We start from the raw sequence: 142,028 nt of genomic DNA, 5'->3' as shown, positions 1-142,028 counted from the left end.
TGGCGGGCTGGTTCCGCTGGGTCCTTGCTGTTTAGGGAGAGGGGGAAGGGGGAGAGGGGGAAGGGGAAAAGGGAAAAGGAGGGGTGGGATTTCTCCAACTCTGCCTTTCAATGTGTTGGAAGGAACTGCAGATGCTGGTTTACATCGAAAGTCACTAACTGGGGTAAAAAAAGATCAAGGTTATAAATTCTATCAGATGGCATAATGTTTATGTGTGATTGGGTTTCACAGAGAGCAGCAGTTACTGAGGGACTGAAGTGAAATGCCTGCTTGGACAGTGGAGCTGAGTGTTTTATTCCCAGTTCATGCCTGTTCCCCCTGTCAGTGGACTGGTTGCTGCAGAATGTAGCATCATAGAGTCATACAGCGTGGAAACAGGCCCTTCAGCCTACCCGCCCACACCGACCAACATGCCCCATCTACACTAGTCCCACCCGCCCACACTGACCAACATGCCCCATCTACACTAGTCCCACCCGCCCACACCGACCAACATGCCCCATCTACACTAGTCCCACCCGCCCACACCGACCAACATGCCCCATCTACACTAGTCCCACCTGCCCACCGACCAACATGCCCCATCTACACTAGTCCCACCTGCCCACATCGCCCAACATGCCCCATCTACACTAGTCCCACCCACACTGACCAACATGCCCCATCTACACTCATCCCACTCACACTGACCAACATGTCCCATCTACACTAGTCCCACCCACACCGACCAACATGCCCCATCTACAGTAATCCTACCTGCCCACACCGACCAACATGCCCCATCTACACTAGTCCCACCTGCCCACACCGACCAACATGCCCCATCTACACTAGTCCCACCTGCCCACACCGACCAACATGCCCCATCTACACTAGTCCCACCGGCCCACACCGGCCAACATGCCCCATCTACACTAGTCCCACCTGCCTACACCGACCAACATGCCCCATCTACACCTGCCCACACCGACCAACATGCCCCATCTACACTAGTCCCATCTGCCCACACTGACCAACATACCCCATCTACACTAGTCCCACCTGCCCAACATGCCCCATCTACACTTGTCCCACCCACACTGACCAACATGCCCCATGTACACTAGTCCCACCTGCCCACACCGACCAACATGCCCCATCTACACTAGTCCCACCTGCCCACACCGACCAACATGCCCCATCTACACTAGTCCCACCTGCCCACACCGACCAACATGCCCCATCTACACTCGTCCCACTCACACTGACCAACATGCCCCATCTACACCAGTCCCACCAGCCTGTGTTTGGCCCATATCCTGCTTCGTTTCCTGAAGTTTATTACTATCCCCTTTGTCTTGCTGATATTTAGAGAATTGCTGAAATTGTGTAGGAAGGAACTGCAGATGCTGGTTTACACTGAAGATAGACACAAAATGCTGGAGTAACTCAGTGGGACAGACAGCATCTCTGGAGAGAAGGAATAGGTGACGTTTCGGGTTGAGACCTTTCTTCAGACATTTTTCAATGGGTTTTTTCCTTTGCTAACATTAAAGAAACACCTGTTACCACTTAATTCAGACGTTACTCAGACCAGCACCAGACTCACACTGAAGCAATACATTTAACAAATAACCAGCTAATGAGGTATATATAACAAAAATGTAAAAGGATTTTACTTCTTGTATCTGGTCACTATTTTTGCTCCAGTTAGAAACTTAGAAACATAGAAAATAGTTGCAGGAGGAGGCCATCCGGCCCTTCGAGCCAGCACCGCCATTTATTGTGATCATGGCTGATCATTCCCCAATCAATAACCCGTGCCTGCCTTCTCCCCATATCCCTTGATTCCACTAGCCCCTAGAGCTCTATCTAACTCTCTCTTAAATCCATCCAGTTATTTGGTTTCCAATGTCCTCTGTGGCCTAGAATTTCACAAATTCCACAAATTCACAACTCTCTGGGTGAAAAAGTTCCTTCTCAACGCAGTTTTAAATGGCCTCCCCTTTATTCTAAGACTGTGTCCCCTGGTTCTGGACTCCCCCAACATTGGGAACATGTTTCCTACATCTAGCTTGTCCAGTCCTTTTATAATTTTATACGTCTCTATAAGATCCCTTCTCATCCTTCTAAACTCCAGTGAATACAAGCCTAGTCTTTCCAATCTTTCCTCATATGACAGTCCCGCCATCCTAAGGATCAATCTTGTGAACCTACGCTGCACTGCCTCAATTACAAGGATATCCTTCCTCAAATTAGGAGACCAGAACTGTACACAATACTCCAGATGTGGTCTTACCGGGGCCCTGTACAACTGCAGAAGAACCTTTTTACTCCTATACTGAAATCTTCTCGTCCTCCAGTTCTGGCATCTTGTATCAGCGTGGTATCATGTCTGTATCAATGCAGCATGGCAACTGGCCATTCAGCCCAACTTGCCCACGCTGACCAACATGCCCCATCTACGCCAGTCCCACCTGCCCACACCGACCAACATGCCCCATCTATGCCAGTCCCACCTACCCACACCAACCAATATGCCCCATCTACACCAGTCCCACCGGCCCACACCGACCAACATGCCCCATCTACACTAGTCCCACCTGCCCACACCGACCAACATGCCCCATCTACACTAGTCCCACCTGCCCACACCGACCATCATGACCCATCTACACTAGTCCCACCTGCCCACACCGACCAACATGTCCCATCTACACCAGTCCCACCTGCCCACACCGACCAACATGCCCCATCTACACTAGTCCCACCTGCCCACGCCGACCAACATGCCCCATCTACACCAGTCCCACCTGCCTGCGTTTGGCCCATATCCCTCCAAATCTGTCCTGTCCATGTACCTGTCTAAATGTTTCTTTAATGTTGGGATAGTCCCTGCCTCAACTACCTCCTCCGGCAACTTGTTCCATACCACCATCTGTGTGAAAGGATATCCCTCAGGTTCCTATTAAATTATGGGGAGGAGAATAGGGTTGAGAGGGAATGATAGATCAGCCATGATTGAATCGCGGAGTAGAGTCGATGGGCCGAATGGCCTAATTCTGCTCCGAGAACAAATGCGCTCATGAACTAAATCATTCCCCCTCACCTTCAGCCTATATCCCCTGGTTCTCAATTCCCCTACGCTGGGCACGGGACCCTGTGTGCCTCTGGTTCTCGATCCCCCCACGCTGGGCACGAGACCCTGTGTGCCTCTGCCCTCGATCCCCCTACGCTGGGTACGGGACCTTGTGTGCCTCTGCCCTCGATCCCCCCACGCTGGGTACGGGACCCTGTGTGCCTCTGGTTCTCGATCCCCCCACGCTGGGCACGAGACCCTGTGTGCCTCTGGTTCTCGATCCCCCCACGCTGGGCACGAGACCCTGTGTGCCTCTGCCCTCGATCCCCTTACGCTGGGCACGGGACCCTGTGTGCCTCTGGTTCTCGATCCCCCCACGCTGGGCACGAGACCCTATGTGCCTCTGCCCTCGATCCCCTTACTCTGGGCACGGGACCCTGTGTGCCTCTGGTTCCCAATCCCCCCACGCTGGGCACGGGACCCTGTGTGCCTCTGGTTCCCGATCCCCCCACGCTGGGCACGGGACCCTGTGTGCCTCTGCCCTCGATCCCCCCACGCTGGGCACGAGACCCTGTGTGCCTCTGCCCTCGATCCCCCCACGCTGGGCACGAGACCCTGTGTGCCTCTGCCCCTGCAAACCTCCACCACCTGTGACTGAGAATGTACCCTGGCGATCCCTGTCGTGTTCAAGCGTGGTGGAGTCTGCAATAAAGCAAGCACTGGGTTTGCACGTTCCAGGTTGACGTTTCCGTTGGTCCCTTTGAGCCAGCACCGTCATTCACTATGATCATGGCTGATCATCCAGATTCAGTACCTCGTTCCTGCTTTCTCCCCCATACCCCTTGATTCCGTTAGCCCGAAGAGCTAAATCTAACTCTCTCTTGAAAACATCCAGTGAATTGGCCTCCACTGCCTTCTGTGGCAGAGAAGTCCACAGCTTTGTGGAACAGCTGCCCAGTATGTTCTCGTTACACTGAGATAACAAGGAACATTCCCACCTTGTCCTCAGACTGAGGTCATGCCTCAACAAATGGAACGATCGTCTGCTCGCTGGCCCCCAGGATCATGTTGTGCACAGACCAGACAAGTGCCCGCAGCCACCTCTTCTCCCCTCTCCCATCGGGCAAGAGGTACAGAAGTGTGAAAACGCACACCTCCAGATTCAGCGACAGTTTCTTCCCAGCTGTTATCAGGCAACTGAACCATCCTACCACAACCAGAGAGCAGTGCTGAACTACGATCTATTTACCAATAAATAGACAATTGACAATAGGTGCAGGAGGAGGCCATTCGGCCCTTCGGCCCTTCGAGCCAGCACCGCCATTCACTGTGAACATGGCTGATCATTCACAATCAGTACCCCGTTCCTGCCTTCTCCGCTATCCTCAAGAGCTCTATCTAACTCTCTCTTGAAAGCATCCAGAGAATTGGCCTCCACTGCCTTCTGAGGCAGAGAATTCCACAGATTTACAACTCTCTGACTGAAAAAGGTTTTCCTCATCTCTGTTCTAAATGGCCTACCCCTTATTCTTAAACTGTGGCCCCTGGTTCTGGACTCCACCAACATTGGGAACATGTTTCCTGCCTCACACGTGTCCAATCCGTTAATAATCTTATATGTTTCAATAAGATCCCCTCTCATCCTTCTAAAGGCTATGATATTTTAAATTCAGTTCAGTTTAGTTTATTGTCACGTGTACCGAGGTACAGTGAGAAGCTTTTGTTGCGCGCTAACCAGTCAGCGGAAAGACAATACATGATTACAATCGAGCCGTCCACAGTGAACAGATACAGGATAAGGGAATAACGTTTGGTGCAAGGTAAAGCCAGTAAAGTCCAATCAAGGATAGTCCGAGGGTCACCAATGAGGTAGATAGTAGTTCAGCACTGCTCTCTGGTTGTGGTAGGATGGTTCAGTTGCCTGATAACAGCCGGGAAGAAACTGTCCCTGAATCTGGAGGTGTGTGTTTTCACACTTCTGTACCTCTTGCCTGATGGGAGAGGGGAGAAGAGGGAGTGGCCGGGGTGAGACTGGTCCTTGATTATGCTGCTGGCCTTGCCGAGGCAGCGTGAGGTGGAGATGGAGTCAGTGGAAGGGAGGTTGGTTTGTGTGATGGTCTGGGCTGCATCCACAATTCTCTGCAACTTCTTGCGGTTTTGGGTCGAACTGTTCCCAAACCAAGTTGTAATGCGTCCTGATAAAATGCTTTCTACGGCGCATCTGTAGAAGTTGGTGAGAGTTGTTGGGGACATGCTGAGCTCCCTCAGCCTTGTCAGGAAGTCGAGGCGTTGTTGTGCTTTCTTGGCCATTGCTTCGATGGGGTGATCTTGAAGAAGCTGTTGGTGATATTTACTCGTTGGAACCTAAAACCATGCGAGTGGCTTTTACCGATCCTTTACGTATGTGTAGGAAGGAACTAGAGATGCTAGTTTAAACCAAAGACATACACCAAAAGCTGGAGTAACTCAGCGGGTCAGGCAGCATCTGTGGAGAGCATGGATAGGTGACGTTTCACAGAGTGCTGGAGTAACTCTGTGGGTCAGGCAGCATCTGTGGAGAGCATGGATAGGTGACGTTTCACAGAGTGCTGGAGTAACTCAGTGGGTCAGGCAGCATCTGTGGAGAACATGGATAGGTGACGTTTCACAGAGTGCTGGAGTAACTCAGGGGGTCAGGCAGCATCTGTGGAGAGCATGGATAGGTGACGTTTCACAGAGTGCTGGAGTAACTCAGGGGGTCAGGCAGCATCTGTGGAGAGCATGGATAGGTGACGTTTCACAGAGTGCTGGAGTAACTCAGGGGGTCAGGCAGCATCTGTGGAGAACAAGGATGGGCGACTCAAATCTGAAGAAGGGTCCCGACCCTAAGCGTCACCTATTCCTTTTCTCCAGAGATGTTGCCTGACCCGCTGAGTTACTCCAGCACTCTGTGTCCATGTTCTCCAGAGATGTTGCCTGACCCGCTGAGTTACTCCAGCACTCTGTGTCCATGTTCTCCAGAGATGTTGCCTGACCCACTGAGTTACTCCAGCACTCTGTGTCCATGTTCTCCAGAGATGTTGCCTGACCCGCTGAGTTACTCCAGCAGAAGGTCGGAGAATGGAGTTGAGAGGGAAAGATAGATCAGCCATGATTGAATGGCAGAGTAGACTTGATGGGCCGAATGGCTGAAGTCTTCTCCTGGAACTTAAGAACTTATAAGTAGGGATCATGTACAGCATGGACATTGTGGGCTGAAGGGCCTGTTCCTCTGCTCTACATGACTCTCTGGATCATTCTGATGGGGAATACCTCACGGACTGATGTACGTGATCGTGACATCGAAGGATTCCACACATCAGCCCCAGGATTTCTCTCCAGATCTGTGCTTCCTCTTCCAGCCAGTTCTTTGCCAGGATCTTAAGCCGCATAGATGAATCTAGGCGTAGGTTTATGTGTTGAGTTTCATGGCAATATTCCTGACAGGAATCTCACACACCTCATCACAGCGGATGGAATCCGGGACTGAAGCTCTGCTGAAGAATGCCAAGTATTCACAAGATTTCCACATCCTTTACAACGGTTTTGATCCAGAAAGAGGGACACGTTGGTGCAGCAGTCTCTGCCTCCTCACCCCATTCTCCTGCCTTCTCCCCATTACCCCTGACACCCGCACTAATCAAGTATCTATCTATCTCTGCCTTAAAAATACCCACTGACTTGGCCTCCACAGCCGTCTGTGGCAATGAATTCCACAGATTCACCACCCTCTGAGTAAAGAATTTCCTCCTCATCTCCTTCCTAAAAGAACGTCCTTTAATTCTGAGGCTGTGCCCTCTGGTCCTAGACTCTCCTACTGGTGGAAACATCCTCTCCACATCCACTCTGTCCAGGCCTTTCAGTATACAGTACATATCAATGAGGTCCCTCCCTCATCCTTCTAAACTCCAGTGAGTACAGGCCCAATGCCGACACACATTGCATTCCTCACTCACATTGTGACTAGCAGCCAGGCTACATGCAGCCTGCTTGTCGGTGAAGTGCTGCCATCACTGTGAGCCGACTGATTTATATCACTGGACATTCTGTATCGGGTCTCACATCTGCACTGCCAATTTCATCCTCTCTGGAGTAAAGTTTAACATCACCCGATATTTTAAACACTTCATTGCTAATTTTCTTTTTGAAACCTCTGGCTCCTGCTGGCTGGGTCTGGCGTGTTGTTAGCGTGCTGCTTTCATGTTAACACACAGACCAAACATTCTGTAATTCTGGAACGTCTCGCGTTGCACTTCAGGGATATTTGTTTGAGTCACATTCTGTTTCTAATGAACAAGGTCACTAATTGGGGGAAAAAAAAGATCAAGGTTATAAATTCTATCAGATGGCATAATGTTTATGTGTGCTGTGTGATTGGGTTTCACAGAGAGCAGCAGTTACTGAGGGACTGAAGTGAAGTGCCTGCTTGGACAGTGGAGCTGAGTGTTTTATTCCCAGTTTATGCCTGTTCCCCCTGTCAGTGGACTGGTTGCTGCAGAATGTAGCATCATAGAGTCATACAGCGTGGAAACAGGCCCTTCAGCCTACCCGCCCACACCGACCAACATGCCCCATCTACACTAGTCCCACCCGCCCACACCGACCAACATGCCCCATCTACACTAGTCCCACCCGCTCACACTGACCAACATGCCCCATCTACACTAGTCCCACCCGCCCACACCGACCAACATGCCCCATCTACACTAGTCCCATCCGCCCACACCGACCAACATGCCCCATCTACACTAGTCCCACCCGCCCACACTGACCAACATGCCCCATCTACACTAGTCCCACCCGCCCACACCGACCAACATGCCCCATCTACACTAGTCCCACCCGCCCACACCGACCAACATGCCCCATCTACACTAGTCCCATCCGCCCACACCGACCAACATGCCCCATCTACACTAGTCCCACCCGCCCACACTGACCAACATGCCCCATCTACACTGGTCCCACCTGCCCACACCGACCAACATGCCCCATCTACACTAGTCCCACCCGCCCACACCGACCAACATGCCCCATCTACACTGGTCCCACCTGCCCACACCGACCAACATGCCCCATCTACACTAGTCCCACCCGCCCACACCGACCAACATGCCCCATCTACACTAGTCCCACCCGCCCACACCAACCAACATGCCCCATCTACACTAGTCCCACCCGCCCACACTGACCAACATGCCCCATCTACACTAGTCCCACACCGACCAACATGCCCCATCTACACTAGTCCCACCCGCCCACACTGACCAACATGCCCCATTTACACTAGTTCCACACCGACCAACATGCCCCATCCACATTAGTCCCACCCGCCCACACCGACCAACATGCCCCATCTACACTAGTCCCACCCGCCCACACCGACCAACATGCCCCATCTACACTAGTCCCACCCACACCGACCAACATGCCCCATCTACACTAGTCCCACCCGCCCACACCGACCAACATGCCCCATCTACACTAGTCCCACCTGCCCACACCGACCAACATGCCCCATCTACACTAGTCCCACCTGCCCCCACCGACCAACATGCCCCATTTACACTAGTCTCACTTGCCTGCGTTTGGCCTATATCCCGCTTTGCTTCCTGAAGTTGATTACTATCTCCTTTGTCTTGCTGATATTTAGAGAAAAATTGTTTAGGAAGGAACTGCAGATGCTGGTTTACACAAAACGCTGGAGTAACTCAGAGGGGCAGACAGCATCTCTGGAGAAAAAGAATAGGTGATGTTTCAGGTCGAGACTCTTCTTCAGACTGAGAGTCAGGGGAGGGGGGGACACAAAAATAAGGAAATGTAAGGTGTGAAAATGGGACATCAAAGGAGATGTAGTTCAAGGAAAATGTAGAATAGATCGTTGTTAGATCGCTAACAACAAAGTAAACAGAGATAAAATTGAATCGGGGCAGTCAGACTGGTCAGAGAACTGGGAAGGGGAGGGGATGGGGAGAGAGAGCGGAAGCACATGGTAGTTAGAGGTCAATATTCATACCGCTGGGGTGTAAACTACCCAAGTAAAATATGAGGTGTTGTTCCTCCAATTTGCGCTGGGCCTCACTCTGACAATGGAGGAGGCCCAGGACAGGAAGGTCAGTGTGGGAGTGGGAGGGGGAGTTGAAGTGTTTGGCAGCAGGGAGATCAGGTGGGTTTAGGTGGACTGGGCAGAGGTGTTCAGCGAAACGATCGCCGAGCCTGCGCCTGGTCTCGCTGAGAAATGGTTGTCTTGTGATGAGGTTCTCAATCTCCTTCCTGTGTTCCGTCTCATCATTATTTGCTCGCTGCCCGCAATGGTGGCGTCGTCTGTGAATTTGTGGAGTGAATTGAGTTTGAAATGTTTGAAAAGCTTCACCAGGTCGAGACATGTCTCCCAACAGACCGGCACGGTGGTGCAGCGGGTAGAGCTGCTGCCTCACAGCGCCAGAGACCCGGGTTCCATCCTGACTACGGGTGCTGTCTGTACGGAGTTTGTACGTTCTCCTCATGATATGCGTGGGTTTTCTCCGGGTGCTCCGGTTTCCCCCCACACTTCAAAGACGTGCAGGTTTGTAGGTTATTTGGCTTGGAATCAATGTAAGTTGTCCCTAGTGTGTAGGATAGTGTTAGTGTGCAGGATCGCTGGGCGGCGCGGACTCGGTGGGCCGAGGGGCCTGTTTCCACGCTGTAACTCTAAACTAAACTAAACTAAAGCAGTGCTGGTTGTGTCAGGAGGTCCTCAATGGGCTAGGTTGCCCAGTCCCTCAGTGGGCTGGGGTCCCTCAGTGGGCTGGGGTCCCTCAGTGGGCTGGGGTCCCTCAGTGGGCTGGGGTCCCTCAGTGGGCTGGGGTCCCTCAGTGGGCTGGGGTCCCTCAGTGGGCTGGGGTCCCTCAGTGGGCTGGGTTGCCCGGTCCCTCAGTGGGCTGCGTTGCCCGGTCCCTCAGTGGGCTGGGGTCCCTCAGTGGGCTGCTTTGCCCGGTCCCTCAGTGGGCTGGGTTGCCCGGTCCCTCAGTGGGCTGGGGTCCCTCAGTGGATTGGGTCGCCCGGTCCCTCAGTGGGCTGGGTTGCCCGGTCCCTCAGTGGGCTGGGGTCCCTCAGTGGGCTGGGGTCCCTCAGTGGGCTGGGTTGCCCAGTCCCTCAGTGGGCTGCGTTGCCCGGTCCCTCAGTGGGCTGGGGTCCCTCAGTGGGCTGGGGTCCCTCAGTGGGCTGGGTTGCCCAGTCCCTCAGTGGGCTGCGTTGACCGGTCCCTCAGTGGGCTGGGGTCCCTCAGTGGGCTGGGTTGCCCGGTCCCTCAGTGGGCTGGGGTCCCTCAGTGGGCTGGGTTGCCCGGTCCCTCAGTGGGCTGGGTTGCCCGGTCCCTCAGTGGGCTGGGTTGCACGGTCCCTCAGTGGGCTGGGTTGCCCGGTCCCTCAGTGGGCTGGGTTGCCCGGTCCCTCAGTTGGCTGGGGTCCCTCAGTGGGCTGGGGTCCCTCAGTGGGCTGGGTTGCCCGGTCCCTCAGTGGGCTGGGTTGCCCGGTCCCTCAGTGGGCAGGGTTGCCCGGTCCCTCAGTGGGCTGGGTTGCCCGGTCCCTCAGTGGGCTGGGGTCCCTCAGTGGGCTGAGTTGCCCGGTCCCTCAGTGGGCTGAGTTTGCCGGTCCCTCAATGGGCTGGGGTCCCTCAGTGGGCTGGGTTGCCCGGTCCCTCAGTGGGCTGGGTTGCCCGGTCCCTCAGTGGGCTGGGTTGCCCGGTCCCTCAGTGGGCTGAGTTGGCCAGTCCCTCAGTGGGCTGGGGTCCCTCAGTGGGCTGCGTTGCCCGGTCCCTCAGTGGGCTGGGTTGCCCGGTCCCTCAGTGGGCTGGGTTGGCCAGTCCCTCAGTGGGCTGGGTTGCCCGGTCCCTCAGTGGGCTGGGTTGCCCGGTCCCTCAGTGGGCTGGGTTGCCCGGTCGCTCAGTGGACCACGAGTGTAGACAACTTGCTTCTCTCTGAACCTCTGCTCCTGAGGAACATGGAGGGGCGGCAGATGCATCGACTGGGAACCTGCTGACAGGGCCCTTGATAGTATTCCACGACACAAAGATCAAACGCACTGCAACTCACAAAGAAGCCTTGTACAAAATGCATGTTAAATTTATAAATGGCAGATGTATTGCCTGGACAAGTTAGTTTAGAGTCTAATTTCCAAAATGTATACTTGACAATCTGTCTTGCATTCCGAAATCAATCCGCAGTGTTAAAATGTAAAACATGCTCTGTGTAGAGTCAGCACGGAAATTACTTTATATATTGGTATAAATCACCAGTCTTGTGGCCAGAGGTTGTGGAACTGCATTGGATCAAGAGATCAAGGAGTTTTCTGTACAGAACAGTGACTCTCAATAGAAAGGTATCTCGTTATATCCGAGGCCCAAGAGACAGACTGCTAATGTTGGAATGTGGAGCAGGAAACAGAGTGCTGGAGTAACTCAGCGGGTCAGGCAGCATCTGTGGAGAACATAGATAGGTGACGTTTCACAGAGTGCTGGAGTAACTCAGCGGGTCAGGCAGCATCTGTGGAGAACATGGATAGGTGACGTTTCCCAGAGTGCTGGAGTCACTCAGCGGGTCAGGCAGCATCTGTGAAGCCTCAGAATAAACAGACATACCTTCGGAGTGGGGATGAGGAGGTTTCTTTAGCCAGAGGATGGTGAATCAGTGGAATTCATTGCAACAGATGACTGTGGAGGCCAAGTCAGTGGGTATTTTTAAAGTGGAGATTGCCATATTCTTGATCAGTACAGGTGTCAGGGGTTATGGGGAGAAGGTAGGAGAATGGAGTTCAGAGAGCAAGATAGATCAGCCATGATTGAATGGCAGAGTGGACTTGATGGGCCGAATGGCCTAATTCTGTTCCTGCGCCTTATGATCTAATGCTATATAAATACAATTAGCGTCGTATAGCATGGAAAACGACCCTTCGACCCAACTTGCCCACGCCAGCCAACATGCCCCATCTACACTAGTCCCACCTGCCAGCGCTTGGTCCATATCCATAGACAATAGGTGCAGGAGTAGGCCATTCGGCCCTTTGAGCCAGCACCACCATTCATTGTGATCATGGCTGATCACAGTGAATCCCTCCAAATCTGTCCTATCCATGTGCCTGTCTAACTGTTTCTTAAACATTGGGATAGTCCCTGCCTCCTCGGGCAGCTCGTTCCATACACCCACCACCCTTTGTGTGAAAAAGGTACCCCTCAGGTTCCTATTAAATCTTTACCCCTTCACCTTGAACCCATGTCCTCTGGTTCTCTGGGCAAGAGACTCTGTGCGTCTACGCAATCTGTTCCTCTCATGATTATTGCGATTGATCACTAAACGGTTGACATTATCTGTGGTTAAAACAGGCGAGTGTCGGAGAAATGAGGCTTGTCTTTCACTCAGTGCGATCTCCAATTATAATTGACCCTTGACTTGGTTTGGAAACAAGGTGAAAGGTTGCTGGTTTCTCTCCAGTGGGAGCATTGTTCTAACGCTGTAAGCACAGGGCACGGCTGGCTGAGTTAGCATGAGTGGATGGTTTACAGCACCTCCCTCAAGGTCTGTTTTAGGTTACCGGAGCAGAAACAAATTTGGAAAAGTATAATTCTATCTACAGCAAACAACTTCAATATGTTGCATATCTTGCCCCTGGTGTGGGAATCTGAAAGCTCTGCTCTGGACTTGTAGTTTAGTTTCGAGATACAGCGCCGACCAGCGATCCCCGCACACTAACACTATGCACACTAACACTACGCACACTAACACTACGCACACTAACACTACGCACACTAACACTACGCACACTAACACTAAGCACACTAACACTACGCACACTAACACTACGCACACTAACACTACGCACACTAACACTACGCACACTAACACTACGCACACTAACACTACGCACACTAACACTACGCACACTAACACTACGCACACTAACACTACGCACACTAACACTACGCACACTAACACTAAGCACACTAACACTAAGCACACTAACACTACGCACACTAACACTACGCACATTAACACTACGCACACTAACACTACGCACACTAACACTACGCACACTAACACTACGCACACTAACACTACGCACACTAACACTACGCACACTAACACTACGCACACTAACACTACGCACACTAACACTACGCACACTAACACTACGCTACGCACGCACACTAACACTACGCACACTAACACTACGCACACTAACACTACGCACACTAACACTACGCACACTAACACTACGCACACTAACACTACGCACACTAACACTACGCACACTAACACTACGCACACTAACACTACGCACACTAACACTACGCACACTAACACTAAGCACACTAACACTAAGCACACTAACACTACGCACACTAACACTACGCACATTAACACTACGCACACTAACACTACGCACACTAACACTACGCACACTAACACTACGCACACTAACACTACGCACACTAACACTACGCACACTAACACTACGCACACTAACACTACGCACACTAACACTAAGCACACTAACACTACGCACACTAACACTACGCACACTAACACTACGCACACTAACACTAAGCACACTAACACTAAGCACACTAACACTACGCACACTAACACTACGCACGCACACTAACACTACGCACACTAACACTACGCACACTAACACTACGCACACTAACACTACGCACACTAACACTACGCACACTAACACTACGCACATTAACACTACGCACGCACACGCACACGAACACTACGCACACTAACACTACGCACACTAACACTACGCACACTAACACTACGCACACTAACACTACGCACACTAACACTACGCACACTAACACTACGCACACTAACACTACGCACACTAACACTACGCACACTAACACTACGCTACGCACGCACACTAACACTACGCACACTAACACTACGCACACTAACACTATGCACACTAACACTACGCACACTAACACTACACACACTAACGCTATGCACGCACACTAACACTACGCACGCACACTAATACTACGCACGCACACTAACACTACGCTACGCACACTCGGGAAAATTCACACCTAAGCCAATTAACCGACAAACCTGCACGTCTTTGGAGTGTGGGAGGAAACCGGAGCACCCGGAGAAAACCCACGCAGGTCACGGGGAGAACGTACAAACTCCGTACAGACAGCACCCGTAGTCAGGATGGAACCCGGGTCTCTGGCACTGTGAGGCAGCAGCTCTACCCGCTGCACCACCGTGCCGCCCACTTGAAGCAGACCTAGTGTCCACAGCACAGCACGACGGGCAAGGGAAACAGAGGCACAAGGAACTGCAGGTGCTGGTTCACAAAGAAAATACGCAAAGTGCTGGAGTAACTCAGCGGGTCAGGCAGCATCTGTGGAGAACATGGATAGGTGACGTTTTGAGTTGGGACCTTTCTTTGGACTGATGAGGGAGCAGGGATCACAGGGTGATACAGCACGGAAACAGGCCCTTCGGCCCAACTTGCCCACACCGCCCAACATGTCCCATCCACACTAGTCCCACCTGCCCGCATTTATCCATATCCCTCTAAACCTGTCCTATCCATGTTCCTATTTCTTAAACATTGTGATAGTCCCGACCTCAACAACCTCCTCTAGCAGCTCGTTCCATACACCCACCACCCTTTGTGTGAAAGAGTTACCCCTCAGGTTCTTACTAAATCTTTCCCCCCGTCACCTGAAACCCATGTGCTCTGGTCCTCAAATGGGTGGGGGTGGGAAGAAAGCTTGGTGGGAGGTAGTAGGGCAGGGTAAAGGCTGGGGAGTGATAGGTGGATGCAGGGGAGTGATAGGTAGATGCAGGGGAGGCTGGCGAGTGATAGGTGGATGCAGGGGAGGCTGGCAAGTGATAGGTGGATGCAGAGGAGGAGGCTTATGTTTGGACAAAGGCCAGAGACGAAAAGTGTGAGATAGGTTCATGTTCATAGGAGCAGAATTTGGCCATTTGGCCCATCGTCCATTCCGCCATTCAATCATGGCTGATCTATCTCTCCCTCCTAACATTCTCCTGACCCCCCTTCCCTTCCCTTCCACCACATTCCTTCCTCTGGCGTCACTATTCGCACCTCTTCTAACTTTGTTGGATCCTTATCGTGACTCCATTGACTCCATCTCCACCTCGCGCTGCCTCGGCAAGGCCAGCAACAAAATCAAGGACCAGTCTCACCCCGGCCACTCCCTCTTCTCCCCTCTCCCATCGGGCAAGAGGTACAGAAGTGTGAAAACGCACACCTCCAGATTCAGGGACAGTTTCTTCCCGGCTGTTATCAGGCAACTGAACCATCCTACCACAACCAGAGAGCAGTGCTGAACTACTATCTACCTCATTGGTGACCCTCGGACTATCTTTGATCGGACTTTACTGGCTTTACCTTGCACTAAACGTTATTCCCTTATCATGTATCTGTACACTGTGGACGGCTCGATTGTAATCATGTATTGTCTTTCCGCTGCCTGGTTAGCGCGCAACAAAAGCTATTCACTGTACCTCGGTACACGTGACAATAAACTGACCCGAACTGAAGTAGCATTGAACCATTGGCCTGTGACAGTAATGGTAGTTAAGTTAACTAAACTCAAACTGAAAGTGCCTTTTCCAGCCAGAGGTAGCGGGACAGAATGAGAACGCTGATGTGGGACACATCCAGGAACACATTGAGAACCACATTCTCCAGACTGCAGGGAGATTTCATGGTGTTTAATAACAATCACTGTGGTTAAGTGTCTCATTAAGGCTTGTTACCTTAATGCAGTGCATTAAGGGGGGGGGGCAGATTTTAACAGATTAGGCAGATTATACTGACATTGGGTTCTTGCCACTCCAGCAAAGTGTGAAGACACAGCAGTGATATCAGGTTGTCCTACCTGTCCCTGCGTGAAGCTGCTGGTGGTAGCGGCAAGAACACCTGACACAGCCTCTCACAGAGACCCGGAGTCACACAGCGTGGAAACAGGCCCTTCAGCCCAATCTGCCCACACCGGCCAACATGTCCCAGCTACAATAGTCACAGAGTGATACAGCGTGGAAACAGGCCCTTCAGCCCAACCTGCCCACACCGGCCAACATGTCCCAGCTACAATAGTCACAGAGTGATACAGCGTAGAAACAGGCCCTTCAGCTCAACTTGCTCACACCGGCCAACATGCCCCAGCTACACGAGCCACCACCTGCCTGTGTTTGGCCCATATCCCTCCAAACCTGTCCTATCCATGTACCTGCCAAATTGTTTCTTAAACATTGGGATAGTCCCTGCTTCAACTACCCCCTCCGGCAGCTTGTTCCATACACCCACCAGCCTTTCATAACATCATGTAATAAGTGATAGGAGAAGAATGAGGCCATTCAACCCATCGAGTTGACTCCGCCATTCAATCATGGCTGATCTATCTCTCCCTCCTAACCCCATTTTCCTGCCTTGTCCTCATAATCTCTGACATCCGTACTAATCAAGAATCTATCTCAGCCTTAAATATATCCACTGACCCGGCCTCCACAGAATCCCACAGATTCACCACCTTCTGGCTAAAGAAATTCCTCCTCATCTCCTTCCTAAAGGAACGTCCTTTAAATCTGAGGCTGTGACCTCTAGTCCTAGACTCTCCCACTAGTGGAAACATCCTCTCCACATCCACTCTATCCAGGCCTTTCACTATTCTGTACGTTTCAATGAGGTCCCCCCTCATCCTTCTAAACTCCAGCGAGTACAGGCCCAGTGCCGTCAAACGCTCATCATATGTTAACCCACTCATTCCTGGGATCGTTCTTGTAAACCTCCTCTGGACCCTCTCCAGAGCCAGCACATCCTTCCTCAGATACGGGGCCCAAAACTGCTCACAATATTCCAAATGCTGCCTGACCAGCACCTTAACATTACATCCCTGTTTTTGTATACAAGATCCTCTCGAAATAAATGCTTGCATTGTGTTAGATTTCTTTACAACCGATTCGATTTACAGATTAAGTTTACGGGAATCCTGCACCAGCACTTCCATGGCCCCTTTGCACCTCTTTGTGTGAAGAAGTTACCCCTCTTTTCCCCTTTCACCTTAAATCTTTTCTTCTGCTACTGCCCGAGAGGGAGCAAAGTCAGGCAAACATAGGCAGCGGGTAGAGCTGCTGCCTCACAGCGCCAGAGACCCGGGTTCCGTCCTGACTACGGGTGCTGTCCGTACGGAGTTTGAACGTTCTCCCCGTGACCTGCGTGGGTTTTCTCCGGGTGCTCCAGTTTCCTCCCACACTCCAAAGATGTACAGGGTTGTAGATTAATTCGCTTGGTAAAATTGTACATTGTCCCTAGTGTGTGTAGGATAGTGTTAGTGTGTGTAGGATAGTGTTAGTGTGCGGGGATAGTGTTAGGATAGTGATAGTGTTAGTGTGCGGGGATAGTGTTAGGATAGTGTTAGTGTGCGGGGATAGTATTAGTGTGCGGGGATAGTGTTAGTGTGCGGGGATAGTATTAGTGTGCGGGGATAGTGTTAGTGTGCGGGGATAGTGTTAGTGTGCGGGGATAGTGTGCGGGGATAGTGTTAGTGTGCGGGGATCGCTGGTCGGTGCAATTGTTGCCACGCTGTATCTCTGCACTAAACTAAACTAATAACCCTAGCCTGTTCGTGTGCTTATCATTCCACACAACGTCAAGCCTCCCTCTGATCTCCTTGTTATTTCCCATTCATCTTCTCAAGTGGAACTTTAGGCAGTAACTGCGTGAGAAACACACCCACAACCTCAACCTCTCCCGGCACCTCAGACTGCGAATGGAGCTAAATAAAGATTAAAACCAAGTCGAGATTCCAGACTAAGACATGCAAACACAATGCAAGTACCAGTAACGACGAGGAAAGATAGTTGAGTCTCAGAGGCTTTGAGATAGGCACATGGCCATGCAGGGAATGGAGGGAATTGGATCACACAGGCAGAGCAGATCAGTTTAGTCCAAAAAAGACACAAAGTGCTGGAGTAACTCTGTGGGAAAGACCCTGATGGGAGTTATGTACACACCTCCGAATAGTAGTCAGGATGTTGGGCAACAGGAACAAGAAAAGACATGTGAGAAAGACACAGTTGCAGTGGGCATGGGCGATTTCAACATGCAGGTAGACCAGGAATATCAGGCTGGTACTGCAATTTGTAGAGTGCCTACGAGATGGCAACCCATGGCTTGTAATGCTGTCTGCAGCCTGTAATAATGTCCTGCACCTTGTAATGGATCCCCACACCTAATAATGGATCCCTGCATCTTGTAATAAGATCCCTTCACACAGTAATGGATCCCTGCACCCAGTAATGGATCCCTACACCTTGTAATAAGATCCCTTCCACCCAGTAATGGATCCCTGCACCCAGTAATGGATCCCTGCACACCCAACTCAGCCAATTTGCGTGCAGATCTACAATCACACATTACAATCGTTCCACACTCTTACACCTCTACTCCAACAGCAGCATTTATTACTTTAACCATGATACCCTTGGACAACCTATAATCAGACTTTACTGCCTTTACGCACTAAACGTTATTCCTTTATCATGTATCTGTACACTGTGGACAACTCGATTGTAATCATATTGTCTTTGCACTGACTGGTTAGCACGCAACAAAAGCTTTTCACTGTACCTCGGTACACGTGACAATAAACTGAACTCCCTCTTCTCCCCTCTCCCATTGAGGAAAAGGTACAGAAGTGTGAAAACGCACACCTCCAGATTCAGGGACAGTTTCTTCCCGGCTGTTATCAGGCAACTGAACCATCCTACCACAACCAGAGAGCAGTGCTGAACTACTATCTACCTCATTGGTGACCCTCGGACTATCCTTGATCGGACTTTACTGGCTTTACCTTGCACTGAACGTTATTCCCTTATCATGTATCTCTGCCTCAGAAGGCAGTGGAGGCCAATTCTCTGAATGCATTCAAGAGAGAGCTGGATAGAGTTCTTAAGGATAGCGGAGTCAGGGGGTATGGGGAGAAGGCAGGAACGGGGTACTGATTGAGAATGATCAGCCATGATCACATTGAATGGCGGTGCTGGCTCGAAGGGCCGAATGGCCTCCTCCTGCACCTATTGTCTATTGTCTATTGTCTACACTGTGGAAGGCTCGATTGTAATCATGTATTGTCTTTCCGCTGACTGGTTAGCACGCAACAAAAGCTTTTCACTGTACCTCGGTACACGTGACAATAAACTAAACTGGACTGAATTAAAAATATCCACTGAATTCCACAGATTCACCACCCTCTGACTGAAGAAATTCCTCCTCATCTCCTTCCCAAAGGAACGTCCTTTAATTCTGAGGCTGTGCCCTCTGGTCCTAGACTCTCCCACTGGTGGAAACATCTTCACCACATCCACTCAGTCCACTAAAGGACAGGATGCCACTGACTCTCTGAAGCAGCCAGCACTCTGCAGGCCTGGGTTCAGAGTTATATTGAAGAGCAGGATTTACAGATTTACGTTGAAAATATCACAAAGAAAGTAAATAGCTGCCTTCAGCATTTGTGATTGTTATGGGCTACAGAGTAAATCAGTTAAAGCCGGTTTGGTCCAAATCCCAGTGGATGGAAATCCATTTATAAAGAAATATTGGCACGTTGGACAATTGAGGATTGAGAGTGAAGTTCTCTCTTCATGAGAGTGTGGAATTGTCTCGGTGCCCAGCCAAGAATCTGCACGGGAGGCTAGTCTGACCACTGCCGCAATGTTTCATTGTTTACGAGCTGCCCAAAGAGATAATGTGCAAAGAACAATCCACATTTTTCAAATAATATATGTAAATCAAAGCTGATCTGAGCCAGACATCCTTGGGACAATTTTCATCGAACTGTCTTGCTGAGGGTCCCACGAGAATGGGGCAGAATCCAGCCTCTCTTCCCGTCCAATATCACTCTTTCCCCATGGATGAGTCCTGTGGAAATTGGCCAGCTCTGCGATTAATGGATTTGTTAATGAAGTGGCTTTTTACATGAATTAGACGTGATTTGATGCCTGCGTGGTGTTGTACAAAGTGAGAATTAGCTGCCGGCACGTTAATCAGATGCGGCGGTTGTTAATTAATTCTCTGGTTGCTCGGGGGATGTTGTGGTCAGACAAGACCATCCAGCGCAAGTAACCATGAAGATCAACACAAAATGCTGGAGTAACTCAGCGGGACAGGCAGCATCTTTGGAGAGAAGGAATGGGTGACGTTTCTGGTGGAGACTCTTCTTTAGACTGAGCCTATTTACCAGGGAGGCTGGGACAGATATTGACTGCCGCTCGGGGTTGTGTTGGGCGGCATGTTATCACTGCACGGATTGCAGACGTTAAACAGCACGACTGTGAGCCTGGAGCAGAATCTGGGGTATTAGGCAAAGTAGAGGTCACGTCCACAACTCCAGTGATGGGTTGCACATGATCGCCTCCAACCATAGTCCTGACAACAATCTGCACTCATTTGCAAGCCTTTGTTTGTCCATTACAGCTCTGCTTGACTTGCTGAATGGGTTCTATTATAAATAAGTTCCATTCCGCGCCTCATATTTATTTAGATTAGAAAGTCACTGCACAGTTCAGTATATTTACATGATCACACATTGCTGGTCTTACTGACAATCTTTGTCAACACCGTGGGATATTGATGGGTTACAGAGAGGGACAAGACATGGACATTGAGTTTAATCATTAACACTACCCTACACACTGACACTACCCTACACACTGACACTACCCTACACACTGACACTACCCTACACACTGACACTACCCTACACACTGACACTACCCTACACACTGACACTACCCTACACACTGACACTACCCTACACACTGACACTACCCTACACACTGACACTACCCTACACACTGACACTACCCTACACACTGACACTACCCTACACACTGACACTACCCTACACACTGACACTACCCTACACACTGACACTACCCTACACACTGACACTACCCTACACACTGACACTACCCTACACACTGACACTACCCTACACACTGACACTACCCTACACACTGACACTACCCTACACACTGACACTACCCTACACACTGACACTACCCTACACACTGACACTATCCCACACACTAACACTACCCTACACACTGACACTACCCTACACACTAACACTATCCCACACACTAACACTACCCTACACACTAACACTATCCTACACACACTAACACTATCCTACACACATTAACACTACCCTACACACACTAACACTATCCTACACACACTAACACTACCCTACACACTAACACTATCCTACACACACTAACACTATCCTACGCACACTAACACTATCCTACACACACTAACACTACCCTACACACTGACACTACCCTACACACTAACACTATCCTACACACACTAACACTATCCTACACACACTAACACTATCCCACACACTAACACTACCCCACACACTAACACTACCCTACACACTAACACTATCCTACACACACTAACACTATCCTACACACACTAACACTATCCTACACACTAACACTATCCTACACACACTGACACTATCCTACACACACTAACACTACCCCACACACTAACACTACCCCACACACTAACACTACCCCACACACTAACACTACCCCACACACACTAACACTACCCTACACACTAACACTACCCTACACACACTAACACTACCCTACACACACTAACACTATCCCACACACTAACACTACCCTACACACACAAACACTACCCTATACACACTAACACTACCCTACACAAACACTAGGGACAAATTATAATTTACAGAAGCCAATTAACCTGCAAACCCGCACATCTTTTGAGTGTGGGGGGAAACCGGAGCACCCGGAGAAAACCCACACAGGTCATGGGGATAACGTACAAACTCTGTACAGACAGCAGCCAGACAGTAGTCAGGATGGAACCCGGGTCTCTGGCGCTGTGAGGCAGCAGCTCTACCCGCTGCACCATGTAATGTGCAGATGAATCTGGGATTCAAGTTCACAGCTCCCTGAAAGTGGACCATAGTCAGAAGTCATGATGCAGTTTTACCGAACGTCACCTATCCATGTTCTCCACAGATGCTGCCTGACCCGCTGAGTTACTCCAGCACTCTGTGTGTTGTTTTTAAGACCAGTATCTGCAACTCCTTATCTCTGCAGCTTCTCAGAGTTTGATTGAGCTGCATTTGGAGAATTGCCAGCAGTTCTGGTCATCGATGGTTAATCACGTATTGTCTTTACAAACATGGCAAGGAACGGTTCGGTGGGATTTTGGGCCAAACACGGGCAACTGGGACTAGCATACATGGGGCATCTAGGCTGGCATGGACGAGCTGGGCTGAAGGGCCTGTTTCCGTGCTGTACCTGGCTCTGTGACCCAATGACAGCTGTAACAAAACGAATGCAATAATAACCTGAGATTTTATCTTCAGGCAATATTATTGTCAGCAAGTTGAAAGCATTCCCGCTTGAAGACCCCTCCCTCCAAACCCTAGTGCCCTCAGTGTTGTGAACTTCCACTGTCTTTGTGCACTTCTTCAAAGCACAATGTCCCAGGACTTGTCAGGCCATGCATCTCGTGCCACGAGCTGTTTATTTAGTATCGTTTTTTGTTTAGTTTTGTTCAGTTTAGTTTATTGTCACGTGTACCGAGGTACAATGAAAAGCTTTTGTTGCGTGCTAACCAGTCAGTGGAAAGACAATACATGATTACATTCGAGCCGTCCACAGTGTACAGATACAGGACAAGGGAATAACGTTTAGTGCAAGGTAAAGCCAGTAAAGTCTGATCAAAGATAGTCCGAGGGTCTCCAGTGAGGTGGATGGGAGGTCAGGACCGCTCTCTGGTTGGTGAGAGGACGGTTCATTTGCCTGATGATAGCTGGGAAAAACTGGACGAACCAGGAGCTGTCAATCATAAGTTCATCAGTGATAGGAGCAGAGTTAGGCCATTCGGCCCATCAAGCCTACCCCGCCATTCAATCACGGCTGATCTATCTCTCCCTCCTAACCCCATTCTCCTGCCTTCTCCCCATAACCCCTGACACCCGCACTAACCAAGTATCAGTGCATGACATGCTGGGCTGCTGGCAAGTATTTTTACTTAGAGGTTTTGTTTTTTTCCTCCCCACAGAAATGATGGAGTTGAACAACATTGTGACGTTGACGGGCATCGCAAACAGCTCCAGCTACCAAACGCTGCTCCTGGATGAGGAGAGGGGCCGGCTGTTTGTTGGCGCCAAGGACCACATCCTCTCCCTCAGCCTCATCGATGTCACCCAGGATGTCTTGACGGTCAGTCCCCCACACACTCCGCACACACCCAACAGCTGTGCAGCACAGAATGTGTTGGTGTAAGACCCCCACACACTCCGCACCCGCCCGACAGGCTGTGCAGCACAGAATGTGTTGGTGTAAGACCCCCCACACACTCCGCACACACCCGACAGCTGTGCAGCACAGAATGTGTTGGTGTGAGACCCCCACACACTCCGCACCCACCCGACAGCTGTGCAGCACAGAATGTGTTGGTGTAAGACCCCCCACACACTCCCCTACAGCTGTGCAGCACAGAATGTGTTGGTGTAAGACCCCCACACACACCCGACAGATTGTGCAGCACAGCATGTGTTGGTGTAAGACCCCTGACACACTCAGCTTGGCCAGTTTACAGATTACACAGCCACTCATTACGCTGCTGCAGTACGTAATAGAAACAGAAAGTAGGTGCAGGAGGAGGCCATTCGGCCCTTCGAGCCAGCACCACCATTCAATATGATCACGGCTGATCATCCAAAATCAGTACCCCGTTCCTGCTTTTTCCCCATATCCCTTGATTCCGTTAGCCCTAAGAGCTAAATCTAACTCTCTCTTGAAAACGTCCAGTGAATTGGCCTCCACTGCCTTCTGTGACAGAGAATTCCGCAGATTCACAACTCTCTGGGTGGAAACGTTTTTCCTCATCTAAGTCCTAAATGGCCGACCGGTTATTCTTAAACTGTGTGTGACCCCTGGTTCTGGACCCCCCAACATGGGGAACATTTTTAGACAGATAGTTCCCCTCCAGACTCTGCTTGGCCCGTTTACATATTGGGGCCAGGATGGAACTGTAGATGCACGGTTTACACCAAAAATAGACACGAGATGTTGGAGTAACTCAGTGGGACAGTACTTTGTATCGACAGCATCGTGGTAAGGGTTGAACCGGGATCTCTGGTGCTGTGAGGCAGCAGCTCTACCCGCTGCACCACCGTGCCGCCCTGTTTACGTGCAGCACTCATTGACAAGTTGTCCCAACCTGCTGTAGAGCTGAGCAGTGGGTTCACTTTAGTTTGGAGTAACAGCGCGGAAACAGGCCCTTCGGCCCACCGAGTCCACACCGACCAGCGATCCCCGCACACTGACACTATCCCACACACACTAGGGACAATTTACATTTATACCAAGCCAATTAACCTGCAAACCTGCACGAATTTGGAGTGTGGGAGGAAACCGGAGCACCCGGAGAAAACCCACGCAGGTCACGGCAACAACATACAAACACAGTACATGCAGCACCTGTAGACAGGATGGAGCCCGGGACTCTGGCGCTGTGAGGCAGCAGCTCTACCCGCTGCACCACCGTGGCCTTGATGACCAGGGAGGGTTTACAAGGACCCTCTCGGACACCGATGGCAAGCTCTGTTTCCCCTCCAACTATCTCTGCTCCACTCCCCCCTCGACAGTTCCCATGTGCCGGGCACCAGCTGAGATCGCCACACAGGAGGGTAACTGTGCGTGACACATGAGCAGTAATTCTGCCACAATCTGTTCCTTTGGCAGGAAGCTAATTGTATGTGTAATTGAGGGTTGCAGAGAGGGAGGGGAGAGGGGAGGAGGGGGATTGATGGGCACTGGAACAAAATTGGTTTGCACAATTACGAAGGCTTTAGCAGCTGATGTGGAAGACAAGGGTGGAGATTCCTGCCGGAAGTCAGTGGATGTAGGGTGGATGGGCCAGCATATTGTAGATGATCAGCTGCACTATCTCTCAGTCTCCTCCTGCCCCTCTCTCTCTATCCGCTCCTTTCACACACACTGCTCCAATTACCAATTGTCAGTCGCTCTCAAAGAGACTTCCCAGCTCTCCCTTCAGCTGACTGTCCCGTCTCAAGAATATCAGGAAGGGTCCCGACCTGAAACGTCACCAATTCCTTTCTTTTCTTTAGTGGTAGGAATAGAATTAGGCCATTCGGCCCATCAAGTCTACTCCGCCATTCAATCATGGCTGATCTATCTCTCCCTCCTAACCCCATTCTCCTGACACCCGCACAAATCAATAATCTATCTATATCTTCCTTAAAAATATCCACTGACTTGTGGCCTCCACAGCTGCCTGTGGCAATGAATTCCACAGATTCACCGCCCTCTGACTAAAGAAATTCCTCCCCATCTCCTTGCTAAAGGTACGTCCTTTTATTCCGAGGCTGTGCCCTCTGGTCTTAGACTCTCCCACTAGTGGAAACATCCTCTCCACATCCACTCTGTCCAGGCCTTTGATTGTACTTCAGTTCACCCCAGTCTGACCTCTGACAATCTCAGTCAAATGTTTTCCAGTTTAACACCCAGAGCTACGATTAACTCTGAGCTGAGTAATAAAATAATTGTCATTAGCAAAGCCACAGAGCGGTTTATAGCATTACGTTCAAACAAAGGTATTCTTTTATGTTATTGGCCAGTGGACTGCTGGTGGTGTGTGTTATTCAGCGGTAGATCCAGACGTATTAATTACCAGTGGTCACGTTGGGGTCTCGGGTAGTGTTGATGCAGTGCCACACACCATCGCAGTTACACATTCAGTCCAAAGAAGGGTCTCGACCTGTTCCTTTTGCCCAGAGAGGCCGGCACGGTGGCGCAGCGGGTAGAGCTGCTGCCTCACGGCGCCAGAGACCCGGGTTCCATCCTGACTACGGGTGCTGTCAGTACGGAGTTTGTACGTTCTCCCCGTGGCCTGCGTGGGGTTTCCCCGAGATCTTTGCTTTCCTCCCACGCTCCAAAGACGCGCAGGTTTGTAGGCTAATTGGCTTGGTATAAATGTAAATTGTCCCTGGTGTGTGTGGGATAGTGTTAGTGTGCGGGGATCGCTGGTCATCGTGGTCACAGTGGGCCGAAGGGCCTGTTTCCGCTCTGTATCTCTCTACTCAACTAAAGATGCTGCCTGTCCCGCTGAGTTACCCCAGCATTTTGTGTCTGTCTTCAGTGTAAACCAGCATCTGCAGGTCCGACCAGCGATCCCCACACACTAGCACTATCCTAAACACTAGGGACAATTTACAATTATACCGAAGCCAATTAACCTACAAACATGTACGTCTTTGGAGTGTGGGAGGAAACCGGAGCACCCGGAGAAAACCCACGCAGGATACGGGGAGAACGTACAAACTCCGTACAGACAGCATCCGTAGTCAGGATGGAACCCGGGTCCCTGGCGCTGTGAGGCAGCAGCTCTACCCGCTGCACCACCGTGCCGCCCTGTTGAGGGTTGTGAGGGACGTGTGTGAACTTGGAAAATTGATCCAATTATTACACATAGCGTGTCGAGCGAACCGTGACCTTCACATTCTCTAAAGACTCACTCGTTCCTCTTTGTGTAGCGGTTTTAAAGGTTGCAACTGTATTGCCTGTCGATTGGCACATTCTCTACCGCTGCACTACCGTGCCAGCCCACATTGGCTTTTTAAAATGAGCTGAAAATAAGTATTAAACCTTAAGGGAATGATTCTGATGATATCTCATTGTGTCTAAAACAAAATCATGGTCATAGAATCATAGAGTCATAGCGTGATACAGCACAGAAACGGCCCCTTCAGCCCAACTTGCCCACACCGGTCAACATGCCCCATCTACACTAGTCCCACCTGCCCACACCGGTCATCATGCCCCATCTACACTAGTCCCACCTGCCCACACCGGTCAACATGCCCCATCTACACTAGTCCCACCTGCCCACACCGGTCAACATGGCCCATCTACACTAGTCCCACCTGCCCACACCGGTCAACATGGCCCATCCACACTAGTCCCACCTGCCCACACCGACCAACATGCCCCATCTACACTAGTCCCACCTGCCCACACCGACCAACATGGCCCATCTACACTAGTCCCACCTGCCCGCATTTTTGGCCCACGTCCCTCCAAACCTGTCCTATCCACATACCTGTTTCTTAAACATTGGGATAGTCCCTGCCTCAACTACCTCCTCCAGCAGCTCGTCCCATACACCCACCACCCTCTATGTGAAATAGTTACCCCTCAGATTCCTATTAAATCTTTCCCCCTTCATCTGAAAGCCCTGTCCTCCCGTCCTCGATTCCCCGACTCTGGCCTCCATCTAAGCTGGCCCCATTTACCTGCACCTCCCTCTCAACCTTTCCAGTGTGTGTACTTGTTCAAGTATACTTTAAATATTGTTGTAGTCCCTGCCCCAACGACCTCCTCTGACAGTTTCCATTTGCCCAGATAGACACAGGAGGCTGGAGTAACTCAGCCGCTCCAGCTTTTTGTTTCTGTCTTCGGTTGACACCAGCATCTGCAGTTCCTCCCTGCGCACTTGAGTTCCCCTTGCCTTTGTGCGGTGATCACTGTGCTTGTGCCCTCCGGCTTCACTCCACCCGCACGCACCAAAGCCAGACTTTCTGTACAAGACATTTTCCAGATGCTCCAGTGTGCTGTGAAACCTGTGTGTGCAGGGGATTACTGGCAAGGTAACTCTGCGGGTTCATGTGGGGGCTTGAAAGTCCTGGATAGAGTGGATGTGGAGAGGATGTTTCCACCTGTGGGAGAGTCTAGGTCCAGAGGGCACAGTCTCAGAATTAAAGGACGTTCCTTTAGGAAGGAGATGAGGAGGAATTTCTTCAGCCAGAGGGTGGTGAATCTGTGGAATTCATTGCCACGGACGGTGTGGAGGCTACAAGTCAGTGGGGTATTTTTAAGATAGATTCATGATTAGTGCGGGTGTCTGGGGTTATGGGGAGAAGACAGGAGAATGGGGTTGGGAGGGAGGGATAGATCAGCCATGATTGAATGGCGGAGTAGACTTGATGGGCCGAATGGCCTATTTCTGCTCCTACCACTTATGAACTTATGAATGATACCAACTCAGCAGTGAAGACACTCAGTTGGACTGGGATTTTCAGAGCGTTTCTCTATTACAAACACTCACTCTCAGACCCCAGAGGGAGTTTGCACGTTGTTTATCTTTGAACCATCGTAACATTGAATTATTGAGTACAGGTACATGGTTCCCTGAAAGTGGTGTCGCAGGTAGATAGCTGACCTTCATTAGTCAGGGTATCGAGGATAAATGCTGGGACCAAATGATACAGTTGTACAAGACGTTGGTGAGGCTGCACTTGGAATATTGTGTTCATTTCTTATCTACAGGAAAGATGCCATTAAGGCGGAAATAATTCAAAGTAAATTTATTTGGATGTTGCCAGGTTTCGAGGATCTGAGCTACAGGTAGAGGTTGAGCAAGCTGGCAGTCAGTTCCCCAGGGTTGGTGAATCAAGAACTAGAGGACTTAGTTTGAAGGTGAGAGCGGTAAGATTTAACAGGAGATTGAGGGTTTTGTTTTAAACACAAGGTGGTGGGTGTATGGTCAGAGCTGCCAGTAGATGAGGCAGATACTAGAACTACATTTAAAAGATACTTGGACAGGTATTCACTGGAATTTTCAAAGGATGAGAGGGGATTTATTAAGGGATTGGATAGGCTAGATGCAGGAAACATGTTCCCGATGTTGGGGGGAGTCCAGAACCAGGGGTCGCAGTTTAAGAATAAGGGGTCGGCCATTTAGGACTGAGATGAGGAAAAACTTTTTCACCCAGAGAGTTGTGAATCTGTGGAATTCTCTGCCACAGAAGGCAGTGGAGGCCAATTTACTGCATGTATTCAAGAGAGAGTTTGATAATGCTCTTAGGGCTAAAGAAATCAAGGGATATGGGGAAACATGGAAACAGAAAATAGGTGCAGAAGGAGGCCATTTGGCCCTTCGAGCCAGCACCGCCATTCATTGTGATCATGGCTGATCATCCACAATCAGTAACCCGTGCCTGCCTTCATCCCATATCCCTTGATACCGTTAGCCCCTAGAGCTCTAACTCTCTTTTAAATTCATCCAGTGAATTGGCCTCCACTGCCTTTTATGGCGGAGAATTCCACAAATTCACAACTCTCTGGGTGAAAAAGTTTTTTCTCATCTCAGTTTTAAATGGCCTCCCCTTTATTCTTACACTGCGGCTGCTAATTCTGGACTCCTTGAACACTGGGAACATTTTTCCTGCATCTAGCTTGTCCAGTCCTTTTATAATTTTATAGGTTTCTATAAGATCCCCTCGCATCCTAAATTCCAGTGAATACAATCCCTGTCTTTCCAATCTTTCCTCATATGACAGTCCCGCCATCCTGAGGATTAACCCGATGAACCTACGCTGCACTGCCTCAATAGCAAGGATGTCCTTCCTGAAATTAGGAGACCAGAACTGCCTACAATACTCCAGATGTGGTCTCACCAGGGCCCTGTACAACTGCAGAAGGACCTCTTTACTCCTATACTCAAATCCTCTCGTTAGGAAGGCCAACATGCCATTAGCTTTCTTCACTGCCTGCTGTACCTGCATGCTTACTTTCAGTGACAGCAGGAATGGGGCACCGATTCTGGATGATCAGCCATGATCATATTGAATGTCGATGCTAGATCGAAAGGCCGAATGCACCTATTTTCTATGTTTCTAGGTTCATGGATGGGAAAGGTTTAGGGGGATATGAGCCAAACTGGGCAAATGGGACTAGCTTAGATGGGGCATCTTGCTGGCTTGTTCCATTCACCCACCAATCTTGATGTGAAAAAGTTTACCCCTCAGATTTCAATTAAATCTTTCCCTCCTCACCTTAATCCTCTGTCTTCTGGTCCTCGATTCAACTATTCTGGGCCCCATCTAAGCTAGTCCCATTTACCTGCATATCCCCCTAAACCTTTTCAATGCATGTACCTGTTCACATGTATTTTAAATGTTGTTGTGGTCCCTGCAAGTTGGGTCGAAGGGCCTGTTTCCGTGACTACAGTGTACATTGTCATTCTCCGATCTGTAAAAACATACAGGTTTGTAGGTTAATTGGCTGGGCAAATGTAAAAATTGTCCCTAGTGGGTACAGGATAGTGTTAATGTGCAGGGATCGCTGGGCGGCGCGGACCCGGTGGGCCGAAGGGCCTGTTTCTGCGCTGTATCTCTAAATCTAAATCTAAATCTAATTGTCAAGGACCAAATGGGAGGGACATAGAGTGAAGTTGTAGACCAGATGTGTGGGAAGGAACAGCAGATGCTGGTTTACACCAAAGATAGACACGAAGTGCTGGAGTAACTCAGCGTGTCAGGCAGCATCTCTGGAGAGAAGGAACACATGCCGTTTCATGTCGAGACCCACTTGATCTCCAAAGACGGACAAGTTAGTAGGTTAATTGGCTTCTGTAAATTGCCTCTAGTGTGTGTAGGATAGTGTTAGTGTGCAGGGATCGCTGGTCGGTGTGGACTCGATGTATCTCTAAACTAAACAAAAATTTAATTTGGAGTGTGGGAGGAAACTGGAGCACCCGGAGAAATCCCACGGGGAGAACGTGCAAACTCCGTACAGACAGCGCCCGTAGTCAGGATGGAACCCGGGTCTCTGGCGCTGTGAGGCAGCAGCTCTACCCGCTGCACCACCGTGCTGTACTAGATGTGAGAAAAGTTTAAACAAATCTTATCTTTGTTTAACTTTCAGCAATATATACGTATTAAACATTCCTTCTCATATTGCAAAGTTAGGCGCAAAATACTGGAGTAACTCAGCGGGACAGGCAGTATCTCTGGAGAACAGGAATGGGCGAGGGTTTGGGTCGAGATCCTTCTTCAGATCACATAATCCGTTTTGATTTGAAGATCTCAACACTTTCTCCTTGGATTTCTGGTTGTCTTTGACCTTGTCCATCAGCCACTTGCAGCGATACGTCCCAATGCAGGCGGTGAAACACAAACAGCAGTGAGCAACCACACATCCTCCACACACCAACCAGTACCCAGCTGCCTGCATGCACTAACGCTGTTATTATCTGCAAGAGTTCCCGCTGACAGCCATGTGCCTCTGTTGTCCCTGCCTAACCAACCATTCCTGGGCTGCTGCCCACAATTTAACAAAGTCCAAAAATCACCTTGTGGAAGTTTTAGTTTTACCTGTGACACTTGCTGTTGGAATGTCTCTTCTGATCTCACCTGGAGCACAAAATGTGCTGGAGTAACTCAGCAGGACAGGCAGTATCTCTGGAGAGAAGGAATGGGTCAGCCTGAAGAATGGTCTCGACCCGAAACGTCGCCCATTCCTTCTCTCCGTGAAGATTCCGTATATTCACTATGAACGTACACTGAACATAGTACAGCACAGGAACAGGCCCTTTGGCCCACAATGTCTATGCCAAGTTAAGCTAATCCCCTCTGCCTGCACGTGATCCATATTCCTCCATTCCCATCCAAAAGTCTTTGAAACACTACTGTCGTATCTGCCTCCACCACCACCCCTGGCAACGCATTGAAAATCACAGATTGCGGGTTTAGACTTTAGAAAAACAGTGTGGAAACAGGCGCAATGGCCCACCGAGTCTCGCAGATCAGCGATCACCCCACACACTAGCACTATCCTACACACACTAGCGGCAAGTTACCATTTTACCGAAGCCAATTCACCTAAAACCCATACGTCTTTGGAGTGTGGGGGGAAACCGGAGCGCCAGGAGAAAACCCACGCAGGTCACGGGGAGAACGTGCAAACTCCGTACAGACAGCACCCGTAGTCAGGATGGAACCCGGGTCTCTGGCGCTGTGAGGCAGCAGCTCTACCCGCTGCACCACCGTGCCGCCCTGGCGAGGGTTGTGAGGGACGTGTGTGAACTTGGAAAATTGATCCAATTATTACATAGCGTGTCGAGCAAACCGTGACCTTCACATTCTCTAAAGACTCACTCGTTCCTCTTTGATTGTGTAGCAGTTTTAAAGGTTGCAACTGTATTGCCTGTCGATTGGTGCATTCTCAGTATTGTATTGTATTGTAAAGGATGCATTCTTGTACGAATGTGTAGCTAATCTAAACCCATCATGGTCTGAATCATTATAAAACATCACGTTCACTGATTGGAATCTATCTGCCTCTTAAACACCACTATTGTATCTGCCTCCACCCACACCCCTGGCAGCGCGTTCCAGGCCCCCAGCCCCCCTCTGTAAAATATGTGTCATTTTAAACTTACCCCCTCTGATTTTAAATCTATGTCCTCATGACATTTGAATCAGATGTGCAGCACTTTGGTCAACGTGGGTTGTTTTTAAATGTGCTATACAAATAAAATTGACTTGACTTGACTTGACTTGACATTTCTATTCTGCGAAAAAAGGTTCTGACTGTCTACCCCATCTATGGGTCTCCTGTCAGACTCCAATGTTCCAGAGAAAAAAATAACCCCAGTCTGTCCAACCTCTTCCTGTAGCAAATACCCTCCAACCCAGGCACCATTCAGGTCAACCTCCTCTGTACCCTCTCCCTGTAGCTGGAACCCTCTAATCCAGGCAGTGTCTGGTCAACCTCCTCTCCACCCTCTCCCTGTAGCTGGAACCCTCTAATCCAGGCAGTGTCTGGTCAACCTCCTCTCCACCCTCTCCAAAGCCACCACATCCTTCCTGTAATGGAGGCGACCAGAGGTGCATGCAATACTCCAAATGCAGCCTGTCCAAGGTCCTATAAAGCTGCATCGTGACTTCCTGACTCTTGCACTCAATGCCCCGACCGATTACAGCAAGATACCTGAAGAAGGGTCTCAGCCCGAAACGTCACCCATTCCTTCTCTCCAGTGATGCTGCCTGTCCCGCTGAGTTACTCCAGCTTTTTGTGTCTCTCTGCAAGATACCGTATGCCTGCTTTACTGCTCTGTCTACTTGTGTTGTAAATTACACAACGTAGTTGCTTAATCCTTAAATTGGAAATCCAAATCCTCTGTCGTAATTGCCTCATTTATCTCAAATGGAATTTATTTATATTCATTCACTGCGTTGTCCTGCGGATAATCGTTGACAGAGGCATTGAGAAGGCATCAGGTAGATAACTGCGATGCTTATTTTGATGTGGTCGGGTGGTCAGCAACGTCAAACTCCAACCGCGTGCGGACAGGGCTCAGAACAGCTGCCTTCCCCCCACGGACACGCATGTGTGTGTGTCTATGTGTGTGTGTGTGTGTGTGTGTCTATGTGTGTGTGTTCGTGCGCGTGTGTTAGTGTGTGTGTGTGCGTGTGATTGTAAGTGTGTGCTAGTGCGTGCGTGTGCTGTGTGACACTCACTGAGAGCTGGTGCAGATTTGTGTGTGTGTTAGTGTGTGTGGGTGTGACTAAGAGTGTGTGTTGGGTGCATGACTGTAAGAGTATGTGTTAGTGTGTGCGTGTGTCTTTGTGTGTGTGTGCGCGTGTGACTGTAAGTGTGTATTACTGTGTGTGTGTGTCTGTGTGTGTCTGTGTGTGCGCGCGTGACTAAGAGTGTGTGTTAGTGTGCACGTGACTAAGAGTGTGTGTTAGTGTGCACGTGACTAAGAGTGTGTGTGTGTTTGTGTGTGTGCGTGTGACTAAGAGTGCGTGTTAGTGTGTGTGTTAGCGTGTGTGTGTGTGTTAGACAATAGACAATAGACAATAGGTGCAGGAGGAGGCCATTCGGCCCTTCGAGCCAGCACCGCCATTCAATGTGATCATGGCTGATCATTCTCAATCAGTACCCCGTTCCTGCCTTCTCCCCATACCCCCTAACTCCGCTATCCTTAAGAGCTCTATCTAGCTCTCTCTTGAATGCATTCAGAGAATTGGCCTCCACTGCCTTCTGAGGCAGAGAATTCCACAGATTCACAACTCTCTGACTGAAAAAGTTTTTTCTCATCTCAGTTAGTGTGTGCATGTGCTGTTCCATACTGACAGATGTGCAGTACTTTGGTCAACGTGGGTTGTTTTTAAATGTGCTATACAAATAAAATTGACTTGACTTGACTGAGAGCGGGTGCAGATTTTGGGGTACTATTTACTCCTCTCGGGAGAGGTTTCTTAGATTAACAAAAGTGTTGAAAATGCCCATGAGGTCAGTCAGCCTCTGTGGTGCATGGAGCAAATGTTTAAACGCTGAAACCGATGTTCTTTCACGAGAAGCGGAGCCTGCTCTGACCAGACAGGTCATGAAAAGATGAACCGAACAGACAGATAAACGCTGCTGGCTGCAACGCATCAAAATAAACACTACAGTTATCTACCTGATGCGTTCTGAATGTCAATGAGCCTTGCTGGTCCTTGCTATTGAGGGAGTGCAACGTTGGTTCACCAGGTTAATTCCCGGGATGGCAGGACTGATGAATGATGACAGAATGGGTCGACTGGGCTTGTATACACTGGAGTTTAGGATGAGACGGGATCTTATAGAAACATATAAAATTATTAAGGGATTGGACAGGTTCGATGCAGGAAAAATGTTCCCGATGTTGGGGGAGTCCAGAACCAGGGGTCACAGTTTAAGAATAAGGGGTCGGCCATTTAGGACTGAGATGAGGAAATACTTTTTCACCCAGAGAGTTGTGAATCCGTGGAATTCTCTGCCACAGAAGGCAGTGGAGGCCGATTCACTGGATGTTTTCAAGAGAGAGTTAGATTTAGCTCTTAGGGCTAACGGAATCAAGGGCTATGGGGAGAAAACAGGAACGGGGTACTGATTGAGAATGATCAGCCATGATCATATTAAATGGCGGTGTTGGCTCGAAGAACAGAATGGCCTCCTCCTGCACCTATTTTCTGTTTCTATGTTTCTATTATCTACATGGCAACTCGGTGAATGAATATAAATAAATTCCATTTGAGATAAATGAGGCAATTACGACAGAGGATTTGGATTTCCAATTTAAGGATTAAGAAACTACGCTGTGTAATTTGCAACACATGTAGACAGAGTGGTAAAGAAGGCGGACGGTTAGCTTGCCTTCAATTACCAGGGCATTTAATTTAGTTTAGTTTAGTTTATAGTGTGGAAACAGGCTCTTCGGCCCACCGAGTCTGCATTGACCAGGGATCCCCGCACACGAACATGACACTAGGGACAATTTACATTTACCAATTGATGTGAAGGATTTGCAAATAGTGTTTTCCACTTTAAAGATGCAAACTTTCTATTTGTTTGTCAAGTTTGCCAAAGTGATAACAGTGAAACTAATGATTTGGAATCAAGTTTGGCAGCAATTAAAGTGATTGTAAGAAGCGTTTATCATGAACGTCAGAACCTCAAGTGTAACACAGTAATGGTCTAGGGAGTGGAGTTAATATGCTGCACGGTTTATTTACTGCATTGCTCAGCAGTTATTTAACAAGCATTAAAGTTCCGCACAGTTAATGGTGTTAATTATTCCTTACGACTGTCAACAATAAAAAGCAGAACGATGAAATCTAGGGAGAAGTTAGCCACACCTCTGCCTGTTTCATAGAAACATTGAATGGGTGCAGGAGGAGGCCATTCAGCCCTTCGAGCCAGCACCGCCATTCAATATGATCACGGCTGATCATCCAGAATCAGTGCCCCGTTCCTACTTTCTCCCCGTATCCCTTGATTCCGTTAGCCCTAAGAGCTAAACCTAACTCTCTTGAAAACATCCCGTGAATTGGCCTCCACTGCCTTCTGTGGCAGAGAATTCCACAGATTCACAACTCTCTGGGCGAAGAAGTTTCCCCGGTGTGGGACGAATAAAGGAATATATTATTTTTCTTCAAGATTCACCTTGTCTGTGCTCAGTGAGTCACTGAGTAGCAATGGTCCTGTCAGTATCTCTCTTGTCCTCTTTCATCAGACTATCAATGAGGGGTTTAGTTTAGTTTAGAGATACAGCACGGAAACAGGCCCTTCGCCCCACCGAGTCCGTGCCGACCAGCGATCCCCGCGCACTAACACTATCCAACACACAATAGGAACAATTTACAATTTTACAGAAGCCAATTCACCTACAGACCCGCACGTCCTTGAGGTGTGGGAGGAAACCGGAGCACCCGGAGAAAACCCACGCATGTCACGGGAAGAACGTACAAACTCCGTACAGACAGCACCCGTAGTCAGGATGGAACCCGGGTCTCTGGCGCTGTGAGGCAGCAGCTCCACCCGCTGCGCCACCGTGCTAAATGTACTAATCACATTATTAGCCCCTCTCCCTCTTTTTTATTGGACTTGTAGTCAAGTCAAGCTCAAGTTTATTGTTGAAGATAGACACAGCGCTGGAGTAACTCAGCGGGTCAGGCAGCATCTGTGGAGGACATGGATAGGTGACGTTTCACAGAGTGCTGGAGTAACTCAGCAGGTCAGGCAGCATCTGTGGAGAACATGGATAGGTGACGTTTCACAGAGTGCTGGAGTAACTCAGCGGGTCAGGCAGCATCTGTGGAGAGAAGGAATGGGGGGCGTTTCGGGTCGAGACCCTTCTTCAGACTGAGAGTCGGTAAAGAGAAATGAGAGATATAGACGGTGGTGTAGAGAGATATGGAACAAATGAATGAAAGATGTGCAAAAAGCAACGATGATCAAGGAATGGTGGAGCCCACAATGGTCCAGTGTTGGCTGTGGGGAAGGTGATAACGAGTTATACAAACAGTGAAACTCAACAGGACGACAGTGAAACTAGTACGATGACTAGGGTGGGGAGGGACAGAGAGAGAGGGGATGCAAGGGTTACGTGACGTTAGAGAAGTCAGTGTTCATACCGCTGGGGTGTAAGCTGCCCAAGTGAAATATGAGGTGCTGTTCCTCCAATTTGTGCTGGGCCTCACTCTGACAGTGGAGGAGGCCCAGGACAAAGAGGTCAATGTGGGTGTGGGAGGGGATTACTGTCCCCTGTATGTGTAGAGAGCCACCAGAACTGTGGAAATCTTGCTTGTCGCTGCATCACAGGTACGTGCACACAGTCAACACACAAAGATGTCAGTTATACATAAATTATAATTAACGCCCCCCCCCACCCCCTCCCCTCTGTTGTGGGGTAGAATGAGACTGACTCCACCGCTCCTCCTCCCCTCCCCCCCCCAATCTTTGCACGTCCCCAATCCTTTCCACTCGTCACTTTAGTTTCATGTATCTTGTGGTTTATGACTGTTGGCAGATCAATTTCCCTCCTGAGATAAATAAGGTTCTATCGTATCGTATTGTATATCGTGTCTTGTAATGTCGTGCCGTATTGTATTGTATCGTAATGTTTTGTATCGTGCCGTATCGCAACGTACCGTCTCCCATCGTACCGTCTCCCATCGTGCCGTATCGCATCGTGCTGTATCGCATGGCAGGGCATTAATGGTCCAGTGTTCTCTTTGATCTTGCAGATCGCGTGGCCTCCCAACCCAGCGCGGAGAGACGAGTGCAAGTGGGCTGGGAAAGACGTGACGGTAAGGATTTTGTTCCACTGCGTCTCATGGTCACTGTCTGTGGTCACTGTCTGTGGTCACTGTCTGTGGTCACTGGTCACTGTGTGGTCACTGTCTGTGGTCACTGTCTGTGGTCACTGTCTGTGGTCACTGTCTGTGGTCGCTGTCTGTGGTCACTGGTCACTGTCTGTGGTCACTGTCTGTGGTCACTGTCTGTGGTCACTGTCTGTGGTCACTGTCTGTGGTCACTGTCTGTGGTCACTGTCTGTGGTCACTGTCTGTGGTCGCTGTCTGTGGTCGCTGTCTGTGGTCACTGGTCACTGTCTCTGGTCACTGACTGTGGTCACTGTCTGTGGTCACTGTCTGTGGTCACTGTCTGTGTCCAGTGGGGTGAAACCACAGTGGGATGTGCTGGAAAGCTCAGGCACCAGGATCACATGACCATTGGCCTGAACTGTTGGCCCTGTCTCTCTCCCCACAGATGCCGCCTGACCCGCTGAGCAATTCCACCAGTTTCTGTTTTCACTCTGATTTCCACCACCTGCGATATTTTATGTTGCATCTGTGGCTTCAAGTTTGGAACCAAATGTGGCTGCCGATCACATGGTGATGAAGGTCACACCTGGAGGTGAAGCTCAGGTGTGCCAAGCTCAGGTGTGCCAAGGTGTGAGATCACCATGTGGCAACAACTCTGCACAACGTAAGACATAGAGTACTGGAGTAACTCAGCGGGTCAGGCAGCATCTGTGGAGAACATGGATAGGTGACGTTTCACAGAGTGCTGGAGTAACTCAGTAGGTCAGGCAGCATCTGTGGAGAAAATGGATAGGTGACGTTTCACAGAGTGCTGGAGTAACTCAGCGGGTCAGGCAGCATCTGTGGAGAACATGGATAGGTGACATTTCACAGAGTGCTGGAGTAACTCCGTGGGTAAGGCAGCATCTCTGGAGAACATTTTCTAAATGGGGAAAGAATTCAGAAATCGGAGGTGCAAAGGGACTTGTGCAGGATCCCCAAGAAGTTAATTTGTAAGTCGAATTGGTAGTAAGGAAGGCGAATGCAATGCTAGCATTTATTTCAAGACTGGAATACAAAAACAAGGGACTAATGCTGAGGCTCTATAGGCCGCTGGTCAAACCGCATTTGGAATATTATGAGCAGTTTTGGCCCCATATCTGAGGAAGGATGTGCTGGCTCTGGAGAGGGTCCAGAGGAGGTTTACGAGAATGATCCCAGGAATGAGTGGGTTAACATATGATGAGCGTTTGTCGGCACTGGGCCTGTACTATCATATCATATCATATCATATATATACTCGCTGGAGTTTAGAAGGATGAGGGGGGGGGGGTGGGAATTGAAACTTACCAAACTTAACTACCATTATTGTCACAGGCCAATGGTTCAATGCTACTTCAGTTCAACTCAGTTTATTGTCACATGTACCGAGGTACAGTGAAAAGCTTTTGTTGCGCGCTAACCAGTCAGAGGAAAGACAATACATGATTACAATCGAGCCGTCCACAGTGTACAGATACAGGATAAAGGAATAACGTTTAGTGCAAGGTAAAGCCAGTAAAGTCCGATCAAAGATAGTCCGAGGGTCACCAATGAGGTAGATAGTAGTTCAGCACTGCTCTCTGGTTGTGGTAGGATGGTTCAGTTGCCTGATCACAGCTGGGAAGAAACTGTCCCTGATTCTGGAGGTGTGCGTTTTCACACTTCTGTACCTCTTGACCGATGGGAGAGGGGAGAAGAGGGAGTGGCCATGGTGAGACTGGTCCTTGATGATGCTGCTGGCCTTGCCGAGGCAGCGTGAGGTGGAGATGGAGTCAGTGGAAGGGAGGTTGGTTTGTGTGATGGTCTGGGCTGCGTCCACAATTCTCTGCAATTTCGTGCGGTCTTGGATGGAGCTGTTCTCAAACCAAGCTGTGATGCATCCTGATAAAATGCTTTCTGTGGCGCATCTGTAGAAGTTGGCGAGAGTTGTTGGGGACATGCTGAACTTCCTACGCCTTGTAAGGAAGTAGAGGTGTTGGTGCTTTCTTGGTCATTGCTTCAGTATGGGTAGTCCAGGAGAAGTTGTTGGTGATATTGACTCCGAGGAATCTGAAGTTTTCACCCATCTCTACTTCGGCACCATCAATGCAAACTGGGGTCTGTAGACCGCTTCACTTCCTGAAGCCCATCACTATCTCCTTAGTCTTGGTGACATTGAGAGAAAGGTTGTTGTCTCAACACCAGGACACGAGGTTCTCAATCTCCTCCCTGTGCCACGTCTCATCATTATTTGATATCCGGCTCACAATGGTGGTGTCGTCTGTGGATTTGTAAATGGAATTAGATGTGTAAATGGCTGCACAGTGGCGGGTGGACATAGAGTGAAGAAGGGGGCTGAGAACGCAGCCTTGCGGAGCCCCAGTGTTGAGGATTATCGTGGAGGATGATTTGTCCCCCATCCTCACTGATTGGGGGCTGTTGGTCAGGAAGTCGTAGATCCAGTTGCAGAGATGATTGGTGACTCCAAGAGTCGTGAGTTTGGTGATGAGCTTGGATGGTGTTGAAGGCAGAGCTGTCATTTATGAATAGGAGTCTGACGGAGGTATCTCTCTTATCCAGGTGTTCAGGCATGTGTAGGGCCAAGGCGATGGCACAGTCCGTGGACCTGTTGTGGCGGTAGGTGAACTGCAGTGGGTCAAGGCCGCTGGGTAGACTGGTTTAATGCGTTCCATAACCAGCCTCTCAAAACATTTCATGACGGTGGATGTCAAGGTGAATGGACGATATTGACTTGATTGACTACGGGTGCTGCCTGTACGGAGTTTGTACGCTCTCCCTGTGACCTGCGTGGGTTTACTCCGGGTGCTCTGGTTTCCTCTAAAGACGTGCAGGTTTGTAGGTTAATTGCCTTCTGTACAAATTGTAAACAGTCCCTATTGTGTGTAGGATAGTGATAGTGTGTGGGGATCACTGGTCAGCCTGTTTCCACGATGTTTCTCTAAACTAAACTGCACTAAACAAAACTAAGCCACTGTAGGAAGGAACTGCAATGCTGGTGTAAAGCGCAAATAGACACAAAACGCTGGAGTAACTCAGTGGGACAGGCAGCATCTCTGGAGAGAAGGAATGGGTCAGTCTGAAGAAGGGTCTCGACCCGAAACGTCGCCCATCCCTTCTCTCCACAGATGTTGCCTGACCCACTGAGTTACTCCAGCACTCTGTGTCTGAGCCACTTGTAATAGTTCCCGTGTTCATCAGGTGTGGTTAACTTCAAATATTCAGATCCGATTTCTTTGAAATCTCAGTGGGAAACATACAAGCCTCTTCCCGCTGGTAATCTGCTCGCACTGACTGCGGCTTCTCACTTTACACCATGTTACCACCCAAATTACAAAGGCATACTTCTTTTCCTCAGCATTAGAGTCTCAATATTAACCGGTAAATATATCAGGTGCAAGGATAACTCTCACAACGTCTGGCATTGTTCCCCTGGGGGGCCTTGAATCATAAACCGTTGATGAAATATAATAAATGATAATGTAGCTCATTATTAGATTTAAACTCGATGAAAGGAAGGAATTACATCTCGTTGTCTGTAGCTGGTTTTCACCTAGCCCACAGCTAACACTGGCCTGTCTCCTTTATCATCGTTAATCTCTTTGCATATCTTTCATTCATTTCTTCTGTATCTCCCTGTATCTCTTGTTCCCCTTTCCACAGACTCTCAGTCTGAAGGAGGGTCTCGACCTGAAACAATAGACAATAGGTGCAGGAGGAGGCCATTCGGCCCTTCGAGCCAGCACCGCCATTCAATGTGATCATGGCTGATCATTCTCAATCAGTACCCCGTTCCTGCCTTCTCCCCATACCCCCTGACTCCGCTATCCTTAAGAGCTCTATCTAGCTCTCTCTTGAAAGCATTCAGAGAATTGGCCTCCACTGCCTTCTGAGGCAGAGAATTCCACAGATTCACAACTCTCTCGTCACCCATTCCTTTGTCTATCCAAGCCTTGTGTCTATCTAGACAAAATGTTCTATTTTGTGTCAATCTTCAGTTTAAACCAGCATCTGCAGTTCCTTCCTACACATTAGATTAGTTTTAGTTTAGTTTAGAGGTACAGTGCGGAAAAAGCCCCTTCGGCCCACCGAGTCCGCGCCGACCAGCGATGCCCGCACACTAACACTATCCTACACGCACTGGGGACAATTTACAATCTTTACAGAAGCCAATTAACCTACAAACCTGCACGTCTTTGGAGTGTGGGAGGAAACCGGAGCACCCGGAGAAAACCCACGCAGGTCACGGGGAGAACGTACAAACTCCCTACAGAGAGCACCCGTAGTCAGGATGGAACCCGGGTCTCTGGCGCTGTGAGGCAGCAGCTCTACCCGCTGCGCCACCGTGCCGCCCTTACACCCAGGGGTCCGGGTGCCACAGGTTTGGTGAGATGCAAAGGCAGATCTTGCTTGCCCATGACCCTGAGGATAAGGGCCTGAACAAGGACAGTGGGCAGCATGGACACGATGGGCCGAATGGCCTGTTTCAGTGCTGTGATGAACAATTGACAAATAAACCTGCTGAAATAAAGCAGGTGAAACCAAGGTTGTTCCCACACACCTTCTCCCCCACTCCTGGGATTGTGTTTACTGTTCGTTGTCTGGAGGGAGCAGAGAACATGGTGAACTGAGACCTTGTCCTCAGAGGTCAACGCTCCCCATGCCCAACGCTCCTCACGCCCAACGCTCCCCATGCCCAATGCTCCCCATGCCCAACGCTCCACATGGTCACCGCTCAACAAGACCAACGCTCCCCATGCCCAACGCTCCCCATGCCCAACGCTCCCCATGCCCAACGCTCCCCATGCCCAACGCTCCCCATGCCCAACGCTCCCCATGCCCAACGCTCCCCATGCCCAACGCTCCACATGGTCACCGCTCAACAAGACCAACGCTCCCCATGCCCAACGCTCCCCATGCCCAACGCTCCCCATGCCCAACGCTCCCCATGCCCAACGCTCCCCATGCCCAATGCTCCTCATGGTCACTGCATTGAGTTCGGTGTTGGTATTCGCGGAGGGAATATAGTCTCCGCGAGCTTTATTTAGTATATTTATTGTCCCGTGTATCGAGGTACAGTGAAAAGCTTTTGTTGCGCGCTAACCAGTCAGCGGAAAGACAATACATGATTACAATCGAGCCGTCCACAGTGTACAGATATAGGATAAGGGAATAACGTTTAGCGCAAGGTAAAGCCAGTAAAGTCTGATCAAAGATTGTCCGAAAGTCACCAATGAGGTAGATAGTAGTTCAGCACTGCTCGTATGCAGATGCTGGTTTAAATCGAAGGTAGACACAAAATGCTGGAGTAACTCAGCGGGTCAGGCAGCATCTCTGAAGAGAAGGGTACGTGACATTTCACAGAGTGCTGGAGTAACTCAGCGGGTCAGGCAGCATCTGTGGAGAACATGGATATGTGACGTTTCACAGAATGCTGGAGTAACTCAGCGGGACAGGCAGCATCTGTGGAGAGAAGGAATGGGTGACGTTTCGAGTCGAGACCATTCCTCTGGTTCAGCTTCAGCCCAATTAAATTGATGAAATAATACCGGCCGCGAGCCAACAAAGGCTTTGTAATTGACAACCAGATTAACGTGACTGTGTTTCAAACAACAAGGGCATTGTTTGGCAAGTTCAGTGCCCTGGTAAGGAGAGGAGGTCACATGTTGCAGGATCAGCTGGATAAGGAACTGGGATAAACTCTTGCCGCTGATTGTTGTGGATCTCTGCAGGAATGCGGTGCCCACAAACAACGTGTTGAGCTGCAAAATCATCCCCCACACACTTCCAGCACCACTGTGGCTCCAAAGACATTCAATACCATGACTTTTTTATAGCGTCTCAGTGTGGAAATAGGCCCTTCAGCCCAACCTGCCCACACCATGGGTGCATGGAACGAGCTGCCGGAGGAGGTAGTTGAGGCAGGGACTATTGCAACGTTTAAGAAACAGTTAGACAGGTACATGGATAAGACAGGTTTGGAGGGATATGGGCCAAATGCAGGCAGGTGGGACTAGTGTAGATGGGGCATGTTGGTCGGTGTGGGCAGATGGGACTAGTGTAGATGGGGCGTGTTGGTCGGTGTGGGCAGGTGGGACTAGTGTAGATGGGGCATGTTGGTCAGTGTGGGCAAGTAGGGCTGAAGGGCCTGGTTCCACGCTGTATCACTCTGTGACTATGTACAATTCCACTTCAATACTTTAGTTCAGTTTAGTTTATTGTCACGTGTACCGAGGTACAGTGAAAAGCTTTTGTTGCGTGCTAACCAGTCAGCGGAAAGACAACACATGATTACAATTGAGCCGTCCACAGTGAACAGATACAGGATAAGAGAATAACGTTTAGTGCAAGGTAAAGCCAGCAAAGTCCGATCAAGGATAGTCCGAAGGTCACCAATGAGGTAGATAGTAGTTCAGCACTGCTCTCTGGTTGTGGTAGGATGGTTCAGTTGCCTGATAACAGCTGGGAAGAAACTGTCCCTGAATCTGGAGGTGTGCGTTTTCACACTTCTGTACCTCTTGCCTAATGGGAGAGGGGAGAAGAGGGAGTGGCCGGGGTGAGACTGGTCCTTGATTATGCTGCTGGCCTTGCCGAGGCAGCGTGAGGTGTAGATAGAGTTGATGGAAGGGATGTTGGTTTGTGTGATGGTCTGGGTTGCTGGCCTTGCTGAGGCAGCGTGGGGTGTAGATGGGGTCAGGGGGAGGGAAAGGGGGGGAGAGGGAGTGGCCGGGGTGAGACACTTCGTACTTGGTGGTTTTTTAATGAAACTTCCAGCTCAACTCATGTCAGGCATCTCATGTGACAAGAGCCTAATTTTCCCGATAACCCATGACTGACGGATGCCACGACCAACAGATGCTGAAGAAGGTGTTTAATTACTGCCTTCCTCAGTCAACAGTGCGTTACATAATCGATTACAAACACGCATTGTACCTCTGTGTCTTCACAGTCCATAGCCACTACACATCTGTGGCCCAGACTGAGAAACATTTTATTAATTCCCATTCCAGAGATGAAATATGCAGCTGGAAATCGTTAGAGAAATTCAGAAGCAGAAGAAGTGATATAATTGTTGGCAAAAACTCAACTTTTTTTTCCCCTTGTTTGAAGTTTTGTGGCTTTAAAGTGTGAAACAAAGTCAATAAACCGGGCAAGTTCCTGGCTGCCGTGTTAGTGGATCCAAGAGGGAATATCACACAGTACCTCCTCACTCCTCCACAAAACGGGACGTACAACGAGATCTGGGTGTCCTAGTGCATCAGTCACTGAAAGGAAGCATGCAGGTACAGCAGGCAGTGAAGAAAGCCAATGGAATGTTGGCCTTCATAACAAGAGGAGTTGAGTATAGGAGCAAAGAGGTCCTTCTGCAGTTGTACAGGGCCCTAGTGAGACCGCACCTGGAGTACTGTGTGCAGTTTTGGTCTCCAAATTTGAGGAAGGATATTGGGGGCGTGCAGCGTGGGTTTACTAGGTTAATTCCCGGAATGGCGGGACTGTCATATGTTGAAAGACTGGAGCGACTAGGCTTGTATACACTGGAATTTAGAAGGATGAGAGGGGATCTTATCGAAACATATAAGATTATTAAGGGGTTGGACACGTTAAAGGCAGGAAACATGTTCCCAATGTTGGGAGAGTCCAGAACAAGAGGCCACAGTTTAAGAATAAGGGGTAGGCCATTTAGAACGGAGATGAGGAAAACCTTTTTCAGTCAGAGAGTTGTAAATCTGTGGAATTCTCTGCCTCAGAAGGCAGTGGAGGCCAATTCTCTGAATGCATTCAAGAGAGAGCTAGATAGAGCTCTTAAGGATAGCGGAGTCAGGGGGTATGGGGAGAAGGCAGGAACGGGGTACTGATTGAGAATGATCAGCCATGATCACATTGAATGGTGGTGGTGGCTCTAAGGGCCGAATGGCCTACTCTAAGGGCCGAATGGCCTACTCAATAGGTGCTATTGTCTATTGTCTATTGTTAATCAACATCAGAATTGGTGCAAGAGGGAAAGCAGAGGGAATATCACGCAGTTCCTGCCTTCAATCAACATCAGAATTAAAGGACTTTCTTTTAGGAAGGAGATGAGGAGGAATTTCTTTAGTCAGAGGGTGGTGAATCTGTGGAATTCTTTGCCACAGAAGGCTGTGGAGGCCAAGTCAAAGGCCAAGCTTGGCCTCCACAGCCGTCTGAGGCAATGAATCCCACAGATTCACCACCCTCTGACTAAAGAGATTCCTCCTCATCTCCTTCCTAAAGGAACGTCCTTTAATTCTGAGGCTGTGGCCTTTGGTCCTAGACTCTCCCACTAGTGTAAACTTTCTCTCCACATCCACTATTTTCCAAGAAGGGCCTGTTTCTGTGCTGCATCTTTCAAACGATCCAATCCCGACACTTGGCTGGTGATAAGTGACGGTGTGAACAAGGTGGAAACTCTAAACGAAAGGAGAAACAGAGGAAGAACTTGTTGGAAATTCCCAGCTGGTCAGGCAGCAACTGTGGAGAGAGAAAGAGCTGATGCTTCAGACCAACAGAACGCCCTCGATAATGAAACCGCAGAAGCCCAAGGGACCGGAGGACCAGGGTCCTGGTGTTGAGAACGTCACGTGGAGATGAAGGACATCGTTGGAGGTGATCGCAGTGTAGGCTGTCAGTGGACAGGAGAGTGGTGGGAGGGAGGTCCATGACTGGCCACAGGAGAGATCAACGTGGACACAGAGTCACAGGTTACCGTGCTGTCCGACTCTGTGACTCTGAAATTGTGAGGTTGATTAGTTTCGTTTATCGTCACCTGAAACACGTTTAGGTTAAAACCTTTGTTGCGTGCTAACCAGTCAATGGAAACACAATACATGATTACATTCAAGCCATTCACAGTGTACAGATGCAGGATAAGGGAATAACGTTTAGTGCAAGGTAAAGCCAGCAAAGTCCGGTCAAGGATAGTCCGAGGGTCACCAATGAGGTAGATCGTAGTTCAGCACTGCTCTCTGGTTATGGTGGGATGGTTCAGTTGCCTGATAACAGCCGGGAAGAAACTGTCCCTGAATCTGGAGGTGTGCGTTGTATTGTCACGTGTACCGAGCGAGGTACAGTGAAAAGCTTTTGTTGCATGCTAACCAGTTAGCGGAAAGACAATACATGATTACAATCGAGCCGTTTACAGATACATGATATCTGTGAATGCAAACATGTGGAAGGTGGGGAATGATTTAATTCTTAAAAAAATAATGTAACTGGGTTTGCCGACGAAGGCAATGAATGGTTGAGTCTCGCTGGATGGTGCTGATCCAGGTGGTTTTATTCTCTTCCACTTTGTTCCTGCCGACAACATGTTGACACAGATGTGTTCATATTTTTGTAACTGGCCAGAAAAAGCTTGTACGACACTGTTTAATCAGTGCTGGAGATGTTAAAGTTTGCTTGGGGATTAGCTTGTGCATTACCTGATAGGACAGTTCATGTGGGCTGTCAATATGCCTCATGATTAACACAAATCTCTTCCAAGTCATTGCATTCCAATTATCATTAAGAAAACGTTCTTGGCGTTTTATGAAGTGTTGGAGGAAATGTTTGGTGTCTGCAGCAAGTCCAAACAACTCCCTCTCACACAGGAGTTAGCTACTGCCTTATTTCACCATGTTGTTGAGCTAGAAAGAGAAGATTAAAGAGGATGTTGCCAGGACTCGATGGGACTGAGCTGCAGGGAGAGGTTGAGCAGGCTGGGACTTTATTCCTTGGAGCGCAGGAGGATGTGGGGTGATCTTATAGAGGGGTATAAAATCAAGAGAGGAATAGATCGGGGAGTCACACAGTCTCTCTTGCCCAGAGTTGGGGAATCAAGGACCAGAGGACATGGGTTTAAGAATGGGTGACGTTTCACAGAGTGCTGGAGTAACTCAGCGGGTCAGGCAGCATCTGTGGGGAACATGCATAGGTGACGTTTCGGTCAGGAACCCTCATGGTATGTTTGCTTTCATAGTTTGGTCCATTGAGTACAAGAGTCAGGAAGTCATGATGCAGCTTTATTGGGCTTTAGTTCAGTTGCGTTTGGAGGATTGCGAGCAGTTCTGGTCGCTCCCATTACAGGAAGGATGTGGGGGCTTTGGGGAGTGAAGCGAAGGTTTGCCGGGGTTACAGGGTGTCACCTGCAAGGGGGGCTTGGACAGTTTGGTGTCACCCGCAAGGGGGGCTTGGACAGTTTGGTGTCACCTGCAAGGGGGGCTTGGACAGTTTGGTGTCACCTGCAAGGGGGGCTTGGACAGTTTGGTGTCACCCGCAAGGGGGGCTTGGACAGTTTGGTGTCACCTGCAAGGGGGGCTTGGACAGTTTGGTGTCACCCGCAAGGGGGGCTTGGACAGTTTGGTGTCACCTGCAAGGGGGGCTTGGACAGTTTGGTGTCACCTGCAAGGGGGGCTTGGACAGTTTGGTGTCACCTGCAAGGGGGGCTTGCACAGTTTGGTGTCACCTGCAAGGGGGGCTTGGACAGTTTGGATTGTTTTCTCTGCGATGCCAGAGGTTGTGGGTTGATCTGACAGAAGTTTATAAAATGATGAGAGGCAGACTGTGCAGACAGTCAGAAGCTTAGTCCCAGGGTGGAGAAATCAAAGACTAGAGGGCGCAGCTTTAAGGTGAGAGGAGGAAAGTTTAAAGGAGATGTGTGGGGTAGGTTTTTTACACAGAGGGGGGTGGGTGCCTGGAACGCGCTGCCAGGGGTGGGGGTGGAGACAGATTCTCCTGCCTTCTCCCCATAACCCCTGACACCCGCACTAATCAAGAATCTGTCAATCTCTGTCTTAAAAATACCTACTGACTTGTGGCCTCCACAGCCGTCTGTGGCAAAGAATCCCACAGATTCACCACCCTCTGGCTAAAGAAATTCCTCCTCATCACCTTGTATTCTGATTCTTGATCAGTGCGGGTGTCAGGGGTTATGTGGAGAAGGCAGGAGAATGGGGATAGGAGGGAGAGATGGATCAGCCATGATTGAATGGTGGAGTAGACTCGATGGGCCAAATGGCCTAATTCTGCTCCTATCACTTATGACCTTCCTAAAAGAACATTCTTTAATTCTGAGGCTGTGCCCTCTGGTCCTAGACTCCCCCACTAGTGGAAACTTCCTCTCCACATCCACTCTGTCCAGGTATTTCACACATGCCCAGTGCTGACAAACGCTCATCATATGTTAACCCACTCATTCGTGGGATCAGGAAAGGCCAGTCTGCAGCTCGGAGATGCCGACTCAATCTCTGTTTCTTTATCTCTCACACAGAAAGAATGTGCAAACTTTATCAGAGTGTTGCAACACTTTAACCAGACGCACCTGTACGCGTGTGGAACAGGAGCCTTCCACCCCACCTGTGCCTACATCCACATTGGCCATCCCACTGAGGTAAGCCCACCCCACCCACTCATCCCCTCCTCCCCCCCTCTCCCCCTCCTCTAACCCCTCCTCCTGCCCCCTCCCCCCCTCCTGCCCCCCTCCCCCCTCCTCTAACCCCCCTCACCCCCTCGCCTCACCCCCTCCTCTCCCCTCACCCTCTACTCTCCCTTCTTTCCCCTCACACCCTCCTCCCCTCTCCCCCCCTTCACCCCCTCCTCTGTGGACGGTAACTGAGGCACCGAGCTGCGACTCTGACAATGTACCGGGAACGTGGCTGTCTCGTGTTGCAGTTGGCATTCAGAGTGGCACGCCTGCCTTCACTGGGAAAGGTGAGGATAGACACAGAGTGCTGGAGTAACTCAGTGGGTCAGGCAGCATCTCTGGAGGACATGGATAGGTGACCTTTCGGGTTGAGAAGGTCTCGACCTGAAACATCACCCATTCTTTCTTTCCACAGATGCTGCCTGACCCGCTGAGTTACTCCAGCACTCTGTGTCTATCTTCGGTGTAAACCAGCATCTGCAGTTCCTTCCTGCACACACTGAGGCCAGGACATCATGATGCAGCTGTACATGTGGGTGGTGAGACCACGGCTGGCCCACTGCCTGCAGTTGTGGACGCCCGGCTACAGGGATGATGGCAGCAAGTTGGAGTGGGAGTAGGAGAGATTCAGCAGGATGTTACAGGGCCTGAGTTACTGTGAGACGCTGGACAGGCTGGGACTTTGGAGTGTACGAGGGTGAGGGGCGACCTTGCTGAGGTGCACAAGATCATGAGGGGCACGGATAAAGTGGACACTCACAGTCTGTTCCCCAGTGTCGAGGATTCTAAAACAGGCCTCAGGCTTAAGGCGCGAGGGGAGAGATGTAAATGAGACCTGAGGGGGCTCCTCTCCCCCTCCTCCCCCTCCTCCCCCTCCTCCTCGAACCTCACGTTAGCGGAAAGACTATTTATGATTACAATGGAGCCGTCCACAGCGTACAGCGTACAGTGTACTTGCACACGTGTACTTGCATACGTGTACTTGCACACGTGTACTTGCACACTTGTACTTGCACACGTGTACTTGCACACGTGTACTTGCACACGTGTGATGAATGTCACAGAGGGACATGTTTCAAGTTTACAACCGCTGAGAAGATCCTTTGTCATACAGATTAATCTCTCCAACCCCTCCCTCCCCAGGAGATCGCCCCCCTTGTTCACAGACACCTCCTCGCAATTAAAAGCTGGCCACAGTGTTCTGCTCACTCACTCACTCACTCCCCCCCCCCTCCCCCCCTCCCCCATGGAGCCACAAATGAAAGTGTGGACTACTGAGGCACGGTGGTGCTGCCTCACAGCGCCAGAGACCCGGGTTGGACGGATACATGGGTAGGACAGGTTTAGAGGGATATGGGCCAAACGCGGGCAGGTGGGACTAGTGTAGATGCGACCTGTTGGCCGGTGTGGGAAAGTTGGGCCGAAGGGCCTGTTTCCACGCTGTTTGACTCTATGACTCTATGAGGTGGGTTGGTATAGCACAGGTCCCATGGGCCGAATGGCCTTGCTCTCCCAGCAACGGTCTGTCGCCTGTGATCGGTTTCACGCTTATTTTCCCGTGATACCCCTTTGCTGTTTAAAAGGAAGCAATCTCCCTTTTTCTTTCAACCTGGCCTGTGATTGTTGTCGCTCGGTGTTCCTGCAGCAGATGTTCGTACAAACACTTTTCCAGATGTTTAGCAGGGAGCTGCTTCTGAAGGAAACCTTCTACAGTCAACTAGTGAAATGGTCAAGTTTAACGGCCCCTCTCAATCACTGGGTCTAAGGCAGAGACCCTGGTTGTTTAATGTGGACCCCAGACAAGTAGAGGTCATGGCTGCTGCTTATGACAGCTGCTAAAGATGACCCTGACGTTGAGTGCGTTGGTTAGTCAGGGCAGTGTGGTGAGAGCAGTCATTCCATTATGTATGACTCTGTTCCCAGGGGAACCATTGGCTTGCAACCTGCACTAATGCCCTGTTAAATAATTCATCATTTCCAATTGATTTCTGATCATTTTATTATCATTATGAATTGGTCTTATGGAGGGTAAAATGGCTTGTTAAGCAGTTATTGCTTTAATTACGCACATTGATCAAGAGGAGATGAGGCATGACAATTTTAGACTGTTCATCATCGTTCCTGCAATGCAGGATTGATTTAGACTTTTAGACTTTAGAGCCCTGTACAATTGTAACTGGCATTGCAAACCCCTGACAGTAACGGCCATGTTTGAGATTTGAGTGGAGCAAAGCAGGAGGTTTCTAATCCCCTGCACGTGTCTGGAGATTGGCATTTGGGTGGACGTTCTCCAGCTATAGAAGTAGAATTAGGCCATTCAGCCCATCGAGTCCACTCCGCCATTCAATCTCGGCTGATCTATCTCTCCCTCCGAACCCCATTCTCCTGCCTTCTCCCCACAACCCCTGACACCCGCACTTATCAAGAATTGTCCATCTCTGCCTTAAAAACACCCACTGACTTGGCATCCACAGCCCTCTGTGGCAATGAGTTCCTCAGATTCACCACCCTCTGGCTGAAGAAGTTCCTGCTCACCTCCTTTCTAAAAGAGCGCACTTTAATTCTGACGTGGGTGTGTGATATGAGAGGGGCCAACACGAAGGAGAGGGGAACGGTGAAGTGCTGCCGGGGCAGGGACTATATTTGGAGGAGGGGAGGTGATGGAGTGATCTCTGACAGTCCGTGTGTGTGATCAAAGGCAGTGAATGAGCACTCAGTGTAAGTGGAGGCAGATGGAGAGGTGGCAATCTCTGCAACACTCCACGCTCCTTACTACATGGACAACATAAAGGAAAACAACTTCTCTGTACTTCACCGTCTTGCAAGACTTTAAACGTTATCATTTGACTTTCAAAGTAGTTAGTGCAATTTCCTGTGAGATCCATCTGCTCAAAATAAATCATTCAAGGGCACAATAATGTCTAAAGTGCTTAAACAGGGGACTAGTTCACCCAGCTTTCCACACTGAGCAATGCACTAACTCAAACCTGGTGCCAATTTGTGCTGGCCCATTGATCACTTCACTTTAGACATTAGAGATACAGCGCGGAAACAGGCCCTTTGACCCACTGAGTCCACACCAACCAGCGATCCCTGCACACTAACACTATCCTGCACACGCTAGGGACAATTTACAATTTTACCTACCAACCTCTCCTTGTAGCTCACACCCTCTAATCCAGGCAGAATGCTGGTCGACCCATTATTCATCTTCTCCATAGTCTCCAAACCCTTCCTGTGAGTTTAGTTTAGTTTAGAGATGCAGTGCAGAAACAGGCCCTTCGGCCCACCCAGTCCATGCCAACCAACGATCTCTGTACACTAACACTATCCAACACACACTACAATGTTGTTACCAAAACCAAATTAACCTGCAAACCTGCACGTCTTTGGATTTTTAGATTTTAGATCTTTTTTAGATTTAGAGATACAGTGCGGAAACAGGCCCCTTTGGCCCACCAAGTCCACGCCGCCCAGCGATCCCCACACATTAACACTATCCTTCACACACTAGGGACAATTTTTACATTTACCCAGTCAATTAACCTACATACCTGTACATCTTTGGAGTGTGGGAGGAAACCGGAGCACCCGGAGAAAACCCACGCAGGTCACGGGGAGAACGTACAAACTCTGTACAGACAGCACCCGTGGTCAGGATGGAACCCGGGTCTCTGGTGCTGTGAAACAGCAGCTCTACCCGCTGCACCACCGTGCCGCCACTTAAATACTTCAGAATAAATTCTCCCTCACATTGATAATCGCGCTCATCGCCAGCCCAACTTGACAGCAATTAACAATTGAAAAACATGAAGGTGTAATTATTATTATGATAGGACATTAATGATATCTTTTACAATGACCATCAGAGTGGGCATGTACACTGTGTGGTTGAGGTCTTCAGATGCAGAATTGCTGAATTTTCCATTGCCAGTGGCAGGGCGGCACGGTGGCGCAGCGGGTAGAGCTGCTGCCTCACAGCGCCAGAGACCCGGGTTCCATCCTGACTACGGGCGCTGTCTGTACGGAGTTTGTACGTTCTCCCCGTGACCTGTGTGGGTTTTCTCCGGGTGCTCCGGTTTCCCCCCACACTCCAAAGACGTGCAGGTTTGTAGGTTAATTGGCTTGGTGTAAATGTAGATTGTCCCCTAGTGTATGTAGGATAGTGTTAGGATCGCTGATCGGCGCGGACTCGGTGGGCCGAAGGGCCTGTTTCTGCGCTGTATCTCTAAACTAAACAAACAGTGGTTAACGTTGCAGAGATTCCGAGAGGTAACAGAGATTACCAAGCATTGCAAAGGTATGGTGTTGTTTAACTGTACACTGTGGACAATAGACAATAGACAATAGGTGCAGGAGTAGGCCATTCAGCCCTTCGAGCCAGCACCGCCATTCAATGCGATCATGGCTGATCACTCTCAATCAGTACCCCGTTCCTGCCTTCTCCCCATACCCCCTCACTCTGCTATCCTTAAGAGCTCTATCCAGCTCTCTCTTGAAAGCATCCAATGAACTGGCCTCCACTGCCTTCTGAGGCAGAGAATTCCACACCTTCACCACTCTCTGACTGAAAAAGTTCTTCCTCATCTCCGTTCTAAATGGCCTACCCCTTATTCTTAAACTGTGGCCCCTTGTTCTGGACTCCCCCAACATTGGGAACATGTTTCCTGCCTCTAATGTGTCCAATCCCCTAATTATCTTATATGTTTCAATAAGATCCCCCCTCATCCTTCTAAATTCCAGTGTATACAAGCCCAATCGCTCCAGCCTTTCAACATACGACAGTCCCGCCATTCCGGGAATTAACCTAGTGAACCTACGCTGCACGCCCTCCATAGCAAGAATATCCTTCCTCAAATTTGGAGACCAAAACTGCACACAGTACTCCAGGTGCGGTCTCACCAGGGCCCGGTACAACTGTAGAAGGACCTCTTTGCTCCTATACTCAACTCCTCTTGTTATGAAAGCCAACATTCCATTGGCTTTCTTCACTGCCTGCTGTACCTGCATGCTTCCTTTCATTGACTGATGCACTAGGACACCCAGATCTCGTTGAACTCCCCCTCCTCCTAACTTGACACCATTCAGATAATAATCTGCCTTTCTATTCTTACTTCCAAAGTGAATAACCTCACACTTATCTACATTAAACTGCATCTGCCATGTATCCGCCCACTCACACAACCTGTCCAAGTCACCCTGCAGCCTTATTGCATCTTCCTCACAATTCACACTACCCCCCAGCTTAGTATCATCTGCAAATTTGCTAATGGTACTTTTAATCCCTTCGTCTAAGTCATTAATGTATATCGTAAATAGCTGGGGTCCCAGCACCGAACCTTGCGGTACCCCACTGGTCATTGCCTGCCATTCCGAAAGGGACCCATTTATCCCCACTCTTTGCTTTCTGTCTGTCAACCAATTTTCTATCCATGTCAGTACCCTACCCCCAATACCATGTGCCCTAATTTTGCCCACTAATCTCCTATGTGGGAGATGTGGGAGTCATTAATGTATATCGTAAATAGCTGGGGTCCCGTACACTGTGGACGGCTCGATTGTAATCATGTATAGTCCTTCCACTGACTGGATAGCACGCAACAAAAGCTTTTCACTGTACCTCGATACACGTGACAATAAACTGAACTAAACTGAACTGATGAGACACAGAGTGCTGGAGTAACTCAGCGGGTCAGGCAACATCTGTGGAGAACATGGACAGGTGACGTTTCACAGAGTGTTGGAGTAACTCAGGGGGTCAGGCAGCATCTCTGGAGAACATGGATAGGTGACGTTACGGTTGGAACCCTTCTACCCTGAGCCTCAGCTCCAGTTACAGTCCTGTGTCGTGGTTGGTGAGGTGCCCACATTTCCCACATGTGGAGGCTCAGATTAGTGGAGGTCATTAAATTGCAATTAACAATAAACAGACAGTCCCTGATCCACACTCCTCCTCATCGCCTGGTCCTGGGTTATTAATTATACCTTGCTAACGGTGTAATTATCACGTGTAGATTGGGTGCAGGTTGTGATGTTAGTCCCTAGCATTTGTATCTGGAGTCTGTTATGACAAGGCTGGGATAACGCAACTGTCTGCTGCCAATCCCCACGCACTCCCTGTCTGTCTGAGGTTCAGAAGTGATAGGAACAGAATTAGCCCATTCGGCCCATCAAGTCTATACCGTCAATCAATCACGGCTGATCTATCTCTCCCTCCTAACCCCATTCCCCTGCCTTCTCCCCGTAACCCCTGACACCCGCACTAATCAAGTATCTATCTATCTCTGCCTTAAAAATACCCACTGACTTGGCCTCCACAGCCGTCTGTGGCAATGAATTCCACAGATTCACCACCCTCTCACTAAAGAAATCCCTCCTCTTCTCCTTTCTAAGGGTGCGTCCTTTATTCTGAGGCTGTGGCCTCTGGTCCTGGACTCTCCCACTAGTGGTTGTGCTGTGGGTAAGTGGTTTGGCCATGGGGGAAGGTTACTACACACACAGCCCAGGTGTGCAGGGTAAAGAGTAGTCTCCTGTTTCCACAGACGAGACCGTGCAGTGCCCCATGGTGCAATGCTCCACTGACAGTGAGGAGGGCTCTCGTGGGTTTAATTAGTCTGCAGAGAGTAAAGCACCAGCCTTAACGCTGGATCAGGGGCAGGGAAATAATTAAAGCACGAGGCAAGGGCTGGTGTAATAAGATCCGGAGTGTCATTCCATCGTTGTGCTGTGAGCTGTTTCACAATAGCACTTTCCTAAAGAACAGGGCGGCACGGTGGCGCAGCGGGTAGAGCTGCTGCCTCACGGCGCCAGAGACCCGGGTTCCATCCCGACTACGGGTGCTGTTTGTACGGAGTTTGTACGTTCTCCCCGTGACCTGCGTGGGTTTTCTCCGGGTGCTCCGGTTTCCTCCCACACTCCAAAGACGTGCGGGTTTGTAGATTAATTGGCTTGTTGTAAATGTAGATTGTCCCCAGTGTGTGTAGGATAGTGTTAGTGTGCAGGGATCGCTGGTCGGCGCGGACTCTGTGGGCCGAAGGGCTGGTGTCCGCACTGTATCTCTAAACTAAACTAAACTAACGCAGTACTCCACTCTGGCTGAGTGTCCTCCAGTGAGTTAGGTCCCAAAATAGGGCACTGACTCAGCTGGCCTGCGCACAGGTGGAATTAGCTCCCATTCATAATACCGCAGGGATACGTTTACAAATACATCAGCACCTGGTTAGAATGGATGTGGAGAGGATGTTTCCACTAGTGGGAGAGTCTAGGACCAGAGGGCACAGCCTCAGAATTAAAGGATGTTCCTTTAGGAAGGAGATGAGGAGGAATTTCTTTAGCCACACAGTGGTGAATCTGTGGAATTCATTGCCACAGACGGCTGTGGAGGCCACAAGTCAGTGGGTATTTTTAAGGCAAAGATTGGCAGATTCTTGATCAGTGCGGGTGTCAGGGGTTATGTGGAGAAGGCAGGAGAATGGGGTTTGGAGGGAGAGATGGATCAGCCATGCTTGAATGGCGGAGTAGACTTGATGGGCCGAATGGCCTAATTCTGCTCCTATCACATGAACTTGTGGCCCATCTCCATGATCTGTTCCTTGGGGCCAACAGCCGGACTATCTGAGCAGAAAGGCCGTTACTGATGAACTGTTGTTGAAAGATGTTGTTGATGAATGTTGTGTCGTCATTAATGACTCATTATTTTTAAGATCACAATTATCACATGTAGATTGGATGCACATGCATAGTTTGGACAGGGCCAGAGTCTCTGTGTCGGGATTTAACAGGCTGCCATTACTGTTCATAAGCAATAGGAGCAGAATTAGGCCATTCGGCCCATCAAGTCTACTCTGCCTTTCAACCATGGCTGATCTATCTCTCCCTCTCAACCCCAAGCAGAGTAGACTTGATGGGCTGAATGGCCTGATTCTGCTCCTATCGCTTATGAACTTGGGCCCAACTTGCCCACCACCCACCTACCTTGCCCCCCCACCCACCCACCGTGCCCCCCCACCCACACACCGTGCCCCCCACCCATACACCGTGCCCCCCACCCTGCCCCCCCCACCCTGCCCCCCCACCCACCCACCGTGCCCCCCACCCACACACCGTGCCCCCCACCCACACACCGTGCCCCCCACCCTGCCCACCCCCACCCTGCCCCCCCACCGTGCCCACCCCCAACCTGCCACCCCACCCTGCCCCACCACCGTGCCCACCCCCACCCTGCCCCCCCACCACCATGCCCACCCCCACCCTGCCCACCCACCTTGCCCCCCCACCGTGCCCCCCCACCCACACACCGTACCCCCCCACCCACACACCGTGCCCCCCACCCTGCCCACCCCCACCCTGCCCCCCCACCGTGCCCACCCCCACCCTGCCCACTCCCACCCTGCCCCCCCACCCTGCCCCCCCACCCTGCCCACCCACCTTGCCCCCCCACCGTGCCCCCCACCCACACACCGTGCCCCCCACCCACACACCGTGCCCCCCCACCCACACACCGTGCCCCCCCACCCACACACCGTGTCCCCCACCTTCCCTCCCCACCGTGCCCCCCAACCCTGCCCACCCCCACCCTGCCCCACCACCGAGCCCAACCCCACCCTGCCCCCCCACACTGCCTTCTGTGAATGACTGCCTCTCTCCTGCCACCAGGAGCACGTATTCAAGCTCGTCACCTCGCACTATGAAAACGGACGAGGGAAAAGTCCGTACGACCCGCGGCTGCTGACCACCTCCCTTCTGATTGGTGAGTAGACGCGGAGGGTGGGGGGGGGGGGGTGGGTGGGGGGGGGGAACGCTGGAGCTTACTCTGAATTATTTCCGGCTGAGTGGCATCTTTCAGGCAGCAGGCGGACGAGAGGTGAGGACAATTCTCCAGGTGCAGCCTCACCATGACAAGTACACTCTGTCTGAGTCAAATCCTGCTGTCAATTTCAACGTGATCACTCACTTCTCAAACACCGAGCCACAGGCACAGAGACTCACAACGTTGTCCACAGTAGGGGAATCGAGGACCAGAGGACATACGTTTAAGGTGAAGGGGGAAAGATTTATTAGGAACCTGAGGGGTAACTTTTTCACACAGAGGGTGGTGAGTGTATGGAACGAGCTGCCAGAGGAGGTAGTTGTGGCTGAGACTATCACAACGTATAAGAAACATTTAGATAGGTACATAGATAAAACAGGTTTAGAGAGATATGGGCCAAATACAGGCAGGTGGGACTAGTGTAGATGGAACGTTGGCCTGTGTGGGCAAGTTGAACCAAATGGAGAACATGGATAGGTGACGTTTCACAGAGTGCTGGAGTAACTCAGCGGGTCAGGCAGCATCTGTGGAGAACATGGATAGGTGACGTTTCAGGTCGGAACTCTTCTTCAGACTATCTAATGGTTTTGTTTAGTCAGCCTTAAAATGGTTTAATCTCATCGATAAGATCAACACGTTGAGTGAAAATTGAACATTATCGTTCAGTAACTTCACCTTACTATGAGCTGATGTGAAGACTGTAATTAGATAACATTTTATCAAAGATTAAATGACATTTAATCTGGACTTCCTGGGCAGCTGATTGTGTGAGAGGATTGACAGCCGGAGCTGGACATCCCCTTACTAACTGCACCCTGCAGCTTAGGGGAGCACAAAGGCCCGGTGTGGGTGGACCAGCACAAGGTAGACCTGACCTCCCACCCTGGACAGCTCACATACAACGTTGGATTCTCTCGTTTTAACAACCTTCCACTTATTCTCCAGGCAGCATCTCTGGAGAACAGGAGTAGGTGTCGTTTCGGTTGGGAACCTTTCTTCAGACTGAACAATAGAGGTGTTGGGAGGGGGGAAGATGGAGGCGAGACAAGGCCAGAACAAAACAGGGCCGACAACAGATGACCTCAGGAAGGGTGGAGCTCACAATGGCCCAGTGCTCTAATGCTTGCACCACAGTGCTAACAAAATATTATCAAAAGACCCACATGTGTACAAAATCATGAGAGGAATAGATCGGGTAGACGCACAGAGTCTCTTGCCCAGAGTAGGGGAATTGAGGACCAGAGGACATAGGTTTAAGGTGAGAGGGAAAAGATTTAACAGGAATCTGAGGGGTAACTTTTTCACACAGAGGCTGGTGGGTGTATGGAACAAGCTCACAGAGGAGGTAGTTGAGGCAGGAACTATCACAACATTTAAGAAATATGTAGACGGGTACATGGATAGGACAGGTTTGGATGGATTTGGGCCAAACGCAAGCAGGTGGGACTGGTGTAGATGGGGCATGTTGGGCCGAAGGGCCTGTTTCCACAATGTATCACTCTATGACTCTGTGGCTGTGTATTAGTCCAAGTTGTGTGACACGCTACATGTTAAGAGATACCAATTGTTTTCAATCCACAGTTCAGTTCAATCACATTTTTCATAACAAGTTCAGTTCAGTTTAGTTTATTGTCACCTGTACCGAGGTACAGTGAAAAGCTTTTGTTGCGCGCTAACCAGTCAGCGGAAAGACAATATATGATTACAATCGAGCCGTCCACAGTGTACAGATAAAGGATAAGTGAATAACGTTTAGTGCAAGGTAAAGCCAGTAAAGTCCGATCAACGATAGTCCGAGGGTCACCAATGAGGTAAATAGTAGTTCAGCACTGCTCTCTGGTTGTGGTAGGATGGTTCAGTTGCCTGTGGAACGTACTATAGAATACGGGAGCCACAAGTCAATTTTGAGGCTTTTGCCTTTTGAAGAAGAGAAGTCATGATGTGTGAGATGAGGTTGCGATGTTGTTGATACACCATGTGGATATTGCTTCCAGAGAGACGGGAAATTGCTGGGAGAATCTCACGTGTGGAATCGGAGATGGGCAGGAAATTAAACAGCAGCTTCACTCTCTGAAGAGCTGGATTGTGTCCCAGCTCACGTTACAAGTTACTGCCAATTTTCTTGGGAGTTTGTTCTATTTTTATTTCCGGAGAAATCAATAATTCCTGAGGCAGCAGTAATGGGTTCTGGTCAGGCGTGGAGAGAGTGGGGCAGAGACTGGGGAACAGATGCTCCGTAGAAAGCATTTTGTGGGAACAGCCCCATCCAGGACCGCAAGAAATTGCAGTGAATTGTGGACGCAGCCCAGACCATCACACACACAAACCCACCTCCCCTCCACTGACTCCATCTACACCTCACGCTGCCTCGGCAAGGCCAGCAGCATAATCAAGGACCAGTCTCACCCCGATCACTCCCTCTTCTCCCCTCTCCCATCGGCCAAGAGGTACAGAAGTGTGAAAACACACACCTCCAGATTCAGGGACAGTTCCTTCCCGGCTGTTATCAGGCAACTGAACCATCCTACCACAACCAGAGAGCGGTGCTGAACTACTATCTACCTCATTGGTGACCCTCGGACTATCCTTGATCGGACTTTGCTGGCTTTACCTTGCACTAAACGTTATTCCTTTATTCTGTATCTGTTCACTGTGGACGGCTCGATTGTAATCATGTGTTGTCTTTCCGCTGACTGCTTAGCGCGCAACAAAAGCTTTTCACTGTACCTCGGTACACGTGACAATAGACTAAACGGAACGGAACTGGACACTGGGGGGAAAATGTGAAGTTCCGCTAGTCATTGGCAACCTGCCGGTGGGACTGAGGTGGGGTGGGAGGGTGAGAACAGCAGTAGATGGGGGAGAGGAACCAACCCCTCATACCCACACCAGGCAGCTCCCAGCTCTTTGTGCCTTCTTTTGCAAACCAGTTTCTACGGTTCCTTGTTTCTACATTTCACCGTTCCACTGCAACATCTCCACAAGGTTTGCCTACTTTGTAGAAGTTCTCTTTCCAAGAGATGTGAACATGCTCCATGCAGAGTGTGAGGACAGAACACGCAGTCGACACTGAAGGAGGCAAGACACAGGGGAGGCGCGGTGGTGCAGCGGGTAGAGCTGCTGCCTCACAGCACCAGAGGCCCGGGTTCCATCCTGACTACGGGTGCCGTCTGTACGGAGTTTGTACGTTCTCCCCGTGACCTGCGTGGGTTTTCTCCGGTTTCCTCCCACACTCCAAAGACGTACAGGTTTGTAGGTTAATTGGCTTCTGTAAATTGTAATTTGTCCCTAGTGCGTGTAGGATAGTGTTAGTGTGCGGGGATCGCTGGTCGGTGCAGACTCGGTGGACCGAAGGGCCTGTTTCCGCGCTGTATCTCTAAATTAAATTAAACTAAACTAAACTAAACTAAAGTAAATCAACTAAAGTTAAGAGTAAATTGGATAGGTATATGGATAGGAGGGGATTGGAGGGTTATGGTCTGAGTGCAGGTAGATGAGACTAGGTCAGGGAGAATGGTCGGCGTGGACTGGTAGGGCCGGACAGGCCTGTTTCCATGCTGTAGTTGTTATATGTTGTTATATGTTATAAACTAACGCAGGTTTGCAAGGCGATGAGACGTTAAGGGGGGAAGATGTAATGAAGATTGTGGTTACGACACGAGACTTTTCAATGTTTGTGAATACTGTGAGTCAGGAGGCGATGGATTGTGAAAAACAGTCCAAATGTTCCCTGGAGAACCTCTCGCAATAACGATCCATGTTTCCCTACCGCAGACGGAGAGCTGTACTCAGGAACAGCGGCCGATTTCATGGGCAGAGACTTTGCAATCTTCCGCACGCTGGGCAATCATCACCCCATACGGACGGAGCAGCACGACTCCCGGTGGCTGAATGGTGGGTACAGGTGGACCTCATCTACTGCCGAAGGGTCTCCACCCCAAACGCCACCCATCCCCTTAAGCTTTTCACTGTACCTCGGTACACGTGACAATAAACTAAACTGAAGCAAGTCCATAGTGGCTACACAGGTCGAGAGGATTGTGAAGGCAGCAGATTGCATGCCAGCCTTCATAGCTTACGCCACAGAATGGAAAATTTGGATTGCTATTTTGGTGCGGCGCGGTGGCGCAGCGGGTAGAGCTGCTGCCTCACAGCGCCAGAGGCCCGGGTTCTATCCCGACTACGGGCGCTGTCTGTACAGAGTTTGTACGTTCTCCCCGTGACCTGCGTGGGTTTTCTCCGGGTGCTCCGGTTTCCTTCCACACTCCAAAGACGTGCGGGTTTGTAGGTTAATTGGCTTCTGTAAATTGTCCCTAGTGTGTGTGGGATAGTGCTAGTGTACAGGGTGGTGGTGGGCCAATGGGCCTGTTTCCACGCTGTATCTCTAAAGTAAACCTTTGTTCCTGTGTTTTAACAGTCTGATGATCTTTCTCTCCAGAACCTAAATTTATTGGTGCCCACTTGATCCCAGAAAGCGACTATCCTGAGGATGATAAAGTGTTTTTCTTTTTCCGTGAAAATGCTTTGGATGGGGAATACTCTGGAAAAGCCACTCACTCTAGAATTGGTCAGATCTGCAAGGTCAGTGAGCCAGCACGTGAGCCAATGGTTGCAAAGATGGTCTGTCCTGGCACAGTGGTCGGTACGGACTCAGTGGGCCGAACGGCCTCTTTACTCGCTGTGTCTCTAAGCTAAACAAACAAAGTCAGGGCCTAAAGCAACTAACTGCAAAAGCTCAATCACTGGTTGTCAGATCTGGATCGATTGGCCAGATGGGCTGAGGAATGGTTGATGGAGTTTAATGCAGAAATGTGAGATGTTGCATTTTGGGATGTCTAACTAGGGCAGCACCTACACAGTGAATGGTTGGGCTCTGGGGAGTGTTGTCCAGCAGATTGATCTAGGAGTGCAGGTACATAGTTCATTGAAAGTAGCGTCGCAGGTAGATACGATGGTCTAAAAGGCTTTTGGCACATTGGCCTTCATCAGTCAGAGTATTGAGTATAGAAGTTGGGAGGTCATGTTGCAGTTGTATAAGTCGTTGATGAGGCCACATTAAGTGATTACCAAAGTCCTTTACATTCGGGGGGGGGGGGGGGGGGGGGGGGGGGGGGGGGGGAGAGAGCTGAGGAGATCACAGCAGTTGTTGTAAGGTGACAGGAAATATAACTGCACGGTCTGGAACTTTGATTCAACTGTGTTTGGTTTGAGGATAGGGTTTCGTACGTTGCTGGGTATGTCTGAAGAAGAGTCTCGACCTGAAACGTCACCCATTCCTTCTCTCCAGAGATACCGCCTGACCTGAGTTACTACAGGATTTTGTGTCTATCTATATGTTTCATATATGTTTCTATATGCTTCATATATGTTGCTATATACTTCATATATGTGCATGTTGTATGTGCAGTGGCCTAGAGCTTCATAGGTTCATAAGTGATAGGAGAAGAATTAGGCCATTTGGCCCGTCGTCTACTCCGCCATTCAATCATGGCTGGTCTATCTCTCCCTCCCAACCCCATTCTCCTGCCTTCTCCCCATAACCCCTGACACCCGCACTAATCAAGAATCGATCTTTCCCTTAAAAAATATCCACTGACTTGTGGCCTCCGCAGCCGTCTGTGGCAATGAATTCCACAGATTCACCACCCTCTGACTAAAGAAATTCCTCCTCATCTCCTTCCTAAAGGAACGTCCTTTAATTCTGAGGCTGTGCCCTCTGGTCCTAGACTCTCCTACTAGTGGAAACATCCTCTCCAAATCCACTCTGACCAGGTGCTGACGTATCTGTAAACGTAACCCTGTGGTTTAATGAATGGGAGCTAATTCCAGCTGTGCGCAGGCCAGCTAAGACCGTGCCCTGGTTTGGGACCTAACTCACTGGAGGACACGCAGCTAGAGTGGAGTGCTGTGTTTGTGGTGTTCCACAGATTCACCACCCTCTGCCTAAAGGCTGAGATATTGCCGTGTGTGAGTGTAGCCTTGTGCTGTAATTGTGAGCAGTTGGTGTGGATCAGCCGCTGGGAGTGGAGCGTTGGCAAACCCAGAGCTTGGTGGGAATCCACACCAAGAATGCCATGTGGGTCTCATCAACATCCCCGCCTCAACCCACCCCTCCCCCCCCCACCTCTCCTGAGCAAAGGCCAGGAAACTTTGTCTTTGACAATTTGTTCCTATAAAGGGAAGCCAAGCGCAATTATGGCAAGCAGCCTTTGTGTTTGAAGTGTCAATTCCTGAGAGAGTTTGGGGCCATTCCCACCTCACGTGGAGTACAAAGCTGAGGAGGGCGGGGAGCGAGAGGAAGGACAGGACGACTTGCAGTGGCTCACTCTGATATCTTGGATGTGCAACCTGACACCAGCTGAAGATGCTGTGGGAAGCACCGTCGGGTACAGACACAACGTTGGTGGGGTGGGGAGAGGGCCCACAGCTCACTGGACAACCTGCCCAGGGCCACGCCGCAGTGGAGGGGGGTCTGGAGTGGAGTCTGGACGTGGAGTGGAGTGGGATCTGGAGTGGAATGGGATCTGGAGTGGAGTGGGATCTGGAGTGGAGTGGGATTTGGAGTGGAGTGGGATCTGGAGTGGAGTGGGATCTGGAGTGGAGTGGGATCTGGAGTGGAGTGTGGACTGGAGTGGAGTGGGATCTGGAGATAGACACAAAATGCTGGAGTAACTCAGCGGGTCAGGCAGCACCTCTGGAGAGAAGGAATGGGTGACGTTTCAGGGTGAGATGTTTCTTCAGACTGATCTGGAGTTGGGATCTGGATTGGGGATGTGTTGGGATGTGGAGTGGGAATGTGTTGGGGTGTGTGGGGATGTGTTGGGATTTGTTGGGGTGTGTTGGGATGTGGAGTGGGAATGTGTTGGGGTGTGTGGGGATGTGTTGGGATTTGTTGGGGTGTGTGGGGATGTGGAGTGGGGATGTGTTGGGATGTGGAGTGGGGATGTGTTGGGGTGTGTGGGGAAGTGTTGGGAATTGTTGGGGTGTGTGGGGATGTGTTGGGATGTGGAGTGGGGATGTGGGCTGGTCCTCTGGAGGCCCTGCTGATGCTGTGTGCTGATGTGTGTCATTGTTTGTGTCACCGTTTGACGCTCGCTATACCTTGCCTTGTCTCTGTCACCAGAACGACTTTGGTGGCCACAGGAGTCTGGTGAACAAATGGGTGACCTTCCTCAAAGCCAGGCTGGTCTGTGCCGTACCAGGTCCCAACGGTATCGACACACACTTTGATGAATTACGTGAGTACAACAACAACTCAAATGTGCTAACTCACCTGAGTTTAGTTTAGTTTGGAGATATCGAGACCAGGCAGCGCGGTGGCACAGCGGTAGAGTTGCTGCCTTACAGCGTTTACAGCGCCTGAGATCCAGGTTCGATCCTGACTACGGGTGCTGTGTGTATGGAGTTTGTACGTTTTCCCCGTGACCTACGTGGGTTTTCTCCGAGATCTTCGGTTTCATCCCACACTCCAAAGACGTACAGGTTTAGCTTCGGTATAAAATGTAAATTGGCCCCAGGAGTGTGTGGGATAGTGTTAGTGTGTGTGATAGTGTTAGTGTGTGTGTGTGTGTGGGATAGTGTTAGTGTGTGTGTGTGTGGGATAGTGTTAGTGTGTGTGTGTGTGGGATAGTGTGTGTGTGTGTGGGATAGTGTGTGTGTGTGTGTGTGGGATAGTGTTAGTGTGTGTGTGTGTGTGTGGGATAGTGTTAGTGTGTGTGTGTGTGTGTGGGATAGTGTTAGTGTGTGTGTGTGTGGGATAGTGTTAGTGTGTGTGATAGTGTTAGTGTGTGTGTGTGTGGGATAGTGTTAGTGTGTGTGTGTGTGGGATAGTGTTAGTGTGTGTGTGTGTGGGATAGTGTGTGTGTGTGTGGGATAGTGTGTGTGTGTGTGTGGGATAGTGTTAGTGTGTGTGTGTGTGGGATAGTGTTAGTGTGTGTGTGTGTGTGTGGGATAGTGTTAGTGTGTGTGTGTGTGGGATAGTGTTAGTGTGTGTGTGTGTGGGATAGTGTTAGTGTGTGTGTGTGTGTGTGTGTGTGTGTGTGTGCGTCAGATCGTGTTAGTGTGCGGGGATCGCTGGTCGGCACGGACCCAGTGGGCCAAAGGGCCTGTTTCCGCGCTGTATCTCTAAACTAAAGTAAACTAAACTAACTTCAATGATTTTTTTCATTTCACAAAATAAATAATACAATAATTTTGTCTTCCAGAGGATGTTTACGTGATGAATTCTAAGGATCCCAAGAATCCGACCATATATGCCATCTTTACCACCTCTAGGTAACTCCACCAGATGTGAATGAACACAACTAACAGGCGTCCGTCCCGATACACGTTTGCCTTGACATCTCTCGCTGGTGAAAGAATGAATTTATTTCTTGGATGTTTTGCTCTGTTGCTGTGAGTGAGTGAACAGTAATCAGTTCAGTTTAGATTAGTTTAGTTTATTGTCACGTGTTGCGATCTTATAGAGGTGTACAAAATCATGAGAGGAATAGATCAGGTAGACGCACAGAGTCTCTTGCCCAGGTGAATCGGGGACCAGAGGACATATATTAGATTCAAGGTGAGAGGGGGGAAGATTTAATAGGACCTGAGGGGTAACCTTTCCACACAGAGGGTGGAGGGTGTATGGAGCGAGCTGCCAGAAGAAATAGTTGAGGCAGGGACTATCACAATGTTTAAGAAGAAGCCAGGTACATGGAAAGGAAAAGTTTAGAGGGATATGGGCCATATGTGGGCAGTTGAGGGAAGTCCAGAACCAGGGACCACCAGGGTTTAAGAATAAGGGGTCGGCCATTTAGAAGGGAGATGATGAACATTTTTTTCACTCAGAGAGTTGAGAATCTGTGGAATTCCCTGCCTCAGAAGGCAGTGGAGGCCAATTCTCTGGATGCTTTCAAGAGGGAGTTAGATAGAACTTTTAAAGATAGCAGAGTTAAGAGATATGGGGAGAAGGTAGGAATGGGGTACTGATTGTGGATGATCATCCATGATCACATTGAATGGCGGTGCTGGCTCGAAGGCCGAATGGCCTCCTCCTGCACCTATTGTCTATTGTTTATTGTCATGATCACAGTGAATGGCGGTGCTGGATTGAAGGGCCGAATGGCCTACTCCTGCACCTATTGTCTATTGTAGCTGGGACATGTTGGCCGGTGTGGGCAAGTTGGGCCGAAGGGCCTGTTTCCACGCAGTATCACTCTATGACTGTATCAAGGTACCATGAAAAGCTTTTGTTGTGTGCTAACCAATTAGCGGAAAGACAATACTCGATTCGCAGGCAACAAAAGCTTTTCATTGTACCTCGGTACACGTGACAATAAACGAGACTGAACTGATTGCTGTTCACTCACTCAAAGCAACAGAGCAAAATGATGTCTTGATTAGTACATGTGTCAAGGGTTATGGGGAGAAGGCAGGAGAATGGGGTTAGCAGGGAGAGTTAGATCAGCCATGATTGAATGGCGGAGTAGACTTGATGGGCCGAATGGCCTGATTCTGTTCCTAGAGCGTATGAACCTATGAACAGACATCCCATTGACAGGAGTTTTGGGGATTCTGTGTCAGTCGTGACAATATCCCAACGTTGCAGCAGGAACCAAAGATGCTAGAGGAACAAGATAGACCACTCGACCCTAAAGACCGTAGTACGTCATTTAAAAAGAAAAATAACAAAAATCTGTGAGTTGATAGATGAGATATATTCTGCATTTTAATGGTATCATCACACATACTGTTCCCCCAAACTGACTACACTGCGAGAGGCAGAGCGAGCGGCGGGGTTTGCTACTAAAATGGCTCCTTTGCGTACTACACTTCATTTTAGGCGATTTCTACAGAGTGGTCCATCTTGTTCCTCTAGTACCTTTGGCAGGAACTTCAAAGAGGTTGTGGGTGTTGGGAACTCAGATTCCTTCCCAGCGAACATTCGTGATCAACACAATAAAATGACCATCTGCTCAGGTGTTTGATAACTAATTAAATACCCAATATCCACCCGCCACATTGCCATCGGGATGTCGTGGCGTTGTGCAGATGGACTTTCCCAGCAGTGCTGCGGTCTGCCGACAATGCCAATGGATCTTTATAGTCACTCAGACCCAGCTGCGTGTAGTCGTGTTCTTTGGTTTTGGTGCTTTGCAACAAAGGCGCTGACGAAGTTACAGAAGTACTCAACCCTTCTTCATCCCCCCAGGCTGGGTCCCCTTAGTTCTCGGCAGCCCCACCCCGGCCCCCCTTAGTTCTCGGCGCTCCCCACCCGGCCCCCCTCAGTTCTTCCAACACTTGCAATCTGGTAAAGAGCACACAGAATATAAACGTTGGAATGCTGCTGCACAACTTCACATCACTGCTGCATCACTTCACTGGTTGACTACAAGGGGGCGCTGTGCACAGTTCTGGTCCACACCAGAGACACAGAGTGGACTACCTGTAGAGGAGAGTGTGGAGGAGATTTGCCTCATGTAAAGGACTGTGGTTATGGCAGAGACAGCATAGACTGGGCTCGTCCCCCTGAGGCAAGGGGGCTGAGGGTGGTGGACATGTCTAACGTAGGCGAATGTAGAGGGGGAATGAGAGTTGGCCATGACAGGGCGCTCAAAACAAGAGAGCATTGGTTTTAGGTCAGAGCTTGAAAGGGGATCTCAGATGTAAAGCTTTTACACCGTGACTCTTCCATTAGTGAGACTATCTCAAATCTCTCCCTGTCGGACTGTACAGCATGGAAGCAGGCCCTTCAGCCCATCATGTCCATGCCGACCACCTTGGCACATTCCACTTGCCTATATTTATGATCAAGATCTTGCATGTTTGAGTGAGGTCGTCCCTCATTTCTGCAGATCGTGAATAGGTGACATTTCACTCTCACCCGAGTCAAACTGATTGTAGGGGGTAGGGGGTGAAAGCTCGGAGAGAGGAGGGGTGACACAAAGATGGCAGGTAAAAGGTTGATACTTTGTCCTCACCTCTATCAACCAGGATTTGACCTTCCTCTCCTCTCTTCCAGCTTTCACCCCCCCTCTACAATCAGTCTAAAGAAGGGTTCTGAGCAGAAACGTCACCTATCCATGTTCTCCCCAGATGCTGCCTGACCCGCTGAGTTACTCCAGCACTTTGTGAAACGTCACCTATCCATGTTCTCCCCAGATGCTGCCTGACCCGCTGAGTTACTCCAGCACTTTGTGAAACGTCACCTATCCATGTTCTCCACAGATGCTGCCTGACCCACTGAGTTACTCCAGCACTTTGTGTCCTATTTGTCAACCAGCACCTGCATTTCCTTGTACTGCTCTAAGGCTACTCCACCTACTACCTTGTTAGGTAGAGTTATTTAGATGCACATATTGGTCAGTCACAAGATTCAAACCATAAGTTGCGTGAAAGTTGCTTGTGACTCTGTGTCTCTGTGACTCTGTGTCTGTGTGTCACTGTGACTATGTGTCTCTATAACTCTGTCTGTGTGTCACTGTGACTCTGTGTCTCTGTGTCTCTGTGTCTCTGTGTCTCTGTGTTTAATGTAGATAAGTGTGAGGTTATTCACTTTGGAAGTAAGAATAGAAAGGCAGATTATTATCTGAATGGTGTCAAGTTAGGAGGAGGGGGAGTTCAACGAGATCTGGGTGTCCTAGTGCATCAGTCAATGAAAGGAAGCATGCAGGTACAGCAGGCAGTGAAGAAAGCCAATGGAATGTTGGCCTTCGTAACAAGAGGAGTTGAGTATAGGAGCAAAGAGGTCCTTCTACAGTTGTACCGGGCCCTGGTGAGACCGCACCTGGAGTACTGTGTGCAGTTTTGGTCTCCAAATTTGAGGAAGGATATTCTTGCAATGGAGGGCGTGCAGCGTAGGTTCACTAGGTTAATTCCCGGAATGGCGGGACTGTCGTATGTTGAAAGGCTGGAGCGATTGGGCTTGTATACACTGGAATTTAGAAGGATGAGGGGGGATCTTATTGAAACATATAAGATAATTAGGGGATTGGACACATTAGAGGCAGATAACATGTTCCCAATGTTGGGGGAGTCCAGAACAAGGGGCCACAGTTTAAGAATAAGGGGTAGGCCATTTAGAACGGAGATGAGGAAGAACTTTTTCAGTCAGAGGGTGGTGAAGGTGTGGAATTCTCTGCCTCAGAAGGCAGTGGAGGCCAGTTCGTTGGATGCTTTCAAGAGAGAGCTGGATAGAGCTCTTAAGGATAGCGGAGTGAGGGGGTATGGGGAGAAGGCAGGAACGGGGTACTGATTGAGAGTGATCAGCCATGATCGCATTGAATGGCGGTGCTGGCTCGAAGGGCTGAATGGCCTACTCCTGCACCTATTGTCTATTGTCTATTGTCTATAGTCTATTGTGTCTCTGTGTCTCTGTGTCTGTGTGACTCTGTGACTCTGTGTCTCTGTGACTCTGTGTTTGTGTGCCTCTATAACTCTCTCTCTGTGACTCTGTGTCTCTGTGTCTGTGTGTCACTGTGTCTCTATAACTCTGTCTGTGTGGCCAGTAATGGGAGGTAACCATGTTCTGAATATTGCCCCTGCAGCAACATCTTCCAGGGGTCGGCGGTGTGCATGTACAACATGGTGGACGTCAGGAGAGTATTCCTGGGCCCGTACGCTCACAGGGAGGGTCCCAGCTACCAGTGGGTCCCCTACCAAGGACGAGTCCCGTACCCTCGCCCTGGAACAGTGAGTGATCTTAATGCTGAAGTAAAAATAAACCTGCTTGTGTCTCACGGAGCAAGATTGGTGTAAATGTGATGCCCAGAGTCATTAGCACGTTTGTGAATGTTAAATATCAGGAAGAAAACAGGTTTAAAATTACCTTCGTTTTTTCAGGCATTTATTTTAACTCAACAAAACTTCATTTGCACCTTTATTTTTAGCATCCACCCTGTGCCTTCCTGTTAGAATTTATTTCCATTCTCCTCAACCTTGGTTACTGCTGCCTTGTTTATCTGAACCACAGCACATATTCCCCATTGTTTCAGTGTCTGAATGGAACTAAGTATTTCTATATCTCGGTCGGTCGGTCCCACATCCACAGTTGGTGTTGCTTATTGGGGTGTACACACCCTGGATGGAGATTGGGTTACTGGGGTCCCAAGTGAGGTTTACTTGAAGGGAGATACAAGGACGGGTGGTGCAGCGGGTAGAGGTGCTGCCTCACAGCGCCAGAGACCCGGGTTCCATCCTGACTATGGTTGCTGTCTGTATGGAGTTTGTACGTTCTCCCCGTGACCGGCGTGGGTTTTCTCCGGGCGCTCCGGTTTCCTCCCACACTCCAAAGACGTTCAGGTTTGTAGGTTAATTGTCTTGGTATAATTATAAATTGTCCCCAGTGTTGGTGTACGGGGTGATTGCCGGTCGGTTCAGACTCAGTGTTCCAATGGGCTTGTTTCCATGCTGTATCTCTAAACTAAACGAACTAAACTGCAATTGCTGGTTTACAAAAAAAGGCACTAAGTGCTGGAGTAACTCAGCAGGTCAGGCAGCATCTTATATTCTGCTCGGTTAGCTTACGAACTCATGGTATGAATACTCAATTCTCTGATTTTAGATAACAAACGTACAAACAACTCCCCCTACCCTCCTCCATAACTGAATAGTAATTTCTGTCTTGTGTTCTTTTGAAGATTCTGTTCAATAATACTATAAATGGTTCATCAAGGAACTGGCTTTCAATCCAGCTAGCAGTCCACTTATTGTCACAGCGAAAGAAACATTTAATTTAAAGGATCCATCTGTGATATTCTTCCTCAAACTTTCATCTTCATTTTATCCTTAATCCATTCACCTGGTTTCTCTTCATTTTTAAGTAATCCATAGTCTCACAGACGGATTGACGTCTTGAAAGATAATAAATTTTCTTGAATTCCCTATCTCAGTCAAGTTGAGCTTTTTGTCAAAAGAGGAGTTTAGTGAAGCCTTCTAACCTCCGTCCGATGAAGGGTCTCAACCCGAAAAGTCAACTATTCATTCTCTTCAGAGATGCTGCCTGACCCGCTGAGTTACTCCAGCACTCTGTGAAACGTCACCTATCCATGTTCTCCACAGATGCTGCCTGACCCGCTGAGTTACTCCAGCACTCTGTGAAACGTCACCTATCCATGTTCTCCACAGATGCTGCCTGACCCGCTGAGTTACTCCAGCACTCTGTATCTATGCTGAGTTTGTTGTCAGATGCATGATGCACAGCTATTATGGAAATCTTGCTTTCAACAACATCAGATACACATGTTCACAAGTTATAGGAGTAGAATTAGGCCATTCGGCCCATCAAGCCCACTCGGCCATTCAGTCATGGCTGATCTCTGCCTCCTATCCCCTTTCTCCTGCCTTCTCCCCATAACCCTTGACACCCGTTCCAATCAAGAATTTGTCTATCTCTGTGCTGACCAGCAATCCCCACACAATATCCACTGACTTGGCCTCCACAGCCCTCTGTGGCAATGAGTTCCACAGATTAACAACCCTCTGACTAAAGACACAAAACCAAATTAAACATAAGTTAGACATATGTTGCACATCAGTGGTGGACCTGTACTAACAAATAACTCCTCTCAAACCAAGTGATACTTTTGTTGGACTAAATCCTTCTGTCTTTGTCCATTTATGGTCTGTTTCCAACACGTCTGACTTCAGATACTTTTCTCAGATACTATGCTTTGTAGTGGGAGGTGTCAACCACACTGTGGACAGCTGTGATCCACCTCTGGCAGCATTGTCTGATACAAATCTCCTGCCTCTTGGTGTGAAGCTCGTCAGGGAAAGTCTTTGAAGTGTTGTGTTCTGTACGGTGTGGAAGTGGTGATGGATTATAACCAACGACCTTTAGTTATGGTCCAATTCTGCCCTCAATCACTCACAGGGCATTTCACACCCAGTGACGTGTCTGCACCATCAGAGACGTGTCTGCACCATCAGAGACGTGTCTGCACCATCAGAGACGTGTCTGCACCATCAGAGACGTGTCTGCACCATCAGTGACGGGTCTGCACCATCAGTGACGTGTCTGCACCATCAGTGACGGGTCTGCACCATCAGAGATGTGTCTACACCATCAGAGACGTGTCTGCACCATCAGAGACGTGTCTACACCATCAGAGACGTGTCTGCACCATCAGAGACGTGTCTACACCATCAGAGACGTGTCTGCACCATCAGTGACGTGTCTACACCATCAGTGACGGGTCTGCACCATCAGTGACGGGTCTGCACCATCAGTGACGTGTCTGCACCATCAGTGACGGGTCTGCACCATCAGTGACGGGTCTGCACCATCAGAGACGTGTCTGCACCATCAGAGATGTGTCTGCACCATCAGAGACGTGTCTGCACCATCAGTGATGTGTCTGCACCATCAGTGACGGGTCTGCACCATCAGTGACGGGTCTGCACCATCAGAGATGTGTCTACACCATCAGAGACGTGTCTGCACCATCAGAGACGTGTCTGCACCATCAGTGACGTGTCTACACCATCAGTGACGGGTCTGCACCATCAGAGACGTGTCTGCACCATCAGTGACGGGTCTGCACCATCAGAGACGTGTCTGCACCATCAGTGACGGGTCTGCACCATCAGAGACGTGTCTGCACCATCAGAGACGTGTCTACACCATCAGTGACGGGTCTGCACCATCAGTGACGTGTCTGCACCAGCCTCATCAGATAGTTACAACAGCCAATCCCATTCTGACTCCCTGAGCCATGCCTGTGTTAAAGCATCAGTGAAGAGGCAGGAAGCCATTCAGCTCTTCATAAGATCATGTGACAGGACCAGAATTAGGCCATTCGGCCCATCAAGTCTACTCCGCCATTCAATCATGGCTGATCTATCTCTCCCTCTCAACCCCATTCTCCTGCCTTCTCCCCATAATGTCTGACACCCGCACTAATCAAGAATCTGTCAATCTCTGCCTTAAAAATGTCAATTGACTTGGCCTCCACAGCCGTCTGTGGCAGAGAATTCCACAGATTCACCGCCCTCTGACTAAAGAAGTCCTGTCTTCTACATCGTTCATGAAGATCATGGCGTGATTTCTAACTCAGGATCATTTCAATTCAGTTCAGTTGAGTTTATTGTCCCGTGTATCGAGGTACAGTGAAAAGCTTTTGTTGCGCGCTAACCAGTCAGCGGAAAGACAATACATGATTACAATCGAGCCGTCCACAGTGAACAGATACATGATAAAGGAGTAACGTTTAGTGCAAGGTAAAGACAGTAAAGTCTGATTAAAGATAGTCTGAGGGTCACCAATGAGGTAGATAGTAGTTCAGCACTGCTCTCTGGTTGTGGTAGGACGGTACCAAATGTCTATAAATAACTGCTTTAACTATACTTGGGATTGAGGTGCCACAGAACTCATGGGTAGTCATTGTCATAAATCATGGCTCTTCAGCCTAACTCATCCATGCCGACCAAAATGCCCCATCTAAACTAGTCCCATTTCTCCACATTTAATCCTTATTCATCTCAACCTGTCCAAGTGTATTTTACATGTTGTTATAGTCTGTGCCTCAACGACCTCCTCTGGCAGCTCTTTCTATACACCCACCACCCTCTGGTGTGAAAAGGTTGCCCATCAGGTTCCTATTAAATCTTTCCGCAGTGAACTGCAGATGTTGGTTTACACCAAAGATGGACACAAAATGCTGGAGTAACTCAGCGGGTCAGGCAGCATCTGTGGAGAACATGGATAGGTGACGTTTCACAGAGTGCTGGAGTAACTCAGCGGGTCAGGCAGCATCTCTGGAGAACATGGATAGGTGACGTTTCACAGAGTGCTGGAGTAACTCAGCGGGTCAGGCAGCATCTCTGGAGAACATGGATAGATGACGTTTCACAGAGTGCTGGAGTAACTCAGCGGGTCAGGCAGCATCTCTGGAGAACATGGATAGGTGACGTTTCACAGAGTGCTGGAGTAACTCAGCGGGTCAGGCAGCATCTCTGGAGAACATGGATAGGTGACGTTTCACAGAGTGCTGGAGTAACTCAGCGGGTCAGGCAGCATCTTTGGAGAACATGGATAGGTGACGTTTCACAGAGTGCTGGAGTAACTCAGCGGGTCAGGCAGTATCTACGGTCAAAATCCGTTTTCAGACCGAGAGTGGGGGGAGAGGGAAACTAGAGATGTGAAAAGGTGCAGAACCAATCAGAGCAGGTACCAATGACCGTCTTTCCCCCCTCACCTTAAACCTGCCCTTAAAACGTGGCTTGTGTTGACCCCAGCATCTCTCTGCCTCACTGGTCGAGCACTATTCCTGCTCTCTGTTTCCTGTCCATCGTTGAAGAGCCCCTCTGTGCTGAGATTGAACCCTGTACCTTTGTGGTTGAACGTTATTTGACAACTGCCTTTGTGTTGGCTTGATGGTCTTCTGGAAGTCCAGTCTCTGAACACAGGACGTTGCTGGCTTCTCCTGTTTAGTTTAGTTTAGCGATACAGCGCTGAAACAGGCCCTTCAGCCCACTGAAACTGTGCTGACCAGCGATCCCCGCACAGTAACACTATCCTACACACGCTGGGGACATTTTTGTTAACATTTACCAAGCCAATTCACCTACAAACTTGCACGTGTTTGGAGTGTGGGAGAAAAAAGATCTCGGAGAAAACCCACGCAGGTCTTGGGGAGAACGTACAAACTCCGTACAGACAGCACCCGTAGTCAGGATGGAACCCGGGTCTCTGGTACTGTAAGCGCCGTAAGGCAGCAGCTCTACCCGCTGTGCCACCGTGCCGCCCCTAATATTATGTTTAATATTTCATATGATCATCCATTGCCCAGGGTCTGTTAAAATGTTGCAATGAAATTGGATTCTCAGTTGTGAAATTAATATTGTCACTGGGTCAAAGAGGCCGGAAGCTAAATCTTTAATGATTTGATCTCTAGACCTTATCTGAATAATTCATGCTACATTTTATTTTATTATAATGGTTTTAGGATAAATAGTTTCATTGGAACTATTATTATCTTGATAGTCAGCAATACCAGTCTGAACTCTGACATTGGCTGAATTATTAGATATTTGTTTCAAATTCTTTATTGCGTTTAAAAAACACCTTTCTAAAATGTAAAACTATGGATGAACGTTAGAGTCATGGAGTGATACCGTGTGGAAACAGGCTAATTGGCCCAACTTGCCCACACCGGCCAACATGTCCCATCTACACTAGTCCCACCTGCATGTGTTTGGCCCATATCCCTCCAAACCTGTCCTATCCATGCACCTGTCCAAATGTTTCTTAAACATTGCGATAGTCCCTGCCTCGACTACCTCCTCCGGCAGCCCGTTCCATACACCCACCACCCTCTGTGTGAAAATGTTACCCCTCAGGTTCCTATTAAATCTTTCCACTATCACCTTAAACCTGTATACCTCAACATTCTTGAGACTTGAATTTTGTAAAAAGGGACACAGTTTGATCACACATCTCATTACTTACTGTTTGTCACAACTTGCCATAAATCATCTTCACTGCTACTTGTTGGAGCAGCATTAAAGCACTTTAAAGATGGTTCACGATATTTAATTGTAAGTCTTGGAGACTGCTGATATCTCCAGAGGCTGCCTAGGCACCTGGGCCCACGTACGCGACGAGATGTTTTGCAGGAAAGAATGTTTCCAAAGAGCAGCTTTATTACTGAGATGTCAAAGTACATGGCAACATGTCAGCCCACACAGTCAGCCTGCAATCACAGTCCAACCCACGCACAGTGGTGCAGCGGGTAGAGCTGCTGCCTCACAGCACCACAGACCCGGGTTCCATCCTGACTACGGGCGCTGTCTGTACGGAGTTTGCACGTTCTCCCCGTGACCTGCGTGGGTTTTCTCCGGGTGCTCTGGTTTCCTCCAACACTCCAAAGACGCGCAGGTTTGTAGGTTAATAGGCTTCTGTAAAATGTACAGAGTAGCGAATCAAGAACCAGAGGATGTGGGTTTAATGGGAGAGGGAAAAGATTTAATAGGAACCTGAGGGGTAACATTTTCTTACAGAGGGTGCTGGGTGTATGGAACGAGCTGTCAGAGGAGGCAGTTGAGGCTGGTACAAAAACAACATTTAAAAGACACTTGGGCAAGTACAGATAGGAAAGGTGTGGATATATACGGACTAAATGCAGGTAAATGGGGTGAGCTTCGATGGAGCATTTGGACAGCATGGACTTGATTGGCCAAAGTCCTGTTTTCGTGCTGTGTGACTCTGTATCTCTCTGTGACTCTCCGTGTCTCTCTGTGTATCTGTGTGAGTCTCTGTGTCTCTCTCTGTCTCTGTGTCTGTGTCCCTGTGTCTCTGTCTCTCTGTGTCTCTGTCTCTGTCTCTGTGTCTCTGTGTCTCTCTGTGTCTCTGTCTGTCTCTCTCTGTCTCTCTCTGTCTCTCTCTGTCTCTCTCTGTCTCTCTGTCTCTCTCTGTCTCTCTGTGTCTCTCACTGTGTCTCTGTGTCTCTCTCTGTCTCTCTCTGTCTCTCTGTGTCTCTCTCTGTCTCTCTGTCTCTCTCTGTCTCTCTGTCTCTCTGTGTCTCACTGTGTCTCTGTGTCTCTGTGTCTCTCTGTGTCTCATTGTCTCTCACTGTCTCTGTGTCTCTCTCTGTGTGTCTCTCTCTGCGTCTCTGTGTCTCTCTCTGTGTCTCTCACTGTCTCTCACTGTCTCTCACTGTCTCTCACTGTGTCTCACTCTGTGTCTCTGTGTCTCTGTGTCTCATTGTCTCTCACTGTCTCTGTGTCTCTCACTGTGTCTCTCTGTGTCTCTCTGTGTCTCTCTGTGTCTCTGTGTCTCTGTGTCTCTCTCTGTGTCTCTCTCTGTCTCTCTGTGTCTCTCTCTGTCTCTCTGTGTCTCTCTGTGTCTCTCTGTGTCTCTCTGTGTCTCTCACTGTGTCTCTGTGTCTCTCTCTGTGTCTCTCTGTGTCTCTGTGTCTCTCTGTCTCTCACTGTCTCTCACTGTCTCTCACTGTCTCTCACTGTCTCTGTCTCTCTCTGTCTCTCTGTGTCTCTCTGTCTCTCTCTCTGTCCCTGTATCTCTGTATCTCTCTCTCTGTGTCTCCCTGACCCTAGCCTCTATGAGGCCTGTATTGCAGCCCTGGCCTTTACCTGTTCTCTGTGATGAACCTGTCCAACCGGCTCCAGGTCCCACCATAGTTAAGGTGATGACAAAGGATTCTGTCAGTGGGATGTGAAAGTGCCCATTAGTAATTGTCCACAGTGTGATTTCATCGGCAGAGTATTGGAGAGATGATGAGTGTGCTCTCGGGTGAGTCAAGGTTAATAACCTGCAGGGGAGCTTCTGTGTGAAGTGCTGTGAAATTAAAGCATTGCTATTCGAGCTAATCCCCGTGCAGATTACTGATCCACAGCTGGAACTCATCCAATGCTGTGACCATCACGACACTGTCTGACTTGCTCCAACGCGCTGTAACGTGAGAACATAGAGCAAAGAAAAATAGATAGGTGCAGGAGGAGGCCATTTGGCCCTTTGAGCCAGCACCGCCATTCACTATGATCATGGCTGATCATCCACAATCAGTACCCCATTCCTGCTTTCTCCCCATTTCCCTTGATTCCGTTAGCCCCAAGAGCTAAATCTAACTCTCTCTTGAAAACATCCAGTGAATTGGCCTCCACTGCCTTCTGTGGCAGAGAATTCAACAGATTCACAACTCTCTGGGTGAAAAAGTGTTTCCTCATCTCAGTCCTAAATGGCCGACCCCTTATTCTAAAACTGTGGGCAGCACCTTGTGTTTTGCTGCAGGTTCCATCACCGCTGGTCTGTCATGTTGCTGCAGGTTCCATCACCGCTGGTCTGTCGTGTTGCTGCAGGTTCCATCATCGCTGGTCTGTCGTGTTGCTGTTTGTTCTTTGCTGCTCTCTGTTTCTGCGGGCGATGGATCCTCTGGCCATGACCCACACGTCTCTGGCCTCTGGTTATGACCCACACGCCTCTGGCCATGACCCACACGTCTCTGGCCATGACCCACACTTCTTTGGCCTCTGGTTATGACCCACATGTCTCTGGCCTCTGGTTATGACCCACACTTCTCTGGACTCTGGCCATGACCCACACTTCTCTGGACTCTGGCCATGACCCACACGTCTCTGGCCTCTGGCCATGACCCACACGTCCAGCACAGTTCTGCTGTTATTCACACCCTCCCATCCTGCTTGTTCCCAGCTGCCCCTGTCTTGTTCTGAAGTTTAGATGAGTTTAGTTTAGTCCCATGTAGTAACATCTGTCATCATTTCATTTCCCCCCTTACGATTTCATCGCTTTGCAATCCTGTGTTAGTTTAGTTTAGTTTAGAGATACAGCGTGGAAACAGCCTCTTCGGCCCACCGAGTCCACACCGACCAGCGATCCCCGCACACTAACACTATCCTACACACACTAGGGACAATTTACACATACACCAAGCCAATTACCCTACAAACCTGCACGTCCTTGGAGTGTGGGAGGAAACTGAAGATCTCGGAGAAATCCCATGCAGGTCACAGGTAGAACGTGCAAACTCCGTACAGACAGCGCCCGTAGTCGGGATCGTAGCCGGGTCTCTGGCGCTGTGAGGCAGCAGCTCTACCCGCTGTGCCACAGTTTCTTTGATAATTTAAAAATGAGGAATATTTCTCCATCGTGATTGAATGAACTTTAGATTTCCAGTATTATTCCCCAACTGATCTATTGTGTTGAAGTGTCCCAGCAAAACATTCGGAGGCTTTGACTCAACCAAGGATTTCCCGGATGATGTGATGACCTTTGCCCGAGGTCACCCAGCCATGTACAACCCCGTGCTGCCCGTCAGCAACAGGCCCATCGTCATCAAGACCAACGTGGACTACCACTTCACCCAGATCACTGTCGATAGGGTGGAGGCAGAGGATGGACAATACGATGTCATGTTCATCGCGACAGGTAACGCCAACCAGCTGTCACCAACTGTGGGGGTGGGTGGTGCGGGTGGGGGTGGGTGATGTGGGTGGGGGTGGGTGGTGTGGGTGGGTAATGTGGGTGAGGTGGGTGGTGCGGGTGGGGGTGGGTGGTGTGGGTGGGTAATGTGGGTGGGGTGAGTGATGTGGGTGGGGGTGGGTGATGTGGGTGTGGGTGGTGTGGGTGATGTAATGTGGGTGGGGGTGGGTGGTGTGATGTGAGTGGGTGTGGGTGGTGGGGGTGGGTGATGTGGGTGGGGTGGGTGATGTGGTGTGGGGGTGGGTGGTGTGGTGTGGGGGTGGTGGGGGTGGGTGATGTGGGTGGTGTGGTGTGGGTGGTGGGGTGGGTGGGGGTACAGGTTGGGTGGTGATGTGGGTGGGTGGTGGGGTGGGGGTGGGTGATGTGGGTGGGGGTGGGTGGTGGGGTGGGTGATGTGGATGTGGGTGGGTGGGGTGTGGGTGGGTGGGGGTGGGTGATGTGCATGTGGGTGGGTGGGGTGTGGGTGGGGTGTGGGTGGGGGTACAGGTTGGGTGGTGATGTGGGTGGGTGGTGGGTGATGTGGTGTCGGTGGGTGGTGTGGTGTGGGTGGGGGTGGGTGGTGGGGTGGGTGATGTGGGTGGGGTGTGGGTGGGGGTGGGTGATGTGGATGTGGGTGGGTGGGGTGGGGGTGGGTGATGTGGGTGTGGGTGGTGTGGGTGGGGGTGGGTGGTGTGGTGTGGGGGTGGGTGATGTGGATGTGGGTGGGTGGGGTGTGGGTGGGGGTACAGGTTGGGTGGTGATGCATTCTAACCCGTGGTTTACCGTTGCTCGTTACAGACGTGGGGACAGTTCTGAAGGTGGTGTCCATCCCACGGAAGGCCTGGCGTGACCTGGAAGAGGTTTTGCTGGAAGAGATGACCGTGCTGAAGGTGTGAACTCATCGTCTCTTGTTGATCTGAAGCTTTCATAAGTTCATGTGATAGAATTAGGCCACTCGGCCCATCAGGTCTACTCTGCCATTCAATCATGGCTGATCTATCTCTCCCTCCTCACCCCATTCTCCTGCCTTCTCCCCATAACTCCCAACACCCGCACTAATCAAGAATCTGTCGATCTTCGCGTTAAAAGTATTCATTGATACATCCTTCTTTACCCTTTAATGAGACCCTTTAACCTGGAGTGTCGGATCAGCTTCATGTTTCCTCTTTGGGAGAAGGGAGTTGGAGCAAGCAAGGCTCTGTCCTTAGACCACGTCACGCAGCACAGAGCCTGCATTTGGACCAGGCTGGAACCAGTTCCATCCTGGAGTTCAGCTCCACACTAGGGACAGCTACAGCTGGACGATGTGGAGAGGTTGGGGCAGGCTAGGACTTTGTTCCTTGGGGCGTAGGAGGATGAGGGGTGATCTTATACAGGGAGAGGTTGGGGCAGGCTAGGACTTTGTTCCTTGGGGCGCAGGAGGATGAGGGGTGATCTTATACAATGAGGTTAGCCAGGCTAGGTCTCCATTCCTTGGAGCGCTGTAAAAAATCGTAAGGGGAATAAATCGGGTGATTGCACAGAGTCTTTTAAGAATTAGGAACTAGATGATAAAACCATAATACAGTATTTTTAAAGCAGTTCTTGTTAACTTTGACTTGGGTTACAGCAGGTGGGGGAACTAAACACACATTAATAATAAGCCTTTTCAATGAGTTTGCATTTCGAGTTGATGCTTTCAAATAGAATATTTCTGGAATTTCTTTGCAACTGTAACACTATAACGCTGAAACACGATATACTACATTGCTATGTTTCTATCTGCAACACCTGTATATGTATGTGATTCTACCCACCTACAGTGTGAACCGACTGAAAAGTTCACAAACAGAAGCTTTTCATTGTATATGAGATGTAGCCCAATAATAAACCAATAGGATAAAAACAAGAAGTATTTTTATGAGGATGTTGCCAGGACTTGAGGGCCTGAGCTATGAGGGGAGATTGGGTTATCTGGGACTTGAGGGCCTGAGCTATGGGGAGAGATTGGGTCAGCTGGGACTTTATTCCTTGGAGCGCAGGAGGCTGTGATCTTATAGAGATGTACAAACTTATCACAGGAATAGATTGGATAGATGCACAGAGTCTCTTGCCCAGAGTTGGGGAATCGAGAACCAGAGGACTTGGACTTAATGTGGAGGAAGGAACTGCAGATGCTGGTTTAAACCGAAGATAGACACAAAAAGCTGGAGTAACTCAGCGGGACAGGTAGGGTGGAGAAAAGGAAAGGGTGACGTTTCGGGTTGAGACCCTTTAAGGTGAGAGGAGAAATATTTAATAGTAACTTGAGGGGCAAATGTTTCACTCGGAGGTTGGTGGGCGTATGGAAAGAGCTGCCAGAGGAGGTAGTTGAGGCAGGGACTGTAACAACACTTGGACAGGTACATGGATCGGACAGGTTTAGAGGGATATGGGCCAAACGCGGGCAGTTGAGACTAGTGTGACCGGGACATGTTGGTTGGTGTGGGCAAGTTGGGCCGAAGGGCCTGTTTCCAAGCTGTATGACTCTAATGCACCAAGACACATTCCATGTATGTGTACATACTTGGCCAATAAACTTATTCATTCATTCATTCATGAAAGTACAAATTTAAATCATTATTCCTCAGTCTGTAACAAAAGTTCCTTTTGCAATTAAGTTAATTAATTTTAATGGAAAATTAACGATAATTCAATCAGTGAAATTTCCCGCATAATTTGTTGCATTTTCACAACTGGACCTTAACAGCGACTTTACTCCCACTTACCCGTGTTTGTTAAGTTGCCGTAAATTACATTCCACGAGCACTAAACCTCCCTGTTGCTAAATGGGGAAATTAGCATTGGGCCACTCAAGCGTGAATTATTACTGACATCTGATATTCGCCATCCTAATCACTTGTAACAGCAACAATAAAACCAGGCAAACTAATACTTACACACAGAGAATTGTGGACGCAGCCCAGACCATCACACACACAAACCAATCTCCCCTCCACTGACTCCATCGACACCTCACGCAGCCTCGGCAAGGCCAGCAGCATAATCAAGGACCAGTCTCACCCCGGCCACTCCCTCTTCTCCCGTCGCTCATCGGGCAAGAGGTACAGAAGTGTGAAAACGCACACCTCCAGATTCAGGGACAGTTTCTTCCCGGCTGTTATCAGGCAACTGAACCATCCTACCACAACCAGAGAGCAGTGCTGAACTACTATCTACCTCATTGGTGACCCTCGGACTATCCTTGATCGGACTTTACTGGCTTTACCTTGCACTGAACGTTATTCCCTTATCGTGTATCTGTACACTGTGGACGGCTCGATTGTAATCATGTATTGTCTTTCCGCTGACTGGTTAGCACGCAACAAAAGCTTCTCACTGTACCTCGGTACACGTGACAATAAATGAGACGGGACTGAACTATATTGTATTATGTTGCTCTCAGTCTGTGATGTGATTAAACCATCTTCAACTTTGCCCACCAGGAGCCAACACCCATTACAACACTGAAGATTTCAACCAAACAGGTGAGATATGGACAAGCACCTGCAGATGCTGCTTTACAAAAATGAAGAATAGGGATAGGTGACGAAACCAGGAGCAGGCCACTCGGCCCCTCGATCTGCCCCACCGTCCGTGAAACGTCACTTATCCATGTTCTCCACAGATGCTGCCTGACCCGCTGAGTGGGGAGTATGGTGACAATGTTTGGTCAATGGTTCCACGGTTTCTTTATGCCTTATGTACCAGCTGCAGTGAAATACATTTTCTGCATACAGATCAGCAAGCCTATCGCTGTACATAAACACCCTCGCCCCGGTCAGTCCAGTCCACACAGAGCAGCTCACTGTGCCTCTGCACGAGGGGTAGTTCTAGCCCCATCCCCAGCCCCAGTGCAGTTGCCCCCCAAGGCCCATCACAGCCGTCTCCTCCACTCCAGTCGCCCTGTGACCCATCCTCCCTCTCCTCGCCCACCCTCTCCGGCCTCGATCCCCCGACTCCTCAGCCGACCTTGAGGGTGAACTCTGGACTTTGAACCAGAGTGGGGTGACTGCCATTGACCCGTGCAAAGCAGACACTTGTAACAGGGATTTGTAGCGGCACGGTGGCGCAGCGGGTAGAGCTGCTGCCTCACAGCGCCAGAGACCTATCCTGACTACGGGTGCTGTCTGTACGGAGTTTGTACGTTCTCCCTGTGACCTGCGTGGGTTTCCTCCCACACTCCAAAGACGTGCAGGTTTGTAGGCTAATTGGCTTGGTATAAAGTGTAAATTATCCCTAGTGTGTGTAGGATAATGTTAGTAAACAGGGATCGCTGGTCGGCACGGACTCAGTGGGCCGAAGGGCCTGTTTTCGCGCTGTATCTCTAAACTAAACTAAACTAACCTACCCTACACTAAACTAAAGTTCTGGTGACAATGGACACCTTGCCCTTGTCCCTACATGAAGTGTAGAGGGAGGGCAGTGCCCACCTGTGCCCACCTGTAGAGGGAGGGCGGTGCCCACCTGTAGAGGGAGGGCAGTGCCCACCTGTGCCCACCTGTAGAGGGAGGGTGGTGCCCACCTGTAGAGGGAGGGCAGTGCCCACCTGTGCCCACCTGTAGAGGGAGGGCAGTGCCCACCTGTGCCCACCTGTAGAGGGAGGGCGGTGCCCACCTGTAGAGGGAGGGCAGTGCCCACCTGTGTACGACCTGCTCTAACCCTTCCCTGTTCCTCCAACAGCAACAGCTGTACCTGGGCTCAGCGCTGGGCGTGACACAGCTGCCGCTGCACCGCTGCCATGTTTACGGGCGCGCCTGCGCTGAGTGCTGCCTCGCCAGAGACCCCTACTGCGCCTGGGACGGGTCCACCTGCTCCAGGTACTTCCCCACAGCCAAGAGGTAAGATGCCTGCACCCCCCACCCACATTGTGGCCCGTATACCCGCACTATGGACCCCCACCCACACTGTGGCCCCCCCACCCACACTGTGGCACCCCAGGGTGACCCCCCCCACCCACACTGTGGCCCCCCACCCACACTGTGGCACCATCACCAGCACTGTGGCTCCCCAGGGTGCCCCCCCAACCACACTGCTGCATGGTAGGCCAGGGTGGCTGCTACACCCACACTGTGGCCCCTACACCAGCACTGTGGCACCCCAGGGTGCCCCCCCCCCACCCACACTGTGGCCCCCCACCCACTGAGGTACCTGTGGCTGGGCAGTGACAAGGCAGTGCTGGGGTGGGGGCCATTATTAGTCGTGGCGTGTGGTCCTGTCTCCTGCACTCGGCCCCTGCACTGACCAATGTCAGTGATCATTGTGGGGCCGAGCACAGCAAGATGCAGCGGACCGTACAAAACCTGTGTCAGTTCGATGTGGAATCTGTTCCAAAGTGTTTTTGGTGATTTTAAGGGATAGAACGTGTAATTTGATTTTAATTGTACATTTGAGTGTGGTATCTGTCGGCTGTGCAGAGAGTTAGACTGTCTGACCACAGCACAGAGTTACTGCAGCCCTTGTCACACAGTCACACTGTGGCACCGTGTAGAAACCAGGGCCATCAGCCCAACCTGCCGACACTGGTCAACATGCCCCATCTACACTAGTCCCACCTGCCCACACCGACCAACATGCCCCATCTACACTAGTCCCACCTGCCCACACCGACCAACATGCCCCACCTACACTAGTCCCACCTGCCCACACCGACCAACATGCCCCATCTACACTAGTCCCACCTGCCCACACTGGCCAACATGCCCCAGCACACCGGCCAACATGCCCCAGCTGCACTAGTCACAGAGTGATACAGTGTGGAAACACTTCAGCCCAACTTGCCCACACCGGCCAACATGCCCCGTCTACACTAGTCCCACCTGCCTGCGTTTGGCCCATATCCCTCCAAACCTGTCCTATCCATGTACTTGCCTAACTGTTTCTTAAACATTGCAATAGTCCCAGCCTCAACTACCTCCTCCGGCAGCTCATTCCATACACCCACCACCCTTTGTGTGAAAAGGTTACCCCTCAAATTCCTATCAAACCTTTTCCCATCTCACCTGAAACCTCTGCCCTCTAGTTTTTGATTCACCAACTCTGGGCACGAGACTGCGTGTACCTGGTCTATTCCTCTCTTGATTCGTCCCATCTCACCGTACTAACGCTGATGTCTGCAGACCAGGCCACTGACCTGGAGCTACAGTTTAAACTGCAGAGATATATCAGGAATATTAAACTGCAACCTAAATATATTCCAGAAAGCAGATGAGCTTGGAAGTAAAGTGCATCACAGCAAATGCCAGCAAAGTATTGTCTGAATTACTGCCATTTGGGCATGTGTGATGCCAAATGTGAGGAAGTGACCTTACTCTGCTAGCACCTGGAGTTTTATATAAGCACGGAATGTCTGTCTCCACTCTGCACCGCCCCACAGGTCAACCTGTACACTACACGCACCTGCAGTAGGTGGACCACCTTCACTCCATGTACAACAGGCCTCCAGCATCTCTGAACAAGGGCTTCACCCAAAACCTCACCCAGTCCTTCTCTCCACAGATGCTGCCTGACCCGCTGAGTTACTCCAGCACTCTGTGTCTATTTCCAGCATCTCTGCCTCCTCTCACTAGTACAGAGGCTCAGAACAGGGGCAGCACGGTGGTGCAGCGGTAGAGTTGCTGCCTCACAGCGCCAGAAACACGAGTTCGATCCTGACTACAGGTGCTGTCTGTACGGAGTTTGTACGTCCTCCCCGTGACCTGCGTGGGTTTTCTCCGGGTGCTCCGGTTTCCTCCCACACTCCAAAGACGCGCAGGTTTGTCGGTTAATTGGCTTTAGTATAGATTGTAAATTGTAGGATAGTGTTAGTGTGCGGGGATCGCAGGTCGGCGTGGACTCGGTGGACCAAAGCTCATGTTTCTGCGCTGTATCTCTAAAACTAAAACTATAACGACACATAACTTTCTTTGAGCTGGTTTGTTGGAATTGGTCATTTCAGTCCCACACTTCCAACATTTGGACAACATTTGATTCCCCGTATAAACCCCTTCCCCACATTTGTTGGTCCGTGGGGGAGATGTAGCCAACAGGTTACGGGAAACTCATCAAAGCTCGATGTGCCGAGGGAGACCATTCTGCCCTCTGGGACAATGCTTGCCCCTGAGTGATCTCTCCAATTAGTGCCTGTCCCTCCCAGCCCCCGCGGCTTCTCATTCACATGCAGATCTCCAATCTCCACAACACAATTCCCAACTCACCAGAACTCATTTTCTGGAAAATTCATTACCTGAGGTGAACGTGAATGTTGCAATCGAAATCAGAGGTAAACATTGAAACAAGCCCAGCTTCACAGGGATTCATAGAAACATGGAAACGTAGAAAATAGTTGTAGGAGTAGGCCATTCGGCCCTTCGAGCCAGCACCGCCATTCAATATGATCACGGCTGATCATCCACAATCAGTACCCCGTTCCTGCTTTCTCCCCGTATCCCTTGATTCCGTTAGCCCTAAGAGCTAAATCTAACTCTCTCACGAAAACATCCAGTGAATCGGCCTCCACTGTCTTCTGTGGCAGAGAATTCCACAGATTCACAACTTTCTGGGTGAAAAGGTTTTTCCTCATCTCGGTCCTAAATGGCCGACCCCTTATTATTTCATTCTGTAAATATTCCTGAAGGTTTTGTGGTCGAACACTTGAAATGTAAAGTCATCTCTCGTTGTACAAAAGCATCAGGCACATGTAAATGATGTGTATGGGAATAATCTTTGGTAGAAGCATCAATAAACTTATGGAGCAAGGAACAGGACATGCAGGTTAATGTGATGGAGTCAAGGGTTTAGTTTAGTTTAGAGATACAGTGTGGAAACAGGCCCTTCAACCCAACAGGTCCAGGCTGATCAGCGATCCCCACACACTAACACTATCCCACACACACTAGCACTATCCCACACACACTAGCACTATCCCACACACACTAACACTATCCCACACACACTAGCACTATCCCACACACACTAGCACTATCCCACACACACTATCCCACACACACACACACCTACACACACTAACACTATCCCACACACACTAGCACTATCCCACACACACTAGCACTATCCCACACACACTAGAGACATTTTTCTTAAAATTACACCAAGCCAATTAACCTACAAACCTGCACGTCTTTGGAGTGTTGGAGGAAACTGGAGCACCCGGAGAAAACCCACGCAGGTCACGGGGTGAACGTACAAACTCCGTACAGACAGCACCCGTGGTCAGGATCGAACCAAGGTTTCTCGCACTGTGAGGCAACAACTCTACCGCTGCGCCACCGTGCCCCCAAAGGAAACGTTTATCAACTAATGGAGCTCGCAACAGGATCTGCAGTATAATTTGGCGGAATAGAGGGTTCCAAGCATTGATAATGTGAAATATTGCCACGTGTTTACAGCATGTCTATGCAAAGGGGAACGTACTGAGAATATCCACTTACACTCATCGGTAAACTGTTAGTCATAGAGTCACAGTGTGGAAACAGGCCCAACTTGCCCACACCGACCAACATGCCCCATCTACACTGGTCCTACCTGCCTGCGTTTGGCCCATATCCCTCCAAATCTGTCCTGTCCATGTACCTGTCTAAATGTTTCTTAAATTTTGGAATAGTCCCTGCCTCAACTACCTCCTCTGGCAGCTCGTTCCATACACCCACCACCCTCTGTGTGGAAACGTTACCCCTCAGATTCCTATTAAATCTTTCCCCCTTCACCTGAAACCTATGTCCTCTGGTTCTTGATTCCCCTACTCTGGGCAAGAGACTCTGTGCATCTACCCGATCTATTCCTCTCATGATTTTATACACCTCTATAAGATCACCCCTCATCCTCCTGCGCTCCATGGAATAGAGACCCAGCCTGCCCAACCTCTCCCTGTAGCTCACACCCTCTAGCCCTGGCAACATCCTCGTAAATCTTCTCTGCTCCCTTTGCAGCCAAGTGCCAAATGTTTCAGATTTTAGCGCAATAATCTGGATCAGGAAGAGATGTCAATGTCAGCGATGTGGACGGAATGTTTCATTGTATCTGTACTTGCAAGTAGGACTGGTCCCAGACGATCACTCTGCGGCTGTGGTCTGGATCGCCGGTCCCAGACGGTCACCCTGTGGCTGTGGTCTGGATCGCCGGTCCCAGCCGGTCACCCTGTGGCTGTGGTCTGGATCACTGGTCCCAGCCGGTCACCCTGGGGCTGTGGTCTGGATCGCCAGTCCCAGACGGTCACCCTGTGGCTGTGGTCTGGATCGCTGGTCCCAGACGGTCACTCTGTGGCTGTGGTCTGGATCGCCGGTCCCAGCCGGTCACCCTGTTGGTGTGGTCTGGATCGCTGGTCCCAGCCGGTCACCCTGTGGCTGTGGTCTGGATCACCGGTCCCAGACGGTCACCCTGTGGCTGTGGTCTGGATCGCCGGTCCCAGACGGTCACCCTGTGGCTGTGGTCTGGATCGCCGGTCCCAGACGGTCACCCTGTGGCTGTGGTCTGGATCGCTGGGCAGCAGGACTAGTCCCAGACGGTCAGATTGAAGCTGTGGTCTGGATCGCTGGGCAGTGGGATGTCGGTAACACTGACACACATCATTCTTGTTTCAGACGTACGAGGAGGCAGGACATCAGGAATGGAGACCCGCTCACCCAGTGCTCAGACCAGCATCGCCACGGTGAGTGGACTGGAGGCATCGGTCACAAGTGATAGCAGAACTAGGCCATTTGGCCCATCGTCTACTCCACCATTCAATCATGGCTGATCTATCTCTCCCTCCTAGCCCCATTCTCCTGCCTTCCCCCCATAACTTCTGACACCCGCACTAATCAAGAATCTATCTCTGCCTTAAATATATGCACTGACTCACTCCCTCCCACTCCGCCCACCACTGCAGTCTGGTCATGGAACACAGAGAGGTGCAGAGACCGTGTGTCCCAGATCCCAGCACAGACCCCCGCCTCTGTCCCACTGACCAGAGTATCGCGTATCCCAGCACAGACCCCCGCCTCTGTCCCACTGACCAGTGTATCGCGTATCCCAGCACAGACCCTCGCCTCTGTCCCACTGACATTGGGGAGACTTCAGACCGGGGCCAGTCTGGAGTGGTTTATTGTCGTGTGTCCCAGACTGAACAATGACATTCGCACTTGCCATTTACAGTGGTAAGCTGAAGAAGGGTCTCGACCCGAAACGCCATCCATTCCCGCTGAGTTACCCCAGCTTCTGCAGTTCCTCCCGACTCATGATAAGGCAATAACGTTTATTGCAAGGTAAAGCCAGCAAAGTCTGATCAAAGATAGTCCGAGGGTCTCCAATGAGGTAGATAGTAGTTCAGGACTGAAATGTTGCTGTGGGAATCGAGATAGAAACATAGAAACAGAAAATAGGTGCAGGAGTAGGCCATTCGGCCCTTCGAGCCTGCACCGCCATTCAATATGATCATGGCTGATCATCCAGCTCAGTAACCTGTACCTGCCTTCTCTCCATACCCCCTGATCCCTTTAGCAAAAAGGGCCACATCTAACTCCCTCTTAAATATAGCCAATGAACTGGCCTCAACTACCTTCTGTGGCAGAGAATTCCACAGACTCACCACTCTCTGTGTGAAGAAATGTTTTCTCATCTCGGTCCCAAAAGACTTCCCCCCTATCCTTAAGCTGTGACCTCTGGTTCTGGACTCCCCCAACATCGGGAACAATCTTCCCGCATCTAGCCTCTCCAACCCCTTACGAATTTTATATGTTTCTTTAAGATCCCCCCTCAGTCTTCTAAATTCCAGCGAGTACAAGCCCAGTCTATCCAGTCTTTCCTCATATGAAAGTCCCGCCATCCCAGGGATCAATCTGGTGAACCTTCTCTGTACTCCCTCTAAGGCAAGAACGTCTTTCCTCAGGTTAGGAGACCAAAACTGCACACAATACTCCAGGTGCGGTCTCACCAAGGCTCTGTACAACTGCAGCAGAACCTCCCTGCTCCTAAACTCAAATCCTCTTGCTTTGGATGCCAACATACCATTCGCTTTCTTCACTGCTTGCTGCACCTGCATGCTTGCTTTCAATGAGATGTCAGGCTGTGTAGTGACTAACACTGTACGTGACAGACACAAAATGCTGGAGTAACTCAGCGGGACGGGCAGCATCTCTGGACAGAAGGAATGGGTGACATTTGTTCAGTGAGATTGTAGATCTGCTTCTATCACCAAATAGTCATCTGGGTTGGTGGCCATCGTGGGTGCAGTCTGTGTCTTGTCGAACACTGCCCTCTGCTGGCCCCTGTGTCATTGCACCAAACCAGCTCAATATTTGCAATGGCAATGGTTCTGGAAATGCAAGATTTAAAATCCAGCACAGCGTTGTATAGTCACATGGCCGGTAAACGTGAGGGTGAATCACAATAACCAAGGTGATATATTAATACCTCAGTGTTGCCCTTCCTACACCTGCTGTTATCCTCTGAGCACAGTGATTGCTCAGACACAGGAGTGCAGACGGAGTTTGTACGTTCTTATGTGATCGGAACAGAATGAGGCCATTCAGCCCATCAAGTCTACTCCGCCATTCAATCATGGCTGATCTATCTCTCCCTCCTAACTCCATTCTCCTTCCCGTAACCCCTGACACCCGCACTAATCAAGAATCTATCTATCTCCGCCTTAAATATACCCACTGACTTGTGGCCTCCACAGCCGTCTGTGGCAATGAATTCCACAGATTCACCACCCTCTGACTAAAGACATTCTGCCTCATCTCCTTTCCAAAGGAACGTCCTTTAATTCTGAGGCTGTGCCCTCTGGTTCTAGACTCTCCCACTAGTGGAAACATCCTCTCCACATCCACTCTATCCAGGTCTTTCACTATTCTGTACGTTTCAATGAGGTTCCCCCTCATCCTTCTAAATTCCAGCGAGTACAGGCCCAGTGCCGACAAACGCTCGTCATAGGTTAACCCACTCATTCCGGAGATCATTCTTGTAAACTTCCTCTGGACCCTCTCCAGAGCCAGCACATCCTTCCTGATTTGGGGCCCACAATACTCCAAATGTGGTGTGTGTGAGCAGAACCTGCCCCAGGCACGGCCTGAACTATTGAGTGTTTCCCGTATTTCCTCTCATCACACAGAATATTTCCTGTGTTCCCTTGTTGCAATGCCCTTTGCTGCAGCGGGGATAGTAACGGGACAGTAGTTATCCCTGGATGGACACAATTGTTCAGTTTAGTTTAGTTCAGAGATACATCGTGTAAACAGGCACTTCAGCCCACCGAGCCCGTGCCGACCAGCGATCCCCGCACACTAACACTATCCTACACACACGAGGGACAATTATTACATGTATACCAAGACGATTAACCTGACAAACCTTTGGAATGTGGGAGGAAACCAGAGCACCCGGAGAAATCCTACGCAGGTCACGGGGAGAACGTACAAACTCCGTACAGACAGCACCCGTATTCAGGATGGAACCCGGGTCACTGGCGCTGTGAGGCAGCAGCTCTACCCGCTGCACCACCCTGCCGCCCTGATTATTTATGATCTCTGGCGCTGCTCCACACCTGATGGGCTTCATATTTCTGTGGTGGGGAGGGATTCCCACTCACGGTAATTCTGTACCTGCAGGTGAGGGAACACAACACTCAGCACAACAACAGTAATCCTGTACCTGCAGGTGAGGGAACACAACACTCAGCACAACAACAGTAATCCTGTACCTGCAGGTGAGGGCACACAACACTCTGGACAACAACAGTAACCCTGTACCTGCAGGTGAGGGAACACAACACTCAGCACAACAACAGTAACCCTGTACCTGCAGGTGAGGGCAGACAACACTCAGCACAACAACAGTAACCCTGTACCTGCAGGTGAGGGCAGACAACACTCAGGAAACATTGAAATAGGATCTTTATCCTCCTCGCACCTTGTTTCCATTTCAGAGCGGCTGCCACAAACATGTTGAATCCATTTCCACCGAGTTTATCACTCTCGTTACATTGCTGAAACACGCCTAATTACATGTTTAGCAGCAGGTGAGACATGTATGCAACACATCCCTCAACAAGTGCAGCTTTGAAATTGGAGATGTAATTAGACTGAGTGCATCCACTGTCAGGTGTCAATGTGGCTTTGTGGTTGAGGCATCGCCCGCATGGAACCCTAGATGGCCATAGGTAGTCATAAGGGTCGTACAGCATGGAAGCAGGCCCTTCGGCCCAACTCGTCCATACTGACCCTGAAGGGTCCCGGCGCAAAACCTCACATGTCCATGTACTCCACAGATGCTGCCTGACCCGCTGAGTTACTCCAGCACTCTGTGAAACGTCACCTATCCACGTTCTCCACAGATGCTGCCTGACCCGCTGAGTTACTCCAGCATTTTGTGGCCTTTTATGTTAACCAGCATCTGCAGTTCTTTGTTTAGAGTCATAGAATCATGCAGTGTGGAAACAGGCCCTTCGGCCCAACTTGCCCACAATGACCAACATGCCCCATCTACACTAGTCCCTCCTGCCTGCATTTGGCCCATATCCCTCTAAACCTGTCCATGTACCTGTGTAAACGATAATGAGTGATACTGAGCACTGAGACAGGTACATGGACAGGACAGGTTTGGAGGGATATGGGCCAAATGTAGGCAGGTGGGACTAGTGTAGATGGGGCATGTTGGTGGGTGTGGGCAGGTGGGACTAGTGTAGATGGGGCATGTTGGTCGGTGTGGGACTAGTGTAGATGGGGCATGTTGGTCGGTGTGGGCAGGTGGGACTAGTGTAGCTGGGGCATGTTGGTCGGTGTGGGCAGGTGGGACTAGTGTAGATGGGGCATGTTGGTCGGTGTGGGCAGGTGGGACTAGTGTAGATGGGGCATGTTGGTGGGTGTGGGCGGGTGGGACTAGTGTAGATGGGACCATGTTGGTCGGTGTGGGCAGGTGGGACTAGTGTAGACGGGGCATGTTGGTGGGTGTGGGCGGGTGGGACTAGTGTAGATGGGACCATGTTGGTCGGTGTGGGCAGGTTGGGCTGAAGGGCCTGTTTCCACACTGTGTCACTGTGTGTATCTATTGATGGTGACCATGGGTCAGGTACAGGCCACTGGACCGTGAATCTCTGGCAGAGCATGATGGATTGAGAAAATACTTTAGAAATCAAGAAGGGGCCATGGGATGGGTGTGGCAGAGAAGATTCAGCAAAAGGCCACCATTTTAAAGATATAGTCGTACAGCACAAAAACAGGCCCTTCAGCCCAACTCATGCATGCTGGCCCAGATGCGCCATCTGAGCTTAGATCGTAAGTGATAGGAGTAGAATTAAGTAGACACAAAATGCTGGAGTAACTCAGTGGGCCAGGCAGCATCTCTGGAGAGAAGGAATGGGTGACGTTTCGGGTCAAGACCCTTCTTCAGACTAGAGTAAAATTAGGCCAATCGGCCCATCATGTCTATTCCTGCCATTCAATCATGGCTGATCTATCTTTCCCCCTTAACCCCATTCTCCTGCTTCATCCCTGACACCCATACTAGTCAAGAAACGATCTATCTCTGCCATAACAATATCCATTGAGTGGGTTCCTCCTCCTCATTATGGAGGAGGAACACCCATTGAGTGGGCCTCCACAGCCGTGTGTTCCTCCTCCTCATTCCTCCTCCTCTTCCTCAAGGAACGTTCTGCAAATCTGAGGCTGTGGCCTCTAGTCCTAGACTCCCCCACTAGTGGAAACATCCTCTCCACATCCACCCTATCCAGGCCTTTGCTAGTCCCATTTCAGGTCCCATTCCAAGCTCGTCCTATTTGCCCACATTTGGTCCACATCCCAGTCAACCTTTCCTATCCATTAATGATAACTTTAAGATGTATATTAAGGGGCAAAGTGTAACTAGGGAGAGACTAGGTCCATGAAAGACCAAAGTGGACATTGATGTGGGAAGCCCCAGGAGAAGGTGAGGAGTGTAGTTGGTTCATGGCCTGTCCTGGAACGGGGCCCGGTTGGGTGACTAGGGATTGCATTACACACACCCACTCTGGACTGTGGGTAGTCTACGGTAGCTGGAGGACTTGGCCAGCATTGTTAAACCTGATAGAACATCCCCACACTACAAAAGATGCTTCCAAGATCTGCTTCCAAAAGATGTTTCCAAGTTGCCGCCCAGCCCAGGCGACTATTTGCGTGCTAGCCAATACACATTGCAATCACTCCACACTCTGAAACTTCTACTACAGCAGCATTTATTCCCTTTATCCTGTATCTGTACAATGTGGACGGCTCAATTGTAATCATGTGTTGTCTTTCCGCTGACTGGTTAGCGCGCAACAAAAGCTTTTCACTGTACCTCGGTATACGGGACAATAGCTAATCTAAACGAAACTAAATGACAGAGCCATGGAGTAGGTAGGAGGTTGCCTACGGTAATGGGGAAGGAGGATTTGTGTGGTGTTGGCCTTGCTGACGGCTCTCTCTCTCTCTCTCTCTCTCTCTCTCTCTCTCTCTCTCTCTCTCTCTCTCTCTCTCTCTCTCTCTCTCTCTCTCCAGATGATCTACATCAGCACAACAACATGGAGGCAAAGATCATCTATGGAGTGCAGAACAGCACCACCTTCCTGGAATGTATTCCCAAATCCCAGCAGGCCCTGGCGCTCTGGCACTTCCAGAGGCACAATGAGGAGCGCCGGGAAGAGGTGAGGACCATGAGGTCATAAGGGATAGGAGCAGAATTAGGCCATTCCGCCCATCGAGTCTACTTTGTCATTCAATCACGGCTGATCTATCTCTCCCTCCTAACCCCATTCTCCTGCCTTCTCCCCGTAACCCCTGACACTGTTTGTTCCCATCTAATACACTGTGTGGCCTATTAGTGAGGCTTTGGTGTAAACGCAGGGTGGGGTCACATTAGTGGCAATGTTGTGAGGTTGATGCACACCAGTGCGAGATTAGTGCAACAACATTGTGAGATTAGTGCAACAACATTGTGAGATTAGTGTGACAATATTGTGCACTTAGTTCACATTACAATCATACAGTGTGGAAACAGGCCCTTCGGCCCATCTTGCCCATGCTGACCAACATGTCCCAGCTACACTAGTCCCACCTGCCTGCGTTTGGCCCATATCCCTCCAAACCCGTCCTGTCTATGTACCTGTCTAACTGTTTCTTAAACGTTGCGATAGTCCCAGCCTCATCTACCTCCTCTGACTGCTCTTTCCATACACCCACCACCATCTGTGTGAAAAGTTTACCCCTCAGATTCCTATTCGGTCTTTCCCCCCCTCACCATAAACCCATGTCCTCTGGTCCTCGATTCCCCTACTCTGGGCAAGAGACTCTGTGCGTCTACCCGATCTGTTCCTCTCACGTCACCTTGGTGTATCCCCCTGCACCATGGGGGATCTACAGAGTGATGTCCATATGGTGCTTGTGTGACATTAATACAAAAATATATCGAGATGTGAGTGTGCAGAGAAAGCATGGCTGAGATCAGGGTGATTTTAGTGTATAATTTGTGTAATCGGAATATGGTTTGTTAGTTTAGTTTAGAGATACAGCGTGGAAACAGGCCCTTCGGCCCACCGAGTCCACACTGACCAGCGATCCCCGCTCACTAACACTATCCTACACACATTAGGGACAATTTACATTTATACCAAGCCAATTAACCTACAAACCTGCACGTCTTTGGAGTGTGGGAGGAAACCGGAGCACCCGGAGAAAACCCACACAGGTCACGGGGAGAACGTGCAAACTCCGTACAGACAGCACCCGTAGTCAGGATGGAACCCAGGTCTCTGGCGCTGTGAGGCAGCAGCTCTACCCGCTGCACCACCGTGCCGACTTGTCATTAATGTCAAATGAGTGTGATTTGGTGTGACATGAAATGATTATGAGATTAGTGTGATGTGTGTGATTAGCGTGTAATCCATGTGCTGTGACATTAGAGTGATCTAGTGTGAGCTTGTCATGATGTCCGTGTGTCAGTCGGCTGACGGAGTGTGATGTTAATGGATCAGTGCCCCACTGCTGATGTGACCATGGTTTACACTGATGAGGCAGAGAGACCTGCAATCCCACACTCAGCGGGTCAGGCAGCATCTGTGGAGAACATGGATAGGTGACGTTTCACAGAGTGCTGGAGTAACTCAGCGGGTCAGGCAGCATCTGTGGAGAAAATGGATAGGTGACGTTTCACAGAGTGCTGGAGTAACTCAGCGGGTCAGGCAGCATCTGTGGAGAACATGGATAGGTGACGTTTCAGGTCGAGACCTTTGCCCAGTCTGAGTGTCTCCAGCAGTTACGGAAAACTAAAACTAGTTGTAAGCATGCAGAGCTGTTTTGAGGGTGATCTGTGTCTCTGTGATAGAGCAGGGCTCAGGGCTGAGAATTGTGATATCACCTTACAAGAAATAGACAATAGGTGCAGGAGGAGGCCATTGGGCCCTTCAAGCCAGCACCGCCATTCAATGTGATCATGGCTGATCATTCTCAATCAGTACCCCGTTCCTGCCTTCTCCCCATACCCCTGACTCCGCTATCATTAAGAGCTCTATCTAGCTCTCTCTTGAATGCATTCAGAAAATTGGCCTCCACTGCCTTCTGAGGCAGAGAATTCCACAGATTCACAACTCTCTGACTGAAAAAGTTTTTCCTCATCTCAGTTCTAAATGGCCTACCCCTTATTCTTAAACTGTGGCCCCTTGTTCTGGACTCCCCCAACATTGGGAACATGTTTCCTGCCTCTAACGTGTCCAACCCCCTAATAATCTTTTACGTTTCGATAAGATCTCCTCTCATCCTTCTAAATTCCAGTGTATACAAGCCTAGTCGCTCCAGTCTTTCAACATACGACAGTCCCGCCATTCCGGGAATTAACCTAGTAAACCTACGCTGCACGCCCTCAATAGCAAGAATAGCAAGTATTCAAATCAGCAAAACAAGCTTAGCTCTGGGGACATCTGCTTTGAAGAACAACGTTTATATGTCATTGATGTTCTGTGCTCAGTCTGCGAATGTCTCGAGTTTTATTTGGAGTTTCCTTCCTCCAGTGCGGGATCACATCTTGTGTTTGTTCAGACTGTGAGTGACTCTGGGTACTCCCAGGCCAGGGTGGTGTGGGACTGTGGGAAGCTAGATATCAGACGCAGTTTGATTAGTGCGGGTGTCAGGGGTTATGGGGAGAAGGCAGGAGAATGGGGTTGAGAGGGAGAGATAGATCAGCCATGATTGAGTGGCGGAGTGGACTTGATGGGCCGAATGGCCTAATTCTGCTTCTAGAACTTGTGGGTGCGCAGCGGTAGAGTTGCTGCCTCACAGCGCCAGAGATCCGGGTTCGATCCTGACTAAGGGTGCTGTCTGTACGGAGTTTGTACGTTCTCCCCGTGACCTGTGTGGGTTTTCTCCGGGTGCTTCGGTTTCCTCCCACTAAGACGTGCAGGTTTGTGAGTTAATTGGCTTTGGTATCATTGGAAATTGTCCCTTGTGTGCGTAGGGTAGTGTAAGTGTGTGGGGATCTACGTATCTGTGTTGTATCTCTACACTGAACACATGAGCTGATGGCAGTGTGTGTAGGGTAGTGTAAGTGTGTGGGGATCTCTGTATCTGTGCTGTATCTCTACACTGAACACATGAGCTGATGGCGGTGTGTGTGGGGTAGTGTAAGTGTGTGGGGATATACGTATCTGTGTTGTATCTCTACACTGAACACATGAGCTGATGGCAGTGTGTGTAGGGTAGTGTAAGTGTGTGGGGATCTCTGTATCTGTGCTGTATCTCTACACTGAACACATGAGCTGATGGCGGTATGTGTGGGGTAGTGTAAGTGTGTGGGGATATACGTATCTGTGTTGTATCTCTACACTGAACGTGTGAGCTGATGGCGGTGTGTGTGGGGTAGTGTAAGTGTGTGGGGATCTACGTATCTGTGCTGTATCTCTACACTAAACACATGAACTGATGGTGGTGTGGGCTTCCTGGCTGCAGGTGGGCACGGGCGATCGTGTTATGCGGACAGACCAAGGTCTGCTGTTGAGGAGCCTGCAGAGGTGGGATGCAGGGACCTACACTTGCCATAGTGTGGAGCACGGCTTCATGCAGGCCCTGCTGAGGGTCACGCTGGAGATCATTGACACCGAGCACCTGGACGAGCTCCTACACAAGGAGGACGTGGAGGCTCCCAGAGGCAAGGAGGGCCAGGCCATCAGCCCGGCCATGCAGAAGGTGTGGTACCGAGACTTCATGCAACTCATCAACCACCCCAACCTTAACACCATGGACGAGTTCTGTGAGCAGGTGTGGCGCCGGGATCGGAGGCGGCGTAAGCAGGGTCTGCCGCACACGCCCGCCCACAGCAACAAGTGGAAACATCTACAGGAGAACAAGAAGGGCAGGAACAGGCGGACCCATGAGTCGGAGCGTGCACCCAGGAGCGTCTAACCCACGCGCCCACGAGCAACGCTCAAACCTGATGCAATACATACATTAACTCGGCCATTGCATTGCCTGGATGTTTACAAGTGTACAGGATGATCACCAGAAACACACGAAACCATCACTCCTCATTCTTTTTGTTCCTGCAGCACAAAAGGTGATTGAGACTCACGTCCCTCAGTTGGACTTGCAACAACTGACTGACACTAGCCAACTGGGCTTGGGATAATGGCGGAGTAGACGATGGGCCGAACGGCCTCATTCTGCTCCTACAATGCACGAGCTCCAGGCTGGGCACAGTCAGAATGTGTTCATAGCTTATCACCACATCCATGTCCTTGTGACTTAGACGATCCTAAACCAAACCTCCTCTTGTTCAACGATGCAGTGTGTGTTGACAGTGGGGACCCAGATACGGCTGGGCTGTGGTGCCAGTAATCTCTTCACTCTGATGTGAACCCCATCTCCCCAACCTCAACCCCATCTCCCCACCCCCAACCTCAACCCCATCTCCCCCACCCCCAACCTCAACCCCATCTCCCCCACCCCCAACCTCAACCCCATCTCCCCAACCTCAACCCCATCTCCCTCCCAAACCTCAACCCCATCTCCCCCACCCCCAACCTCAACCCCATCTCCCCTCCCCAACCTCAACCCCATCTCCCCTCCCCCACAACCTCAACCCCATCTCCCCTCCCCAACCTCAACCCCATCTCCCCTCCCCCCAACCTCAACCCCATCTCCCCTCCCCCCAACCTCAACCCCATCTCCCTCCCCAACCTCAACCCCATCTCCCCAACCTCAACCCCATCTCCCCTCCCCAACCTCAACCCCATCTCCCCAACCTCAACCCCATCTCCCCTCCCCAACCTCAACCCCATCTCCCCCACCCCCAACCTCAACCCCATCTCCCCCACCCCCAACCTCAACCCCCATCCCACCGTCAACCCCATCTCCCCCACCCCCAACCCCATCTCCCCTCCCCAACCTCAACCCCATCTCCCCTCCCCAACCTCAACCCCATCTCCCCCATCTCCAAACCTCAACCCCCATCTCCCCTCCCCAACCCCATCTCCAAACCTCAACCCCAACCCCATCTCCAAACTTCAACCCTATCACCCCCACCCCCAACCTCAACCCCCATCCCATCCTCAACCCCCCCACAGTGATCGTTCATTGCTGCCAGACCCATTTTCTGCTGGACATTGGACTTGGCGAAGGACTTTGGATGATGGACATTGGACTTGGCGACCAACACGCTGAGACGAGACAAAGTTGGCTGAACAATTACTGTCGGCGAGTCTTGAAGAAACTGAAACGCTGCCAACTTGCTCTGTGTAGAGGAAGCACTGCTTCTCTCAACATCAATGTGGAGTGACCACGTGGAGAGAGTGCAGTCACGTCCAAGGTGGAAGCAAGACTGCTGGTCCATCTGCTTCACCTAGAACTTCATGTTTATGGAGTGATGTTGGAAGACATTCTACCTGTGTCTGGTGATGGGGGATTTTGTGGAAAGAACTTCTGAAGAAGAGACTGGAGCTGAGGTCTTCAGTCACTTGAGTAGAAGATTGTTCTCAACTCAAGTGAAAGTCATTGCTGTGACTGGTTTGTGTTGGGAGGGGAGGGGAGGTGATATTGCTTGTTGATTACTTTAAATCTGACACACTTCAAGGTGTCAGCATGGCTACTTCCTGTTGCAATCTTGTGTGGCTTTAAAAACAATTAAGGCATTGTACAAATCCAAAGATTGGATGCAAATAAATGCAGAGCCGTGTTAGGAATGCCACTGACTGTGAAAGTGAGCCTTAAGACACTCCAGGAGGAACGATGTTAGTAGTGCTTAATAACAAAAACCACCATTCAATCATTCCAGAAGCAATTCCTACTCGAGACCTACAACCTTGTGCTGGCACTTGCTAAGTGGACCAACCCCAATATCCAGCCAACCCCTGTGCAGGGTTAAAGCGACCACTGCCCCTGATGTGGGATAAGAGGCATTCTTTCACTCAATAATGATTCTTTAAATGATCACCAAACTCCCTGCGGTTTGTGTGTTTGAAATAACTGCATTAAATAAACCTTAAGCATTAGGATGGAAAGAGTTTCACTTGACAATAAACGACTCGTATTAAAGTTGGGAATTAATATTTGTAATAAAATAACAACTATTACTGTGTCTTAATTGTTTAGGATTGTTCTTATAATCTGCCCCAGCCTGTGTTTAATCTTCTGTAAAATTAACCCCTGCAGTTTAAACTATTTTATATCAAGGTGGAGGTTCTAGGATTATCCATTTAAACTCACAACTACCTCAACTGTGTGAGGGGCATCTTCCATTTACCGGTCAGTTAACTAGAGGTCAGGTGTGCCTGCGTTAGTGCTCCCTCTGTCCCTCAGGGGGTGAGGAAGAGTTTGTTCTAAACCAGCCAGTCATGCAGCAAGGCAGCTGAGAAATCCAGAGTATAGATTGTCCAAATCCCACTCTGACTGGACAGGGCAGGGCTGAGAACAGAGGAAGGAGAGGAAGGAGAGGAGGGGAGAGCAAGGCCAAACATTGTCAACAATCCAAGAAATGACAAGTGCCAGGAGTGGATGTGGAGAGGATGTTTCCACTAGTGGGAGAGTCTAGGACCAGAGGCCACAGCCTCAGAATTAAAGGACGTTCCTTTAGGAAGGAGATGAGGAGGAATTTCTTCAGTCAAAGGGTGGTGAATCTGAGGAATTCTTTGCCACAGACGGCTGTGGAGGCCAAGTCAGTGGATATTTTTAAGGCAGGGATAGACAGATTCTTGATTTGGTCGGGTGTCAGGGGTTATGGGGAGAAGGCAGAATGGGGTTAGGAGGGAGAGATCGATCAGCCATGATTGAATGGCAGAGTAGACTTGATGGGCCAAATGGCCTAATTCTGCTCCTATCACTTCTGAACATGAACGCCCAATTACAAATGTTGCTTTGCAGGTTGTCCCATAATGCCGGGCATTAATGCCCATGTTAGAATAGATCTTGACTCACGGCCCACAAAGACCAAATGGTTCTGGGAACAGTCACTTCTTTGATGCACATTTCCTCATCTCTGAACGAGGTTGTCACACCATCCAGGAGAGGGTGAACGACCGATCTGGGGGGAACGCCATTGCTCTGGACCGATACTTTGACCAGTGGGTTCGACAAACCCAGCGGAAACAGGCTGGTGCTGAGTTTCTCTCGAGATTGTGAGGGTCAAAGCAAACTGACTGAGAAATCCATTCAGACGTAATCCAGAGATACCACTTACTCTGGATGAATGAAAACTCAGATGTTGCAACATTTGATTGAATATTTGCTTTATGATGAATCTTTGCTCTTTGACTATGGAATGATAACATTGGATGTCCATCACCAGTCTTTGATATCCCTCCCTGGTCCAACACATACCCAACTTGCCCAACTTGCCCACACCGGCCAACATCTACACTAATCCACCTGCCTGCGTTTGGCCCATATCCCTCCAAACCTGTCCTATCCATGTACCTGTTTAATTGTTTCTTAAACATTACGATAGTCTCTGCCTCAACTACCTCCTCTGGCAGCTTGTTCCATACACCCACCACCCTTTGTGTAAAAAAGATCCTTATTTAATCTTTCCCCCTTCACCTTAAACGTATGTCCTCTGGTCCTCTATTCACCTACTCTGGCGAAGAGACTGTGCGTCTACCCGATCTATTCCTCTCATGATTTTGTACAATATTAGATCACCCCTCATCCTCCTGTGCTCTAAGGAAGAGTCCCAGCCTGCTCAACCTCTCCCTGTAGCTCAGACCCTCGAGTCCTGGCAACATCCTCGTAAAAGGGCCACAGTGAAGTGAATGTTGCTTCGAGAAACCTTTATCCAGTAATTAAACAGAGGCAGGCTAACAAGCTTTAATCTGTGCCAATCCCATGTTACCTACATGTGAACAATCTATATCTGAACCGCTGGTAATCTAAGGCACCATTAGTTTCATGGCAATAAATTATTGTTTAAAGGAAAGGTTTATAGACCGTTGTACTGACGTATTGCGACCTCTTTTAGTTTTGATGTGCTTTGTTTGCAGAAAGAATTCATAATTTTATGGTCTATTGAAAGGCTCAGTGTAAAAAAGATGCATGTGAATGTGCTTCAAAGTTGTTTTTCTCCAAGATATTGGACATGCCGTTTCCCACTACAAAGCCATTAATCAGCAAGGCTCTGGGGTAAATAGGGCATTGTTTTGCTCTCGACTTACCCAGACTGATGTACATATATTTTTGTTGAACAAAGAGGAACAATATTAAGTTTTATTGCAATGGTGATAGGAGTTTAGTTCTCATATGTATGTATGTATCGGCTATTTTAGTGACTATATAACTAGCCCACGAACTGACCATTTGAAATGCAAAACTGGTTAGATAATCCTGATACGAAAATGTACACTTGGCAGTTATACAAAGCATGTGTATTCGGTAGATGGCTACTGAGATTCACTTCTATATCACTCTGTACATTTGCAAGGGGTACCAAAAACTGGAAAGGAATATTATGAAATTGCTGCTGTAAATTATTTTTTCGGCATGTATTGGGTTGTTGAATAAACGTTTCTTTTAAACCATAGAATGTTCACGGTTTGATGTGCACAGATTGTTCTGTTCCCCATCGCTGCGTTTGGACCGGGCTTTTCTGTGACTTCATAAGTGATTGGAGCAGAATTAGGCCATTCAGCCCATCAAGTCTACACCGTTCAATCATGGCTGATCTATCGCTCCCTCTCAACCCCATTCTCCTGCCTTCTCCCCATAACCTCCGACACCCGCGCTAATCACGACTCTATCAATCTGTGAAGGCTGGTAATCTAAATCAGATTTAGAGAATGGGGGAGAGGAAGGGGCCAGATGGGGAGGAGGGGAAGGGGCAAAAGGGGGTGGGAGGGAGGGCGGAAGACAATGTCTTTGTGTTTGTAGTAGGCGGGAAAAGATAGAACCATTGTGGTAGTTCAAAACACTATTGAAATGTCTCATTCTAATGCCTAATCCCATTTCTACCCCACCCCACCCATCCCAACCCCACCCTACCCATCCCCACCCCACCCATCCCATCCCATCCCATCCCCACCCCACCCTACCCAGCCCCACCCCACCCCAGCCATCCCCACCCCCACCAATCTCCACCCCAGCCATCCCCCCCCCCCCCCACCCTACCCAGCCCCACCCCACCAATCTCCACCCCACCCGCACCCCACTCCACCTCCCCTCAACTCTGCGAATGGCCCCGGACTGAGTGAGAAACACCAGGTGAAGACAAAGCTCTGGGTTTATATTGCCACCTGTACCGAGGTACAGTGAAAAACCTCGTGTGATTTGCAAACTAATGTCGCTGCCTGAAGACACTGCACTGAATGTCAACGAGTAGAAGCAGTTGGAGCTGATTCCACACATCCTCTGTTCTACACGAAACGTTATTTAATAAATGGTTAGATTCTGAAGGTCAATAAATACAGAATGAGAGAACATTTGGCCCCATTCCTGGATCACAAAGTCACCAGGAAATAATCCGACTTTTTGTTGACTCATTTGCCCATTTATTGATGTCAGCTAAAGTATCAAAAGACTTCCGTCGCCAGGAAGTGTGAAGGGTCTCGACCCGAAACGTCACCCGTTCCTTCTCTCCTGAGATGCTGCCTGACCTGCTGAGTTACTCCAGCAATTTGTGAATAAAATCCATTGCCAGGAAGGTAACTTCCCAGTTAATGAGATCTTCCTGCTATTTGTTTGTTTCTGTTGGCAAACTTTGGGACTGTTCCTTGAATCTTTATCTTGAAAACAGTTTGTAGTTTTGTAGTTTGTAGTTTGTAGTTTGCCAGTCAGTAATCCAGCCAGGTTTTCATGTCATTGTGGATTTTTAAAGAAAGATTTGCAGTGTGTTTCTATGTTAAAGCCAGGTTTATACAGCAGGGAGACTGGCCCTTCGGCCCAACACATTCATGCGGCCCCCATGTGTGACTAAGCCAGTCCCATGTACTTTCATTTGGTTCATATCCCTCTCAACCTTTGCTGTTCATCTGCCCATCCAAGACAATAGACAATAGGTGCAGGAGGAGGCCATTCGGCCCTTCAAGCCTGTACGCACCGCCATTCAATGTGATCATGGCTGATCATTCACAATCAGTACCCCGTTCCTGCCTTCTCCCCATACCCCCTGACTCCACTACCCTTAAGAGCTCTATCTAGCTCTCTCTTGAATGCATTCAGAGAATTGGCCTCCACTGCCTTCTGAGGCAGAGAATTCCACAGATGTCTTTTACACATGTGTCTTTTACACATTGTAACTGTACCTACTTCTGCAACTCCACCTTCATCATTCCAGGCGAAAAAAAGCCCCAGCCTATCTCTCTATCTCAAGCCCTCTGGTCCCACTAATACCTGGTCAATCCTCCCAGCATCCTCTCAGGTTTCATGACATCCTTCCTGTGCCGGTGCTGGGGTGACTAGACCTGCACGCAATGCTCCAAGTGCGGTCTCACCAATGCCTTGTACAGTGGTGACATTATGTCAATCTCTGGTCCAAAACAGGTACTGACCTTCCTCCCATTGAAAGGATCTATCAGAGTCGCTGCCTCAACAAGGCCCGCAATGTCATCAGAGACCCTCACCACCCTGGCCACTCTCTCACCTTGCTGCTACCTTTGGGAAGAATGTAGAAACAAAGCACTGCAGATGCTGGTTTATACCAAAGATAGGCACAAAGTGCTGGAGTAACTCAACGGCTCAGGCAGCATCTCTCCCCCCCACCCTCTCTCCCCCCCCCCCACTCTCTCCCCCCACTCTCCCCCCCCCCCACTCCCCCCCCCCACTCTCTCTCTCCCCCCCACTCTCTCTCTCCCCCCCCACTCTCTCCCCCCACTTTCTTCCCCCCACTCTCTCCCCCCTCTCTCTCCCCCTCTCTCCCCCCTTTCTCTCCCCCCCACTCTCTTCCCCCCACTCTCTCCCCCCACCCCCCTCACTCTCTCCCCCCACTCTCTCTCTCCCCCCCCCCCCCACTCTCTCCCCCCCTCTCTCTCTCTCTCTCTCTCCCCGCGGGGTGAGCGGCGGTGAGGAGGAGGGAAGATTCCTTGGGCTTGTTGTGTGCAAGGGGGCGCTGCGATCTCTCGCCTTGTCCCGGCTCTGGGTCGGTGACGATCTGCTCTCCAGTGAACCTTCGCCGGCAGCTTCTGCCTCCAGTCCCCGCTGTGGAAGAGCTTGCTGTGGGCCGGACAACATCTCGTGGAGGGCCATAGTTTGGAGAGCCGTGCTCCAGCAGGTAAGGATGGCATCGTTCAGGTCCCAGTATATCCATGTCTAGGCGTATCTATCAGTTCAGAAGTCTACAAGAATGGAGACAGACATTTATTTTCAAATTACAGGCCGATATCTCTGCTTCCTCAATGCTCAAAAACATTAGAAACATCAGTTGTACAAAGACTTGAAATCTTTATTGATAAACATAACATACGAAGTGATCACCAGCATGGATTTCGAGCTAGAAGGTCTACCTCACTAGCTAATGGAACTAGTAGAGAATACCTCAACTCCAATTGATAATAAAGAATATACTGTGGGAGTATTTATAGATCTCAAAAAAAGCGTCTGACACCATAGATCATGGTTTACTGATGAATAAGCAAGAACGATATGGTATTGGAGGAGTAACACACTCCTGGTTAAGAAGCATCCTTGAAAACAGATATCAGTATGTTCAAGCCAATGATTTTGATTCAGAACTTATGAAGGTTCTGCGATCCCCTAGAGCTCTATCTAACTCTCTTTTAAATTCACCCAATGAATTTGCCACCACTGCCCTCTGTGGCTGAGAATCCCACAAATTCACAACTCTCTGGGTGAAAATGTTTCTTCTCACCTCAGTTTTAAATGGCCTCCCCTTTATTCTTAGACTGTGGCCCCTGGTTCTGGACTCCCCCAACATCGGGAACATGTTTCCTGCACCTCGCCTGTCCAATCCCTTAATAATTTAATATGTCTCTATAAGATCCCCTCTCATCCTTCTAAACTCCAGTGAATACAAGCCCAGTCTTTCCATTCTTTCCTCATATGACTGTCCCACCATCCCAGGGATTAACCTCGTGAACCTACGCTGCACTGCCTCAATAGCAAGGACATTCCTTAGGAGACCAAAACTGCACACAATACTCAGATGTGGTCTCACCAGTGCCCTATACAACTGCAGAAGGACCAGTCTGAAGAAGGGTCTCGACCCGAAACGTCACCCATCCCTTCTCTCCCGAGATGCTGCCTGACCTGCTGAGTTACTCCAGCATTTTGTGAATAAATGCAGAAGGACCTCTTTGCCTCTCCTCAAATCCTCTCGTTATGAAGGCCAACATGCCATTAGCTTTCTTCACTGCCTACTGTACCTGCACGCTTACTTTCAGTGTCTGGTGTAAAAGGACAGCCAGGTCTCGTTGCACCTCCCCTTTATCTAATCTGACACCATTGAGTCTATGCCTTTATTCTTACCACCAAAGTGCATGACTCCACACTTTGCTACACTATATTCCATCTGCCACTTCTCCGCCCACTCACCCATCCTGCCCAAATCCTTCTGCAGAGTCCCTGTTTTCTCTACACGACCTGCCAGATGGCTGTGGAGGCCAAGATATTTTTAAGGTAGAGATAGATAAATTCTTGATTAGTTCAGGTATCAGGGGTTATGGGGAGAAACCAGAAGAATGGGATTGAGAGGGAAAGATAGATCAGCCGTGATTAAATGGCAGAGTAGAGTTGATGGGCTGAATGGCCTAAATCTGCTCCTAGCATTTATGAACATGAATTTATACACTATCCCTGGATAGGAATGGGTGACGTTTTGGAGGTCTGAAGAAGGATCTGCCTGACCCGCTGAGTTACTCCAGCACTCTGTGAAACGACACCTATCCATGTTCTCCACAGATGCTGCCTGACCCTCTGAGTTACTCCAGCACACTGTGAAACGTCACCTATCCATGTTCTCCACAGATGCTGCCTGACCCGCTGAGTTACTCCAGCACTCTGTGAAACGTCACCTATCCATGTTCTCCACAGATGCTGCCTGACCCGCTGAGTTACTCCAGCACTCTGTGAAACGTCACCTATCCATGTTCTCCACAGATGCTGCCTGACCCGCTGAGTTACTCCAGCACTCTGTGAAACGTCACCTATCCATGTTCTCCACAGATGCTGCCTGACCCGCTGAGTTACTCCAGCACTCTGTGAAACGTCACCTATCCATGTTCTCCACAGATGCTGCCTGACCCGCTGAGTTACTCCAGCACTCTGTGAAACGTCACCTATCCATGTTCTCCACAGATGCTGCCTGACCCGCTGAGTTACTCCAGCACTCTGTGAAACGTCACCTATCCATGTTCTCCACAGATGCTGCCTGACCCGCTGAGTTACTCCAGCACTCTGTGAAACGTCACCTATCCATGTTCTCCACAGATGCTGCCTGACCCGCTGAGTTACTCCAGCACTCTGTGAAACGTCACCTATCCATGTTCTCCACAGATGCTGCCTGACCCGCTGAGTTACTCCAGCACTCTGTGAAACGTCACCTATCCATGTTCTCCACAGATGCTGCCTGACCCGCTGAGTTACTCCCGCACTCTGTGAAACGTCACCTATCCATGTTCTCCACAGATGCTGCCTGACCCGCTGAGTTACTCCAGCACTCTGTGTCCATCCTGACCACCTGCATCTGATTTCCGCCACTGGTTGTCCTCCAGGTGACATCTGCCCGAGGTGTCCAGGGGCATCTCCCTGTGCAGACTGGCCACAACCTGAAAGATGCAGGTTCCTAGTCGACCTTTCCGTGCGTCGGTGGAAGGTCCAGGCAGAGTCTGTGCAGACACAGAGTAAACAAACACAACCTCCTCTGTCCTGGCCTGCCACTCTCTAATCTCACTTGATGGACACATTGCAAGTTGGTGACTCTACCTACAAGAGACCTTTGTTCAGTCAGAGTATCGAATTGCCGCTCAGTCACAATCCAATCCCGAGCGAGAAGCAAAAATGATCCAATCTTTGATCCAGGCAGTGTTTCAGCTAGTTAAGTGCGCATTGAATTACCTGTTGTTGCAACAATATTCTTGCCCTGAAGGTTTGGCACCGGATTCTGTAACGTGTTCCACAGTACGTTATTGTTCCAGCCTCTTTGAGGTATATCGATGTGACGATGTGCAGTAACGCTGCTAGTATTAACTGTAATTGTTTAAGTTCTCCAGCAGTCTGCACAGTCTCGTCATGGTGCCAACAACTGGTAAACTACTCCATGTGTCTTTCCCATTCATTCCTGGCATCTTCTACCCCTTCACACACCCACCAGCAGAGTGTGGATGAAGACAAGGTTTTGTTCAATAATTGTTAAAACCGTCACAAGCAACTATTTCTACTTTGGAGTGTGGGTAACTGAAGTCACACCGTACATTTTAGAGTCACTGAGTCAGGCAGCACAGATATGGCCCTTCGGCCCATCACTGCCGCGCCGACTGTCCTCCCATTTATACTAGTCCCGTGAGCCTGTAGCAGAGCAGTGGCAGGGGGGCAGGTGGGAGAGGGGTGGATGTGTGAGCTGTCTGGGGAACAGCATCTTGCACTTGGAGTTTACTCATTGAATTCACTGACTTTCAATTAAAAGTCCTTGTTTATCTGAGGCAAAAGGTACTGCAGGTGCTGGTTTACAAAAAAAAGACACAAGGTGCTGGAGTAACTCAGCGGGTCAGGCAGCATCTGTGGAGAACATGGATAGGTGACGTTTCACAGAGTGCTGGAGTAACTCAATGGGTCAGGCAGCATCTGTGGAGAACATGGATAGGTGACGTTTCACAGAGTGCTGGAGTAACTCAGCGGGTCAGGCAGCATCTGTGGAGAACATGGATGGGTGACGTTTCGGGTCGGGACCTTTCTTCAGGCTGGTCATTGTTGAGGCAGGAGTTGCCTCACTCACACCATGATCAACCTCTTGAAGTTCTTCGTCACAGTGGAGGCCAGTCCTACCACAGCTGGCCTGATGTTCGTGTCCTACCACAGCTGGCCTGATGTTCGTGTTAACCACGCATGAATCACTCAGAGTACAAGACAAACTGGAGTACTCACCTGGACTCGATGGAGAAGGATGAGGGGGGACCTCATTGAAACTTACCTAATAGTGAGCGGCCTAGATAGAGTGGATGTGGAGAGGATGTTTCCACCAGTGGGAGAGTCTAGGACCAGAGGGCACAGCCTTAGAATTAAAGGATGTACCTTGAGAGGGTGGTGAATCTGTGGGATTCATTGCCACAGAGGGTTGTGGAGTCCGTCCATGGGTGTTTTTAGGGCGCAGATTGACTGATTCTTGATCAGTGCGGGTGTCAGTGGTTATGGGGGGAAGGCAGGAGAAAGGGGTTGTGAGGGAGAGATAGATCAGCCATGAGTGAATGGCAGAGTAGAGATGATGGGCTGAATGGCCTAATTCTGCTCCTATTGCACTACTCCCTTGCACTCGAATAACTCTCCTAGCGAACACAGACACAACGTTTGTGACCCACACTGAGATTATTAGTGTGCTGAGGCTGCTGTTTGCTGACATGATGTCGTTCAGGAAGTCGGAGGTAATTCTGAACCTTAACACTGGTAACAGAACTTTAACAGATGGGAGCGTTGCCTGACTAACAGTTCACACAATACACAGAGCAGATCTGCCATCTGGTGTAGTACACCCGCATTAAATGCCAGAAGCTCGACTCTGAATCAATACAGAGGCTCAGTGCCACATCTTCAACCAGCAATTGAGAGTCTGGAGAGAAGGAATGTGTGATGTTTCGGGTTGAGACCCTTCTTCAGACTGAGAGTCAGGGGAGATATTTTCTCCAGAGATGCTGCCTGTCCCGCTGAGTTACTCCAGCAGTTTGTGTCAATCTTCGGTGTAAACCAGCATCTGCAGTTCCTTCCCACACAGCAGTCACCACGGGCTCGGTGGATATTATTCTGTCATTAAAGCACCAAAGGGAATATTAAACGTTTGTGAGGTTTTTCACTGTACATAATGTGGGCGGGAGTCCGTCTTTGACAATCCCCAATGGTGAAGTTTGAGTTTGAGTTTAGTTTATTGTCACGTGTACCGAGGTACAGTGAAAAGCTTTTGTTGCGTGCTAACCAGTCAGCGGAAAGACAATACATGATTACAATCGAGCCGTCCACATTGTACAGATACAGGATAAGGGAGTAACGTTTAGTGCAAGGTAAAGCCAGTAAAGTCCGATCAAAGATAGTCCGAGGGTCACCAATGAGGTAGATAGTAGTTCAGCACTGCTCTCTGGTTGTGGTAGGATGGTTCAGTTGCCTGATAACAGCCGGGAAGAAACTGTCCCTGAATCTGGAGGTGTGCGTTTTCACACTTCTGTTCCTCTTGCCCGATGGGAGAGGGGAGAAGAGGGAGTGGCCGGGGTGAGACTGGTCCTTGATGATGCTGCTGGCCTTGCCGAGGCAGCGTGAGGTGGAGATGGAGTCAGTGGAAGGGAATAGGAAGGAACTGCTGGTTTAAACTGAAGATGGACACAAAAAGCTGGAGTAACTCAGCGGGTCAGGCAGCATCTGTGGAAAACATGGATAGGTGACGTTTCACAGAGTGCTGGAGTAACTCAGCGGGTCAGGCAGCAACTGTGGAGAACATGGATAGGTGACGTTTCACAGAGTGCTGGAGTAACTCAGCGGGTCAGGCAGCATCTGTGGAGAAAAGGAAGAGGTGATATTTCGGGTCTAAGGATGGGTCTTGACCCAAAATGTCACCTCTTGCTGTCTGACACGCTGAGTTTCTCCAGCTTTTTGTGTCTATCTTCATAGGAAGGGAGGTTGGTTTGTGTGATGGTCTGGGCTGCGTCCACAATTCTCTGCAATTTCTTGCGGTCTTGGTTGGAGCTCCATCCAAAATAGTCCAGGTTTGTAGGTTAATGTGTAAATTGTTCCTCGTGTGTGTCGGATAGTGTCAGTGTGCGGGGATCGCTGGTCGGTGCGGACTCGGTGGGCCAAAGGGCCTGTTTCGCCCTCTATCTCTAAACTAAACTAAACTAAACTAAAGCTGTTCCCAAACCATGCATCTCGATACGGGTGAATGGAACTAACAAGAGTGTAACATTAGTCAGGGACTCCATCCCACCAATCTCAGCTGAGGAATAGGGTGACTGGTGGTTAGAAAGACAATAAGCACAGTCACGGTCACACAAACACAGCCACTTGACTGGAACAACTCATTGCCAAAATTCCTCACAGATGACTTTATGACGAGAACATTTCTGGATACGTCCAACCGTGCAAGAGTTCCAAATATCACTTTCTACTTGGGGTTTAACTCAATTAACCAATTGGTTTAGTTTAGAGATGCAGTGTAGAAACAGGCCCCTCAGCCCACTGGGTCCGCACCGACCAGCGATCTCCCCTTGGGCTAGCACTATCCTACACACACAAAGGACAATCCACAATTTTTTACTGAAGCCAATTAACCGACAAAGCCGTACGTCTTTGGAGTGTGGGAGGAAATCAGAGAAAACCCACGTGGTCACAGGGAGAACGTACAAACTCCATACAGACAGCACCCGTAGTCAGGATCAAACTCGGGCCTGTGGTGCTGTGAGGCAGCAGCTCTACCCGCTGCGCCACCGTGCCGCTCTTAAGTGAGTTCAACATTCAGTCCTATCTTTGGTGCTGTCTGTGTGGTGTGCTCATGTACGGTGCGAATCAACTGGACAACATGCAAGCAATGTTTGTCACGGTGTGCTGGTACACGTGACAACAATAAACCGAAGCCACACTGACCTGGGAACACGTCATTGCTACGTCACCATTGCTGGAGTTAAATTGGTGCAAGTCCCCCAGAGAGACCACAGTGGGAGAGCCTCACCAAAGCCATCACCACAAGGACAGCGGCAACTCAGGTCCAGGGGTAATCAGGATGGGCCTTGCCAAAGATGCTACAAACTCTGAAAATGGTTACGTGGAAAAAAATAATTTTAGTGAATTACAGCACGTGTAGACACACAGAGTCTTTTGCCCAGAGTCGGGGAATCGAGGATCAGAGGACACAGATTTAAGGTGAGAAGGGAAAGATTTAACAGGAACCTGAGGGACAACATATTCACGTCGAGGGTGTGGGTGTATGGGACAAGCTGCCGGAGAGGGAGTTGAGGATGGGACTATCACAACATTTAGAATTAAGATTAGCATTTAAGAAACATTTAGACAGGTACATGGATAGGACAGGTTTAGAGGGATATGGGCCAAGCACAGGCAGGTGGGACTAGTGTAGATGGGGCATGTTGGTCAGTGTGGGCAGGTGGGACTAGTGTAGATGGGGCATGTTGGTCGGTGTGGGCAGGTGGGACTAGTGTAGATGGGGCATGTTGGTCGGTGTGGGCAGGTGGGACTAGTGTAGATGGGGCATGTTGGTCGGTGTGGGCAGGTGGGACTAGTGTAGATGGGGCATTTTGGTCGGTGTGGGCAGGTGGGACTAGTGTAGATGGGGCATGTTGGTCGGTGTGGGCAGGTGGGACTAGTGTAGATGGGGCATGTTGGTCGGTGTGGGCGGGTGGGACTAGTGTAGATGGGGCATGTTGGTCGGTGTGGGCAGGTGGGACTAGTGTAGATGGGGCATGTTGGTCGGTGTGGGCAGGTGGGACTAGTGTAGATGGGGCATGTTGGTCGGTGTGGGCAGGTTTAGTTATCTCTGACTCTATGACTCTATCAGACCCGCACTACTGTATACTCACTCGGTATCTGAAGTTCACAAATCATTCATCTTCCAAAACAAATACTCAGCAACAATCAGTCTGAAGAAGAGTCTCGACCTGAAACGTCACCCATTCCTTCTCTCCACAGATACTGCCTATCCTGCTGAGTTACTCCAGCACTCTGTAAAACATCACCCTTTCCTTCTCTCCGGAGATGCTGCCTGACCCGCTGAGTTACTCCAGCATTTTGTGTCTACCCTTCATTTTAAACCAGCATCTGCACCCTACACAGTGAGTAACATTACCCCACAAGAGTTCATTCTTAGTCCAGAGGTTTAATTAGTTGCTGTTTGATTTATTCAGTGTTTATCAGCAGGGTAAGAAACTGTAATCTGCAGTCTTGCCTGAACCCATTGTACAACTAGCTATTTTTGTTCTCAAAGTGTCAGGTAGCATTCCAGATTCCATTCTCATTAATCTTTAGTTCATTCAGGGCCAGTTATTCAAATAGATTATATTTTATATTCTCAGGCAGTTTCTAATTGTAGAGGGAATGGTAAGCCAGTGCCTTTTACAAGAGATTTTATACAGGCTTGGATTTAGGTCTTATAAATTCATGTCTCAAATCATTAATCACCGTCAGTGAGCAGTTAATGCAAGCCTCCGATCAGTCAGGTCAACACTGAGCATTTGAAGATCTCATTGTTGACTCGAGACTAAGATGCTGACTCAAGGATTTTCTGCATTCCAGCAGAAACAAAATCAAAAGCAGAACAGAGAGGGAACAAGAAATCTCATTGTTGGAGAACAGTGAAATAATTTTGTAAAATCAATGTTATTGCTGCTCCGTTTGCCCGATTTTGAACATCTCGTGCAAGGTTTATTTGTGGACAGTCCCATCAGGCACATCAGGCACATCCCTGGTGACCATAGGTCAGGACCTGCTGGAGTTACCGTCCTTGGAAGAGACAACACGGGAGATTGGGAGAGGGTGAAAGCATTTGACATGCTACATGCTACACGCTACATGCTAGTTGCTACACACTTACCTTCATAGCTCATAGTCAGTCACAGAGTGATACAGCGTGGCAACAGGCCCTTCAGCCCAAGTTGCCCACACCCACCAACATGTCCCAACTACACTAGTCCCACCTGCCTGCGTTTGCCCCATATTCGTCTAAACTTGTCCTATCCATGTACCTGTCCAAATGTTGCTTAAATGTTGAGATAGTCCCAGCCTCAACTACCTCCTCTGGCAGCTCTTGCCATTCACCTACCACCCTCTGTGTGGAAAAGTTACCCCTCAGGTTCCTATTGAATCTTCCTCCACCCTCACCTTAACCCTATGTCCTGTGGTGCACAATTCTGGGCAACAGATTCTGTGCATTTGCCTCTCATGACTTTATACACCTCTACTGTATAAGATCACCCCTCATCCTCCTGCGCTCCAAGGAATAGAATCCCAGCCTACTCAACCTCTCCCTGTAGCTCAGACTCTCGACTCCTGGCAACATCCTCGTAAATCTTCGCTGTATCCTTTCCAGCCAAGTGCCAAATGTTTCAGATTATAACACAATAATCTGGATCACGGACTTGTTGGGCCGAAGGGGCTGTTTCTGCTCTAAACTAAACTGAACAAAAATTGGAAAGTGTTTCTCGTTGTCATGTGTGTTGTAGTCATATAAATGTTGTCCCACTGTAACAGAGTAGTGTCCCCACCTGTAATATCTTCATCACATGCTCTCTGCGTAAATAATCTTAAAGTCAAAGTCAGTTTGATCAATGTTCCAGCTTTGCTGATAAAACTTCCAGCCACGATTTACGATGAAATCCAGGGAATATAACTCAGTAGAATTTGAAATGTGAGACGGACTGTCAGAAAGGCTTTAATTCTTCCCTTTCATCTTTACAAACTTTCAGATTTCCAGCATCACTTCTGTTTCTGAATGACTACTTTCCCCTTCTGTTTAATAATGGAATCAATAAAGACTGCTGGAAATGCTCAGGTCAGGCAGCATCTGTGGAGAGGAGAAATTAAGTCAATGGTTCAGGGCATGATCCATACGTTTGATTAGTACGGGTGTCAGGGGTTATGGGGAGAAGGCAGGAGAATGGGGTCAGGAGGGAGAGATAGATCAGCCATGATTGAATGGTGGAGTAGACCTGATGGGCCGAATGGACTAATTCTGCTCCTAGAACTTATGAACATATGAGTTTGCAGTTATACAGGAAAAAATCACCATCACATTGAGTGAACGATCATTGACCTAAATCAGTGACCTGCTTCTTTCTCCATAGATGCTGCCTGGCCTTGATATCTCTAGGCTTCTTTCTCCATAGATGCTGCCTGGCCCCCTTGATATCTCTAGGCTTCTTTCTCCATAGATGCTGCATGGCCCCCTTGATATCTCTAGATCTTTCACTTCAGATCGACAGTGTCTGCAATATATAATTATCACCCAACAACCTTTTGCAATTACAAGGTTCAAACAAAGTGCTTTTTCAGAGTCCAATTAATTTGCCCATAAATGCAGATTTAATTACCATCTGTCCAAGCGTAAGTCGGTTTGACTGTGGGTTTGACTTTGACTATGGGTTTACTCAGGAATTTGTGCGTCTAATTGCAGTTGATCGTGTAATTATTTTCTTGCAGAGTAAAGCAACTACTAATTACATGCAGGAATTATATACTCGAGGCTGTTACAATCCAGGTCACGGGGAGAACGTACAAACTCCCTACAGAGAGTACCCATGGTCGGGATGGAACCTGGGTCTCTGGCGCTGTGAGGCAGCAGCTCTACCCGCTGCACCACCGAGTTACTCCAGCACTCTGTGAAACGTCACCTATCCATGTTCTCCACAGTTGCTGCCCTCTGAGGAATTCTCTGCCTCAGAGGGCAGCAACTGTGGAGAACATGGATAGGTGACGTTTCACAGAGTGCTGGAGTAACTCAGCGGGTCAGGCAGCATCTGTGGAGAAAAGGAAGAGGTGATATTTCGGGTCTAAGGATGGGTCTTGACCCAAAATGTCACCTCTTGCTGTCTGACACGCTGAGTTTCTCCAGCTTTTTGTGTCTATCTTCATAGGAAGGGAGGTTGGTTTGTGTGATGGTCTGGGCTGCGTCCACAATTCTCTGCAATTTCTTGCGGTCTTGGTTGGAGCTCCATCCAAAATAGTCCAGGTTTGTAGGTTAATGTGTAAATTGTTCCTCGTGTGTGTCGGATAGTGTCAGTGTGCGGGGATCGCTGGTCGGTGCGGACTCGGTGGGCCAAAGGGCCTGTTTCGCCCTCTATCTCTAAACTAAACTAAACTAAACTAAAGCTGTTCCCAAACCATGCATCTCGATACGGGTGAATGGAACTAACAAGAGTGTAACATTAGTCAGGGACTCCATCCCACCAATCTCAGCTGAGGAATAGGGTGACTGGTGGTTAGAAAGACAATAAGCACAGTCACGGTCACACAAACACAGCCACTTGACTGGAACAACTCATTGCCAAAATTCCTCACAGATGACTTTATGACGAGAACATTTCTGGATACGTCCAACCGTGCAAGAGTTCCAAATATCACTTTCTACTTGGGGTTTAACTCAATTAACCAATTGGTTTAGTTTAGAGATGCAGTGTAGAAACAGGCCCCTCAGCCCACTGGGTCCGCACCGACCAGCGATCTCCCCTTGGGCTAGCACTATCCTACACACACAAAGGACAATCCACAATTTTTTACTGAAGCCAATTAACCGACAAAGCCGTACGTCTTTGGAGTGTGGGAGGAAATCAGAGAAAACCCACGTGGTCACAGGGAGAACGTACAAACTCCATACAGACAGCACCCGTAGTCAGGATCAAACTCGGGCCTGTGGTGCTGTGAGGCAGCAGCTCTACCCGCTGCGCCACCGTGCCGCTCTTAAGTGAGTTCAACATTCAGTCCTATCTTTGGTGCTGTCTGTGTGGTGTGCTCATGTACGGTGCGAATCAACTGGACAACATGCAAGCAATGTTTGTCACGGTGTGCTGGTACACGTGACAACAATAAACCGAAGCCACACTGACCTGGGAACACGTCATTGCTACGTCACCATTGCTGGAGTTAAATTGGTGCAAGTCCCCCAGAGAGACCACAGTGGGAGAGCCTCACCAAAGCCATCACCACAAGGACAGCGGCAACTCAGGTCCAGGGGTAATCAGGATGGGCCTTGCCAAAGATGCTACAAACTCTGAAAATGGTTACGTGGAAAAAAATAATTTTAGTGAATTACAGCACGTGTAGACACACAGAGTCTTTTGCCCAGAGTCGGGGAATCGAGGATCAGAGGACACAGATTTAAGGTGAGAAGGGAAAGATTTAACAGGAACCTGAGGGACAACATATTCACGTCGAGGGTGTGGGTGTATGGGACAAGCTGCCGGAGAGGGAGTTGAGGATGGGACTATCACAACATTTAGAATTAAGATTAGCATTTAAGAAACATTTAGACAGGTACATGGATAGGACAGGTTTAGAGGGATATGGGCCAAGCACAGGCAGGTGGGACTAGTGTAGATGGGGCATGTTGGTCAGTGTGGGCAGGTGGGACTAGTGTAGATGGGGCATGTTGGTCGGTGTGGGCAGGTGGGACTAGTGTAGATGGGGCATGTTGGTCGGTGTGGGCAGGTGGGACTAGTGTAGATGGGGCATGTTGGTCGGTGTGGGCAGGTGGGACTAGTGTAGATGGGGCATTTTGGTCGGTGTGGGCAGGTGGGACTAGTGTAGATGGGGCATGTTGGTCGGTGTGGGCAGGTGGGACTAGTGTAGATGGGGCATGTTGGTCGGTGTGGGCGGGTGGGACTAGTGTAGATGGGGCATGTTGGTCGGTGTGGGCAGGTGGGACTAGTGTAGATGGGGCATGTTGGTCGGTGTGGGCAGGTGGGACTAGTGTAGATGGGGCATGTTGGTCGGTGTGGGCAGGTTTAGTTATCTCTGACTCTATGACTCTATCAGACCCGCACTACTGTATACTCACTCGGTATCTGAAGTTCACAAATCATTCATCTTCCAAAACAAATACTCAGCAACAATCAGTCTGAAGAAGAGTCTCGACCTGAAACGTCACCCATTCCTTCTCTCCACAGATACTGCCTATCCTGCTGAGTTACTCCAGCACTCTGTAAAACATCACCCTTTCCTTCTCTCCGGAGATGCTGCCTGACCCGCTGAGTTACTCCAGCATTTTGTGTCTACCCTTCATTTTAAACCAGCATCTGCACCCTACACAGTGAGTAACATTACCCCACAAGAGTTCATTCTTAGTCCAGAGGTTTAATTAGTTGCTGTTTGATTTATTCAGTGTTTATCAGCAGGGTAAGAAACTGTAATCTGCAGTCTTGCCTGAACCCATTGTACAACTAGCTATTTTTGTTCTCAAAGTGTCAGGTAGCATTCCAGATTCCATTCTCATTAATCTTTAGTTCATTCAGGGCCAGTTATTCAAATAGATTATATTTTATATTCTCAGGCAGTTTCTAATTGTAGAGGGAATGGTAAGCCAGTGCCTTTTACAAGAGATTTTATACAGGCTTGGATTTAGGTCTTATAAATTCATGTCTCAAATCATTAATCACCGTCAGTGAGCAGTTAATGCAAGCCTCCGATCAGTCAGGTCAACACTGAGCATTTGAAGATCTCATTGTTGACTCGAGACTAAGATGCTGACTCAAGGATTTTCTGCATTCCAGCAGAAACAAAATCAAAAGCAGAACAGAGAGGGAACAAGAAATCTCATTGTTGGAGAACAGTGAAATAATTTTGTAAAATCAATGTTATTGCTGCTCCGTTTGCCCGATTTTGAACATCTCGTGCAAGGTTTATTTGTGGACAGTCCCATCAGGCACATCAGGCACATCCCTGGTGACCATAGGTCAGGACCTGCTGGAGTTACCGTCCTTGGAAGAGACAACACGGGAGATTGGGAGAGGGTGAAAGCATTTGACATGCTACATGCTACACGCTACATGCTAGTTGCTACACACTTACCTTCATAGCTCATAGTCAGTCACAGAGTGATACAGCGTGGCAACAGGCCCTTCAGCCCAAGTTGCCCACACCCACCAACATGTCCCAACTACACTAGTCCCACCTGCCTGCGTTTGCCCCATATTCGTCTAAACTTGTCCTATCCATGTACCTGTCCAAATGTTGCTTAAATGTTGAGATAGTCCCAGCCTCAACTACCTCCTCTGGCAGCTCTTGCCATTCACCTACCACCCTCTGTGTGGAAAAGTTACCCCTCAGGTTCCTATTGAATCTTCCTCCACCCTCACCTTAACCCTATGTCCTGTGGTGCACAATTCTGGGCAACAGATTCTGTGCATTTGCCTCTCATGACTTTATACACCTCTACTGTATAAGATCACCCCTCATCCTCCTGCGCTCCAAGGAATAGAATCCCAGCCTACTCAACCTCTCCCTGTAGCTCAGACTCTCGACTCCTGGCAACATCCTCGTAAATCTTCGCTGTATCCTTTCCAGCCAAGTGCCAAATGTTTCAGATTATAACACAATAATCTGGATCACGGACTTGTTGGGCCGAAGGGGCTGTTTCTGCTCTAAACTAAACTGAACAAAAATTGGAAAGTGTTTCTCGTTGTCATGTGTGTTGTAGTCATATAAATGTTGTCCCACTGTAACAGAGTAGTGTCCCCACCTGTAATATCTTCATCACATGCTCTCTGCGTAAATAATCTTAAAGTCAAAGTCAGTTTGATCAATGTTCCAGCTTTGCTGATAAAACTTCCAGCCACGATTTACGATGAAATCCAGGGAATATAACTCAGTAGAATTTGAAATGTGAGACGGACTGTCAGAAAGGCTTTAATTCTTCCCTTTCATCTTTACAAACTTTCAGATTTCCAGCATCACTTCTGTTTCTGAATGACTACTTTCCCCTTCTGTTTAATAATGGAATCAATAAAGACTGCTGGAAATGCTCAGGTCAGGCAGCATCTGTGGAGAGGAGAAATTAAGTCAATGGTTCAGGGCATGATCCATACGTTTGATTAGTACGGGTGTCAGGGGTTATGGGGAGAAGGCAGGAGAATGGGGTCAGGAGGGAGAGATAGATCAGCCATGATTGAATGGTGGAGTAGACCTGATGGGCCGAATGGACTAATTCTGCTCCTAGAACTTATGAACATATGAGTTTGCAGTTATACAGGAAAAAATCACCATCACATTGAGTGAACGATCATTGACCTAAATCAGTGACCTGCTTCTTTCTCCATAGATGCTGCCTGGCCTTGATATCTCTAGGCTTCTTTCTCCATAGATGCTGCCTGGCCCCCTTGATATCTCTAGGCTTCTTTCTCCATAGATGCTGCATGGCCCCCTTGATATCTCTAGATCTTTCACTTCAGATCGACAGTGTCTGCAATATATAATTATCACCCAACAACCTTTTGCAATTACAAGGTTCAAACAAAGTGCTTTTTCAGAGTCCAATTAATTTGCCCATAAATGCAGATTTAATTACCATCTGTCCAAGCGTAAGTCGGTTTGACTGTGGGTTTGACTTTGACTATGGGTTTACTCAGGAATTTGTGCGTCTAATTGCAGTTGATCGTGTAATTATTTTCTTGCAGAGTAAAGCAACTACTAATTACATGCAGGAATTATATACTCGAGGCTGTTACAATCCACGGTTTACTTACTACACTGGGGCCCCTCGGTGGTGCAGCGGGTAGAGCTGCTGCCTCACAGCGCCAGAGACCCAGGTTCCATCCCGACCATGGGTACTCTCTGTAGGGAGTTTGTACGTTCTCCCCGTGACCTGCGTGGGTTTTCTCCGGGTGCTCCGGTTTCCTCCCACACTCCAAAGACGTGCAGGTTTGTAGGTTAATTGGCTTTGGTAAAATTGTAAATTGTCCCTAATGTGTGTAGGATAGTGTTAGTGTGCGGGGATCGCTGGTCGGCACGGACAGGGTGGGCTGAAGGGCCTGTTTCCGTGCTGTATTTCTAAACTAAACTAAACTATATCCTCTGGTTCTCGATTTCCCTACTCTGGGCAAGAGTGTGTACCAATCTATTCCCCTCATGATTTTGTACACCTCTAGTGAGACCGCACCTGGAGTACTGTGTGCAGTTTTGGTCTCCAAATTTGAGGAAGGATATTCTTGCTATTGAGGGCGTGCAGCGTAGGTTTACTAGGTTAATTCCCGGAATGGCGGGACTGTCATATGTTGAAAGACTGGAGCGACTAGGCTTGTATACACTGGAATTTAGAAGGATGAGAGAGGATCTTATCGAAACGTATAAGATTATTAAGGGGTTGGACACGTTAGAGGCAGGAAACATGTTCCCAATGTTGGGGGAGTCCAGAACCAGGGGCCACAGTTTAAGAATAAGGGGTAAGCCATTTAGAACAGAGATGAGGAAAAACTTTTTCAGTCAGAGAGTTGTGAATCTGTGGAATTCTCTGCCTCAGAGGGCAGTGGAGGCCAATTCTCTGAATACATTCAAGAGAGAGCTAGATAGAGCTCTTAAGGATAGCGGAGTCAGGGGGTATGGGGAGAAAGCAGGAACGGGGTACTGATTGAGAATGATCAGCCATGATCACATTGAATGGCGGTGCTGGCTCGAAGGGCCGAATGGCCTACTCCTGCACCTATTGTCTATTGTCTATAAGATCACCCATCATCCTCCTGCACTCCATGAAATAGAGTCCCAGCCTGCTCCAACCTCTCCCTGTAATCCTCGAGTCTTGGCAAATTGCAGTGAATTGTGGACGCAGCCCAGACCATCACACAAACCTACCTCCCTTCCATTGACTCCAACTACACCTCACGCTGCCTCGGCAAGGCCAGCAGCATCATCAAGGACCAGTCTCACCCCGGCCACTCCCTCTTCTCCCCTCTCCCATCGGGCAAGAGGTACAGAAGTGTGAAAACGCACACCTCCAGATTCAGGGACAGTTTCTTCCCGGCTGTTATCAGGCAACTGAACCATCCTACCACAACCAGAGAGCAGTGCTGAACTACTATCTACCTCATTGGTGACCCTCGGACTATCCTTGATCAGACTTTACTGGCTTTACCTTGCACTGAACGTTATTCCCTTATCCTGTATCTGTTCACTGTGGACGGCTCGATTGTAATCATGTATTGTCTTTCCGCAGACTGGTTAGCGTGCAACAAAAGCTTTTCACTGTACCTCGGTACACGTGACAATAAACTAAAGTGAAACTGGCAACATCCTCGTGAAGATAAACACAAATGCTGGGGTAACTCAGTGGGACAGGCAGCATCTCCGGAGAGAAGGAATGGGTGACGTTTCGGGTCGAGACCCTTCTTCAGTCAACCCTTTTCCAGCTTGTAAGTGTCAGTGGTTTTTATGAACGAGACCGTTTGTCAGGGTCAGGAGCAGGGCATGAAACAAAGAAAGAAAACAGGCCCTGCAGTCAGCAACGGATAAATAATCTTTAATGAATGGTATGATGATATAAAATCCATCTTGATGAGGCTTGCGTACGTACAGAGTTCTGAGCGAGCTAGAGACCGTCCAGTGGAGAAACGGATGGTCAGCAGTAATATGGGAAGGAACGTTGGAGAGACAGCAAACAGCAAGAACAGCGTCTGAAACTCCCGCAAACAGAAACATAGGAAATTAATCTTTCTCAGCAATAGTTGAGGAAGCAATTCAAATCATTTCTGGCAATGAAAATGTTCGTTCATCAATCTGTACTAATTTAAACAATGTACAAATGTATTAGTCTCGGACAATGTTCCCTTGTAAAAGAATATAGCCATTCACTGCTTTAATTGTACATCTAAATTACACATCCATTCCCCAAGTTCTGGTAAACATTCTTTGGTCAAATATGTTGACTTTCAAAAGTTTTTATGGTTTTTCCATAGTCAACATATTTGACTTTAGAGGTATATAAATGGAATAAAATAAAAAGTTTCTTCTGTAATTCAATCCAAGATAGGCTTCTTGTTTGTACAGAAAGTTGAGCCTCTGCTGTTATTCTCAAGAACTTAAACATTTGGCTTTTTGTCCCAATGAATGTTCAATTAAATGTGTGTTTGTGTGCGTGTGTGCGTGTGTGTGTGTGTGTGTGTGCATGTGTGGGGTGTGTGTGTGTGTGTGTGGGGGGGTGTGTGTGGGGTGTGTGTGCGTGTGTGTGTGTGTGTGTGTGCGTGTGGGGTGTGTGTGTGTGTGTGTGTGTGTGTGTGTGTGTGTGTGCGTGGGGTGTGTGTGCGTGCGTGTGTGTGTGTGTGCGTGTGTGAGGATTTAAACGGATCTGTGGGAGGGGTGGAAGTAGGGGTTGGGGAGGTGGGTGGGGGTAGGGAGGTGGGGGGTGGGGGTAAGGAGGGGAGTAAGGAATAGGGGGTGGGGGTAAGGAGGAGGGGAGTGGGGGTAAGGAGGAGGGGGGGTGGGGTAAGGAGGGGGGGGGTGGGGGTAAGGAGGGGAGTAAGGAATAGGGGGTGGGGGTAAGGAGGAGGGGAGTGGGGGTAAGGAGGAGGGGGGTGGGGTAAGGAGGAGGGGGGTGGGGGTAAGGAGGGGAGTAAGGAATAGGGGGTGGGGGTAAGGAGGAAGGGGTGGGGGTAAGGAGGAGGGGGGTGGGGAGGTGGGTGGGGTGCGAATAGTGAGGGGGTGAGGATGGGTAAGGGGTGGGGACGGGGTGAAGGTAACTAAAAGGGATATACAAGTTGAAAAGATGAAATAGGAAGGTAAGCCAGCCAATAATATAAGAGGTTAGCACGAGTTTCTTCAGTTATATAAGGAGCAAGAAAGAGGCAAGAGTGGTCGTTGGGCCACTGGAGAATGATGCAGGAGAAGTGACAATGGGGGATGAAGAAATGACAGGAGTTTTGCATCAGTTTTCACTGGAAGACACCAGCAATGTGCCTGAAATTCAAGAGAGTCAGGGGTGGAAGTTAATGGATTGGCGATTACCAGGGAAGCTGAAAGGGCTGAAAGTGGATAAGTCACCTGGACCGGATGGACTGCACCCTGGGGTGCTGAACGAGGTGGCTTTAGAGATTGTGGAGGCATTGACAGTAATATTTCAAGAATTACTAGAGTCAGGAGTGGTTCCAGACGATTGGAAAATTGCAAATATCACTCCACTGGTGAACATGAGAGCAAAGCAGAATAGTGGGAACTATAGGCTGGTTAGTTTGACTTCAGTGGTTATAAGATTTTTGAGTCCAATATAAACGATGAGGTGTCTGAGATAAAATAGGACAAAGTCATTCTACTGTGTGGAACCTCATCTAAAGCCTGGCTGGTCCATATACAACATCTACAGCTCTGCCCTCATCAACATTTTTGGTCACGTCTTAAAAAACCCCAATTAGGTTCATGAGACATGACCTCCCACGTACAAAACAACGGTGACTATCCCCAATCAGTTGAGTTCAGTTTATTGTCACGTGTACTGAGGTACAGTAAAAAGCTTTTGTTGCGTGCTAACTAGTCAGCAGAAGGACTATACATGAATACAATCCAGCCATTGATAGTGCTTAAATCAATGATAAGGGAATAACGTTTAGTGCAAGATAAAGTCTGATCAAAGATAGTCTGAGGGTTACCAATGAGGTAGATAGTGGTTCAGCACTGTCTTGATCAGCCTCTGTCTATTCAAATGCAGGTATATCCTACACCTCAGATATCCCACCTCTCCACATGATCAATGACCTGTGGTGCAGCCTCTCCCCTCCCCTGGTTTTCCTCTCCATGAAGACTGGGAGACGGCAGTGAGCCAATCTCTGCCATCCTGTGAACCTTTACATTGGGCCGAAAGGCAGCTATTGGTCCCTCACTGCCAACACCTGTCCTGTTGGTCACTCACACCAACACCTGTCATATCATATCATATCATATATATACAGCCGGAAACAGGCCTTTTCGGCCCTCCAAGTCCGTGCCGCCCAGCGATCCCCATACATTAACACTATCCTACACCCACTAGGGACAATTTTTTTAATTTTTTTTTAAACATTTACCCAGCCAATTAACCTACATACCTGTACATCTTTGGAGTGTGGGAGGAAACTGAAGATCTCGGAGAAAACCCACGCAGGTCACGGGGAGAACGTACAAACTCCTTACAGTGCAGCACCCGTAGTCAGGATCGAACCTGAGTCTCCGGCGCTGCATTCGCTGTAAAGCAGCAACTCTACCGATGCGCTACCGTGCCAACACCTGTCCTGTTTGTCACTCACACCAACACCTGTCCTGTTGGTCACTCACTCACTCACTCACTCACTCACTCACTCACTCACTCACTCACTCACTCACTCACTCACTCACTCACTCACTCACTCACTCACTCACTCACTCACTCACTCACTCACTCACTCACTCACTCACACCAGCACCTGCCCTGTTGGTCACTCACACCAACACCTGTCCTGTTGGTCACTCACTCACTGCCAACACCTGTCCTGTTGGTCACTCACACCAACACCTGTCCTGTTGGTCACTCACTCACTGCCAACACCTGTCCTGTTGGTCACTTACTCACTGCCACACCTGCCCTCACTGCCAACACCTGCCCTGGCGGTGCCTCACTCACTGCCAACACCTGTCCAGTTGGTGCCCCACACCAACACCTGCCCTCACTGCCACACCTGTCCTGTTGGTCATTCACTGCCAACACCTGCCCTCACTGCCAACACCTGTCCTGTTGGTGCCCCACACCAACACCTGTCCTGTCGGTGCCTCACTGCCAACACCTGTCTGGAGGGGCTTTCAGTGGGGGCTACAGGTGGGGGCGACAGTGGAGCACACACACTCTGAGGGAGGACAGGGATTGAATGAGGGGGTGCTGTTGATTATGAACTCTGGGCCGGTGCTGACAGACAGTCCTTGTGTCTCCAACTTCACGGATGACTGCAGCTTTCTTTACAAACAATAATTCGCTGTCTAATCTCCCACCAGGGACACACTATGTGAATGGTGAAGAGGGGTTTTGTTTCAGCTTTGTCTGAACAGGGACGCTTGTTAAAAGATGAGAGCTTAGATGATGACAAGATGCCTGGTTTACTGACGAGTTTTAGTGGCCTGGCAACTGGGGAACTGTTGTGTCGAGCTACTCGCCGAGATTCCAATATTCATTCAGCGTGCTCGTTCATGCCGTGAATATCATCGGCTGCAACAACAGCTCGTCTGTTTAGACAGCGGTTGAACAGCAGGACATAGATAGCTCTGACAGGTTGACTTTAGCTCTGGGTATCCAGTCTACACACAGCATGTCCAAGGTCCCTATATCACCAAGTCCAGTGTAGATTCATACGAAGATAGACACAGAGTGCTGGAGTAACTCAGCGGGTCAGGCAGCATCTCTGGAGAACATGGATAGGTGACGTTTCACAGAGTGCTGGAGTAACTCAGCGGGTCAGGCAGCATCTGTGGAGAACATGGATAGGTGACGTTTCACAGAGTGCTGGAGTAACTCAGCGGGTCAGGCAGCATCTCTGGAGAACATGGATAGGTGACGTTTCACAGAGTGCTGGAGTAACTCAGAGGGTCAGGCAGCATCTCTGGAGAAAATTCAGATTCACAAAATTCAGATTCAGTTTCTTCCCGGCTGTTATCAGGCAAATGAACCATCCTACCACAACCAGAGAGCAGTGCTGAACTACTATCTACCTCATTGGTGACCCTCGGACTATCTTTGATCGGACTTTGCTGGCTTTATTTTGCACTAAACGTTATTCCCTTATCCTGTATCTGTTCACTGTGGACGGCTCGATTGTAATCATGTATTGTCTTTCCGCTGACTGGTTAGCGCGCAACAAAAGCTTTCCACGGTACCTCGATACACGGGACAATAAACTCAACTGAACTGAATTGAAATGATCCTGAGTTAGAAATCACGCCATGATCTTCATGAACGGTGTAGAAGACAGGACTTCTTTAGTCAGAGGGCGGTGAATCTGTGGAATTCTCTGCCACAGACAGCTGTGGAGGCCAAGTCAATTGACATTTTTAAGGCAGAGATTGACAGATTCTTGATACACGTGACACGTGACAATAAACTGAACTGGGGAAAGGACAAATGGACAGCCGTGGTCAGACAGAAGCAGATATCTATCAGTCTGAAGAAGGGTCTCGACCCAAAACGTCACTATTCCTTCTCTCCAGAGATGCTGCCTGTCCCGCTGAGTTACTCCAGCAGTTTGTGTCTATCTTCGGTGTAAACCAGCGTCTGCAGTTCCTTCCTACACTTATCTATCCCCTTTCCCCGTTAGTCATGAAAGAGTCCATTTGGAGCAGAGAACAAACTTCAAAACACTGCAATAACGGCAAAGAAATCGCTTTAAAGTAATGGAGCATGTCTTTGATGAAGAGAGAGTTGACAACATAAACGATATGCCCAGCGTAGTGAAGCAGAACATATTACAGGCACTAAACTTTCAGAAGATCCTTTTCTCAAATTATATGACGTCTACAGTTTTTTATTTGGATAAATGGAAAGAATATCTTCTCTTTTCCCTGTAGTCCTTTCGACAAACATAAAATATTTTACTTTGAGCTTTTGCTGTCTCTCCATATATTAGACCAATTATAAACATCTGGTACATTTGATATGTTGTTATCCAAGTAATATAATTTATTCACAATGAAAGAAATGACTTACGACCCCCTGAACTTTAACTTTAGTTTAGTTTAGACTTACAGCGAGGAAACAGGCCCTTCGGCCCACCGGGTCCGCGCCGACCAGCGATCCCCGCACACTAACACTGTCCTGCACACACTGGGGACAATTTACAATTATACCAAGCCAATTCACCTACAAACCTGCACGTCTTTGGAGTGTGGGAGGAAACCGGAGCACCCGGAGAAAACCCACGCAAGTCACGGGGAGAACGTACAAACTCCATACAGGCAACACCCGTAGTCAGGATGGAACCCGGGTCTCTGGCGCTGTGAGGCAGCAGCTCTACCCGCTGCACCACCGTGCCGCCCCACTTAATTCACTCTGACTTTACAAGATTTGTTGCTGTGACCTTCATTCTTGCTGCACAGATGTATCTGCTGCACCCTCTCAACACCCATCTCCAGGTGGCCCATCAAGACTGACATCATCTTCCGATTCCCGACTCTCATCGGGTGCACAGCAGTGATAATGAGTGGGAATACAGGAAGGCGATCGATAATCTAGATGACTGGTGCCAGAACAATAACATTGTTCTCATTGTTACCAAGACAGTTGAGGGCCTTCATCAGTCAGAGTATTGAGTATAGAAGTTGGGAGCTCATGTTGCAGTTGTATAAGACTTTGGTGAAGCTGCATTTAGAGTATTGTGCTCAGTTCTGGGCAGCATGTTAAAGGAAAAATGTTTTCAAGCTGGAAAGGGTAGAGAGAAGATTTATGAGGATGTTGCCAGGACTAGAGGGTCTGAGCTTTTGGGAGAGGTTGAGCAGGCTGGGACTCTATTCCTTGGAGCGCAGGAGGATGAGGGGTGATCTTATAGAGGTGTATAAAATCATGAGAGGAATAGATCGGGTACAGTGAAATTCCACTTTTGCATGCAATTCAGTAAATTCTTGCAATACATGGGCATAATCATATATTGATTAGTACGGGTGTCAGCGGCTATGGGGAGAAGGCAGGAGAATGGGGTTGAGAGGGGAGATAGTTCAGCCATTATTGAATGGTGGAGTGGACTCAATGAGCTAAATGGCTCAATTCTGCTCCTAGAACTTATAAAGTTATGAACTTAAGTTCAAGACTGTAGGAAGACTAGATTACACCACAATAGCACACAAGAATCGCCATGTTTCCAGTGACATTTTGTCTAATTAAACATTGCAAACTATTACCAATTATCTTTATTTCTGATCTTATTAAGGAAGGAAGGTCATTGAAGAAACATCCCAAATGATTGGGTCTATGGTTTGGCCCAAGATCGGAGTTTTCAGAGACTTGGGCATTGCAAGATTGTCCTCATGTATGGTACGGTTGGCTGTCTGAGGAAGGGTCGTGCCCCGAAACGTTACCTATTGCTTTTCACCAGAGATGCTGTGTGAGCCGCTGAGTTACTCCATCGTTTGGTACCTCTCGTTGGTGTGATTAGACTTTCACTGTTCTCTGTCCACGTGATGATAAACGACCCAACTAATGTGTGCTGAAGATACGTGCTGGAGAAACATTGGGAAGCTTCAGACATTCTGTGCTCTCCCACTGTAGAGACCACACCCACACCAGCTGCCCAGCAACACTAATTTATTCACAGATGTTAATGTGCATGCCAAGCAGAAATGAGAGAGGAATAACAGTGGACTGGTAGAGGGTCAGAAAGAGACAAAATGTGGAAATAGTGGGAGAGTGACGTTTGCTGCTGGGTCTGTAACAGCCAATGTTGGCTCGGCCCATCTCTCTTCATGTATCCTGCCTCCACTTCTCCCCTCTCCCCTCACACTTCCCCACTCACACCCCACCCCTCACTCCTGGCACCCCACCCACACCCCACCCACACCCCACACCCCACACCCCACCCACACCCCACACCCCACCCCTCACTCCTGGCACCCCACCCACACCCCAACCACACCCCACACCCCAACCACACCCCACACCCCACCCACACCCCACACCCCACCCACACCTCACCCACACCCCACACCCCACCCACACCCCACCCACACCCCACCGCTCACTCCTGGCACCCCACCCACACCCCAACCACACCCCACACCTCACCCACACCCCACACCCCACACCCGACACCCCACCCACACCCCACCCACACCCCACACCCCACCCACACCCCATCCTTCACTGCCTGCAGCTGAAGAGATGATCTGCTTATGGGAGTGGGAATGAGTTTATTAATCCCAGCCTGTCACATCCCAGCACAGAGTCCCTGATCCCGTCCAAACTACACAAGTCAGAGCGGTGTTGTGATCTTCAAAATGACAGAGTTATTAATGACTTGACACATCTGTACATTCAACAACAATTCACCAGTAATGGCGTTTCTGCTCAAATCTTCCTGCCTCAGTTGTCCCCAAGGAACAGTTCATGAGTAAATTCATAAGTTCATAAGTTTTAGGAGCAGAATTAGGCCATTCGGCCCATCCAGTCTACTCTGCCATTCACACGATCTATCTCTCCCTCTCAACCCCATTCTCCTGCCTTCTCCCCATAACCCCTGACACCCGCACTAATCAACAATTCATCAATCTCCACCTTAAAAAGTATCCACTGGCTTGGCCCCCACAGCCGTCTGTGGCATTAAATTCCACAGATTCACCACCCTCGGTCTGAAGAAATTCCTCCTCATCTCCTTCCTAAAGGAACGTCCTTTAATTCTGAGGCTGTGCCCTCTGGTCCTAGACTCTCCCACTAGTGGAAACATCCTCTCCACATCCAATCTATCCAGGTCTGGGCCGGGTGGCAATGGTCAGGGTGGGCTCGGTGTTCCGGCACTCACTTGCCCAACTCCACCAAAACAAACATGCGACTGGCCGGCAAGTTGTTTCGGGTCAAAACCCTTCTTCAGACTGGTTAGGGATCAGGGAAATGAGAGATGTAGACGGTGATGTAGAGAGATAAAGAACAATGAATACCCGAAACGTCACCCATTCCTTCTCTCCAGAGATGCTGCCTGTCCCGCTGAGTTACTCAATAGTCAATAGTCAATAGTCGTTTATTTGTTACATACACATAAATGTGTAGTGAAATGAAACAATACCCGCAGTTAAACAATAAGACCAATCAGAATAATCAATAAAAATGCAATAACACATACAATCACAACTAACACCAAACAAAAAGAAACATCCATCACAGTGAGTCTCCTCCAGTCCCTCCTCACTGTGATGGAAGGCCAAAAATGTCTTTTTCTCTTCCCTGCCGTCTTCTCCTGCGGTCAGGCTGTTGGAGTTGCCACGTCGGGGCGGTCGGGGCTCCCGATATTGAAGCCCCCGCTGGACGGTGAAAGGTCCACGGCCTATTTCAGGCCGCGCCGGACGGTGAAAGGTCCGCGGCGGGCCGACCCAAGCACCGCGATTCGGGGCGGGCGAACACGCTGCCGCTGCCGGAGCTCCCGATGTCGGCCCCCATCCAGGGGCCTGCGGACTTCCGACATCCACACGGCCCGCGCCGGAGCCTCCGGAGACGAATCGCAGCCGCTCCCGCAGCATCCGCAGGCAGCCAACGCCGCAGGTGGTGAGTCCGGGCCGCGGGCTCTGCGAACCAGAGCCCCAGGTGGTCCCAGGTGCATGGCCGGTGGTAGGCCGCAACGGGAACGGAGACACGATACAGAAACAAAGGTCGCGTCTCCGTTCGGGAGAGAGAATTTTACAGTTCCCGTTCCCTCCCCCCCCCCCCCCCAAACATAACACACAAACACTACACCATATTAAAACTACAATTCATACAAAAACAACAAAAAACACAAAAGACAGACGGACTGCAGGCAAGCCGCAGCTGCGACGGCAGCGCTGGCTCCTCCCCCATCAGATACTGGTAACATCAGACGGGGGCAGCTACCCTGGGCTTCTTGGCCCAAACACTGGGACGATCTCATCTTCAATGTGGAACACGCTTCCAGTGACAAAGTTGACTGTTGTGTAATTAAACAATCTCTCCCCGCCCAAGAGTTGAGCTGAATTCTACTCTCTCTGCCAATCAACACAAGGCCATTGTTATTTTTCACACCACGTAACATTTTCCAGAGACGAGCCTTTCTGCTTCTCTCCAACGTTACAGTCCCTCAGCAAAGGCATGGAGATGCTGCTGCAGTGGCCAACTGCCAGCTCACACTGGCCATGTCAAACAAATGATCAAACCTCATGTGCAGACCTCACTAGGTTTGCCAACCGCACACTGCCGCTCACTGCCACCCACTGAATCCTGTGCCTGACTCAAGAAACACTGAAGATATTCACAAAATGCCAGAGTCAGGCAGCATCTGTGGAGAACATGGATAGGTGACGTTTCACAGAGTGCTGGAGTAACTCAGCGGGTCAGGCAGCATCTGTGGAGAACATGGATAGGTGACGTTTCACAGAGTGCTGGAGTAACTCAGCGGGTCAGGCAGCATCTGTGGAGAACATGGATAGGTGACGTTTCACAGAGTGCTGGAGTAACTCAGCGGGTCAGGCAGCATCTGTGGAGAACATGGATAGGTGACGTTTCGGATTGAGACCCTTCAGAAACGCTGTTCAAGAAACTCTGATATGTATTATGTGTAAGAAGGAACTGCAGATACCGTCAGTGGATATTTCTAAGGCAGAGATAGATTCTTGATTAGTGCGGGTATCAGGGGTGATGGGGAGAAGGCAAGAGAATGGGGTTAGGAGGGAGAGATAGATCAGCCATGATTGAATGGCGGAGTGGACTTGATGGGCCGAATGGCCTAATTCTACTATCACATGACCTTATGACGTTATAACGTTATCTTATCGAAAATGCATCTTACCAAAAACGTTTTTCACATTATTCCTTCATCATGTGTCTACACGCTGTAATGGCTGGATTGTAATCATGTATTGTCTTTCCACTGACTGGTTAGCACGCAACAAAAGCTTTTCACTGTACCTCGCTCGGTACACGTGACAATACACTAAACTAAAGTAAACTAAAGTGAACTAATTCCTTGCAAGCTGTACCTGTAGCTTGTGGCCTTTGTTAGAGTGAATTGATAAGGGGTATGGGCCAAATACCCTCTGGCCCCAGAGGTTGTGTAACCCAGGGAGTGGTCACTCCCTTCAGGGCAAGAGTAAGAGGTGTGGTCTCCAAACTAACTTCCAATTTAAAAGCTGCCCGACATGTCTCGATTTAACTCGGATGTCCTAGCTCCAGTCTCTGCTTCCAGCTAACAAGTCATTCAGGTGAAAATTGGATCCAGGTTTGTTCCCAGTTTTAATATTTGATGCATTTCTACCCCCAGCAAGTCCACAGTCAGACTCGCTGGGCAAGTGCACAGCACAAAAACTGCTCTGAACAGTTACAATTAGCCAAAAGTTCAAAAGAATTAGGCCATTCAGCCCATCAAGTCTACTCGACCATTCAATCATGGCTGATCTATCTCTCTCCTCTCAATCCCATTCTCCTGCCTTCTCCCCACAACTCCCGACAATGGTACTATCAAGTATCTGTCAATCTCCACCTCAAGAATATCCAGTGACTTCTCATATCATTGACTTATCATTGACTGAATATCAATAGTGCTGGAGTAACTCAGCGGGACAGGCCGCATCTCCGGATAGAAGGAACGGGTGACGTTTTGGGTCAAGGCCCTTCTTCAGATTGCTGCCTGAATGCTGTTGGCCATTTGGCCCATCGGTCCATGCTAGGTTCCGAGGGAGCAACACTATTAGTCTCAGTCACCCTCTTGTTTCCCTGTCCCCTTGCAACTTATTCGCTCCTTCATGCTCAACATAATCCATTATTCAAAAGCATTAAAAAGTATTCTTTGATCTATTCAAGAGTGAACATTTTCATGAACACAGCTGAAAACACGTTTACTTGCGATCAGACTAGTTCACGGCCAGCTTCTCAGCATCTGCAGGAGCCTGCTTTGTCCTTGCACATGGAGGAGGGCAGATGATTAATGGTGAGGTGGGAGAGAGATGGTGCCATGCTGTGAGAGGGTGAGTGATCACGAGAATGTGAGACAGGTGCAAGTGGGGAAAATGATCAATCGGCTTAATCCAGCTTCCACATGGACCCCACATCCAGATAGTCCACAGTCCTAGAGTCACAGAGTGATACAGTGCAGAAACCGGCCCTTTGGCCCAACTTGCCCACACCGGCCAACATGTCCCATCTACACTAGTCCCACCTGCCTGCATTTGGCCCAAATCCCTCCAAACCTGTCCTGTCCATGTACCTGTCTAAATGTTTCTTAAACGTTGGGATAGTCCCTGACTCAACGACCTCCTCTGGCAGCTCGTTCCACACACCCATCACCCTATGCGTAAAAAAGTTACCCCACAGATTCCAATTAGATCTTTTCCCCCCTCACCTTGATCTTTTCCCCCCTCACCTTGATCTTTTCCCCCCTCACCTTGATCTTTTCCCCCCTCACCTTGATCTTTTCCCCCCTCACCTTGAACGTCTGTCCTTTCTCTTTCTTCCAGAGTCAATGTTTCGGTTTCATGGTCTTCACACAAGATGTTCTGAGGAACTTCAAACCGAAATCAGGTTTAGTTTAGTTTAGTTTAGTTTAAAGATAGAGCACAAAAACAGGCCATTCAGCCCACCGAGTCCGTGCCGACCAGCGATCCCTGCACACAAACACTATCCTACACACACGAGGGACACTTTACAATCTTTATTGTAGCCGATTAGCTTGCAAACCTGCACGTGGTAGATGTTGAACAGCTGGTGGGGTGTGGATGGATACAGCCTGTGGGAGAATAATCAGTTCATCAACCACTTGCCAACATCTGATACGTTGTCAGGTCAAATCTATAAAATCTGAGTCCAATGTAAAGTCAGCATATTCAGAGGAATCTATAAAATTCCAAATCTCTTCAACAAATGATTGCCTGTTTTATTTAGAAATGGTATTTCCAATAACGCGACGTTCAGTGTTCAGTTTAGTTTAGAGATACAGCATGGAAACAGGCCCTTCGGCCCATCTGACCCACGCCGACCAGTAATCCCCACACACTCACATATCCTGCATACACTAAAGACAATTTACATTTACACCAAGCCAATTAACCTACAAACCCGCACGTCATTGGAGTGTGGGGAGAAACCGGAGCACCCGGAGAAAACCCATGCAGATCATGGGGAGAACGTGCAAACTCCGTACAGACAGCACCCGTAGTCAGGATGGAACCCGGGTCTCTGGCGCTGTGAGGCAGCAGCTCTACCCACTGATGAAGGGCTACTGTGATCCTGGAGTGATCCTGGAGTGGGAGGGGCTGAGAAATAGTGGCAACAACTGGAAACAAACGTCCACAATTTGAAGAGGATCCTTAGATTAATGTGACGAAACATTTCAACATGTCTAAATGTAAGTTAAAAACAGATGAGTCAAACTAGGCTATTGGCCACAGTAACCTGGGGGAGTGCACTGACGATAGACACAGAGTGCTGCAGTAACTCAGCGGGTCAGGCAGCATCTGTGGAGAACATGGATAGATGACGTTTCACAGAGTGCTGCAGTAACTCAGCGGGTCAGGCAGCATCTGTGGAGAACATGGATAGGTGACGTTTCACAGAGTGCTGGAGGAACTCAGCGGGTCAGGCAGCATCTGTGGAGAACATGGATAGATGACGTTTCACAAAGTGCTGGAGTAACTCAGCGGGTCAGGCTGCATCTGTGGAGAAAAGGAATAGGTGATGTTTCGGGTTGAGAAAGGTCTCGACCCGAAACATCATCTATTTCTTTTCTGTAAGGATACAGTAAAGATTTATAAGGATGTTGCCAGGACTCGGAGGGCCTGAGGTTAGGCAGGCTAGGACTTTAATCCTTGGAGCGCAGGAGGATGAGGGGTGAACATAGAGGTGCACTAAATCATGAGGGGAACAAAGCATTTAGTCATCTTGTTCAAATAATCCCACTGGATCTGAAACCAAGCCTCTGAAACATAATTGAGAGATCAAGTTGCTCAATTTTCAGACAGTTATTCATCCCAGATTTTTGTTGCCATTTTTGGTTCAGTTCCATGTTGACATTTGATATTGGATGGATATTTAACAGATAAGTAGATACTTGAGCTAATTATTCCACAGCAGTTCCAACTATTTTGATATTTTACAATCTGCTGGTGTCACATCTCGCCCAAGCATCTCCCCTATTTAATGACATTGAGTGTTTTATTGTAAACACAATGATGACTACGTTGATATTCCAGATGTGGCAATCTGATGGTCACAGAAACTCACAGCAGCTGCACAGTGATGAGCTGGTGTCAACAGATCTCTCACTCTCTCCCTCTCTCCCCCCTCTCTCCCCCCCTCTCCCCCTCTCTCCCCCCCCCTCTCCCCCTCTCTCCCTCTCTCTCTCCCTGTCTCTGTCTCCACCCCCCTCTCTCTCTCTCTCCCTGTCTCCCTGTCTCTCTCTGTCTCTCCCCCTCTTTTTCTCCCTCTCTCTATCTCTCTCTCCCCCTCTCTCTATCTCCCTCTCTCTCTCCCTCTCTTTCTCTCTCTATCTTTCTCTCTCCCTCTCTCTATCTTCCCCACATGCTCCATGTAAACCAACACTTCTGTTCCAAGCTTGTAACAGGTGATGTTGACAATGGTGTATACACAGATATACACAGTAATCATTAGTATGGGTGTCAGGAGTTTTGGGGAGAAGGCAGGAGAATGTGGTTGAGAGGGAGAGATAGATCAGCTGTGGTTGAATGGCGGAGTAGACTTGATGGGCCTAATTCGATTCCAATAACCTATGAACTTATGAACTTATGTATAGTTATGTAGACAGTAATGTATACATTGGTGTATACAGAGATGTGCACAGTGGTCATAGTGTTGTACACAATGATGTAAACACAGATGTACACAGTAATGTACAATGGTCATAGTGTTGTACACAGACGTACACAGTAATGTACAGTGGTGTACACAGATGTACACAGACGTATACAGATGTACACAGTAATGTACAGTGGGGTACACAGATGTACACAGTAATGTACAGTGGGGTACACAGGCGTACACAGTAATGTACAGTGGGGTACACAGGCGTACACAGTAATGTACAGTGGGGTACACAGGCGTACACAGTAATGTACAGTGGGGTACACAGACGTACACAGTAATGTACAGTGGGGTACACAGGCGTACACAGTAATGTACAGTGGGGTACACAGGGCTAGGGTGTCCCTCCCTTTTACATTAAGTGTCGAGTTTTTCCGTTCTGAATCCAGGCTGGAACTTGCGTTTCATTTCCTCGTCCCCACATGTCCCCCCACATGTAGCCCAGCCCCTCAGGGCCACTGCCAAGGGGTTGATGAGTTCCTGCTCCCCTTGGCTGGTGGGTAGGATGACTGGTCAGTGTCGGTCCCAGACCATGGGGTCAGTGCCCAACATCAAAGGGGTGGACTGACCATCCCTGCCGAGCCCCAGCTTGTATCATCCTTATAGAGGCTCTGGCACGATTCACTCAAAGTCTGAAATCCAAGAAAGGAAATTAAAACAGACGTAGGAAAACCCAGAGCTTCTAAATGAAATGTCACTGATACCATCCTCAGCTCAGATGTGGAAATCCCATCCTCACTGAATATTGGGCCATGATGGGCTGTGCTTATAGAGTCCTCTCTATGTGTGGACAGCCTGCCTCAGTCTCCAAAGTCTCTATGTTGGAGGCCAATGTCTAGTGGAGTACCCCAAGGATCTGTGTTGGGTCCACTGTTGTTTGTCATTTACATTAATGATCTGGATGATATATCATATCATATATATACAGCCGGAAACAGGCCTTTTCGGCCCTCCAAGTCCGTGCCGCCCAGTGATCCCCGTACATTAACACTATCCTACACCCACTAGGGACAATTTTTACATTTACCCAGCCAATTAACCTACATACCTGTACGTCTTTGGAGTGTGGGAGGAAACCGAAGATCTCGGAGAAAACCCACGCAGGTCACGGGGAGAACGTACAAACTCCTTACAGTGCAGCACCCGTAGTCAGGATCAAACCTGAGTCTCCGGCGCTGCATTCGCTGTAAAGCAGCAACTCTACCGCTGCGCTACCGTGCCGCCCATGGTGTGGTGTGATGGTGTGGCAAATTGGATTAGTAAATATGCAGATGATACTAAGATAGGTGGTGTAGTTAATAATGAAGTAGAGTTTCAAAGTCTACAGAGAGACTTGGGCCTTTTGGAAGGGTGGGCTGAAAGATGGCAGATGGAGTTTAATGCTGATAAGTGTGAGGTGCTGCATTTTGGTAGGACAAATCAAAATAGGACGTACAGGGTAAATGGTAGGGAATTGAGGAATGCAGTGGAACAGAGGGATCTGGGAATAACTGTGCATTGTTCCCTGAAGGTGGAATCTCATGTGGATAGGGTGGTGAAGAAGGCGTTTGGTATGCTTGCCTTTATAAATCAGAGCATCGAGTATAGAAGTTGGGATGTAATGTTAAAATTGTACAGGGCATTGGTGAGTCCGAATCTGGAGTATGGTGTGCAGTTCTGGTCGCCAAATTATAGGAAGGATGTCGACAAAATGGAGAGGGTACAGAGGAGATTTACTAGAATGTTGCCTGGGTTTCAGTACTCAAGCTACAGAGAGAGGTTGAACAGGTTGGGTCTTTATTCTTTGGAGCGTAGAAGGTTGAGGGGGGACTTGATAGAGGTTTTTTAAATTTTGAGAGGGACGGACAGAGTTGACGTGGGTAGGCTTTTCTCTTTGAGAGTGGGGAAGATTCCAACAAGGGGACATAGCTTCAGAATTGAGGGACAAAAGTTTAGGGGTAACATGAGGGGTAACTTCTTTACTCAGAGGGTGGTGGCTGTATGGAATGGGCTTCCGGTGGAAGTGGTGGAGGCAGGCTCGATTTTATTATTTAAGAGTAAATTGGATAGGTATATGGATAAGAGGGGATTAGAGGGTTATGGTCTGAGTGCAGGTAGATGAGACTAGGTCAGGGAAAGTGGTCGGCGTGGACTGGTAGGGCCGAACGGGCCTGTTTCCGTGCTGTAGTTGTTATATGGTTATATGGTTATATGGTTATGTGTGGACAGCCTGCCTCAGTCTCCAAAGTCTCTATGTGTGGACAGCCTGCCTCAGTCTCCAAAGGGTCTCCACCCGAAACGTCACCCATTCCTTCCCTCCACAGATGCTGCATGTCACGCTGAGTAACTCCAGCATTTTGTGTCAATCTCCGTCTCCAATAGCCTTGACAGCAGCTGGGAATGAGACTGTTATTTTCACCTTCCATGCAGGTGCAACATTCCCAAAACAATTCCCAAATAATTCCCGGGTGCAGAGATACATGGGGGCAACAATGGCTGGAGAATGATCGAGGCCGGAGAGGGCCGGGCAAGGAGAGGGAGGACGGGTCACAGGGCGACCGGAATGGAGGAGACGGCTGTGATGGGCTTTGGTGGGCAACTGCACTGGGGCTGGGGAATCGGGCCAGAACGACCCCTCGTGCAGAGGCACAGTGAGCTGCTCTGTGTGGACTGGACTGACTGGGGCGAGGGTGTTTATGTACAGCGATAGGCTTGCTGATCTGGATGCAGAAAATGTAATTCACTGTAACTGTGGCAACAGTGGTACACGTGGCATAAAGAAACCATTGACCCATTGAGCCTTGAGCATGACCATTGACCATTAACCCACCCTTGGTGAATGCTTCTGCAAATCCTTCCACAACTGAGTCATAGAGTGATACAGCGTGGAAACAGGCCCTTCGGCCCAACCTGCCCACACCGGCCAACATGCCCCAGCTACACTAGTCCCACCTGCCCGCGTTTGGCCCATATCCCTCCAAACCTGTCTTATCCATGTACCTGTCTAACTATTTCTTAAACGTTGCGATAGTCCTTGCCTCAACTACCTCCTCTGGCAGCTTAATCCATACACCCACCACCCTCTGTGTGAACAAAATATCCCTCAGCTTCCTATTAAATCTGTAGTTTAAATAGATCAGTAATAGTGACATTTATCCCTTGAATCTCTTTTTCTTGAGACACTAAAGCTGAATATCGTTTGTCATGTTTCAATCACCTTTACCAAAATTAAAAAGAATGCTCTTCCATTTAATGTTAAGTTATAATTCTAGGTATAAAAATAAATCTATTTTCCAATTTCTAATTTTCTTTTGATTCAATCTGTTTCACTGTTCATAAGTTCATAAGTTCTAGGAGAAGAATTAGGCCATTCGGCCCATCATCTACTCCGCCATTCAATCACGGCTGATCTATCTCTCCCTCTCAACCCCATTCTCCTGCCTTCTCCCCATAACCCCTGACACCCACACTAATCACAAATCTATCTATCTCTGCCTTTAAATATCCATTGACTTGGCCTCCACAGCCGTGTGTGGCAAATATATATATATATATGAAACAAACAATGATAGCGTGTGTGGGCAGCAGTGGTGTATCTGCTATGTGTCAGTGTATCTGCTACGTGTCAGCGTATCTGCTACATGTCAGCGTGTCTGCCACGTGTCAGTGTATCTGCTATGTGTCAGCGTGTCTGCTATGTGTCAGTGTATCTGCTACGTGTCAGTGTATCTGCCACATGTCAGTGTATCTGCCACATGTCAGTGTATCTGCCACATGTCAGTGTATCTGCCACATGTCAGCGTGTCTGCTACATGTCAGCGTGTCTGCCACATGTCAGCGTGTCTGCTACGTGTCAGCGTGTCTGCCACATGTCAGTGTATCTGCCACATGTCAGCGTGTCTGCTACGTGTCAGTGTATCTGCTACGTGTCAGCGTGCCTGCTACGTGTCAGCGTGTCTGCTACATGTCAGCGTGTCTGCTACGTGTCTGCTACGTGTTAGCGTGGAGTGAGTGCAATGTCAGTGTCTGTGCTCTCTGTGTTGACTCTGTTCCTATGACTGTTCACCACCCATCAGGTCTCGGTGCCGGGGAGTGTCAGACCACTGTGGACAGAGGCAGGAACATTGCTCCCCTCACTGACAGATCCCCTCACTCACACCTTGCCTGATTTCCTGGGCAAGAGGCCGGGACAGAGCTTGCATTTAATACTTACAAGAACAACGTTAATCGTGTAAATCCACCTCTTTGTAGTCTAGTAATCCAGCTTTCAAAACCAGAGGGGTTCTGATGGAGAGATGGGCCAAGGACTGAGTAACCAGAGGACACATCTCTTGGCCAGCCATGCCTGACAATGGCAGCATTTTATTACAACAACTTATTTCACCTGAGCAATATGTTGGGAAAGTTAAAGGCAAATTCATCATCAACTTTCAAAAGGGAATTGGGAAATACTGGCTGAGCTGCCACTGGTGGGGTTCAGTGGAGTGCATCCTGGGAGTATGCACGCTGGTGCAGCGGGTAGAGCTGCTACCTCACGGCGCCAGAGACCATGGTTCCATCCTGACTACGGGTGCTGTCTGTACGGAGTTTGTACGTTCTCCCCGTGACCTGCGTGGGGTTTCTCCGAGATCTTTGGTTTCCTCCCACACTCCAAAGACGTACAAGTTTGTCGGTTAATTGATTTGGTAAAAATGTCGATTGTCCCTCGTGTGCGTAGGAT

The 142,028-nt window shown here is 49.3% G+C and overlaps 1 protein-coding gene across 2 annotated transcripts; it reads left to right on the top strand.

The window, feature by feature from the left end:
* Positions 1-23,237: 23,237 nt before the first annotated feature.
* Positions 23,238-103,752, top strand: LOC144604764 (semaphorin-3A-like). 2 transcript variants are annotated; one of them, XM_078419407.1, is made up of 16 exons: positions 23,238-23,396; positions 37,538-37,600; positions 48,897-49,016; positions 57,705-57,798; positions 61,633-61,752; positions 62,297-62,439; positions 64,982-65,096; positions 66,063-66,132; positions 70,386-70,530; positions 79,522-79,741; positions 80,573-80,664; positions 83,239-83,280; positions 84,476-84,633; positions 89,371-89,438; positions 95,281-95,426; positions 98,719-103,752. In XM_078419407.1, the coding sequence occupies exons 1-16, from the start codon at positions 23,238-23,240 to the stop codon at positions 99,169-99,171; spliced, it is 2,208 nt and encodes a 735-aa protein (XP_078275533.1). In that variant the 3' UTR covers positions 99,172-103,752. The 2 variants fall into 2 exon arrangements, with proteins under 2 accessions (XP_078275533.1, XP_078275534.1); XM_078419408.1 differs by lacking the exon at positions 61,633-61,752.
* Positions 103,753-142,028: the final 38,276 nt, after the last annotated feature.

Source organism: Rhinoraja longicauda, chromosome 23 (genome assembly GCF_053455715.1).
Source record: "Rhinoraja longicauda isolate Sanriku21f chromosome 23, sRhiLon1.1, whole genome shotgun sequence".
NCBI lineage: Eukaryota > Metazoa > Chordata > Chondrichthyes > Rajiformes > Arhynchobatidae > Rhinoraja > Rhinoraja longicauda.
Note: the sequence above shows the minus strand (reverse complement) of the source record. Positions and strands in the feature narration are given on the sequence as shown.

What these genes read in the sequence shown, in the direction of transcription:
- LOC144604764 (XM_078419407.1), top strand. Translation starts at nt 23,238, where the DNA reads ATGATGGAGTTGAACAACATTGTGACGTTGACGGGCATCGCAAACAGC. An exon ending in CACACACTTTGATGAATTAC is followed by an intron (nt 65,097 to 66,062) that starts GTGAGTACAACA and finishes TTTGTCTTCCAG; the next exon opens with AGGATGTTTACGTGATGAAT. An exon ending in TACTTCCCCACAGCCAAGAG is followed by an intron (nt 84,634 to 89,370) that starts GTAAGATGCCTG and finishes TTCTTGTTTCAG; the next exon opens with ACGTACGAGGAGGCAGGACA.